At 32.5% G+C, this 133,519-nt stretch overlaps 17 protein-coding genes across 28 annotated transcripts in view; 11 read left to right on the top strand and 6 right to left on the bottom strand.

Moving 5' to 3' along the window:
* The window catches only part of LOC107420710 (probable glycosyltransferase At3g07620), a 4,091-nt gene extending 28 nt beyond the window's left edge, over positions 1–4,063 (top strand). The window contains exons 1-6 of one of the 2 annotated variants that reach the window (XM_048476007.2): positions 1–108; positions 344–411; positions 906–1,870; positions 1,970–2,100; positions 2,334–2,682; positions 3,056–4,063. The exon at positions 1–108 is cut by the window's left edge and continues 28 nt beyond it. In XM_048476007.2, coding sequence (XP_048331964.2) covers positions 959–1,870; positions 1,970–2,100; positions 2,334–2,682; positions 3,056–3,721 — 2,058 coding nt within the window. In that variant the 5' untranslated portion in view covers positions 1–108; positions 344–411; positions 906–958 and the 3' untranslated portion in view covers positions 3,722–4,063. The remainder of the gene's footprint in view (positions 109–343; positions 412–905; positions 1,871–1,969; positions 2,101–2,333; positions 2,683–3,055) is intronic. The other variant, XM_048476008.2, reaches the window with a different exon arrangement.
* Positions 4,064–5,070: 1,007 nt separating this feature from the next.
* LOC107420717 (probable glycosyltransferase At3g07620) lies at positions 5,071–9,646 on the top strand. Of its 2 annotated transcripts, none has more exons than XM_060817177.1 (5): positions 5,071–5,295; positions 5,860–7,075; positions 7,163–7,293; positions 8,057–8,405; positions 8,819–9,646. In XM_060817177.1, exons 2-5 carry the CDS (start codon positions 6,128–6,130, stop codon positions 9,482–9,484), a joined length of 2,094 nt encoding a protein of 697 aa, XP_060673160.1. In that variant the 5' UTR covers positions 5,071–5,295; positions 5,860–6,127; the 3' UTR covers positions 9,485–9,646. The 2 variants fall into 2 exon arrangements, with proteins under 2 accessions (XP_060673160.1, XP_024930805.2); XM_025075037.3 differs by having other exon boundaries at positions 5,071–5,315.
* Positions 9,647–10,546: 900 nt separating this feature from the next.
* On the top strand, positions 10,547–14,675 carry LOC107420707 (uncharacterized). The gene is made up of 4 exons (XM_025074863.3): positions 10,547–11,075; positions 11,523–11,645; positions 11,781–11,851; positions 14,168–14,675. The coding sequence occupies exons 1-4, from the start codon at positions 10,911–10,913 to the stop codon at positions 14,406–14,408; spliced, it is 600 nt and encodes a 199-aa protein (XP_024930631.2). The 5' UTR covers positions 10,547–10,910; the 3' UTR covers positions 14,409–14,675.
* Positions 14,676–21,847: 7,172 nt separating this feature from the next.
* LOC107420677 (dehydration-responsive element-binding protein 3) lies at positions 21,848–23,287 on the top strand. Its single transcript, XM_025074500.3, has 2 exons — positions 21,848–22,939; positions 23,120–23,287. The coding sequence occupies exon 1, from the start codon at positions 22,134–22,136 to the stop codon at positions 22,908–22,910; it is 777 nt and encodes a 258-aa protein (XP_024930268.1). The 5' UTR covers positions 21,848–22,133; the 3' UTR covers positions 22,911–22,939; positions 23,120–23,287.
* A 37,002-nt stretch (positions 23,288–60,289) lies between these two features.
* Positions 60,290–64,083, top strand: LOC107420451 (carotenoid cleavage dioxygenase 8 homolog B, chloroplastic). Its single transcript, XM_016029413.4, has 6 exons — positions 60,290–60,624; positions 61,447–62,190; positions 62,328–62,521; positions 62,914–63,103; positions 63,291–63,393; positions 63,621–64,083. Exons 1-6 carry the CDS (start codon positions 60,322–60,324, stop codon positions 63,764–63,766), a joined length of 1,680 nt encoding a protein of 559 aa, XP_015884899.2. The 5' UTR covers positions 60,290–60,321; the 3' UTR covers positions 63,767–64,083.
* A 191-nt stretch (positions 64,084–64,274) lies between these two features.
* Positions 64,275–66,943, bottom strand: LOC107420450 (probable transcriptional regulatory protein At2g25830). Its single transcript, XM_048475059.2, has 7 exons — positions 66,445–66,943; positions 66,186–66,352; positions 65,875–65,936; positions 65,437–65,593; positions 65,019–65,296; positions 64,682–64,802; positions 64,275–64,533 (listed from the first exon to the last, which is right to left on the bottom strand). The coding sequence occupies exons 1-7, from the start codon at positions 66,545–66,547 to the stop codon at positions 64,441–64,443; spliced, it is 981 nt and encodes a 326-aa protein (XP_048331016.1). The 5' UTR covers positions 66,548–66,943; the 3' UTR covers positions 64,275–64,440.
* A 907-nt stretch (positions 66,944–67,850) lies between these two features.
* Positions 67,851–69,226, bottom strand: LOC112492009 (F-box/LRR-repeat protein 4). Its single transcript, XM_025074725.3, has one exon. The coding sequence runs from the start codon at positions 69,138–69,140 to the stop codon at positions 68,046–68,048; it is 1,095 nt and encodes a 364-aa protein (XP_024930493.3). The 5' UTR covers positions 69,141–69,226; the 3' UTR covers positions 67,851–68,045.
* A 2,544-nt stretch (positions 69,227–71,770) lies between these two features.
* Positions 71,771–76,994, top strand: LOC107420474 (protein unc-13 homolog). Its single transcript, XM_016029442.4, has 5 exons — positions 71,771–72,422; positions 73,115–73,984; positions 74,604–75,059; positions 75,384–75,573; positions 75,660–76,994. Exons 1-5 carry the CDS (start codon positions 71,865–71,867, stop codon positions 76,592–76,594), a joined length of 3,009 nt encoding a protein of 1,002 aa, XP_015884928.3. The 5' UTR covers positions 71,771–71,864; the 3' UTR covers positions 76,595–76,994.
* A 707-nt stretch (positions 76,995–77,701) lies between these two features.
* LOC107420479 (nuclear pore complex protein NUP85) lies at positions 77,702–84,669 on the bottom strand. 2 transcript variants are annotated; one of them, XM_016029447.4, is made up of 18 exons: positions 84,160–84,666; positions 83,854–83,956; positions 83,573–83,683; positions 83,382–83,465; positions 82,789–82,860; positions 82,582–82,638; positions 81,327–81,443; positions 81,049–81,249; positions 80,847–80,957; positions 80,710–80,747; positions 80,378–80,534; positions 80,050–80,151; positions 79,861–79,917; positions 79,307–79,453; positions 79,097–79,167; positions 78,923–79,010; positions 78,512–78,568; positions 77,702–78,203 (listed from the first exon to the last, which is right to left on the bottom strand). In XM_016029447.4, the coding sequence occupies exons 1-18, from the start codon at positions 84,561–84,563 to the stop codon at positions 78,009–78,011; spliced, it is 2,172 nt and encodes a 723-aa protein (XP_015884933.3). In that variant the 5' UTR covers positions 84,564–84,666; the 3' UTR covers positions 77,702–78,008. The 2 variants fall into 2 exon arrangements, with proteins under 2 accessions (XP_015884933.3, XP_048331096.2); XM_048475139.2 differs by having other exon boundaries at positions 78,068–78,203; positions 78,483–78,568; positions 84,160–84,669.
* Positions 84,670–84,912: 243 nt separating this feature from the next.
* LOC107420452 (ultraviolet-B receptor UVR8) lies at positions 84,913–88,370 on the bottom strand. The gene is made up of 5 exons (XM_016029414.4): positions 87,970–88,370; positions 87,244–87,420; positions 86,922–86,957; positions 86,683–86,807; positions 84,913–86,534 (listed from the first exon to the last, which is right to left on the bottom strand). Exons 1-5 carry the CDS (start codon positions 88,061–88,063, stop codon positions 85,236–85,238), a joined length of 1,731 nt encoding a protein of 576 aa, XP_015884900.3. The 5' UTR covers positions 88,064–88,370; the 3' UTR covers positions 84,913–85,235.
* A 537-nt stretch (positions 88,371–88,907) lies between these two features.
* Positions 88,908–90,199, bottom strand: LOC107420477 (uncharacterized). Its single transcript, XM_016029445.4, has one exon. The coding sequence runs from the start codon at positions 89,780–89,782 to the stop codon at positions 89,051–89,053; it is 732 nt and encodes a 243-aa protein (XP_015884931.3). The 5' UTR covers positions 89,783–90,199; the 3' UTR covers positions 88,908–89,050.
* Positions 90,200–90,434: 235 nt separating this feature from the next.
* LOC107420478 (uncharacterized) lies at positions 90,435–94,038 on the top strand. Its single transcript, XM_016029446.4, has 8 exons — positions 90,435–90,620; positions 91,037–91,243; positions 91,983–92,043; positions 92,186–92,222; positions 92,346–92,423; positions 92,562–92,634; positions 93,052–93,091; positions 93,428–94,038. Exons 1-8 carry the CDS (start codon positions 90,579–90,581, stop codon positions 93,475–93,477), a joined length of 588 nt encoding a protein of 195 aa, XP_015884932.1. The 5' UTR covers positions 90,435–90,578; the 3' UTR covers positions 93,478–94,038.
* A 140-nt stretch (positions 94,039–94,178) lies between these two features.
* LOC107420461 (protein NONRESPONDING TO OXYLIPINS 2, mitochondrial) lies at positions 94,179–96,917 on the top strand. Of its 3 annotated transcripts, none has more exons than XM_016029425.4 (3): positions 94,179–94,759; positions 94,895–95,013; positions 96,636–96,917. In XM_016029425.4, exons 1-3 carry the CDS (start codon positions 94,629–94,631, stop codon positions 96,659–96,661), a joined length of 276 nt encoding a protein of 91 aa, XP_015884911.1. In that variant the 5' UTR covers positions 94,179–94,628; the 3' UTR covers positions 96,662–96,917. The 3 variants fall into 3 exon arrangements, with proteins under 3 accessions (XP_015884911.1, XP_015884912.1, XP_048331099.1); XM_016029426.4 differs by having other exon boundaries at positions 94,895–95,073; XM_048475142.2 differs by lacking the exon at positions 96,636–96,917 and adding an exon at positions 95,758–95,780.
* Positions 96,918–97,917: 1,000 nt separating this feature from the next.
* Positions 97,918–101,118, top strand: LOC107420466 (protein NONRESPONDING TO OXYLIPINS 2, mitochondrial). Of its 6 annotated transcripts, none has more exons than XM_060817751.1 (3): positions 97,918–98,204; positions 98,374–98,518; positions 100,874–101,118. In XM_060817751.1, the coding sequence occupies exons 1-3, from the start codon at positions 98,074–98,076 to the stop codon at positions 100,916–100,918; spliced, it is 321 nt and encodes a 106-aa protein (XP_060673734.1). In that variant the 5' UTR covers positions 97,918–98,073; the 3' UTR covers positions 100,919–101,118. The 6 variants fall into 6 exon arrangements, with proteins under 6 accessions (XP_060673734.1, XP_060673735.1, XP_060673736.1 ...); XM_060817752.1 differs by lacking the exon at positions 100,874–101,118 and adding an exon at positions 100,266–100,568 and having other exon boundaries at positions 97,919–98,204; XM_060817753.1 differs by having other exon boundaries at positions 97,921–98,204; positions 98,374–98,492.
* A 4,457-nt stretch (positions 101,119–105,575) lies between these two features.
* Positions 105,576–107,623, bottom strand: LOC107420464 (GATA transcription factor 12). The gene is made up of 2 exons (XM_016029430.4): positions 107,103–107,623; positions 105,576–106,614 (listed from the first exon to the last, which is right to left on the bottom strand). Exons 1-2 carry the CDS (start codon positions 107,418–107,420, stop codon positions 105,838–105,840), a joined length of 1,095 nt encoding a protein of 364 aa, XP_015884916.1. The 5' UTR covers positions 107,421–107,623; the 3' UTR covers positions 105,576–105,837.
* A 5,477-nt stretch (positions 107,624–113,100) lies between these two features.
* LOC107420456 (uncharacterized) lies at positions 113,101–117,628 on the top strand. Its single transcript, XM_016029420.4, has 10 exons — positions 113,101–113,712; positions 113,813–113,857; positions 114,353–114,409; positions 114,777–114,846; positions 115,231–115,272; positions 115,399–115,472; positions 115,949–116,019; positions 116,185–116,270; positions 116,367–116,476; positions 117,342–117,628. The coding sequence occupies exons 1-10, from the start codon at positions 113,554–113,556 to the stop codon at positions 117,402–117,404; spliced, it is 777 nt and encodes a 258-aa protein (XP_015884906.1). The 5' UTR covers positions 113,101–113,553; the 3' UTR covers positions 117,405–117,628.
* An 8,377-nt stretch (positions 117,629–126,005) lies between these two features.
* Positions 126,006–132,863, top strand: LOC107420449 (homeobox-leucine zipper protein ATHB-15). 2 transcript variants are annotated; one of them, XM_048476272.2, is made up of 19 exons: positions 126,006–126,728; positions 126,932–127,156; positions 127,260–127,419; positions 127,707–127,807; positions 127,917–128,007; positions 128,599–128,694; positions 128,777–128,890; positions 128,984–129,067; positions 129,188–129,343; positions 129,429–129,503; positions 129,738–129,844; positions 129,924–130,116; positions 130,326–130,511; positions 130,596–130,676; positions 130,902–131,036; positions 131,145–131,470; positions 131,924–132,023; positions 132,251–132,400; positions 132,533–132,863. In XM_048476272.2, exons 2-19 carry the CDS (start codon positions 126,939–126,941, stop codon positions 132,677–132,679), a joined length of 2,520 nt encoding a protein of 839 aa, XP_048332229.2. In that variant the 5' UTR covers positions 126,006–126,728; positions 126,932–126,938; the 3' UTR covers positions 132,680–132,863. The 2 variants fall into 2 exon arrangements, with proteins under 2 accessions (XP_048332229.2, XP_048332228.2); XM_048476271.2 differs by having other exon boundaries at positions 126,007–126,704.
* Positions 132,864–133,519: the final 656 nt, after the last annotated feature.

Here is a 133,519-nt window from a genome sequence, read left to right as displayed (position 1 = left end):
TTTCCCACTTCTCGGTAAAACCAAAACAGGGCAAGGCAGCTGAAGACCTTCCAAGTTCTGTTGCTTCTCACAAACCAAAGCAACTTCCTTAAACCCACACCACCTAAGGTATTTTATTATCTAAATCTTACTTCTTCCTTTTTTTTTTTTTCCTTTTTTTTTTTCTCTCTCTTGACGAGAAAATAACTGTTTGGTGGCTGCGAAAAACTATTGAAAAAAAAAAAAAAAAAGGAATCAACGGTAACTTCGAGCTTTAATCGCACTTTTAAGCCAAAGCTGATTCTTATTATTCACTTTTAAGCTTTGAATCTTCTTATTTTTTCTTTCTTTCTTTTTTTCGTAGAATTAAAATAAAGAAGAAGAAGAAGAAGAAGCTGTGCTACTTCTTTGATCTTACATTCTACACACGAGGCATGTATATTGCTGCTGCGGCGTTTTCTTATTATATGGTTGAAGATCCTGTTTTGGTTGTTATCATCTGAATTTAATTGATAATTATATGATTCGAATACTGCCTGTTTATCTCATTGGTAGTTTTACGCGTTTGTTTCTGCATGATGAGCGGTTTTTGTCGAATTTGATCATTTTTCTGTTCAATGCTATTTGCTTAATAGGAAATTTAAGCCCTTTTTTTTTTTTTTAGATACATAATCTGTATTTTTTAGGAATTTTTGAGAGCATTGCTTTATTATTTTTTCTATTACGTCCAATTTTTTTTTCTTTTCTTATCAGAATTTGATTTTTTTTAAGAGACAATGAGTTGTCACTTCCTGTAATTGTCTTATTTTTGCTGCATGTGAGCTGTTAGATTGTGCATATCCCTATTAGTTGCAATTTGGGTCTGATTTGGGTAAATATGAAAATATTGCTTACTTGAGAAAAAAAAAAAAATGGTTTACTTGCAGGTGGATTATGGTTGTTGAAGGTCGGCCAACAGTCAGTAAGTGGTTTCTTTAAAATGAATCAAAAAATTGGAGCTCTATGCCAGGTGGAAACAAGGAGATTGATATGGATTCCAGGATTTTTGTTTGCTGCTTTTATAGTTTTCCAGTACTTCGAACATCCATATGGTACTGCTCTAACCTCCTTGTTTTCAACTGAAAAGCTTCCGGTATTGGGAAAAAATAGTAGTAGTCTGCAAAATGGAGATTCACCATCTAATTCTGAGTTTGATGGTAATATGTCAATTCCCAATTATTCAAATCACACTGGTACAGATGCAATTATGGAGATAGCTAATGGTACTAGGACGTCTAATTTTGTTTCGCAAGGAATAGGCGTTTCGAACAGTTCTTTAGGATTAGATGTGGGTGATAATAACGATTCTGAGGAGTCCTCAACTGTGAATTTGGAAAATCAGAACAAAACTTCAATACCCGATTCTGTCAAAAATGTAGATAATAGATTTTCACTAGGAGAGGGCGGTGAACCCGAACAGGACACTAATAGAGATATCAATAGCACATATAATAATTCTTCAATGGGTGAAATTGGGAAGGAAGGTAATGTGGTGGTTTCTGAACATGTTGGAAACTCAGCTTCTGATTTAGCGCCTCCTCCATCTGTGATACCACCCCCTGTCAATTCATCAGAACACACTCCACCAATAGGTGCGGATACGAGTATAATATCTCCCACTGTCTCTGGCAATTCCAACACATCTTTGGTGGAAAAAGACAGAACAACCACTTTGGAAGAAGATGAAGAGTCCGAGCGGTTGCCTAATGTCCTCAACCAAACAAAAAATGCTTCATCCCTGGACATAGTCCCTGAGGTGAAAAAACAGCCTGAGGTTCCTACCTTGGCAGTGTATCCAATATCTGAGATGAATAAATTGTTGCTTCAGAGCCGGGCTTCCTACTTTTCGGTGGTATGTATGAAAATTGAGCTTTACGATATTCAGAAGATGTAGACGTTTTCAGTCAATAAGATGCTTCAAGCTCTTCTGACATTTCTGATTTATTTGTAGATACCAAAGTGGTCTTCACCAGTAGACCACGAACTCAAATATGCAGCATCACAGATTGAGAATGCACCTGTTGTAAAAGATGATCCGAATCTTTATGCTCCTCTTTATCGAAATGTTTCCGAGTTCAAAAGGTTAGCTAATCAAATTGATTGTATGTTTTTCTTTACTCTTAAAATTATTCTGAAATATCTTGTAAATGTGATAATGCTCTTTTGCAGAAAAAAGGTCTTATGAGAACAGGTTTTTCTTTGTGAGATACAAGATCTTATATGTCTGGAACATGTATGGTGGAATATAGTAATTAGCTCTGGCTTCTCATGTGAAGTGCATTTTGTTCTAAAAGGTCCATTTCGTTTTTTTGCAGGAGCTATGAGTTGATGGAAAATATGCTTAAAGTTTACATTTACAGGGAAGGAGAGAGACCTATATTACACACACCAGTACTCAAGGGAATATATGCTTCTGAGGGATGGTTTATGAAGCAGCTTGAAGCTAACAAAAAATTTGTTACTAAAAGACCTAAGAAAGCCCACTTGTTTTACTTGCCCTTTAGCTCTCGAATGTTAGAAGAAACCTTATATGTCCCGAATTCACACAGTCATAAGAATCTCATAGAATATTTGAAGAACTACTTGGACTTGGTTGCTGCAAAATATCCTTTCTGGAACAGGACTGGAGGAGCAGATCATTTTCTTGTTGCTTGCCATGACTGGGTATGTGCTAGTAGTTCCTTCTTGTTTATGTTTTATGCCTTCCTTGGAGGGGTTTTTTGGATCTTTATGGAAAATTCAAATAATTCTCGTTTGCTTGACTTATTGTTTGAAAATGAGTTAATTCTATTTTCATTCTATATGACGTGACTTGAATTAGCCTGTATGTTGCTTACATCTTTTTTGTCTCTGATGAACACTGTAATCATCACTTTCCCTTTTTATTAGAGATATCATCCCCTTAAATGATAAGGAATGTCCTCTTCTAGTGGGTACACATGTACCATGATCTCCATATGTTATCCAAATTTGGGTTTTTGATCATTGTAAATCATATTAGATCAGCATATATTCTAACACAAAGCCACTTCTTCAGGCCCCTGCAGAGACAAGAAATTATATGGCCAAGTGCATTCGAGCTCTTTGCAATTCTGACATCAAAGAAGGTTTTGTTTTTGGCAAGGATATTTCTCTTCCTGAAACTTATATTCGCTTGGCTCAGAATCCTGTCAGAGATGTTGGAGGCAAACCTCCTTCTAAGAGATCAACACTCGCATTCTTTGCGGGGAGCATGCATGGTTATCTTAGGCCTATTCTATTACAGCACTGGGAAAACAAAGATCCTGACATTAAAGTCTTTGGTAGATTACCTAAGAGCAAGAACAATAGGAACTATGTTCAATACATGAAGAGAAGCAAATACTGTATATGTGCAAAAGGCTACGAAGTGAACAGCCCTCGAGTAGTGGAGGCCATTTTCTATGAATGTGTTCCGGTCATCATATCTGACAATTTCGTGCCTCCGTTTTTTGATATTCTGAATTGGGAATCTTTTGCAGTATTTGTAATGGAAAAAGATATTCCAAATCTGAAGAATATACTTCTTTCAATCCCGGAGAAGAGATATAGGTCGATGCAGTTGAGGGTGAAAAGAGTACAACAGCATTTTCTGTGGCATTCTAGGCCTGTGAAGTATGATATTTTTCACATGATACTCCACTCTGCTTGGTACCATAGAATTCATCGAATAAGTCCCATATAGCCGACTTCAAATCTTGAATTGTCTTCTTGGTGTCGGATTTGAAAAAGTCTTTGTGGATATGAAATGGTACGGTTGGTCAGTACAGAGTTTTGGAACGTGAATAGATATCAAATTTTTTCTTGTACATATAAGTGGCAGAACAGAGTGTAAGTGATTTTGTCTAATTTTTTGCTGTGTCTTTTTCAATAAACTTTTTAGCTTAATAGATTAAGTAGTACAACATGAGAATCATAAAACAGATGAAAGAAAGCTGTTAGTTACCATGATGTACATGACAGTAGCTTCACCATTGAAAAATTGGAAACTTATTCAATGATTGTGGTATTTTTTTTAAATTGATTATATTCGTTTTCTCTGATTTCAAGTCCTGCATTGGAGATTCATAATCCACTTGTCAAACTGATAAGAGACTGAGGACCATCCTTGCATATATAACTACTTGTTGGTTCAGATTTGGGCGTGGTGATAAAACTTATCTCTTTTAACTTTCTTCTTATTGTATCTGAAAACTATTATTTTTTTAGCCAAAAAAAAAAAAAAAAGGTACCTGAAAGCTGTACATTTTATTAAACGACGGTGTCGGTGAGCATACACAACAAATTATTCGCACTAATTAAAAAAAATGAAAAAGAAAAAAAGCAGTTGATTTTTTTACACATGTAAAGTAAGATCGTGCTTATTTTATCTCTTTATGAGATAGCTTTTCTGGATGGAAATGATAGAAATATTTTTCTTACCATGAAAAAGAAAAAAATAGAGTATAGATATCTATATACATATTATACAAAAAGAAAAAAATAATAGAATATATTTATATACATATATATATATATATATATATATATTTAATGAACATGATAAACAGTCCTCTGTACCACATATAATATAATAGAATAGGTAAATATTTACCCAAAAAAAAAAAAATAGAAAGGGTAAATAACACTCTACTCCTTAAAACCAAAAAATGAAAAATAAAAAATAAAAAACTTTACTCCTTAAGTCATGATTATTTTTGTATTTTGTTGCATAAATTATAAAAATCTTTACATTATCTTCTGAATTATTATTTGATGATCATATTAGTTCAATAATGCATTTTGACATATAAAGTTTATAAATTTAACAAAGTACGCTTTCGTAATTTGCTTATGAATGTTTTTATATGCGTTTGTTTATTATTAATTTTGTTAAATTATTGAATATTTGAAGTTGACAAATAAAAAAATAATAATAATAAGATGAGAAACTGACAGTTTAAAGTAAACCTTAATTAATTTCAGCCAAAAAAAATGTTAAACCTTAATTAAAATTAAACCGCATCTCGAGAGAAGACCGTGTTGAAAAAAAATTTCAAAAATAAAAATAAAATAAAATAAAATAAAAAGTTCAGAAGTAAGGAAATTAATAAAATATTTGTTTTTAAAAGTTTTCTAAGTTTAACAGTTTTTCCTCTGAGGGCGGGTGTGGAATCTGCAGATCAAAGGTGATTGATAGGAAGATTTAATAGCAATTACCAAAAGCTTGCAGAATCACCCATCACCGGTGTTTCAGTTAATGCTCTCACAGCTTTTACCGTAAGTCGGCTTCTTCAAGAGTACCCTTTTGTTTTCCTTATTATTATTATTATTATTTCTTGAATTGCATTTGAATTTGTTAATTAGTTTTTAAGGCTCTAGATTTATGGCTGAAAATTATATAAATTTTTTTTTTCTTTCTTTCTTTCTGACATTACCGACACAAAGAGAAGACAAGAAGATGGCTTTTTTTGAGGTCGTTAAAAACTGTTTCAACAGCCTCGATTTGTTTTCTTTTTCATCTTGAAATGGCTTTTTTTTCCAAAATAAATAAATAAAAATAGAATATGAGAATCTAGTTTGTTATTTTCACTGTCAATTTGATGGCATTTACTTGGAGGTTTGTGTGTGCGTGTTAGCGAATATCTGGATGCATCAAGAGGTTTACCCCAGTCATGTTGTAATGTTACATAACATTTGTTCTGTTAATCTGTTTATGATGCATATGACTATTTCTTTTCTTTGGATTTTTTATCTGCATTTTCCTTCCATATATGCCATTGAAAATTGAAATACACACACTACTGTATCTTTTCTGCACTGATATGATCATTCTTGTCACAGAGAATTACTTAATATTGTGCTTCTGAGTCTGAATTTGGACACATTTCATCACAAAAAAAAAAAAAAAAAAGGTTTGAATTTGGATATTGGTAGAGCTGTCTGAAGTTCCAGCTCCACTGAATTAAGTGATTGCTAAGTTTGGTCTCTATGGGGACATCTAAGTGATTAAGTGTACCACCTCCAAGGATCTGGCTTCGTCGTGTACCTTAATTTCCTAGCAAAAGAAAATTGATGTCGAAGTTTGGAAATTAGATGCTGATATTAGGATATGGATCAAGGAACCCATCAGTTTCTATGTCAGGCGCAAACCAGGAGACTAGTATTGTTGTTAGGGATAACAGTTGCTATAGTTTTACTGGTTCAGTATGTTGAACTTCCATATCCTACAGTTCTATCATCTCTATTTTTAACTAGAGGATCATCATCTACATCAGAAACTAATGGTAACAAGGAAATATCAAAAGGTTTGAATTCAACGTATGTAGATATTGGACAAGCAAGTAGTGACACAGAAACTGATGAAGGAAATAATTTGAGTGGAAGTCCCAGAGACCCTAAGGTTAATAGCGACTCTGCAAGTAGCAAAGGCAAGAATGATTTTCCATTGGTAATTAAAGATTCTTCACATGTAGACTTAGATAAAAGTTCCATGTCAAAAAATGAGAATATTTCAGCAAATGGTCCAGCAATAGTGAAGGCTAGAGAATCTGAATATGACATTTCCTTAAAGAATGATACTGAGGACACAAATTCTTCATCGAGCAGCATACAGCCTGAAGATTTGGCACCGACAGATTCAGATTCTTCAGCAAGGTATTTAAAGCCAGAAGATATGGCATCCAACGAGACAATTTCTTCGTCAAGCAGCATACAGCCAGAAGAGGTAGTTTTGCCGGAAGAATCAAATGGAAACTTACAAGCGTTGTCACCAAGCTCATTGCCCAACAAAACAATTCCAACATACAAAGTTACAGAATCTAGAAGTCCTGTAATATCAGCAGACACTGCTAACAGAACTTCAGAGAACAAGTATACAGCAGGCAAGAGAAAAAGGGGTGAAAGAGCTGCTTCGTTGAAATCTAGTCGTTCAAAATCCAAGAAGAAATCTTCTACTAATGTTTCAAAGGATAAAAACTCAAAGAAGCCAAAATCTGTAGTACCAATATCTGAGATGAACAAATTGTTGTTGCAGAGTCTCGCTGGATCCAATAAAATGGTGAACAGACTTTTCTCAGTAATTATTAGTGATCCTGTCCAATTATGAATTTAGTTTAACTTGTTTCTTTTGTTACTTTGTTTGCAGGTAGCAAATTGGTTAGCACCAGTTGACCAGGAAGTATTATTTGCAAAATCACAGATTGAGAATGCACCTATCACAAAGAATGATGAAATTCTACATTCGCCTATATTTAGGAATCTTTCCATGTTTAAAAGGTAGATCACTTATAACCTTCTATATAATGCTAACCATTTATTTAGATATATCCACTGTTTTATTCATACTCGAATTTTAAATATCATGTGATATTTGCCATAGGGTAAATGTTCATTCTACCATATGTTATTAGAAGACTTGCATGTGATTTTGTGTGTGATTGTTTAAAGAAAATACTTTTAAGTAAGAAAAGTTTTTATTTCATATACAATGGAAGAGGATCAGTTTGGAGCTACAACAATTGAACTATGCCTTAACGTTGTTTCAGTTCATGGACCTTCATATTCTAAGCATAAATATGAGTTTAGTGTTTTGAATCTTGCATTTTGTAAGTTGCTTTTACTTAACGCATTTGTAAATGAACCAAATGTCTTTATGCAAATGGAGTGAAAGGATATTTTATTTTTGGTACCATAAGGCATTCTGCGGATACTTGATAGTTTTGCATCTCTAGGGATATTGCTGGAATGCACAGCAGATAAAAATTATATTTTCAACTGCAATTTGACAAGAGATGGTAGAAACCTTTAATCTATGAGGGAGGGAGGAAAAAGATGAAAATACCAACTTGAATTGGAAATTCGGTTGCTTTGTTGATTAAATACTGATAAAATTAAAAGTCTAATATGCATTATTAAATTCATTTCTTTTGAAGATGTGTATAAGATGCATTTTGCTTTATGATATTATGTTGCAACACCTGTAATTGGCCTTTACTCAATGAATTTCTTCTTTAAATATGAAGAAAGCCAATATCTGCAGGAGTTATGAATTAATGGAAAACATGCTCAAAGTCTACATATACCAGGAAGGAGAAAAACCTATATTCCATGAGCCGATACTGGAAGGAATATATGCATCTGAAGGATGGTTCATGAAACTGTTGGAAGCAAACAAAAATTTCATCACGAAAGACCCCACAAAGGCTCACTTATTTTACTTTCCTTACAGTTCGCAAATGCTAAAAATTCAAATTTATGTGCCAAATTCGCACAAGCGTGCTAACGTGATTAAGTACATGAAAGACTATGTAGATATGATAGCTGCCAAATATTCTTTCTGGAACAGAACTAATGGGGCAGATCATTTTCTTGCTGCCTGCCATGATTGGGTAACACTTTCTATATTTACTCATGTTATCACCATTTATAATCACTGGATGCATCTTAGGGCCGCATGGATCTTACAAAGTTCTTTTAGTTTATTCAAAAGTAGGATTTCTCTATTTTCTGGCATGATAATTTGCACCTGTCAGTATTTTCAATCATATCTTACTTTGTTGTTTTTCTGTACATTTATTCTGGTCATGCAGCTTTATCTAGTGATGGAAAACAATTAGAATCAACACTAAATTCTATCAGTGGAAAAAAAATAATAATAATAATAAAATAAAATAATGTGTCCTCTCTTCAAGTAATAAAAAACAAGCCTCGTAGCATTAGATCATTGATTCTTCACAAACTACTGAGATTGATTGTTTTGGCCCTAGTGGGTAAAAGATATCTAACGAGCTCCATTCCTCAGGCACCGGCTGAGACAAGAGGACGCATGCTCAGTTGCATCAGAGCCCTCTGCAATGCTGACCTTGAAGCAGGCTTCAAGATAGGCAAGGATGTGTCTCTTCCAGAAACCTACGTACACTCAAAAAAGAATCCTATCAAATATCTTGGTGGCAACCCTCCCTCTCAAAGGCATATCCTGGCTTTCTTTGCGGGAAGAATGCATGGTTATGTCCGGCCGATTCTGTTGGAGTACTGGGAGAACAAAGACTCGGACATGAAAATCTTTGGCCAGCTGACTGGTGTCAACAACAGGACAGACTATTTCCACTATATGAAGAGCAGCAAGTACTGCATCTGCGCGAGAGGTTACGAAGTCAATAGCCTCAGAGTGGTGGAAGCTATATTCTATGATTGTGTTCCAGTTATTATATCTGACAACTATGTACCGGCCTTTTTTGAGATTTTAAACTGGGAATCCTTTGCTGTTTTTGTTTTGGAGGAAGATATTCCAAATTTGAAGAACATACTCCTTTCTATCTCAGAGGAGAGATACATGGAAATGTATATGGGGGTGAAAAAGGTACAGCAGCATTTTCTTTGGCATGATCAGCCTGTGAAGTATGATTTGTTTCATATGATTCTCCATAACGTCTGGTACAATAGAGTTTTCCGAACAAGACCAACATAAGTCTATTGTAAAAATGATTTTGATTTAGAAAGTGATTAATAGTTGCGTTAACAGAATTGTATTTGCGCTCATTTTACTTGTTCACAGAAATGTAGTTTGAGAATGAGAAAATCAATGCTTACAGCTTTGGTTCGCAGTGAAAGTAAAAAATCTTGAACTCTACTCAGAATTGGTGAGAGAAACTACTACTCTCGACCGTATTCAATTCGAATTTCTTCCAACCAAACAAATATGCCCGGAATATTTTGTTTTTGTTTGTTGCTTGCTCACACACGCACACACCACGCAAATAACACGCACACACACACACACACACATACATATATGTGTTCACAGGCATAGGGCCACGCAAATAACCAAGGTGCCACCGTTACATATATAAGACACACACACACACACACACACATACATACATAAATATTCATAGGCGTAGAGCCACGCAAATAACCAAACTGCCACCGTTACATACAAGAGAGAGAGAGAGAGAGACTTTTAAATTTTTTTGGTAAATAATATATAATTTTTTTCCCAAGCTTTTAAATAATAGTAAAGCTCTACTTTTTCTTTGCTTTTTTTCTTTCTTGGCTAAACAAACTTTTTCTTTGCTTGGTACACTAGCTTTAGCATTTCCGAAATAAATAATAATATTTATAACAATAAAAATATTAAAATATTTTTAAAAAATTGATTATAAACTGTATTTTCTCTTTATTGGGTGGAGGAAAACTACCGTTAAAGCACAAAAGATCTACCACAGATGTTGCTCCAACACGTGTTCCGGCCAACGTTAACATTAAAGCCAGTGAAATATTGGTCAAAATGAGTAAGCTTCTTCAGGCTGTGGACGCCCTCAACCTACTCACTTTTGAGTGTTCCATTTTTGACCGTCGATCAAAAAGTTTAATGATAGAACACAGCAAAGGCACCGCTATCATAGGCTCGTACAAACTACTTAGCAAATGACGTTGCCCATACTATAACATACTCACCCAGATCAGAATTCCACATTACCATTATACCCCTCCTCTCTTCTTCAAATTAAACATTTCTCTACCAAATCACAAGGGCAAAAAATTCTTTTCGATATTCCCATTTTCTCAGCCACCGGTTTCGGTACAGTGTGAGAAAAGCGTTTCCTAACGAGTTGTAAAACCTAGGAAGCAGTTAAAACAATATCAGAAACCGAAGTGATACTTCCTTTTTTTTTTTTTTTTTTTTCTTAGCTTATTTTTTGCCTTAATTTTATTTTTAATTAATGAAAAAATAAAATTAGGTTTTAATAAAGATTGAAAAAAATATATATTTGCCAAGATATAGAGAAATGAGCTGACGAATCTTCAATGAAAGGAGGAGGCAAGGGGAAGAAGAAGATAAAAGCTGCATCTTTTTTACAATAGCTAAGATTATATTGAAAATTTTATTAATTATGGCCACAGAGACAAAAACCACAGTTGTGAAGGTCAGGCCAAGTAATCAGGATGGTCCTTCAAAGGGAAAGGTTGTTCCTTCTTTGAATAAGAAGAAGATTGAGAGCTCAACTAGCAAGCATATTGTCGATTCCAAGCAGAAATCAGTTGTCATAAAATCCGAGGTTCCCATCTGAGTCTTTCATTTTATGCTTCAGATTTCAGATTTGTTTTCTTCTTAATCTTTTTTTTTTATTTTTTTTATTTTTAGACGTAGAATGGGTGGATTTCTGATTGGTTTTTCCAATTGGGGGAATTGGGTTTGTCTGCTTTGAACTTATTTTTGCTTGTTTCCATTTAGACTGAGTAATTTGGGTATTGTGGGGTATATTATATATGCCATGGTGCTTTTATTATAGTGGATTTTGATTGTTGGATTTTAGGGTTGATGGATTGGTTCCTGTGATTTGTGGTGCATTGTCTTCCATTCTTTATGTAGTTTTTACTGAATTGTTCAAACAAATTTGCAATTAATTGATTGGTTTGGGGGTGATATTTTTGCTTATCTTACTCACTTATGTTGATTTCATATTTGATGTGATGTAATTCAATATATATTCTTGAATGTGAAGGTGAAATCAAAAACAACTCCGGGCAGTTCTTCGAGAGCAAAATCAACCGCTACTACCTCTACTAAAGTGAGGGAGAAGAAAGTTTACACTTTGCCTGGTCAGAAATATGATCCTCCTGAAGAGGTTGCACCCATAACAGCTAGTTTGCTGTTTTTATTTGGGAAGACTTTTTTGTAGAGCTGAAGTGCCACTCGTTCTTTTATTTATTTATTTATTTATTATTATTATTATTTGTCCTCATCTGTTTTCTGTGTACAGAGAGAACCCCTGAGGATCTTCTACGAATCATTATCAAAACAGATACCTACCAGTGAAATGGCAGAGTTCTGGTGAGTCTTGTTGATAATTGTTAGTCTTCCCCTTTCTAATAATTAATTTGGGAAGTTATGAGCTTTCTACAACTCATCATCAGTAATAGTTAATATTAATTTGTTTCTTTGCTTAGTTCATAAGTTGTTGGAAGTAAATTAAATTCCTTTCAAGTTACTTTGCTTGGGATTTTTATTGATGATAGTGTAGTTTCCTCCGTTATAGAGGGAAAAAATGGTCAGAACTGAAGAATCACAAGGAGATTGTAGGGCCATTGAATAACTTACGTTTTTCCTAATTGATGCTTAAGGAGCTTATGCTATTAACTAAGGAGTTTAGCCATCTTTTCAAGTTGGAAGATGGGTGGTTAGGCTGTCTTCCCTTTAAGCTCTAGTTGTGAGGTTACACAGAAATTGTCTTGCTTATGTGGGAGATTTGTTTATGACAGTTTATCAAGGACGTCAACATTACTTGTTTCCCTTGTATAATATATATTGGTCAGTAGCAGATGAGTGGGGTGTATGGTTGGAGGAGTTTTCTGTAACAAACTATGTTACTGCAGCTTACTGGTCTTCTATTTTCATCAGCTTCCGGTATGCTTTTAATCCTGAACACAGGGGTTTATTACTTTTCTTTCTTTTTCTTGACCAAGTAATTGATGGGTGTTAGTGGGTGGAAATAGTGTAAAAGCTTAAAGGTAGATTTGAACCCAAGCTAGTATGACATGCGGGAGACTTCATCACCTTTGTTTAGGCATATTACACTCCCCTTCATGTGGTTAAATATACCATTGGCATATCGACTCATTTTGCAGGAATACTATGTATCCTAATGGAAACTACAAAGATCGTCCATTGAGGTTCGCCTTGACTCTCATACAGTAGTCCTTGGCCACATCATGGCAACACTTTGGCGAATTGAATTGGTTTAATTATTTTCTGTAATGCCCTGGTGTCGGTGAAGGGGGCTCATTTAGAATATAGAAGTCATTTAGAGGTTGAAGTGGGATTGATGGAGGCAGACACATCACATCTGGTGCTTTACTTTTTCCTGCCCAGGGTGGTTTTAGTTAATTCCATGTCCTATCCTTCTGAGTTGACTCAATGGTTTGCTGGTGCTAGCCCTGCAGTGCCATCTACTTGTTTTGTTTCCCTAGGACAGTGATATTCACCAGTCTTTTGATTGGCTTTGGATTTGCAAATTCCTGCAGCAGCTTGCTTGTTACAGACCTGCAAGCAACAAAATCACCGGTAGAACAGCAACACCTCTTTACTAAAATGGACCTTCTATTATTCTTCAGTTTCCTGGAAACTGTGATTATTATAAACCTTCTCTGCCTTGTTCAAGGTAGGTTTTTCTTTCTTCCTAAAGTTTGTCTGGAATGCATTTGCTGTCTCTTGACTTTTCCACAATGACTTCTAACATACATTACATGAGATTAGTTTCTACACGAGCTAATCAAGATTCTTCATCTTCATCTACATGTAGCTTTTTAAAGAATACATTGACTTACAATAGATGATCTATGAGGAAACCTGGTTATAGGATTTTTCCTAACTCAGAAGGGTCTGTTGGAAGTCTTATTCAGAGATATATTTCATTTTGTTGTCAATATCGTTGAGCCTATTGTTCCTAACCTCATTTAGTATGAGTTCACCAATATTCTCCTGACCTTATTTAGTATGAGCTCACCAGTACTCCAAAAATTTATTTCATAGTACAGAGTTACGGTGGAGGGGGAACTACTTAATGTCCTGCAACTCTGTTATCAACGGAAGGAATTTGCAATTCTGATACATTTTTCCCACTTTCCTTTGTTATGTTTTTCTCAAAACTTTACAAAATGAATCTTCAATATGTGGTTGACTACCATGACCAATCAAAGAAGATTCTAGAATGTAACATTTTCTCAAATGTGTTTCTGCTTTAGTAAAGAACTTTGTCATCTGAATGTACCGAGACACATCGGCACATGGCATTGTTGTCAAACCTATCGCTGATTAACATGCGATTGCCATTGCCCTGTGTGCAATTCTACTTGAGTCAGAGGTTTGGTTGCTTAAAATGGGGCTCGGTCATTTCCAAATTGGATTTTGATGATCCCCTCCTTGTAGTTTTTGCTCCCTCCTTATATTCTAAACAGCGCTTGAGATATGTTTGATGAATGGAAAATTAGAAACAATATTCATTTTGAACACGCTAAACATTGTCCTATTCTACATGGCTACAATTCTACTAGCTAGATGGTGCAATACTTCATTTTTTTATCTTAATTCTTGTGAAGTAGAAACTGCTAAGTGATTAGCTAAGGCCAATACTTTTTAAAAAATTTGCAGGATGATGGAACACGGTTTGTTATCCCCTGAAAGAGCGAAAAAGGCATATGAGAAAAAGCAGAGAAGGCAGAAAGAACTTAGGATGGGAACTCCTACTAAATCTTCAAAACCCTCTTCTAAACCTGAGAGTTCCAAGCTGCAGCAGGCATCAAGAAATGGTGATATAAAAGCAAAGAGGAGAATTATGGATGATAGCGACGATGATGACTTCGTTTTAAGTTCAAAGAGAAGGAAAGATTAAATGGATAATAAAAAAAAATTAAAAATAAAAAAATAAAAAAATAAAAAGAAGAGAGAGATAAGGACCAGATATTGAATCTTTAGTTACTAGATTCCTTTGCTTTTAACTGAAGATAAAAAGAGAGAGTGCTGTTAAACAACCTAACAAGTACTCTCGGAGACATTCTTTGTATTGTCTAACATATGAACACAATAAGCGTGGAATTTCAATTTACTTGTATCCCCATTAATTCATGTTCTAAACTTATGAATATTGTTGCTCCAGTAACTTTTTCTGCACCCGTATTTTACAGTTCTATGGAAAGCTACCAAGTCTTAATAGTTGTAGCCACTAAAAACTCTTCTCCTTTCTTTCTTCGCTGTTCTCATGGACATCCGGCAGGTTGTTATCCATTTCTTCCATAGCAGCCAAAGCTAGGCAGCAGAAAAAGGAAACCGCCTCCAGAATCCATATACAGAAATTAAGACTGAGGTACATGTTGGTCCCTAGAAGGTAACAACATCAATGTGCTGCAAAGAAAAGTGACCCTTGATCATTTAAAACCAGTGTCCTAGTGGCAACATGTTGACAATAGAAGAGTACGGAGTCATTAGTTTCACCCATATTTACGGCATCTTTGTCAGCATATTAATTTTAATTGGGACTAGAAACATTAATTTCATAGAAAATTTTGTAAACAACGAATAAGAAGAAGAAAGAAATCAATTCGAAGATCATCGGGTCCCCGTCCCACTTAATAATTACCATTCATCATGTACAAATTATATTAATTTGTACAAGTTTAATTAGTTGGAATTTACTTCCATGGAATTAATTTGTACGTTATACATATATATATATATATATATATATGGAAGATCAATGATGAGCGATGCTGCATGAATCATGATTCACATGGATTGCATGTGAACGGAATTTAACACCATAATATCATATTCATATGAATGTGAGGATGGATCAAATATCAAATACCAAAGACAATAAATCTTTGATGTTACTAGAAAATTCTGATGTGAAATTGTTTCAGGTCCCACTGAACATATGCGATGGGAAATGTATCGATAAATACGCAGAGAAAAACGAAAGTCCTATGAACGGGCAATGCATGTGAGTGAAAAAGGCAGAGCGATGGAGTAGAATGGATGAATCATCATCAAAACCTGGCCCAAGCTCATTTTAATGGGGAGTAACTTCTGGTACTCCCGGGAGTACTAGACCACCAGTGTAGTGTGTATTAAAAGCGGGAGTTGTACTTTTTAGGAGTAAGGTAAATTTTTTTAAACCATACAACCTTGTTCTGTTGTTCATGGTCTTTGTGGTCGCCCTCATTAATCAACATCGTAAGTCCCATCCCACACCCATATTGAAAATCCCAACTCAAATTCAACTGGAAAATGTGGTTGTAACCACTTTCATCCACTGTCTTAAATGAGATTGGTTTTTGGGATTTATTTGAACTGATATGATGCCACCACAATTTTCAGGTGGAAATAAACACCCAAACCTAAATCAATTTATTCTTTCGATTTTAATTTTAGAGAAAGTTCCCTGACCTTTCTCAATAATCATTCTATGTATTCTCTCTCTCTCTCTCTTTAACGTTACAGACCAAGAATTTGATGAATTAATGTGACATGAAAGCTAAATTGCCGAGCCTGCAAGCACTTAATCGGTGCTTGGGCCTTGAAGTAATAGACCTGATAATATTTATTAATTTGTTTAAACAATACAAATTAATGACCAAGATTCTAGATTACGTAATAATATTAATAACATTGATAAACCATTTGGATTAGGCAGCATGCTAAAATTTTCCTCCCCAGTTTATCCCAAAAAAAAAAAAAAGAAAAGTAAACTATATATGTATACTTGCGTGTTCAAAAAGTTTAACCATTTTTTTTTTTTTTTTTTAAGGATTTGAATGTCCTGCTGTGTAAGCTAGATTAGCACATGTACTATACAACTATTAGCTAGCATTCGTACTAATATGTTGATTCTGCATCAAAATTGATGGACCCACACTCTTAACTTGTGTTTTGTTCTTTTTTTCTTTTTTTTTTTTTCCTCACTTCTTTGGGGAAACAGTATTACTTCATATCCCATTCGAATTTATATCAAAAAGGCTCGCTCAACTTTTTTCTTTATTTTATTCTAAATAGATGCTGATTGTTCTGGAAAATAAAAATCTATTTAGTTATATATTAAAAAAATATTATCCTATTTAATATAGCTGATAAAAATAGAATTAAGATGATTTTAATATTAATTTTTTAAATTCAAATATAAATTAAAAAAATAATGTATTTATTAATGAAACATCCTCGCCACCATCATTTGCAAAGGGAAACGGGTAAAAGGGTAAAAGTGAAAAGAGGAAGATTAATCTGCTTCGAGTATATATATATATATATATATAGGTAGAACTAAACTAAATACTATATTCAACCCCATGATACATCACTTAATTTCCATTGCAAAAACTATGAATAGTTAATTAATTTATGCTAATTTACCTACTGCTTGAATAGAGTATAATAATTAAAGACATTTTATATTTAATGCACACGTGAAAGATTTTTATACCTCAAATATTTTATTTTATTATTTATAATAAATTTTTGATGTTTTAAATTTGTAACTTTTTATTTATAAATAACTTACCAACTAAATCATATTTATTTGAACTCGTCTCTGTTATTTGCTCTTGCTAAACTACAAACGCACAGAATGCAGAATTACTATGTAGTCTTCAAATACAAACGACAAGCTGCATATTGTCATTCTGGAAGTGTTCCAAGTAGTTTTTTGTTTTTTGTTTTTTTCTTCGCTTAAATCGCCAAAAGATCGAAACGTTAGAAACAGGCTATGTGGACAGTGATTGTACTTGATCTTAACGGGTGACAATCAATATCAGGGGAACAATGCAGAATAATCACCATATCAGGGCAACTCAAATGTAGAATCGACTTCACCCCTGTATTTTCACAGTCTAGGGGAAGCCTAGCCAACAAAATCATTCATATTATTAATCATTAATTGACGACGTCTACAGGGGCTTTATTTTTAGGGATTCTCGACGAAATTAAAGAAAATGAGAGGGTACGGTGAGGGTTTTATATAATTTCTTCTTTTAATGCCAATAGTGCACGTACGACCTATCTGGTTTGAATGACTATCCAAATCAACTTAATTAATGATATACTAGATGTTTCAAAATGAAATGGACAAGAAAAGAATGACAATGCCAGCTCCGGAACAAATATATCTTATATGTTCTATGGAAATCAGGAGTTATATGTATGTATTTGAATTTTATTTATTGCTAATTATTATTATTATTATTATTATTTTATGATGAGTAAAGTTTGCCTCGACCACCAACCATATACTGTTAATAGGTAATAGGCATTCAGTGCAGTAAAACTATAAATACATACTCTCTATGTATATATATATAAACAGTTACTTTTTTATTAGAATATTTTGATAATAAAACTATCAATTTAATAAAATATTAATATTTTAGAAGAACAAGATAAACTTTGTATAAATTATTATAAATTTTAAATACATCTTAAATTTTTAATTTTTAAAATGATACAAAAAGTTAGTAGTAAAAATCTAATGATTTTACATGAGGAAGTCAGTAATTAATGGTTTCTAATCTAATGATTTTGAGTACCAATTGAATATTCATAATTATGTTGTGGTGTAGTACATATCGTAATAAAACATATGGAGCAATTTGTGCATTTCAAACCCGGATAAATTAGAAATAACTTAGGAAAATCAATTAATTAAGTCTTAACTTCACAAATAAGGGGATTAAATATTTTATTCACATCTTTGTTTAGGATTCCTTTTAATTATGGGATTTTAGAGATTTGTTGTTTTTGGTTTTTATTAATTTATATACTAAAATTTTATTTTGGAGCCTATAAATACACAGTATTTAGTGATTTTAATATTCAGTTGATTATTATTTTGATTTTTTCTCAACTTTTCGCTATTCTCCAAAATCAACAAAATTTTAAATATCTAATTCTGGATTATCCATGAGTGTATTAGCAGATTTTTGCGCTGCATCACATTGTTGAGATATTAAAAAAGAGTTCTAAATAAATAAGTTTGAAATTATAGCTGGTAAACATTTTACAAGTGATGTGGCAGACAGTGATTAGTCCCTTTTTTCAATCCTGACCGATCATAAAATATTATTTCACATGTTTATTGATTAATTGGATGTGTTCTCTTTTCCAATAAAAATGTAACTAAAATCCCATTGAAGTGGAAATCCATCAACCGACTAGAAGTTGATAAAAAAACATGGCATGTCTTATCAGAGGCCGGCTTGATTTTTTTGGAGATTGCAAATCCCAGAAGAGGACCCAGATTCAAAGGTCTATCCTTCATGTCTGCTTTGTTCATATTTTATATGTATGTACCTCGTATGCATATATATATATATATTTATATATATATATATAGATAGAAAAGTTACAGTACGGTTCATTTATTTGATCCATATCAAAATTGATATTTAATGTTGATTTTACTATATACATATATATAGTAAAGTTGATATTTTTTTCAAAAAATATCGATTTTGATGCAGATCCATATGCAAAGGGACTGTACCATAATCTCCTTATATATATATATATATATATATATATATATATTTAACTGTATGAATTTTAATATTAACGGTAATTTTTTAAAAACTTATCATTAATATTTATTTTTGTATAATAGTATTAACAACAATTTACTCAAAAATCATCGTTAATATTGAAGTTCGCATGACAAAAACATACAAACGTCAACAATATAGACGAATTCTATATATATATATATATATATATATCTGCATGATTTTCTATACTCTGTTTTTTTTCCCCATATATAACTTAAATTATTTGGTTAAAATTAAACGACAAATGTAAATTCGATCTTTAATAACGTTATGATAATGACGTGTTGTTTCTATTAATTTGCTGTGTAAATATATGACCCAAGTGGTCGTGGCAATAAAACCACATAATCCTCTGGTTAATGGGAAATTGTGGTCATGGATTTAAACATGCTCTCCTGCATACGGAAGTCACAAATTCTCACACGCAGGGGGGATATATGGTGCCTGAAAAAAATGGGTCCAATTTTATTTCCATCGATAACTCACTTGTTTTTAAGTACGTACATTTCCAACTTGTTCTCAGACTCAAAAAGTACACCATCTGAAAAATGAGAATGTAATACTAGTTCAAAGATGGGGATCATGATTTACCAAAAAAAAAAAAAAAAAGATGGCGATCATGATTTTTTTTAGCTTGTTCATTGAATATTGAATATAATACTCAGATGTATAAAAATAATTGCTACGAAGCTGCCGATCTCCAATAATTTATATTAACTCATAATTACGGCCATAGAAAATCAACTCTAAAAGAACAAAAAATAAAAATAAAAATTAAGATACTGTGAAAGTGTGAATGAATAACAGTGTACGTACTGCAGTATCTTATTTCTCTTGTTTTTTGTTTTGTTTGACGTTTTTTCAGAAATGAAAAAAACAACATAAATATGGAATAAAATATATGCATGCACCCGTACAGAGTTTGAAACCCTGTCCAGAGTTACCTCTTCTCAATATTCACATTTGCATAAGTGTATATCTGTACTAGCTGTCAAATTTCCCAAAACAATTGGCATTTTCAATAAAAATTTAAGAAAATTAATGATAATTGCAGATCAATAGAATGTACCCAATGGAAATGCCAAGACAAAAAATCATTTATTATTTATACCATTACTTTTCAAAAGCCACGCTAAAATACGAAAATTAATATGTAAGAGGTAGATAGAAACTTGGAGAGGAAAAATGTATAAATAGTGAATAATAATAATGCATCAAGCTATGGTACAACCCTTTAAATTGGAAAAGTATTAAAAATGTTACTTTTAATTTATGGACAATATTATCCAATTTATAAATAATCTGTATTATTTTATTTATGGAACATATTAGCTTGTTTATCGACAATGTTATTACTTTCAAATATTAGTTATTTTATAAATAACATTATTGACTTTATGAATCATTTATATAATTATGAACCACACTATCCAATTTTAAAAGGGTTTTACCACAATTTTCCTTTCTAGCGGCTGTACGTAGAAATTCCCAATAATAGTGAAGCAGAACCAGCGTGTATTTGTATCCATAGGAAACATGTACAGCTCAGGTGGTCAAAATAACCAAAATGGTAATTAAATAAAGCATGTGATTTTGTCATTTTACATTTATATGTCTTTCTTTAAAGATTAATCGTACACTACAGCTGATGATGTGTATAATAAAAATTTTGTAATGATTCAGATTCTGGTGACACCTGGTTGGAGGGGCCCATTTGATTATATAAATAGCCACGGAATTGTCATTTTTAACAAGTGGGGTAGAGTTCATTTATTAGGGTTAAGGTGCTGTATAATCGTGGCAATGCTATACATATTTTGAACCATGGCTTTCCAGCCCGATATCATATTAGGGTTTTGGGACCCAGATCCAGAATGAGGTGTTGATTTCTGTTTGGTGGCTTAAAGTTGGTGTTCAATGCAACTACTACCGGACCATGAATTGGACAATCGATCACTCACCGAAACAAATTCATATACGTGCGGGACTTTAAACACCTCAAGAAAAAAATTATAACACATCTACAAATTAACCCTAAACGCACAATTCGTTTGGTTTTTTTTAACCAAATTACTATTTAAAAGAGGTCCTAATTACTAAAGATGGTGTTTTTATCAATTTTTACCATTTTTATACACATATATACGGTGAACTTTGCTTGGGGACTGATCTACATATTGGCTTATAATATTTAATATTATCCAAAACAATCATCCAAAAAATCAACTTAATATATGATGATACTATAAAAATCCTCGTTTGCCGACCTCAGAGTATTAAAAATATAAAAACTCCCTAACCCACCAAGCTAGGGACACTTGTGAAGTAGATGTTTTTCTTCTCTTCTTCTTTTTGGGTTGAAAAGATGTCTATAGAAGAAAGAATAGTGAAGCTGCTTAAATAATTAAATCTTCTATAAGATTGGAAAGAAGTAGAGAAGGGCAAAGAGATGACAACACATAGGTCGGTCAAGGGACAGAAGTGGGAGAGAACACACAAAACAAGAGGATAATTGAACAGTGAAACATAGGTGAAACAGGTAAAAAATCAGGGAAAAAAAAAAAAAAAGTAAAGGAAATATTAATTGGGGGGGTGGTTTTGCGTGTATATAAAAAGAAGTGGACCCATTGTACCATTGGCCCCAGCAGGGCGACCCGTTTCTCTTGTGGGTCCAATATCTCTCTCTCTCACTCTCGCTCTCTCTCTTTCTCTTATAGTCTTTATATAAATGTTGTATGACTTATTGCGAAATGATGGACCGAATTGATCAACGATTGCTCAACACCTCATATAACATAATCTCTAAACTTGCATGAGAGCCTTCCTTTTCCATTTCCATTTTCTTTGCTTCTTCACCAACAGCACAGCTCTTTCTCTCTCTTTCCTTCTCTCAAACCCCCCACCAACACTCTCCTCACTCCTCTCATAATTCACACACTCTCAACTTGTTTGGTGAAAATAGCAAAAATACAATCCCATATCTATATTCTATATTCTATATATATATATATATATAGAAAGTCAAAAGAATGAGCACTGAAGCCCAAAGTTCAGAAACAGAGAGCAGCAGCTCCAACTCATCTTCATCTTCATCACCACCTTCACCATCCTCAGCAGGCTCAGGCTCGACTCACTCACTCTCCAACATCAAATCCCAGCAGTCATCTCATGATGAAGAACCCAATAAGAAGATCAAGCGCATTCGAGACTCCAGCAAACACCCTGTTTACAGAGGAGTTCGAATGCGGAATTGGGGCAAATGGGTCTCTGAAATCCGCGAGCCTCGCAAGAAATCCCGCATTTGGCTCGGAACTTTCCCTACCCCTGAAATGGCTGCCAGAGCCCACGACGTCGCGGCTCTGAGCATCAAGGGAAACTCGGCGATTCTCAACTTTCCCCACTTGGTTGACTTGCTGCCTCGTCCGGTTTCACTCTCTCCCCGCGATATCCAAGCCGCAGCCACCAAAGCCGCCCAAATGCACAAATTCGACTCGCCGCCCTCGCTCTCGTCCTCCACATTATCGTCATCGTCGTCGTCGCTGTCGTCGCTTGTTTCGGCTATCGACTTGGGGACGGAGTCGGATGAACTGAGCGAGATCGTTAAGTTGCCGAGTCTGGGGACGAGTTATGAATCGTCCGAGTTGAGCAATGAGTTTGTGTTTGTGGACTCGGAGGATGGGTGGGTTTATCCGCCGCCATGGATGCAGAATGTGGAGAATTGTTGTAGTTACGTGGGTAATGAGTTGGGAGTGACAGAGAGCAGTGTGATTTCAAGCAGCTTTGGGAGTTTGTTTTGGGATAATTAGTCACTTGCACCTTTAAAAAGTTTGTAAATGTAAGTGTGTTATTTTTCCTCTTAATTGTCTTTTTTTTTTTTTTTTTTGTCCTTTTGGGTAGTTTTAAGCCCTTTCGATTTTTGTTTGAAGGGCTAAAAACCCTGTATTTTTTTTTTTCTCTGTTTCCTTCTCTGCTTCTTCTTTTGTGTAACATCTGTTTTTTTTTTTTAACTGTACAGTTGTAGGATTGAAAAGAGAAAAATCTCTGTCACAAAATAAATCTTCCCCGTTTGCTGTAAAAATGAGAAAAAAAAAAAATTGACTGCCTTACATATGGCCTAAAAAATGCCCATATGAGTTTCCTTTCCATTTTCAAAACATGTAATTTTCTTGTACTTGATTTTGTACACTAGGACCGGAATTCAAGAAAATTTCTCATCTTTTGAAGCTAACCAACAGTGCATATTCTTAATCTATATAATGTCCGGAATATATATGAGATGGGTTTTTGTTTTTTTTTTTTTTTTTTGGGGGGGGGGGGGTGGAGAACTAAAACGAACAGATAAAGAAAGTAAGAAACAGTTCCAATGAGAAATATGACGTTTGGTGAAAAGCCCAAAACAGAGTAAAATGATAGAAGAAGGGTAATGGTGATGGGGATGAAAGCTTTTATCAGCGAGTTCCCCAGTGACGAAAAAAAAGAAAGAGAGAGACTCAGTTTTTGGAAGAGGGTGTGATTTTTGGCAGCACCCAGAACAAGGAGACGAATGTGACAGTGACAATTTTCCACGTTAGGCCAGATAATAGTATCCGCAAATAGATTTTCTCTGTTTTTACTATATATGTAATAATGGAGGAGGCTTGCACAGTCAGTTTTATTTTTTTACAATCATTTTCTTCCTTGTTTTGTTCGAAATAAAAAATGGTGGCTATTAATTGGCTCGTGTCATTGATATTTTCTCGATTTTTGATGTTGGTGGACGTGGGACAAATCACAGAAACCCCATCTTTTTAAATTCTAAACCAAACCCAGATCCAAATGGCAATCCACCCTTAAAAGAATTAATTAACTAGCTAGAAAGCATATACTCTGTCATTCTCTATCTCTGTGTCTCGTAATTATGTCGTTGAAAGCTATGCGTTTTTCCAAATAGTGGTCATTTTAGATAAAGTCGAATTAAATAACAAAATAAACGTTTCTTCTTTCAGTATGTCCACGTAAAATGTTAGTGTCATCTCTTTCTTCCTTTTTTTTTTTTTTTTTTGTTTTTTTTGGTTGCAATTTAGTTTTGCTTCGTCACACGTGGGAGAATATTATTAATTTATTATATAAATTTTTTTTTTTTAAAAGAAAACTATTAATTTAATAATCATCGTATATATACCATTATCAAGTGGGGGAAACAGGGTAGTGGGGGAGGAAAATAAGATATTTATCTAACAAGAATAGTATTTGACTAAGCATACAATAATTGCAGACCAGGATATAATCCTAAGAATTTCACTGCACAAAGCTAGCATGAATGCTTTTTTTTCTTTTTTTTTTTTTTTTTTGGGGGGGGGGGGGGGGGTCCAACTTTGATTTAATGGGCAACTTCTGATAAAGTCGAAAACTATTGCTTAATAATTTAATATAGTTGGATGGCATTGTCACAACCCTATAAAGTGCACCACAGCTAAAGAAAGAGACCAAGGAGCTTTCAGATTCTCTTATCAAGAAATCCTAAATGAAGAAATTTTAAATTACATGTAAACCAATAATTGATTAAATATTAAAAATGTCTAATTATATTTAAATGTAATTTAAAGTCTCTCAAATAAATTGTCTAGAACATTTGAGATGAGAGAAAATTTATGTATATAGATATATATATATATAAATTATACTCATGGTTTTTGAGAAATAGTACTCTTGATCAATTATTGCCAAGATTGATATCTTTCTGACAGCATTTGTTTCAGTCATGCATGAGTTTGTTTTGAATTAGTGCTGAAACACTGTTATTGTAATTATATTTGCTAATGACAGATTTTTTATTTCTTTATTTTTTTGCTTAAATTGCTAATGACAATTATTGACATGCGCTGAAATTTCTACAGCATAAATTGAAAAAGCAATACAAAAAATATATTACATTTTTAATGGAATATATGGAACTTCCCTATTTCTGTTTCTAAATAAATCTGGCCATTTATTCAGATAATTAAACAACATTACGTAGCATAAAATTATATACATATATGTTGCTCTGATTAGCATAAAAAATGTTTTTATATAAGTACCTTAATTAAAATTTGCAACTCTTTTTCTCCTTAAATTTCTATGTTGCAATTCTTTTATATATTGGCAAAAAGGGTCTTATCTCTAAATCAAATTTGCAGCTTTTTTCTTCTTAAATTTCTAAGTCACATTTGTTTTTTTCAAAATATATATAGTCAAAGAGGGCTTTATCTTCAAATCCATTCAGTACTGGCTTATTATTATTATTATTATGTATACGGTACCGTATTTTTTAAAGGGTTGTTAATATTCGTTTTACTTTTTACTGCAAATTGGACACATTCATGTATATAAATAATAAATATATGTATAATTAGTGGATTGGGTATATATATGGTCATCTTTTGTATTTTATGAGAACCAAACAACTCTTGAACAACAAATTTTGTAGGACTAATTTTTCTTTTTTTGGTTCGACTAATGTGTTTGTTAATTCTGATCATCCAAAATTTAGCATAGAGTGGCCCTCTAGCAAGTATAATTTGATGCGCAATATTTATGGTTCTGAGATGGATTCTAATTTCGACTTCTGTAAACTTATGGTTGCTAAAATTCTTAATTTCTAACTATGGCACCAATTTATAACACATTATTTCTTAATCATGTTTTTCTTTAACATATTTATAAGCTCCAAAGTCTGCCAAATTATTCCAAATTTACAGATTAATTTAATTACCAGAGGAGGAAATATTGCAGCCACCGAGGTGACGTTGCACATAATTTTCAACGTGAGGTGAATCAAGACGCATGAGGGAATTTATAAAGTTGCATATAATTTTCACCATGAGGTGAGTCAAGACGGATGAGGGAAATTTACAGATTAATTTACCAGAGGAAAGGAAGAAAAAGTTGGAGCAACGGAAATTGAAGAGATAAGACGCGTGAATGTGTTGTAAAAAAATTTTTATTACTAGTATATGTTGAAAATTATATGCAAAAGTGATAAAGTACGAGGGTTAACACTGAACTTATTAAATTTTAAAATTTAATCAATAATTGGCTTGTTATTCTTTTCACTTGTTATATCCACATATTTTTCAACATAAAAATAAAAACATGTGTTAAAAATAAAGTTTTAGGTTCACATCTAATAAATTTGATGACTTTGTGATCAGATTTTTCTTTACCAACTATTAAATATTATTCTAATAAATAAAACTTAAAAATGTATTAATGATTCATCGATTTCTATAAAGTATATTAGATTATTAATTAATTTTTAAATTTTAAACTTTGAAATAATATAATAATTAATAAAGAAAATATGATATTAAAATAATCAAATTTAATGTGAGTCTAATTTTAGGTCTCTTTCTATATATATTATCTCTATCCAAATTTAAAAGTAACATATTATCCAAATTGGATAAATTTTTATTTTCTTACCAAAAAATAATAATTTTTATTCTTAAGGAAAAGATAACATGTCTCAAAACAACAATTTCATAATACAGTGTGAAAGGTTTACTACTAAACCAACTTTACTTATTGCAAATTGGCCAATTTGGAGAACCAAAAAATAATTTAAATACGCCTTAGCTTCCATATATATATATATATATATATATATATACACACACATATATATACATACATACAGTGAAGTTTCTACGAAGGTATTCTCAATTTTATAAGTTAAAGATAAATAAGTTCAATTATTTAAAGTCTTAAGATTTGATAAATAAAATATGTTACATTAAATCTAAAGATTTTAAATGATTGAACTCATTTTTTTAAGTTAAAAATATCCTTATTGGAACATGATTATAAAGATTTTTAACTTTACAACCAAAGGTGATAAATGAACAAATAATTCTTTCTATATACATCATACAGTAAGATTCTTATTCATAAATCCTAAACTAAAATTAAAATTCAGTATTTTAATATTAACCGTTAGATTTAGTCCACGATTAAAATTAAATTTGGCAAAAGCAGCGAGGTGCTTTTACCCTCTCTACCATTGTAGACATTCTTCCCATTGGAATAATTCCTCCCTTATGGATCTTCCCATCACCAATTCCATATACAGTAAATTCTCCTCCACAGTAATCTTTATCTTAAAACTTCAAAATCATCTCATCTAATTTGGAGAAATTTAAAATAAAATAATAATAATAATACTAATAATAAGAAGAAGAAGAAGAAAAGGAGAAGGAAAAATAAATAAATAAAGAAAAGAAAAGCATGCATTAGAAAAATGGCTCAAAAACAACTAGGAAAGGTTTCAAAAGAACCCAAAATGTGAGGAAATAGAAGGGAAAAATAAAAATCAATCTTAGATATTTTACAACGTATTTAATGGAGAAACCCTCTCAAATTGATGAAATCATCTCTGCCTATCCATCCTGTTCATCATCTTTAATAGCTGGTTGTCATAGTTGATCAGTTGCGATGGACTATTAGATCTTTACGTTCAACTAGTTGTCACTGGTTGGATGTTGCCATGATTGAATGATCGAATATTTTTGTTCATGTTGAACCGTGAATTATTTTATTTATCAATTTCCGAAATTGGGGGTGGAACGAAGAGAAAGTCACATAAATATTTAATAAGTCACATAATATTTAATTCTTTCAAATCTAATCTTGATTATTTATTAAATTCAATAGTTAATATTAAAATCCTTCATTCGGTTGCCATGGACGATCGGATTTTTCTGTTCAACTAGTTGTCTGTAGTTGGTTTTTGCCATGATTGAATGACCAAATATTTTTGCTCATGTTGAATCGTGAATTATTTTATTTTTTAATTTCAAAAATTGGGGATGGATGGGAGAAAAGGTTATGTAAATATTTAATTTTTTAAAATCTAATTTTAATTATTGATTAACTTCAATGGTTAATATTAAAATCCTGAAATTTAATTTATCTAGAATTCTTAACAAGAACCTCTTCGTACTTATGCTTAGATATACGTGTATGTGTATTTATGATTTTATATGGCGGAGCAAATGACAACACACCACTTATTACTTCATAAATACTATTCTATATATATATATATATATACACACACATACACACACTTCAAAAGAGGCATAAATAATGACTCTCTCTAGCTAATATCGTAGCGGGGTGGTTCTCATTCTCTCCATTCTTGCTGATTCTCAAAAACATGCATGTAGAGATATTTTAATTAATTTGTGGTAAGGTACATAATTAAATATAAGCTAATTATTAAAATCAAATTAATCCAAACAATGATCAATGGTGTGGGATCCACCGAGCAGCGATTTCTTCTATATATGAACAAATCATCATCATGATGTCAAGTTGGGTTGGAAAAAAAAAAAAAAAAAAAGAATGTCAAGTTGAGATAGTAAATGCATGGATTCCTTTGGTAGTTGATAAAAAAATTAATTAATGAGAAAGGAATACAATAATGAACACTAATGTGCATGTGTGAATTATACATACCTAACACTCACTAAATTACTTTTCTCATAGCCTTGATCTAGCAGTTGTAGTTTAATTTTTTTTCTGGATAAAAATCACTCATTCCCTCGTAATAATAATAATAATAATCATAATCCAATATACCATGTATTTTTTTTCCCCATTTTTCAGTGATTACCGTATATGTGTTTAAAAAAAAAATGATTACCTTTTGTAATGTACTTTCCCTACGGTCATCATTATATATTTTGTTAATTTATCCAATATATTAAGATGGCTTTACCCAAAAACGAATATAAATTAAACACTTATATATATATAAATATAGATAAAGTTGACCAAAACTAAAACGGGGAAGAGACAAACTTGCAACTCGGAATTTTTTGGGCGCGGTGGGGATTGGACAAGTTGGAGGATTTTCATAATGATGATGATATATATAGAATCGGGTGAAAATCTTATGCCTTCATTTTCTTATCCCTATTCATGTGATTAGTCATAAAAGTGGTATTTAATTTTTTTTTTCACTTTAGTTTATTTTAATTATTTGTTATTGTTGTTAAATATCAAGAATGAATAAGATATTATGAAAATAAAAAATAAAAATTTGAATAGTAATGGATTCGTTTCCATCATTACATCTTCCAATATCATGAGACTTACCTACAATTTTTTTTTTTTCAAAATATCCGAACACAAAATAATTTTATTTTCTCATAATTTTAAATTCCTATTAATTTTAATATTAGCTAAATAGCCCTAAATATTTTTTCTTGTGAATAAAAAAAGATATCTTCTGTGAAAAGACGTCTATGTGTATATATATATATATATATATTCAATATCTTTTCCTGGTTATTTGTCTTTAACAGTCTGTTATGGAATGAGGAATGACATTTTACAATTTTATTTTTCTCCTTGGCAGATACCAAAAAGACAAAATCATGGTTCTCTAAATAGAAGGCTTTAGTTTTAAAAGTACTGAATCCATCGTTCCATAAAATAATAATAACATTAAAATTTTTTTTTATCGAATTCCTATATTTTTGTAATAATAATAATAAAGGATCAGAATTTCAAATAACGCTGGCTCCAACATTTTTTCACTAGGCTTGCTATCGTCTTTAAATCCGCTTCACCTTTTGAGGAGAATAAAACAGATTTAATAATAATAATTTATCAAAATTTTCCTCAAATTTGAGACCAAACAACTTAGTAAATTATTTGATAATATTTGATTAATTTTTTTAAATATTTTTTTAATAATTTATTTATTTATATTTAAATTATATAAATATATTATTTAAAAGCATGCATAAGTCTGGACAACAGAAATATTTAAATGCATGAATGCAGATTCTGAACAAAAGAAAGTGACTATACATACATATATATATATGTATATATATAAATTATATATTACATACACTATTACCCAAAAAGAGACCAACAAAACACCATATCTGCTATCATTTTCTCAATCTGTTTTCCAAAGCCCTACTTATAAAAAAAAAAAAAAAAAATTGATTGGATTTTGCAAGGCTAGACAAATTTCTCATTTTTTATATCCAAAAAACTTATCAAATTATGCCAGAATTTTCCCAGGTTGTGACGTACACGTTTTTCTTCTTTTTTTTTTTTTTTTTTTTTTTTTTGGGTAATAGCATGCACGTTTTTCTTGGTACACACATTGTTCCTACTTTCACATCATGAGAAGCCCAACATTTTCAATAACTTTGTCCATTTCCTCATGGCCAGTTCAAGCTCAACAGCCTCAACTTTCACTGCCCAAAAAAAAAAATATATATATATATATATACAATATTTAGATGTATGTATATGTATGTAATACCACTAAATTATAGAGAAATGTGAAGAGAAAACTTTTAAAGAGTACTGAATCTTGTTTGGTTTCTTAATGTGGGACTGGGATCCAAACGCAAAGAGTGTGATATGAGACAACGTAATCTTTTATTTATATATATATATATTTATATATGTTGGCCTTAGGAGCCCACTTCCCATCCCTCTTTGTTGGACGCGGTTTCTACACCTCTTTAGATTTTCATGTACGAAACATCAATTCGACGCTACCCCATTTCCATCGCTATAACTTTTTGGTCCCTTCTCTCTCTCTTTTTAACATTTTTTTTTTGTCCTTTTTCTGATGATTTTTTTTTATTTATTTATTTTTCTTTGTCCTTTCCCTTTTTGTGTTTTTTTTTTTTTTTACCTTTTGTTTTTTTCTTTCCCCTTATATCATTGTATTTTTGGATGATAAAGAATTCAATCTTTTTTGGTCGTATTATTAAAAACTACATTTCTCATACTACAACAAAAATAAATTAAAATTTAATTTTAAAAACGCAAAATTTCTCGTTTATTTTAAAACATGATATGGGGGTTGGGTTTCATATAGCCTTCTATTGCTGGCTCCGTATTGTTCCTTATTTCTCATTTATCGATTATAATACTTTTGTACGTATATTTGGTTGTTGCTGCCATATAATACTTCTTTTTTTATGTTTTTAGTTTTTATGCCAAAAGATTAATTAATTGAGTTGTCTTATATTGGTTGTTACTTATATTATATGTTATCATGCTAATGTAATTGCAAAATGAAACCCACATAGTTTTTTTTTTGTGGATAAAATCCAACTGATTAACTACCCATAAAATCAGTGCAATTACATTTTTGTTTTGTTTATAATAGTACATAAGTTAACACTTAACAAATATATATATATATATATATGGAATAATTTTATGATATAATCTGTTCGGATGTGGATATGTATTAAATTTAATTTTTTTTCAAAAAAAAAAAATCAATTTTGATGTACTGTACAGATAAACATTCAGTATAATAATTTTATTTTATATATATATATATATATATATGTATGTGTACATATCTATGTATGTGTGCATATAAAGTTCATGGTAAAATGGACATTGACTGCTGACAGCAGCCATCGTTTTTATTTATTATTAATTTTTTTATTTTAACTCTAAAGCAGCCAACGTTAGTCACGTGCCTTTTGGCCACAGCTTGTTGTCCCTTACTTTAAGGGCGGAACGGACAAAATAGACTGTTCTCCAAAATATCATATATAAAAAGCTGTAATTTTCATATATCTGGATATATTTAATTTAAATTTTAACAATGATGGATTTTTTAAGTCAAAAGTTTTTGTAAATTTTAATAGATTTTTATAAAGTTTATAAAAATATGAATTTAAGTGATGTTTTTAAATTTTCTTTTGAATGACTTTTGAGTCCATTTTCTATAAAAGTAAAGTTTAGATTGAATATTTTTAGAATTTGTGGGCAATTAAAAAGTTATAATTGAATATTTTAAAATTTTAAAATTTTTTAAAAATATTTATAGAAGTGACTTTTAAGTACCACATGACTTTGAAAAAAAATTAAAAGTGTTAATTAAATACTTCAATAATTTTTAAGTCTAAACTTTTAAAATCTTCATTAAATACATCCTTTTAAATTAACAAATCAAATGCTCCAGCGAAGATAACCGAATAAAAGTAGTTACTGCTTCTTCCGGTAACGATCTAAGTTTGAGCGCTCCTCCCACTTTTAATATAAAATAATAATAATAATAATAATAAATCAAATTACCAACTAAAGGAATCGTTCAGTCCGACAATTATTATCATTTATTTATTTTGGCTCTGAAGTCCGACAATTATCTTGATGGAAGCAATTACATCATCCAATATTAGTGGGCAAGATAGATTCATTAAATTAATTTAAAAAATACTACTTAATATTTTCCTATGCAAATTGGTTGCCCCTAAGCAATAATTTTATAATGAAGAAAGTTAGCCAGATACGATCGGAAATCCTAGCTGGGAAGCATATATATCATTGCCCATTATTATTTTATGCTTTTGTTTAACTTTTTTCATTCTTAATCTTAATAAAAAGAGCGATTAGAATGATTAATCTACTGTTTAACTGTTTGCATAAGCCTTTTTTGTACATCATCAAATTAAGCATGCCCACCATTGTTGAGACTGCCGGTTTCTTGCACGGCAACTTGCCAATTTTATATTATTATTTTTTTTAAAGATAAGAATCCAATTAAAGAATTTGTTCAATTCTCTACTAATTATTCATTAATTGACCAACTTTACCATTTTAAATTAAAGAACTGATTTATTCCACTTATCCCCCAACCCCCAATCAAAAAACAAGAAAAAAAAACTGAATTGAAACCACCAGTGCATATCCTCTATATATAGGGCATAACCACATCGATTTCTCTAGCGATCGAGTTGTATTTCTTCTTGATCATGAAGAAGGCCAAACATACTTATTAAGCCATTTCTATGTTTTGTTGCGGATGATTAGTAGATGACGTGGTCAAACCCATCAATTTTTTTTTTTTTTTTTTTTATCCCATGAAAAGAACAAGAAAATTTCATGAACCTAAGATATTTTAATTATATAACAACTATGTTATGTTTGTCAACATTTTGGGTACCAATTAACCAAACTACTTTATCTGTTTTTAAGTCATGGCTCGAGGATGGACCAGAATGGCTATCCAATTTACTTCGAGCTGATCTGCGTAACACTACCTCATGATTTATAAAACTTGACGGCTTTAATTAAAAAAAAAAAAAAAAAATAACCAAAAGGGCAAAAAAGAAAAAAAGGATACTAACCAATTTGGCAGTACGGCATTATAGATTTAATAATTATTTTGTAATTTAAAAAATAAAATAAAATATTATTGCTGTTGAGGCTGGCATGGTGGAAAGGGTGGTTGAAATGATTTGATGTTACATTCAAGGCCTAAAGGCTGGAGAACCATTTATTTTGAAGGAAAACTCCATCCATCACCATTCGTTTCTCTAGCCCCTCAATTCTTTCGTTGTAAGCTCCACAGCATGAGTTTCTCTCTGCCTTGATATTTGGGCTGTGTGGACCAATTTCCCATACATGTTGCACCACGCAGCAAGGTGAGTTTGATGTGTCACCCTAGCGCTCTTAATGGTTTCTATCTTCAATATTTTATTATTATTATTATTTTCTGGAGAGTTGGAAAGGTGGTATGGTATATATTTGGTCGGTAGAATTAGATATACAAGTACTTAATTAACAATTTCAGCCCAAAAAAAAAAAAAAAACTTAATTGAAAAAATAAAAAAAGAGTGGGGGCGTTTGTACACAAAATTAAGTAGAAAACGAGACCATTGGCAGGGTAGCTGTCTGATCCTTCAATTTTATGCAATTTAATGTCAATGCTAGGGTCTAGGGTAGGGCTTAGGAATGTGTCATGTGTACATATTTATAGTTGGCGAATGCGATGGGAGGGCATGATGCATTGAAGAGTTTCTTATTGCATTGCTGTGTATCGTATCATGGGGGGCCAGGGCCAAACGTAACCCACCACATCAAACTATGAGACACCAACTCATCCAATTATGTAAAAATTTTCGTTACATTTTTATTTTATTTTATTCCAGTTACATTTCAACTCTATATTTTAAAAAATTATTATTTAATCCTCATCTTTTAATTTTTAAATGTTAATTTTAATAATTAAAAATTATAATTGTATAGTATTATTCAATCATATAATATTAATTTTTAATCTTCTTTTTGGTTTTTAATTTTCAAAATTAATAAAAAAATGATCAATAAATTTATTTTAACAATTATAAAAATTTAAATGCAAATTAATGTTAAAAATATGAATCTAAATAAATTTATGATAAAACTAAAAAAGTTTAAATAAAATTTACTTTTGTATTATATATATATAATTTTTAAATATTCAGCAAAATTATATATATATATATATAAAGCCATACAACGACGGACGGGCGTCTAGCCACCTACAACCCGCTGTAAACACATGGAAATGTTAGATGTGAGTGCTGACGTCTGACATCCATCATCATGAGCAAAATTACTAGCAACACTTATCTCATCTTGCACACCCGCTAACTCCCTTGCTAACTTCTACAGCTGACATGTGTCTTCCACTTTTCCCAAAATCAATGCACAGCTTAAACTAGATTTTGACCATCTTTTACCATCTATTACATACATATATATATATATATGTATATATATTTTCCTTAATATATCTATTACATTTTTTTTTGCTATTTGAGGTGGTGTGGTAGTTGGATGGTTAGGGGCATTAATATTCCAATTTACAAATTGGATTCGAACTTTATCAGTTAAAAAAAATATATTTGGTATTTTATTATTTAAATACAAAATTTTTGCCATTTGAGGTAATGTGGCAGCCTGATGGTTAGAGACATTAATATTCCCATCTACAAGCTGAGTTCGTACTTCACTAGAAAAAAAAAAATATTACTTATTATTCTATTATTTAAATACAGTATTTTTATTTTATATATTTTAAATAAAATAAAAATTTTATATTAAAATTAAAAAAACGATAATATTGTAATAAATAAATAAAAAATAAGGTGATATTTTTGTTTCAAAAAGTGCGTTGATTTTGCAAAAAGTTTCGAGACACATGCTAATTGTAGATATGAGCAAGTGTATCATCGTGGCAAGTGAGTGCTGCTAGCAGTCCTCCTTACTATAAATATATGCATTTTATAATATTTTTTCTCTTAAAATTCAGATAGTATTATATTAAGAGGATGAAAAGTGTAATGAACAATAATTTTGAAGATTAAAAGTATCTTGATTCCTTATAGGACTCTGTCAATCAATTCAGTATTAGTCTCTATCAAATTTTTTTGACGTGTAGCAGAGAAAAGCCTAGATTAGTCTTTTCAAATTGCAACTGTTTTCACCCATCATTTTATTTTTATGGAATAATTCACATTCTCATCGTCTTAATTCTCTCAAACAGTCACCATATAGCTAATTCACTGCGCGCTTTTTTTGTTTTATTGATTAGCAAAATGTGTAAAGGTGATTGGAGAGCTTTTTGTACAGCTTTTCAAGTTTCAACTGAATTAAATAAGATTAATAAAGCTAATGTTGAAAAATCACGGACTCATCAAAGTAGCTAAGCATGATAATTGACATGAGAGGCGTATTTTGTAGTTATGTATGCAAAAGCGTGCAAAAACGACATGGCAGATTATCATTCAGAAGAATAAATGGGTCCTCTGAATTATTAAGTTAGTGATTGAAGGAGAAATTAGCTGTTATTTAATTGCATGCTCATGACCTTGTGTGTATCATATATATGACTTTTCTTTTGTAAGCAAATCTGACTATATATTTCCTTGCAATGAGGATTTTATCCTTTCTAGTATTTTAGAAATTTATAATTTCTAAATACATCAAACCAATATGAAATAAGCGCACTTGGATTCATTCGGGAAGGGACTAATTGCCGTGTGCATAAATTGGCCTACAAACAACAGCTTGACCGTAGCAGCATTAACAGCTGGATTTAAATTCAAATAATAATTTTCAATGCATCTAATAATTTAGCATTTATCATACAAATCAGGGATATTGCATTATAGATAAGCTATACATGGACACTTCAATACTGATAACAAACAGTTAAATACAACTAAGAGGAGCGTTTAAAGGTAGTTTAAAAACAATCTCATTTTTTAAAATTAAAATACAATTTTTTTAAAGAAATTTGAAATATGTAACGCTACTATTCATTAAGTGTTAAAAAAATATAATTAAAGATAGTCTTAGATCAAGGTTCAAAAAATCAATATCGATGAAAATATAGAAAGTTTAAAATATAGAAATTTTTATGAAAATATCGTAAAATATCGAATATTGATTAAAACAAATCATAAAAAATAATGAAAATTTATTTTAAAAAATAAATTTTTTTATTAAAACTTTAGAATTAGCTTATTTAATCCATCAATTATCAAATTGATTATAAAATTTGCTAAAATATTGAATGGATGTTATATTATTCTTAGTAAATTGATTTATAATAAACATTAATGACCATAAATGAATTATTATTAATAAAAATATATCAAAAAATACATATATGATAAATTTATTTATTAATTAAAATATATAATATAATTATTATAATTACATTATAGTTCATAAATGTCATCTTAATACCACATAGAACTTCTGAGGGTTGAAAATAATCGATTTCTTTCTCATTTTGATTTTGACATGTGAAATGTGAGAAGTAGTTATGAAAAGATATATTTCCTTGATAATTTTGCGTATAATTATTAATATGCCAACCATATTGATCTTACATTATTGGTTGACTATGTGGATAACTACTACTCTCTGATGGTTGATTTTTATATGTACCCATGAGTTGCTACTTGATGATATTCCATAAATATCCATTGAATAAAGGTTATGAAAATAACTTCCAACCTTCATAAATCCAAAATTCATTGAAATCGAATCTTTTTCTTGTTGTGATATTTCTATTATAGATTTCTCTTTATGTATATAGTATTTTTCAATAGTACCGAATTATTGACCTTCATCTCTACTCTCATAATCTTCATCTTGTGTTGCATGTGTGTAATATTGTTTACCAGTAAATGAATTTAATCCAATTTCTCGACTTGGTGATTCCCTTTGACCACTATCTCTTCTAACTTCTTAAAAAATAAATAAATAAAAAAATAAAAAAACCTGTGAATTGTCAGGAATTTTTTTTTATTTTCCAAACAAACATTATTATTTCACATGTATATATTTCATCATTTATTTACCCACATTTGCAAAATAGATATTCCTGACAATAAAATTTGCCAAGTTAAAAAAATATAATCTATAATCTTTGTATTTTTGCTTTATCGGTATTTAATAAGTAGAACTTATTAATATTATTCAAATCAATTTATTTTATTTTGCTTATATTACTAAATATCTAAAAAGCAATTAAAGGGTTAAAAATTTATCAATGAAGTTAATTTGATAAAAAAAAATTACTAAATGTTAATAATATTTATGAATTTTTTAAAAAAATTAAAAAATTTCTTGGATATTTTGGAAATTTCAGTAGAAATTTTCATGTAAATTATAGATTTTTTTAACAAAATCGTTAAGGATTTGATGTGAATATTTTACAGAAATTTTTATAGAAATTTTGACTAAATTTCAAAAATTTTAACGGATATTATAAAAATTTTATCTATTTCTATTTCGAATCTAAATTTTATTTCAACCCTTTCAAAAAATAAAAATATCGAAAAAATTTCAAAGAAACATAAGATATTTTAAATCTTGATCTAGACATAAAATCTAAGTCTCGGGCAAAAGTTTTGATGAAAATAAATGAAAATTTCAAGACATGTATTCACGCATTGGCTCAAAATTTATATGTGATACTTTTTTTTTTTTTTTTTGGGTAATAATTTAAAAGTGAATATTATATATGCGATTCTCAAGAAAATTATATGTCGTAATTTAATGTAAAGAATCAAATTGAGTTTACAAGTACTTGGTGAAGTTTTTTTAGCATATACTTTTATGATGTAAAATCTGTTGGTAATTGTATATTAATTAATTTCGTCAACATGTTTCTCTCTGAACATTGTTATCTTGATTAGGAATTGGTTCCCTATAATGTAAATGAAACAAAACATACTATTCCATCATAAAAGAAACAAAACATACTATAATAAAAAAACACAAAGCAATCAATCATGTGCTTTTTGTCCACAGCGTTGTCGAATGGAGATTGGAGATATATGAATCGTGCTTGAATATTAAGTCGTAGTTTACATTTTAAGTTTTTTAAAATCATAGAAAGATTCTTGTAAGACTATGATTTGACTGTCAGCTGCATAGACGCCTTTTTTGTTTTGTTCTTTTATGGTAGTTGTTTGCCACTGATAAGCTGCACATTCACTCGTTCACGAATGTTTGGATTCCAAATTCAGCATGAATTTTGGCTCTCAATTTTATTTATGAAACCAGCTAGCAAAGTAACCATAGCCACAAAGCCAAGTTAAATTATCTCTCATTTGGCTGACGTGGAAAGTTAAAATGATTCAGGCTTTGATTCGAAACCACTCTCAAATTCACTTTTTTGGATGCTACTTTCAAATCGCTTTATTTATATATATATATATATATATATATTTTTTTTGTCTACGTATAAAACCTAGATAATTATTCTAAAAACCTGTCGAATAGATTTATGTAAATATACTATCAAATTAATATGATAACAAAAAAAAAAAATAAATATTGTCAGGATTCTTTATTTGTGAAAACTATATCAAATTAATTCTTAGAAAAAGTAAAAAAGTAAATATATATATATATATTGCCTCCAACCTAATAAACTATGTAGCTAAACTTAATTATTTAAGTGGTATCATTTACATTAATTTGTCACCTTCTTCTCTACTCTTGTCAATTTTATCAAAACTAAATAAATAAATATATAAAGGGCAATAGTATGGGTATCAATTTTTTAATTAAAATTTTAATAACTAATTATGTGTTATCTCATGAAAAGCAAAACTATAAAAGATATTAAATTAATCATTGGACACTAAAATTTTGATAAAAAAAATAATTGATCACCCTAAATTTAATAATAAATAAAACACTTTTGTTTGTTTGTTAGAGCAATGTTACCTTGACAATGCAGAAAATATCCTAACAAGATGGTGACCGGCGATGAGTCAATGAAAAACTTGTGCACTGGTAGACATGCAACCATTAACCCCTCGTTGTATTTATAAACTGATAGAGAGGGAAAAAAAAAAAGAAAAAAGATTAGAATATAAAATATAAATATTACGGTTCCACAAATATTTATTTTTAGGATAACGCACAATATTTATTTTTGGGGTTTAATACATTTCAATAATATGACATCTCTTTGTATTTTCATTTTCAAAATTAATGTTTGGAATTAGATATATATATATATATATATAATACACATATATTTTTTCAATAATGTTACAAGTAACAAAATATTTATCAAATTTATTTGTCACAATGTTAAAATAATATATTCATATAACTTAAGAACTTTTAAATGAAAAAATAAATTAAAAAATAAATCAATTAATATTATTACATTATTTATTATGTTATTTGGTTATCAAATTTAATAAATATTTTATAAATTTAACATTATTGATTTTTTTTTTTTATCGGTAAGGGAGGCAGACTAGCAGAGGCTCAAGAAACTACATTAACAAGCCCGGAAGAAACACTTCCAATACATATATTTGGTATATATATAATTTAGGTATATATTTGGTATAGCATATTCCATATAATTATTTTCAGCCAAAAAAAAATTTCCATATATATATTCGATGACACCTGCCATTAGATAGTATTAATTTGCTAAATATATAAAATTTTCCATAACGAAAAGAAAATAATCTTAGAAATAATGTAAAAAATATAAAATTGTATTTAGAACTTTAGGATTTTTTTATTTTTTTTTCTTTCTGAAAGGAGAACTTTTGGAAATTGAAACAACCGGTAAAAGACTAAATTCAAATAACATAATTAATGAAAAGATATATGATTAATGTTAGGTCATGGATTCCATCCATCAAATGTGCCTTGAACAGATGCATACAAAGCAGCCAAAAAAAAAAAAAAAAAAAGGGGAAAACAAAATTGTAATAGAATTTTTTTTTTTTTTTTTTGGGGGTAACAAAAATTGTGATGGTTAAATTTGGTCTTTTAAGTTGTGGTACAATATCAATGTGTCATAATAACAAAATTCGACCGACCATGACTAGGACCCAATTATTGACTAATTTTCTGATGCTAGCTTAGCTAGACTGAAAATGGCTGGAACCATTGGAGAGGGTGGTCCATTCCCTATGGGCATGTTTTCACTTTCAATTTTGGTGCTTAGAAAGTCAAAACCCAGTAGAAAAGATTTTTTTTTTTTTTTTTAAAAATTTACAAAAAAACAACTTTTCGAAATTAGTTTAAAAAAAAAAAGGAAAACAAAAAAAAAAGAAAGAAAGAAGAAGTGGAAGGAGGGGTAAAAATGAAAAGCCACCAGAACGGGCAAGCCAAAGAGTAGGTAGGGTCAAAATCTGTGTCTCATAAAAGGCCAGAAAAAGCTAGTGCAAAACTGACAGTGATAACGACTGTCGGCACAGCCACAGAGCGCCACGTTTTCCACTGCATATCCAACTTTTTTTTGTTTTTTGAGCTTGTTACTCACCCACTCGTAGTTTTTACATTACTCAACGGAATTATTAGATGGGTCCCGCTTCCGACTTCGCCCTTCGCCTCTTTCATCACAAAATTTGGCTGCCCCGGTCATACAGTCTCTTAAGTCTCGCTATACGACAACGTACAGTTACTCTCATTCCCATTGGGTTGGGCTTTGTTGCCAGTTGCCGCGTGTCATTTACTTAATTTCCTGTTCTGTCATTTTTCAAACAAAAAAAGATTGTTGTGGCTTTGTATTCCCCATTTTATTCTGTAACTTTTTTTTAGGAGTAATTTTCGAATCATTCATTTTATTAACTAAATTTTTTTATATTCAATGGTTTGGCTTCATTTTATTAGATTTATCTTCCATGATTTCAAAACCATTATTAAAATATCAATAGTTAACATTCTACCATATTGTTGGATATTAAAAAATTTGTAATCCCAAACTACTTAATCCATTTTTACAAATCCTATCATATTATATATGTTTCATATATGGGTTTCACACATATTTGAAGAAAAGACTGTGATACAGGACCAACTCAAAATTTTTTTTGGCTCAAAAGATAAGATTTAGTAAAAATAATAAACCATTCTCTCTCTCTCTCTTTTTGGGGTAACTAAGATAAGCCTTTTCTTTGTATGAGAAATTATAAAAGATAAGGACCACTCCAATAATAAGGCACTATCATAGAGAATCAGTTGCTCATAGTCTACTTCGGAGTAGCATTGTATACCCTTGCCATAGGTTATAGAATTAATGATGTAGAAAATTTCCATTCATTTCAATACTAGAAGGATATAATTTTAGATCGAAAAATTTGGTCATCGAATGGTCCGTGGTGAATGCATTTACATGATTATTCCAAGCTTTTGCATCCGAATGATTTTATTTAGTACTGTTCAATTTGATTACAACCTTTTTTTATTTAAAAAATAATAAATCAATCTTTAGTTTAACATATATCTTAACAAAATTGTAAATACATAATTAGATCGGCCAGCAAGTTACATTTTATCATATCCATTAGCTCAAATATATATTTGCATAGATATATAAAATCATTATATTGTAATAGATCATTATTACTGTGCTAGTTTTTCTGTTCAGAAAAAATAATATAATGATTCAAAGGGTAAAATGATATACATTTGCCATTTTTCTGTTAGAAAAAAAAGCAAGGTTTTGCTATTTACCCAAAAAAAAAAAAAAAAGTGCTGAAAAGAAGAGGAAGAAAGGTTTTGCATTATCCATTGTATTGTTTATATAATTTATATTATATTTTTAACCCTTCTGCATTAGAAATTAATATTGTTATTGTCTTTGAAATTGGCATCTTTATCCACTTTTTTATAAAAATAAAAAAACAAAGTCAAAAAAGAAATTTTTTTTTTTTATTTAAAAAGATGAAATGAGGATTCTATGAAATAAAAATTAACTGAAGATATCCATAGACTTCATACGAAAAGGGTTACGTAAGCTTTACATGTTCCTTTCCAAATGGTAACGCCACTTGGCGAATTTTGCAATTTATGACCTTCTAGATGTTATTTGAAAATTTGACTATACATTAATTTCTGTATTTGTAGTCAAAATAATTCTTCATATACATAATAGTAATAATAATGATAAAAGGACGACCCAATTTAAAAAAGAAAAAAGAAAAAAAAGGAATAAATTATATGATCATTAATGGAAGAATTATAGGCATAGCATGTTGTGAGCAAGGATAAGCAGAGACCTTATAGCTTCAGTTTCAATTTATTGAAACTTGAAAAGAATCTCGTATCCACTTGTTAAATATATAAAGTAAAAATTAATGCTTCCGTATATTAAACGCGAATGCTTCAATATCAACTAGCATATTTTTTTTTAGCATGAACTTGTAGCACACTGCACACAAGTTTCAACAACCATATATATTTATATATGCACTCTGCTATATACTTGTTTATAAATAAATAAAAGAAACAAGAAAATCCATGCTATTCGTCGTGTCACTAAAATGCTGTTAGAAAAACAAAAAAAATAGTTTATTACAAACATATCTAGGTAGGTAGCTAGCTTATATGGTTCCTTTTTTTGAAAGCTAGATGTGCATGAATTTCGCATAAGATCCAAACAATACCAAACATATACATACTTCACAAATGTATAGATGTGTGCGTGTGAGTTAATATATATAATATATCTATATATATATATATATATTATTTGTGATCCTGTGTAAACATTATTTCCGAGAGAAAGTCAAGTATGATATAAAACTAATATGTGTATGGCCAAATATATATCTGCATGGATCGTAGAAGAAGATCAACTGTTCAAGCATATGCGCCCATTATGAATTATATGGCATTACTTGAAAGAGCTGGTCGTTATATTTAAAATAATAAAATGAGAGTGGGTACACAGTACCGTTGATGGGATGTCTGATCTTCTTCTTCTTCCTTTTTTTTTTTTTTTCTTTGGGAAGGTAATGGGGATGCATGGCTGGTTTGCATTCTTACAATTAATTGCTCTGTGAGGAGCTACTATTGTATTTGAGGGCATCTCATTAATTACTGAATCATTGGGATTAATTTGCTTTCGGATATAGTCCCCTTCAAAGTATGGGCTGCAATTTACGAACTCCCAGCACAGTATATATATATATATAATGCATATATACATAACACAAGGACCTAACAATTTCAACTATTGATGCTGAATGTCTGTTATTTTGTTGACTTGGATGAAATGAAAGATTATGCTTCACAAATGAAAATATCTCTAAGTGAGCCAGATTATGATATAATTAATGTTATATATCAATATTTAGCAAAAAATGAATGTTATACATCAACATGATTTTTAATTTTTGAACTTTGGAACTTGTTTTTTTTTTAGATTAAGTAAGATATGTATATTTTACTTTGGGATGCCCATCAAAAGAAAAAGAAATACTAGAAATACTAACTAAATATACTAAAAAGTGTAATAAATGTTGTGTATCGATATTTGATTAAATTATATTTAGTTACATTTATTTTTTAATGATATACTTAACTAGATTATAATTACATGTTAACCAATAAAAATTGATATATTATGTTCAACATACATTTTAATACATTTATTAAGTATCTCTACCATTATTTTTCATAGGCAATACAAAGTATATAAAACATACACAACTTAATTGGTTAATCTAATTAAAAAAATATGTACGAGTTACTAATAAGTTCAAAAAACTTATAGAAGCTAACGTCAACGAGAGGCTAGGCGGCTAGGACCCACGTGAAACGACTTTGACGAATGAGTTTGCAGACCAAAGGAATCAATTATTTATGATGAAACAATTGGAGGTTTGGAAGACTAAATTTTGGACTCTAAAAATTGAAAGCGAATGATGGTGATATGGTTCCTTCAATATTCGTAACCCTATCTAGTGTGCTCAATTTTCTCTCCATCACTATCGAAATGTTTTAAGATATATATGTTTGCCAAAATAAGGATGTGTAATTATATATAATTTGGGAAGCAAATTTATCCTACTAAAATAATACAAAAAAGTAGCATGTTTTGTCTAATCAAAACACAATTTGGTTAGCCGTTACTATCATTTCCATGTCCAAATGATGTCTAAACATTTCAAAAAGCAAACAATTTAACACTTCCCTTCCTTTTTGTTGATCAGCACACTGATGATCATAATATGGGGGGCTATTTTTGATATCGAAATTTCTCTATCGCTTTTGGTTCCCTTGTTTTGTACACCGCAAAGCAATAATTTAATTTCTTATCAACCTCCATATGAAAAATAATAGTAATTTATTTATATTGGCCAAAAAATAAAAAATAAAAAGAGTTGTAGAAAGTATAGTGAGAGATCATGACTTGTCTGATCTCTATGTCTATGATAACTCCTTACTCCGTGCAAACCCTTTGGCATAAACTCAGAACAGTTAGAAGTCTGATAGCCTCTGATCTTTAGTGTATTTTCAAAACTTGATAACAATGGAATGGTTGTGATTGGTTGAATTATTGGTTTCTTTTTATTGAAGACCCACCTGGTAGAATTGGATCCCTTTGATCACGACATTTATTTATTTATTTATTTTTTATTTTCTCTCTTCTTGTTTTCTTCGTTCTAATATAGTTGGTCGAATTTTGAATCATTTCCAAATTCCAACGCTTTCGAAAAACAGAAATTTGGCTGGAGACTGGAGACCATACCTATATAATTGGGCCTTCTGGCCCATGAACATCCCAGAGAGAGTGAGAGAGAGAGAGAGAAGAAATAGAAGGCAATATTTTAAATTTGGTTTGTCGGCATGGAAAAGATCCAAAATTGGATTTCAGAGTCCTGTCGAAAAGTGCAAAAAGTAAGTTCTACTTCTGACTTACACATACACTTAAAGTTCAAGAAAAACACAGTAAAGAGAAACAAATGAGCTTTTTCTTGATTTGAAATTTGGAAGCCTCCTCTCTCTCTCTCTCTCTCTCTCTCAAAGTCTCCCAAACCAAGCAGCAGCTGACACGTTGTGGGCCCATTTTAAGCCCAACAGAATCGTAATACTGGATATCTTTGATGGTCCATGTCGGCCAACGATTCACCACAACGTGTGAAAAAAAAGGAAAATGAAAAGGAGAAAATAGTGAATTATTGGCCGTCAGATCAAATCAAGTGACATCTTTGTAGTACCATCATCAGCCTTTGGATGACGTGTGTCGACATACCCCTCACGACCGTACAATCTGGAAAAAGAGATGGTAGAGAGGGTGGGGAGCGGAGGTGCCTGAGACATTGCGGCGTTTACACAGCGGCCATTGGTTGCCGGACTTATTTTGTCAATGACAGGTGCCCCTGATGTCTGTCGGGACCTACGTTTGGTCGTTTTATATAACATAAATTACACAAACCTTCCCTTTAATTTTAAGTTCTTTTACATACGTAAAATTTTACGTGTGTATATATATATATATATATATATTTTTTTTTTTCTTTTAGTTTCAATTTAATGTGATGCTTTTTTATCTGTTCAAATTTTAAAATTTGGTGAGCAACAAGTTTTAATTTTTTATAATAACAAAAATACTTTCGATATAAATTATTAAAGTAACAAATTCGATAGCGCTTGTATAATTTGCCTTTCAATTAACATATACAAATAAACAAGTTTAAAATTTATTATTATTATTTTTTTTTTGTCAAAAGGTGTTATTTTATAGTTCATTTTAATTTTGTTGATATTTAAATTTATTTATAAAATAATTTTTAAAAGATGGATTAATTCTTTTTTACTTGATAACATCGCACATGTCCTCAAGAAGACAAATTAAATTAGAAGCATCAAAATAAAAATAACAATTAGAAACCAGACTCTTCTTAGCAACTATGTCTATCAAACCTTTAGAAGAATTTAGGACAAGTAATTTCATTTAAAAAAAAAAAAAAAAAAGAGAAAAGGAAAGTCAGTCTTCTGTTGGAATCATACCTAATTGAATAAATATGCAAGATCAAAAATAGATGGTTTAATATAGTGGATTTTAAAACAAAATTGCACAATTTTAAACCTAAATGTTACAAAACTATAATTAATATTATTTTTTTAATTGGTGAGGATAATTAATATTATTTTTTTAATTGGTAACGTAGAGTGTTAAAAAAAATATAAATTAAATGCCGATCTAGTTTTCAATAATTTTGAATTTTGAAAAAAATGATAATTTTACTTGGTAACAAAACCAAATATTCTTAAGATGTGGATTTAAAAATTAATATTTCCATTCAAAAAATAAAAACAAATGTAAAAATTTAAAAATAGTCCCAAAATGGTCAAATCTAAATGTGGCGGAAATGTTAGAGAAAAACATGAGATGGTCCTTATCCATTAACTTAAGTGTTGGGATGAAATAGTAATTCTATATTTTCAATTTGGTAATGTTCATAAATAAGGTAAATTTCATTTAGATACTCTTAATTTTACCATAATTATATTTACATTTTATATGTTTGAAAAATTGTCATTGCCTCTCTTTATATTTATCAAAATAAATTTATTTTGTTAATTTTTTTAAAATTCACTTTTACAGTTGAAAGCCACAAAAATGTTAAAAATCAATATTTATAATTGAATAATACTATAAAAATATAATTATGGTGTTTGATTATTAAAATTAACTGCTAGATCTAAATAATGGTTTTTAAAAAATATGATACTTGAAGCAAAACTGAAGGAATAAATCTTCCCTTCATAAATATATCATTGGATCTTGGGGTATGTTAGTTAATTGATCTCAATGATGGCATGTGCATTGGCTCGTTTGTTAAGCATAAAGACATAATACAATAAATGATATCTATATAAACGTGAGTATAATTGGGGTTTCAAATCAAATTAATAGTATCTATTCTCTTTTCTCCTAACATTTTTTTTGTTTTTAAGTTTTAATTTCTTTTTCTTGTGGAATAATAAAAATTTAATCGCTCATAAAGTCATCATAAGTGAGCAAAAAGAAACTAAGGGCATTAGAATCTAGCTGCCGGAACATGTTTATATATGATTCAAATCTTTAGTAAAAAAGGAAGAGAAAGAAAAAGAAGAAAAGAAAAGTAGTGAATCGGTAACAACAATACATTACCTTTATAATAACAATTAAAATATAAAATATAAAATATAAAATATAAAAGAAAATCTTGAGAGAGAGTTTAATAAAGTAGGTAGAAAAACTAAACTCATGACATGGCCTGTACGATTCTGTCTTCAATTTTTTTTTTCAAATTGATTTCTCTTTTCTGATCGAACTTATATATATGTTGAAAATTTTTGCAATAATGAAAGAACGTTAATAATGTGTTTTAGTCCGTTAGCAGCAGCCAGTGCTTTACACAGACTCATACATGCACTTCCAAAGTGACATCAGTGAAAGTCGTAATTCACGTTTTGTGTCGACTGAGAATTTTGCTTCCCATGGAATAAAAAAAGAAAAAGAGAAAACCTGTGAATTTTGCCAATCACAATATATACGAAAATTTTAAAATAAGAAAAGGCAGACATGGGGCGGACACGTGAATCAACTAGTACACTCGAAAAGTGCATGTTTTCTTTTTGAACTTGATTCCGATAAGTGGTACTATTCTTAGCATTAATAGCACACTGAATGGTGCTATATTTCCTTCCTATAATTTTCCTTTCAGGTTACACATAAACAGAGACAACACACTCACGATGATCTTGTGGTGTACAAGTACAGCTAAATATAAGTACCACTTCTTTTCAGAAACAAAATTTTGGCGTACTCCTTTGTCGGACAGAGATCATTTGTCTGATGAGTACGAAGAAAGACCCAAGTTAATAATAATTATAATAATAATAATAGTAATCATAAATAGTTACGGAAATTAAACATTAAAACCCAAGAAAGACAAAACGAGAGCAAAAACACCTTCTGGTAAAAACATTAAATAACAACTCCCAATGCATATATATCCAAGTTGCAGCAGGAGCCAGCTATAGATACTTGTCTCTTTTCTCTCTTATCGATACATATAGTAACTTCATGTCTCTCCATCTCTCTCTCAAACAAACCAAAAAGATAAAAATGTATGAATGCCGCGTGGAATTGATGGAATAGCTATGGAATTGGACAAGTTCTCACCACCACACCCCCCCCCCCTCTCTTCTCTTTTATATGATAGAGACATAATAGAGAAAGGACAATGAAATATATATTTAAAAAAGCAAAGGTTGAAGTGAGATAAGCAGTAGATGGCATGCACAGATCACAAATAAAATTGGAGTCCATGTGCGTGCCACTAACGACCCTATAGGGCTATCTAAGCCTACAAATCTAGTTCCGTACAAATCCACCCATGGCTTCAGCCTCCAATTTGACAGTAGCCATGAGTTTCATTAGGGCCCTGTTTGATGTTGGAGTTGCTGTGGAAACCCTAAAGCTGAAGCTTAGCTTTCACCCACTAAACTCCAAACCTACCTAAAACATCATCTGTATCTATCTATAGCACATAAATAATAATATGGTTCATTAAATATTTTTGGGCATGTCTTATCATTCCAAAAGTTCTTTCAGGGACATGGTGGTTAATTATCTATCTTGGCTCACAAGCCTCGAAACAATTTGATGAGTGTAAAAATGGGTGTCAGGGATGACTTTTTTTTGAACGAGTGTCAAGAAGACTTCTACATATCTTTCAAGGCCAACAATAATTCCCTCTGGTGAGAAGTACAGGCTCAGCCAAGTGGATGTGCCTCTAACCACACCTCTTCGTCTCCAAGTACACAAGGTTTTCTTTGAGGACAATTTTCATGCTTATCACTCGTTGAAAATCTGTTGAATATATAGTGAAGAAAACGAAATCAGGACATGTCCCTTGCTTCGATTTATAGGCCATATATATATCTATATATATATATATATATATTATACTTAAAAATTATCTTTTCACAATTAATTTAATAGATAATCATTACAATCTTTTTTATTAGATGTTGAATTAATTGAATGATTAAGATTTAGATATACATTAAATGTTTAATGAAATTTATTTTGTCTTTCTAAAGTTTTAGTATGCTACTATGATCATATAGTTCAAGATTAATATTTAAATCTTAGATTTAATCTTAGTTTTTAAATTAATTTTATATGTTTTTTGAGGTTCTAATAAAATAATAACTGTGTACATAGTATTACCTAGCTTATGTTTGAAATCACATAAGTTATATTAAGATATAATGTGATTTATAGTTGGATATAAATACTAAACATCCAATATAAGCTGCTCAACATTTATCAAGTATATATACATATATATATATATATATATATATAAGCTGCTCAACGAGGTATAGCAGACGATTGCTATACATATATATATATATATATATATACATATACCCTTTGTTATGTTTCTATAAATTTATTAGGATGTGATCTCTAAAAATTTATCTAATATATGGTGGAAATATATAAATCCATATATATATATATATATATCTCAATTTTTGATTTCATAAATAATATGGTATTTAAACCTCAAATGTGTCAGCATTCTAGAATATTGTACCATTGTAAATTGCCAAGTCAATATATATAACACGACAAAAAAATGTAATATATATACATATATCAAATCTATGGAATGATGTCAGGATGACCTTTAATTAGGATGTAAACTTTATAAACAATTCTTCTAATATTTCTTTAATCATCAGGAAGTTATCTAAATTATGTTATAAAAAGAAAAAATGTGTAGATTAAACATTAATTTTAAACTAATGAGTCATTTGGTTAGTGTTTTTCCATATTTTTGGATTGCAAAACCAACAATATGCTGCATTCAGCTTTTAAATTTTAACCTAATGGAAAAAGAAAAAAAGCTTTCTTATTTTAAATTTAAAGTATAATTTGAAGTAACAACTTAGGTGACCATTGTCATCTAACAAACAAATGGATGAATCAGGATATATTCCTGTCGCACACCCAAGAAAAAAAAAAAAAAAAAAAAGGTTATACTTTGTGATACGTGATATGATATCCAACCATTCAGGCCGGTTATTGTAGGCTTACAGATATGGGCCCCCTAAATTCTACAAAAGCAGTTAGTAGTTAAGGCCCGATCTATTAAGATTGATAGATCTTGCCAAATTATAGCCCAAATCCTTGGATGTGGCCCAATTGATAATTTGGGCTTTTTTCTAAAGACTTAGGTGTCGAATGTTGAGTAACAAAGCCCAAATTCTTATAAGGGAAAGTTTATTCTACCTAGGCTGTTAAGCTGACATTTTGTCAGAAATAAGTAGGCGTAAATGCGTAGAGACAGAGATAGAACACTATCGAATTTAGCTAGCTATCACATCGAAAATTAAAAAAAATAGCATCTATAAATTGAAAACGAAACAGAAACAGCTGAAGAAAACTAAGATGAAAATAAAAATTAATAAAAAAGAGCTATTATTGTATTATATAGTCTTTAGGAGGTTTTGTTTTTGATATATTAAATTATCACAAATTTCGTCACTTAAAATGTTACTTTATTTGGTCTCTTAGGCAACAACTCCAAAAACACAGCAATTTGTCTTTTTATCATTCTTCGGCTAAAAAAAACAAAAAATAACATTTTGTCTTCAGGAACAGGTGAACTCAAATTTGCACTTAATTTCAAAAAATAATAATAATAATAATAATAAATAAATAAAAGGGTTCCTTGTTATTTATGGTTTCAGTTTGAAATCTATGTGGAAAGAGGAGGGAAAACTTTAATTTACATTATTTGTTTGAAAGAAAATTAAGAAAAGAAAAATGAACTGATCTATATATATATATATATATATATTCATATAGTTTACGGAAATATAATAATAAGGAGTTTTATACTTTCTTTTATTTTTTATTTACTTAGTAGAATCTTAATTCCATATTTACATAAGATAAGAAAAAACAAGATGTTATCCATCAATCGTTAGTATCAAAAAACCTGTTGCATTCCAAATTAGATCCACATTTTAGTAAAAGTCCATAGTTCTACTGACAACTAATATATCGTAGTGGACAATTAATAATTGTTTTTTAAACAAATGGAAGTATCTGGGTACAAAAAGTAAGATAAGGAACATCTGGCATCACGAAATGTTTATCAAAACATTAATTTTGTTCTTTTTTGCTTTGCACAAAAGCATTATAAATTTGGGTAGTACAAATTAAAAGATAACGGTTTATAAATCTTATCTGAAAGGTATCCATTTTTTAAGACAAGAAGTAGGTTACATACAGTAGAATCCAAATCTTAAAATTGATCATATGTAAAGCATTTATGCCTAATAGTATGTATTTTGTACCTTTTTTTTTGCCATTATCAGTAAGCCAAGGAATTGGATAGTTGCTAAGCTGAAAGTTTTGCTGAAAGATATTTAAATGTCATCCAGAAAGTTACTTGTAACTATAAAATGCTTTGACTTAAATAAATCGGACAAAGTGTCTCACCCAGTACACAGATTTTTTCATACCAAAATTAATTAAGATAAATTAATTAAATTTGTTTAAGATAACATATTAGCGACGGTGGCTCGAGCTTGACCCAAATATTATTTTTATAAGCTCGTAAATGTTTCGCTTGAAAGTGAATTAAATTTTAATTAATTAATTCTCATCTCAAAGTATCTTATTTGCACTAAATATCTTAATTTCCCACAAATTCGTTTTCGTCGGCCCACAAAAACAAGTCCCACAAATCATATTATCGATGCGTTGTTAGTATTTTTTAGATTTGATTTTAGTCTTGCTGGACGGCTTGAATCTTTTACAACAACGATAATTAATGACACTGGTTACGAAATCATTTGGGTATTTTTGCTTGAGAATTACAAATATTCTACTTTAATTGGGAAATGGAAAATATTTCAGACAAACCTTATCAAACCCTGAATTTGAAAGTGTTTTCTCGGTGGTACTTTTACCATTGGCCAAACTTTAAGAATACAAAATAATTAGGGTTTGTTTTTTCTTTATATTCATCCTAGCTGGTCAACATATAAATTTAATTTCATGAAAAATATTATTGCAAAAAAGAAATCCTGAATATATATATATATATATATATATATCAATATAACACACTTGCTGTGACATGCCACGAAACACCTTTCCGTGATTCAAGCAATGGATAAAAAGTTACATTCTTCCTTATCAATAACAATTGTAGGAGATAACTATAAATTTACATACATATATATATATATATATATATATATATAAACCAACTACATTTTGTTACCGTTTACTTTGATGGTGTTACATTTCAGGCCACCAAATATAAAATAACGTGGTTGAGTTTTTCAATCTTAAAATTATTGCAAAATAATCCATTTGAATGTTGACTAATGTTGTGGTTAAAATATTGGTACCTTTTTTCAATTTCAATATGCACGTGAACGATACTAAAATACATTTATCAAAATTAAAAGGCACTAATTTATATTTGCCTCAAATTAGAGGGTAATAAGACGCATTTGAAATACATATTCTACTGCAGTTCAAGATATTTTTGCGAATGATTTTCTTTAATTTGTTTAAGTATATTTTTCTATTGACTGTGTAGGACGATCCATTAATTAAGATAAGAAAAAAAAAAAAATTAGACCACATTGCAATTTTTTTTTTTTAAAACAGAGGGGAAAAAGAAAAGAAAAGAAAAGAAAAGAACCTGTATATATATCCCACAAAACTCTAGCCAGGTACATTTAATTACATAGTGTTGACAAGCTAGCCTACAAGATATTAAGCTCCACCTGTACTATATATATTAATCGACATCAAAAAAGTACATCGTATTACACAATTGTAACCACATGCATTCAAAAAAACTTTAACAATATCTACACCTTAATTCTCGTCAAGGTGAAGCCAATCAAGGCTACTGTTAATGTTGCTTAAGGTTCAACCCAGTCATTATCAAATCCATATATATGTATAATGTCAACTAGAAAATTGCTCAAAGAGCATCAAAATACATTTTGAAATTACTCAAAGCAAACTCATATAATTACACTACTATAGCTTTCCCTGTTTCTAAGAGCATTTACACGTTGGAAAATAATTGTTTTTGAAAACTATGAGCGCTTTTGCAGCTTCAGAAGAGTTGATTCTGTTCCCACTTAAGTTTGAATATCAATTAACTAAGGAATGGAAATCAGTTGCTTTATTGACCGAAATTAGATTAAAATAATGCTACAAATCAAACCCTGTCTTAATCAACTTGAAAATAAAGAAAAACTTAATGCAAATTAACACGTAAGCAGTTGAATAATCACTTAACGACAAATATTCGAGAAAAATTGGATAGATGTGTGTATATATTATACATACAGGTGATACGTCAGGGCGCATCATATTAGGCACCAGCCAAATCGGAATAATAATCATGGCTTTGTACCATCAACACCACTAATTAGGTTTTTAATAGAGAAACAATTAAATTAAGGAAGGTGTTGCTTGTTGTGGGGAAACCCTAATTGTGTCTGCCACATATGAGCAATTATGTCATTTTTCGATTGATAATTGTAGGAATCAACAAGGGCATGAAGGGACAGAAGCAATTACAAGGGTTTTGATTATTTCTCTCTATGTGCAACAGAAGTACTCCAATTGCAAACTAGACATGACACTCCATGGAACCACTTCGGGTCAAGTGGGGCTTTTTTTTCAATTAATTTTATATGAATATATAAATATAGATATATATTTTTTGTAAATTACCAAGATGGGTTTTCATCATGTCATAGGTAGTAGTACTTTTCCGAATTCATTTTTCCAGATTGATAATATTGAATTTTTCCTATATGAATTGTGCCGTATAAAATTAACCTGTAAAACCATTGTTTTCTAAGACAATAATCTTCAGTTTAAATCTCCACACTTCCAATATATATAGAATAAAAAGCTAGTAACATAATTTGTTTCCAATTTAATTATTTGATTTTAAGTTAATTAAGATTTTGTTGACTTAAGAGATTAATATAATCATATTCATCAAATTAGTCATCGAATGCAAATCTTTACTAAATATATATAGTATTTCATGAAGAACAACACAAACGTACGGACGACCCTTTGATCACATGAACTTTCTATCTGTTCGTTTCACTCTTTGAGAAATTGCTTACTAGGGTCATACTCGAGAAAAAAAAATCTAGTTAAATAGGTAAACGGAATTATAGATACATCATTTAGGTGGGTAAAAATCTTCTTAATTGGTAGTCATTCAATGTTATATATATATATATGTGTGTGTGTGTGTGTGTGTGTGTGTGTGTGTGTGTGTCTATGTATGTATACATATATAATATAGATTATATATATGGTGTGTAATGTGTGTGCATGTATTTCTGATATCCATAATGATGGTTATATGCAAGTGGTGGTTGAATTCGTTATGTCCATATATAGACCGAGATTGACATATAATCATCACCACATTCACAATTGGGATTCAATGCTTCAATTCCACGTTACGTGAGGACCCCAAGGGAAATTGTTTTTTGTAGGGAATGAGAGGGAATTATAATGATTAGAATTTATAAAATTTAAGAGAAGGCTTGAACTTTTGTTTGCCATGTGGAAGCGAAACTCCATATTGAAATTAGAAAATTTTGTGGCATGAAATATTGAAAAGGAACTAGCTAATAAGCAAAGGGTGGCAAACATGCTGGCCCAGATGGCACATGTCATCGACTTCACAGGTCCTCATGTTATATACTATAAAATTTTGTAAGAGCATCAACTTGGGGCTCCCACTTTCCTAAATGGGTATGGACTAAGAAACTCAGTGGGAGGAATATTTTAAACCCAAGCTTCTGAATCATGAATTTGTGTGTTGTTCATGGAAAACATCATTATTTGTTTTGGAATTCAAAATGGCCCCAACAGTACCTGCTGCTTTGTTTCTTCTCCACTTTGAACGGCCAAATATTCCATTCGCATAATGTTTTTTACTTTTTTATATTCTCTCTCTCTCTCTCTCTCTCTCTCTCTCAATTCCTTGAAATTTTTCTCTTTTTGGACTTACTCATGTCCATTTTTATTTGTTCTTTTTGATAATTATTTCTATTTTTGTGAGTTTTGACGCAACGTTGGAGCAAAATTATTCTGGTTTAATAATTTTCTTACTTAGTAAACAAAGTTGGTGCATTAATACAATTCTTCCATTGATTTTGGTGGGTTCTCAATGTGTGAGGCTGTATTTAATTGAACGTTTATTCTCTCATTGAAATCTTTTGCATTTCGTAAAGATATATATTGCAATAAAAAAAGGATTATTTCTTTGAATATTTACTGTACAAGTGCTGATTAATTGGCTTCTATCCCAAGAAGTATAGAAATAAACAAAATCCCCCTTTCTTTTTTTTTTAACTTATAAATCGAAATAAAGGTTTCAATTCTGTACAAATTTTGTTTAATAAATTAACTAGATGCATTTGATACATAACAATAGCTAGGCGCATATATATTCTATTGTTTGGTTAATTAAAAATTATACAGAAAATATATATAATTTAAAAATTAAAATACAAAATTTTTGGATTTTTAATAGAATCAAAGTTTAAAAAATAATGTTAAGGATATTAAAATATTCACTAAATTTGTTTACTAAATATAATAGATTATGTGATAGCATTTAATTGGTTTATTTTTTTAATTCATTCTAGTTAAATTTTACTTTTTCATATTTAAATCATACGGATATGTTAACCAATAACATTTTAATACATATTATTTGGTAAATAAATTTAATAAACATTTTGTTACCTATACTTGCAGCATTATTGAAGTTTAAATTTAGAGTTTTGTTTCAACAAAACTTTCAGTAATATATGACAATTAATGAGAATTGATAACATTTAATTATGTATTGATCTTTTATTCTAAAATCATAATTTGGAGTGAACAGTTTTGGACAGTCACTCTTATTACCAAATGGTATAGGTTCCATTAATAATGCTCATCAATGATAACAAACAATATATATATATATATAAATTTATTTTGTTTGAACAAGATATAAAATGAGATTAAGAAAAAAAATATATATATATTTTTTGATAAATAAATAAATAAATATATATATATATATAAATACAATTTTAATTCAGTTAAAATATCATTATTTTATAAGATCTGAATATAATTCAAATCAATAGAACAATCGATTATTTTTATTTCAAATTAATTTTTTTTTACTATATTTTAACTTTAAATATGAGTAATTACTATACGCATATATATATATATATATAATGATAACTGAATTAATCACAGATCACTGACTAGACTTCCATTTGCAACATACAGGTGAAAGAATTGAGATGAGCAAAAATAAATAAAGAATTTTCTATAAAACTTGATTACTCACTACAAGTAGGATAAACAATTATTCGGGAATACTCAAAAACATTTTTCGAGTTTTAGGCTTAGAGTCCCGGCCGTCACTCCACAACGAGCCAGTGACGTAAGAAAGTCCTAATCGTAATCGATCGAAGAAGACTATTAATTAAGGGCACCATTCTCGTCATCATTTCCTCTATTATTTTATTCTTATTATGTGTTCGAATTTTTCACACGTAGTTTCTTTGACATTCCATTTTGTATTTCTAAAAAAAAAAATCTTTTTTTTTTTTAATATTTGGAATTTAAAATCTATATGAAAAATAACTAACAAATTAAATTGCCACCTGAATATATAGGACTCACTCCTGCAATTATACCATATGTAATTTTCAGATATTATATATGCACAAATTCCATTCAGCATATTCATTTTTCCCATCAAATTGTAAATTTAATCAAATTCTAACAATCCACTTACAAAACAAAAATGTTCACAAGAAAACTGAATTTTGATCTAAAACTTGTGAAGATAAATTTTACTTCTTGATACAAAAGAAAATTCATAAGTTTAATATTATTGTTTCTTCAAAAAATTGTTTTCTTTTCATTTTTCCGATGTTTACTTTTTTTTTTTTTCCCCACTCATGAATTTCCGAACTATAAATAAAGGTTTAAGGTTGACAAAGGATGATGTGATCGGTATATACAATATTCCTTTATGAGTGAAATTAATCAAAGATTCTATTCACTATTTGTCATTTTCTCTTTGGCTCAAGCAGCTGTGAGGAAAGCGCTAGCTGCCACACAACTTTCGCTTGCATTCATGTGAGAAAACTTAAAGATGCTCCACCCTTTTCCTTGGCATTTTTACGGTCCAACAACTAAAAAGGAAAATTTTAGTAAAACTAATAAATAACTTGTCCATAAATTAGGTAACATCCATTAAATATGTATAAAAAGTAATATTGTCGCTATAAATTGTGTAATTTTGTCATAAATTGTGTAACATGAGAGTCGCACTGTAGCCTAACCTCTCTTCTCCCTCTTTCATTCCCACATTAATTATTTGGCTCTCTCTTTCTTATTGTTAGAAAAAAGTTTAAAAAGTATAAGAAAATAACTTTTACGATTAAAAGTCAACCATTTTTCAACCAAACATTGATTGACAAATCTTACATCCCATGAGGGGAAAACATGAAATAATATAGGATAAAAATATAATAAAATGCACATATTTTATTTTCCAATGAATATTTTTGGTGAATCATTTTCTTATAGCTATATATATATATATATATATATATATATCTATAGGTGTTTGAGTAAAATGAATAATGATGTTTATTTTCAAAGAAAAAAAAATGATGTTTATTTTACATAAGCAGGTTATACTTATCACACTATTGGGTATAGTAATAAAAATCACATCTGTTTGTGTTACAGAATTGAATAAAATTATTAAAAATTATGTTCAATCATATTGAGTTTAATTTAAAATACTTCAATTTAATTGGTTTAAATTTAAAATAATCAAATTCAATTCTACAATACAAAAAAGAAAAAAAAAATCAGTACTGAAATCCCAAAGAATAATAATACTTATCGCCAACTATATATATACCAACTATATATATATATATATAGGAGTACCTTCACCAAAAAAAAAAAAAAAAAAAAAAAAAAAAAAAAAAAAAAAAAAAAAGGAGTACCAATGGCTATGAGAAAAATAAATAATGATATTTATTTTATTTATTATTATTATTATTATTATTATTTTACTCTAATGTAAATAAAAGTGCGTACACGTTTTTAGTTTTCCTTTTCTCTCTCTATTCTCTCTTACTTCAACAACCTTTAATAGTTCGCCCATAATTCCATTCAAATCACTATTCCGAAATAGCGTATGAAAGCCGATGAGCTTCATGAGGAGTCATTTTGTGTTTGTCGTTATCAACGATATTGAGTTCTACACCTTTATTTCCTGGAATATTTCCATTTTCTTTGTTTTTCTCTTTGTTTGATATGCCCAGCTAAAACATGAAACTTCATGGCTCAAAAGAAAGGAATATACTGTTAATCTACTGGACCGGTCAGTGGGCACTTCATTTACGGATTTACCCAAAAAAAAAAAAAAAAATTCATTTACATAATCTTTTATAGTTAATCGAAACATCAAGTGAACTAAAAACATATAATGAACATGAACTGCTTTCTATGTGATATATAAATTAATATTATTAAATGTAAATAATAATGTACAATTAATTTTAAATTTTCAATGGTAATATACATAGAAATTATTTATGATTATTAAAGATTATTTTTAATTTTTTTCAAAAAATTATTTTTTTGAGGAATAAATTTTTAGAAAACTTTATAGTGTCGAAAAAAATTTAAAAATTAATATATACTTTAATAATATCTAGACTGCATTAGTTTAGTATTCATTGTAAACATATTTTGGAGAGCGAGTTTTAAAATATTATCTTATGTAATATGTTTATTTTTACACAATTTACATTTTCATTGCAGATGCTATAAGTTTTTTTATTGAACAAGTTCCCAAATAGATGGAAATATAGAATTTTTTTCATCCTTATGATCGGACAATAAACCTATGTATATCATATTTTGGGATTTAAAAAGAAACAAAATGAGATGGATTTTACTTTTTCACTACTTGTTACAAAAATACGTGAGGACAAAGAAATATAGAATGAAAATAAACACAAGCTATTTCACCAAAAAAGAAAATAAACACAAGCTAGAAAATTTTCATTTTTTTCCCTAACAAAAAAAAAACTTCAAGGAAAGTGAGGAAAAAGATTTATGAAAATTGGAAAATCCATCTCATCATGTGCCTGCAAATGCCAGGGGGAGTCATCATTGCATTATTAATGTCAACAATTTTATCGAACACCAATGATCAACCAAAAGTACATATTCATTTCAAAAGTAAAAACTTAAGGTATGCTTATATAAAGAGGAAATCTCTCGTGATGATGCTTTGATGAAGTTTTTATCAAGACAATTTTTATCAGCTATGAATCTTTTTAAGAGTGAATCTAGTATATTAAAATTTTAAGGATAAAATAAAATTTATATAGATCTAAATGTATTTTTAAATTTTAATTTTTAATAGGATTTAAAAGTTAATGAAAAGTCTCCTTTATCCTGCCATCGCCAACCACGGTAATTTTAATTTTTTCAATTTTTAATAATATGTATTAAAAAAAAAGAGCTAATAATTGAATACAAACAAGTGAAACACCTCAGCTAGAAAAAAGAAATCAAAAAAATGAAATTTAAGGCCACGAGGGAAATATTTCGAACTGATTAATTATTAAAATATTCATATAACTAGTTAATTAACTGCGTGGAATATTACGCTCATATGTACTGTATGTCAATCCCCATACCCATCATGTAGCTAATTATATGATCATTGAGATGAGAGGTTTGTAATAAATGTATAAGTTTGCAGGTTGCAACACTGGATCATAGTTTCCATATGATATAAAATGTCTTGTAGTGAAAAAGAATCCCACCAATCAAGATACCAACCATGTACATGTAAACCTTTGTTATTCTCACACTATTTATTTTAACAATAAATAATAATAATAATACTTTATTCATCCCCTATAAATACCATGCACCACCTCTCCGTTCTTTAACCCTTATATATCTCTTCCACCTCCCTCTTCTTTACTTAATTCACAGCTCTCATGGCTTCCATGACTTCTTCTTCTTCTTCCTTTGGAAACTCCATTTTTTTGCCAACACCAACAGCTTCTGATAACCTGGTCAGAAACATTCCATTCTGTTTTGAAACCATTCCCTTTTCCAAACACAAAGTCCGCAGGTTGACAATAACCAACGTTGCAACCCCATTGCGACCAACCTCTCCTCCTCCAGCAGATAAAGAAATTGAACAACGTAAGTTGAGCAGCCATGCTGCCTGGACCAGTGTGCGCCAAGAGAGATGGGAAGGAGAGCTTGATGTACAAGGAACAATACCTCTCTGGCTGGTACGTCATATATTATTCATTTATACAACCAGCTAATTTCTTTTTTATTTTATTTTTATTTATTGTAAAAGCTTTTCAAAATAAAAATAACCATTTCATGAGATGAGAGGTGGTGGTGGTGGACTTACCTTTGGAGACGAGTAGTGCAGAAAACCGGCATTGTTTGGGAAATTTCTTTATTTTTTATTTATTATTTTATTTTATTTTATTATTATTATTATTATTATTTTTTTTTATTTTGTTACCGCGCGATGTAGGATTGTCATCTAATTGAAGGAGAATATTTGTCGTATTGAATACTAATAATGTTGTTTTATTTATGTGGACATTGTTGAAGCATTCAATTAATTAATTCATTAACTCACAATCAAATATCCCGTCATGTTGTCGTATGATGTGTCACCAAATTAAAGAGAAAATAATATATAGTTATTGTATATTCCTCATCTTGGTTATTGTTTTTTTCAATAATGCTAAAAAATGTTCACTGGCTACAACATATAATTCTATGACTTGTTCATAGTCATATATACTTCTTTATGTTATTTTATTTTTTATTTTATATGCCAGGCGGAGATTACGTGTCAAAGTCTCATTCCAAATCCATTTTCTATTAATTTCGATATATTATAAAAAAAGATAATAATAAATCTTGAGTGATATAATACATCAAAATAATAATATATATATATATATATATTTAGTACAGAGCATAATAATAATAATAATAATAATCAATACAATCTTAACCACCATTTTTTTTTTCTCCGATTAGTACAGAATTTAATTTAATTTAATAAATGGACACTAATTTACATGCAGAACGGGACGTACCTTAGAAACGGTCCGGGCATGTGGCATATCGACGACTACACCTTCCGGCACCTCTTCGACGGCTACGCAACACTTGTCAAACTCCATTTCGAGAACGGCCGGGTAATCGCCGGCCACCGCCAGATCGAATCGGAGGCCTATAAGGCGGCCAAGAAAAACAAAAAGCTGTGCTACCGAGAATTCTCCGAGGTACCTAAGCAAGACAACTTCCTATCCTATGTAGGGGAGCTGGCGAGCTTGTTCTCCGGCTCCTCCTTAACCGACAATGCAAACACCGGCGTCGTTAAGCTCGGCGACGGCCGCGTAGTTTGCTTGACTGAGACTCAAAAAGGATCGATAATAATAGACCCCAACACGCTCGACACCCTGGGGAAGTTCGAGTACAGCGATTGTTTAGGGGGTTTGATCCACTCGGCGCACCCGATCGTGACCGAGACGGAGTTTTTGACGCTGTTGCCGGATCTGGTTAAACCGGGATACTTGGTGGTGAGGATGGAACCGGGAACCAACGAGAGGAAAGTGATCGGCCGTGTTGACTGCCGTGGTGGACCGGCGCCGGGGTGGGTTCACTCTTTTCCGGTGACGGAGCACTATGTGATCGTGCCGGAGATGTCGCTGAGGTATTGTGCTCAGAACTTGCTCAAGGCTGAGCCCACACCTTTGTACAAGTTTAGGTGGCACCCTAATTCCAAGGCATTTGTGCATGTTATGTGCAAGACTAGTGGCAAAGTTGTAAGTTCACACCTCCCCACTTTTTCTCTTAATTTTCTGTATATATTTTTATTTGTTTAATAATAAATTAGATGATATGATTTTTCCGTTTAATAATAATATAATGGGGGTACGGGTATGAATTATGTATATATAAGGTGGTGAGCGTGCAAGTGCCGTTGTACGTTACTTTCCATTTTATCAATGCTTACGAAGAGAGAGATGAAGATGGGAGGTTGACGGCCATTGTTGCAGACTGTTGTGAACATAATGCGGACACCACCATTCTGGATAAACTCAGGCTACACAATCTTCGTACTTTAATGGGTCAAGATGTACTACCAGATGCCAGGTATACATATATATATATATACACACATACATAGTTGTAATGCTATGAGAATTTTCATTTTCTAAATGATCACTCAAATCTATATATCCATTATTATTATTGTTATTATTATTATTTTCTTACTTGAGGGTGGTCTTTATAAAGTTTTTATGTGCCATTTATAGACTATAATCAAATAAAAAGAAGAAAAAACAAAAAAAGATTTCATGAGTGCATGAAAGTGAACCCAAATACAAGAACATCTCATGGTCCCCTTTCCGAATATAATTCCATTCTTGAACTAAAGTTGGTATGTGAAGTTATATATATATATATATGTATGTATGTATATCCTTTTTCTTGTTAATTGAATTAATTGGTTATATATATATATATATATATAAATTAAACAGGGTTGGAAGGTTTACCATACCACTGGACGGTAGTCCATATGGGAAATTGGATGCAGCATTAGACCCAAATGAACATGGAAGAGGCATGGACATGTGCAGCATCAACCCTGCATATTTAGGCAAAAAATATAGATACGCTTATGCTTGTGGGGCCCAGCGTCCATGCAATTTTCCCAACACACTCACTAAGGTAAATATTCCATTTCCATCCTCCATTTATGTCTAGAATTATCAATCAATAATGGTTTCCCTTTATTGTTGTTGTTGTTGTTGTTGTTATTATTATTAAAACTTTCTAATTAGAATTTGATTTAATTATTATAGCTTGGGATGTGGATAATAATTAACTCATAAGTTAAAATTTGGAATAATTACAGATTGACTTGGTGAATAAAAAGGCTAAGAATTGGTACGACGAAGGCACGGTGCCGTCGGAACCTTTCTTCGTGGCTCGACCTGGGGCAACAGAGGAAGATGACGGTGAGTTTAATTAAACACGTAGTTCTATACTCTACAAAAAGACGTCCTAAATAATTCTAGTTACCCTCTACAAAAACCATTTCATTCCTTGAACCGATTGGGCATATGCTAATTGCTCTCAAGTCTTGAGAGGTGTCATGTCCAGCCATCAACTCCGGTTAAAATTATACTTTTACAGTTATATAATGTAAATTGTGGATTAATTTTACTTAAATGGATGGCTACAGGCGTGGTGATCTCGATGGTTAGTGAGAAAAGTGGAGATGGATATGCACTGTTATTAGATGGAGCAACCTTCGAAGAGATTGCCAGAGCAAAGTTTCCCTATGGACTTCCATATGGGCTGCATGGATGCTGGGTGCCAAACAAGTGAATTGACAGTATTAAATACTAGCTTCGCTATATTTCTAAAACTGAAAGTTTATTCAGTGATCGACAGCTGCAAATATATGAATTCACCAAAAAGACAGCTACGAATATACGAACCTCACGTGCATTAGATATGACTTTTTGGATACGTACATTGGGATGGTATACAATATGAGGAAGAGCAATGCAATGGAAAAGAAAGTATGTTCATTATAGTTATTTTATTTGGGGATGAGTAATATTGTTGGTGATCTATTAATTATGTAAATCTTCCAGAAGTTTGAGAAATGAAAGTTGATGAGTGCGTATTTTAACTGTAAATTACATTTCGGTTAGTAAATTGATAAGAGTTTACTAGTGGATGTACTAGAGAAAAGAGTGATCTGTTTGCCTCCAATTTGTAAAATATAAGCTTTATTATCCCTACAATGAGTAATTCTCTTATTCATTGTTCTTCCAGATTCAATAAATCTGAGAAAAGAATATATTCCTCCACAAGAAAGCAACGAGGGTAAGAAAACTCTCTTTTTTCTCTTCTCATTTAAAGAAATGAGAGATATATATTTGCAATTTAAAGGCCAAATCAAGAACAAACCAGATATATGGATACAATTCCTCCATGGAAAAAACTTGGTTCAGTTGCTGATATGATAACTATCATTAGCTTTAGAAACTTGATCACTTCTGATCGGTATAAACAGCATCGACATCATCGAGTTCAAGTAATTTGCCCATAAGTTCCTTGTTCAAATCCAAAGCCTCGTCATCTACCTGAAATTAATCAATCTTACTTGTCCCATTTTCACTCACAGTAAGTAGAAATGAAAATGTAATATATATTGAATCTCAAACAGGAGTGATAAATTTAAACCTCGCGTTTTACAGTCATGCAAATTAAAAGCCTAGCTGTAAGACATACCCCTATAGTGTTTATTGGAATTAGCTCAGACCCATTATCAGTCTCAAAATTTATTCCTTCCAGGCGTAGTTTTTCTAGTATCGTTGAGTAGTTCTCTGACGAACTCACAATTTTATAGTAGCTATCAGAAGAAAGCAAGAAAGTGATCAGAATTCTGTAGGATCTGGTACCTTAATTTTCATAACTGAAACACAAAGAAGATGGCATACAAACAATGCAGGTCATAAAAAAACTGTCAGTATATTCAGAATAATTACAGACCTATTACAAATTAGAAGAAGTGAAACTACAGCAAGGAGAATAGACATAGAAGAATAATCCTTATAATGGAAGGTACCTTTCTGATCTATCTTCTTCAGTATCATCTTCATACACTGGAGGCTCTATAACATCGTCGGCACCAGCATCTAATGCAATGCCAAGGAGCTGATCCTTGTCAGCATCTGAGACCTTTATATTAACAACTCGAACACGTCTGAACTTGAACATAACAGATCCAGGATCTGCCATTTTCCCCCCACAATCCTTCACTACCTCTCTAATAGCTGCCACAGATCGGTTTATCTTATCTGTCAAGACTTCAACTACCATACTAGCTCCTCCAAAACCATATACCTGAACAGTCAAAGATACTAATTATTTAGCAAACTATATCTACTTAAATGTATTAGATGTCTGAAACAGAAAAAAACCAGACCCAATTCATCAAACATGAGCATACGCATGATAACAGCACCAGCACCAAATATTTCAACCTCATAGATTTTCTCAATGTAAGCTTCTTGTCCTTTCTCAGAAGCCTTCTTAATGTTCCGTTCTACAATTTCTTTTGGTACATCAAGCTCCTTGGCTTTATCAAGAACGGCTGCCAGGACTGTGTTTGATATAGGGCTCGGACCACCTTTCTTTACACTGCATCGTTAAGAACACTAAACTTTGTCAACATCTGACCCCTTACATCAAAAGAAGGAAACCTATGAAGCCTACCAAAGAACTGCCATTCGTATTGGGGAAACATGGAAAGAAATCAGTTTTGCTCAGTGAATGTTAAAAATGTAGACACATGGACTCACAGCAAAATAGTAAAAAGGGGTTAAAAAATCCAAAGTGCATTTTGCCAACAATAACGGTAACAAATATGTTCTGTACATAGTGATTACAAATCAATCCGTGAAAAGTATAAACCAACTTACGCAGATACAACTTCTTTTCCAATCCTTGAATACAGCTTTGTCTTCTTGGCATCTTGAGCAACCTGCACTAAATTGTATCACCTTCCACACATAATATAAATACTCCAAATAAAATAAAGATAACTGATTAAATAGAAATTTTTACGACTTGATCATTTAGCAAAAGGATCCACAGACATAAACAACAAATAGCACCTAAATGAAAAGGAAACGTTTTGAAAATAAATAAATGTCCAATGGTAAATAATCACTAATTGGGATTTTCGTCGAACAGGTGGTATTCCAAAGAGAGAGAGAAAAAAAGTGCAAACCTTTCTACCAGCGATTTTGCTAGAACGCCTACCCATTGAGAGAGGAGTGAAGGTCCATATGGTTCTGGCTCCACCACTGCTATATCTCACTCTATAAATCGAAACCCACGAAGACATTGATGATATCGCTGACGAAGACGATAAGTTGCCGTTTAGCAAGCCGGTCCCTGAATCACGAATAATCAATTTAACAGCCATTTTTCTATTTTTGAAATAAAAATAATAATAAAAATTGAATTTGGCATTCGAGAAAAGGTACTTTGCAGAGTCAATGAGTTGAGGCATTTGGAGGAAACTCCATTAGAGAATCTGTGAAGAAAACGAATTGCTCCAAATGCTCTGATTGACGAAGCCGAACTCATTTTTTGTTGCTTTGCTTTTCTCAGCTCCTGCTAAAAGTATGACTTTTTTGTTTTCTTCTTCTTCTTCTTCTTCTTCTATCAAATACTACGAGACTTACACTTTCCAGATTGCAAGAAAACAATGAGGATGCATAAAGCCTTCCCTCTCACTGGCCCAGACGTTGAAAACCGTTATTTCCCCGTTTCTAATATAGAACGATATTTGGAATTTTTTTTGCCCAGACCAAAAAATTCATCAATAAATAGAAAAAATAAATTTATTTTAATAGTATTCCAAATCAAAATAAATAGTCGTAATTAATTATATCAATAATTTTTGAAAATTTCCTATTTCGCGTAACATTATTTTGTCTAAAAGAAAATTTACAGATTAAAGTGAGTCTGACGAAATGGATATTTTAATGATTGAGTATAAAATACCCATGTTCATGCGAATACGATTCAATCACATGAAATGTGGGAAGATTTTGAATATTTGTAAATTAGATAATTTGTTTAAAAAAAATAAAAAAATCAAAGTGAGCCTTGAGTCAAAATACAAAAAATGATTAGTGTAATTTTCTTTTTTCATACTCTTTTTCATCTTTTTTATTACCTTGATTGGACCTGCCAATAACGATGGGCTGCTTCCGAAAACCTTTTTCTTTGGGGTGTGATATGGTTTGGTATTCTAAATACACCACATGAAAACATTAAAAATTCTTTCATTTTCTAGGATTTTCTGCTTGTTTTTCTTTAACACATATATTTTATTTGAATTTAATTATGTTTTTAAAAAAATTATATTGATAAAATCGATATACATTACCTATGACATTGATAATTGTTAAAATTAAAAAACAAACATAGATAAATATGATAAAAAATCTAATAAAGGATCCTAATTCTCCCCCTTTTCTTTCTCGGACAAATGGCTATTGGCTGCCAATAAATGGACTATAGCTTTGTAGTTTTCACACACTAACGTTTAGATTGAGAAAAACAAGCAAGATTTGTCCAATAGGGAGTGAGAAAGAGTCTCACATACTTCATTTCAAAAGCGAAGAAGGATTTTCTGGCTAATGATTTGACGACAACTCCAATTTATGCAAGTACAACGATTGTCCAGCATAAGAATCGGTTTCTCAGAGTGCTTTATAGAAGTTCGTTGGTCTAGTTAGAGTTGGCACCGTGTAGAAGAAGATATATATATATATATATATATATGGAAATTGAATGCAAACATGAGCAGGCAGAATTTACCTACATCTTAACCAAGATGTAATTCAGCAAATTCATCCTGGAAGTAGAAACACATTCTAAATATCAGAATAAAATAAATAAATAAATAAATAAATATAAAATAAAAAAACATACACACACACACATTTCCAGAAATTTTCTGAAAACTTGAAATTGTTTCTATATTATAATTTGTGTAGATTCATGATATATGATTCACAATAATCCTAATTCATTCAAGATAGCAATTCAAGCTGCCGTCGTAAACAGTCCCTTTTCACCTCCAGACCAAGTTGCAAAATCTACCAATACGGTCGTGTATCTGAGTTGTTACCCAGATTCTTAAACCCTTATCGAGCACAATAATCTGCAGGGAACGACATCCAACGGCCAAATGTTCCACATCAAGCACATTGACATTGTAACAAGAAGGCAACACAAAAACTTCTAAGCACCCATGCCCTGCAAATGCTCGAACACCGGCTCCTGTTACCAGCTCACAACCGGTCACATCAAGATTTGCCAACACAGGGCAATTCTCTGCCAACGCAACGAGTGTTGGGTCTGATACATTCACCAGCCACGACAAATTCAATCTTTTCAGACTTTGAATCGCAGCAATTGCTACACCCCCAATATCAGTGATTTTCGGTCCGCACTCTGCCAAATTCAGCTCCTCCAGACCACTCATTCGCTGCAAAAGCGTAACACCGCAATCAGTGATTCGATCGCACTCCGCGAGAACTAGCTTTTTTATGGTTTTTGAAGATGACCCATTTGAAAGCCAAGCCAATCCACGGTCCGTAATCAAAGAACAGCCCAGCAAATTCAATACGGTGATTGAATTTGCCGACCCGATTGCTTCGAGGGCTTCGTCCGAGACCAAACTACACCACCCGAAATCCAAATTCGTCAAACACTTTGCCGATTCTAAGAGCGACAAAACCCCAGCATTTCCAATATTCTTCCTCCTCCTCATTGAGACCTTGGACAATTTCGGACACCCATTTGCTAAAGCGATTAGACCTTCGTCCCCAACATCATGGTAACTCGATTGCCCATCAAAATTGTCGGAATCCACTAGTCGCGGTCGTTTGATGGCGAAGTTGACGACCTCGATTCTGGGACATTTTCGAGCTAAGATTGCGAGGTCAGTGTCAGTGATGAACTCTGACGTTTCGAAAGTGACTAGATTTGGGAATCTTGATAATAAATGAGGGAGACGATCGAGCTCGAAAACCCGTATCGATGAGCGAGCTAGACCCTCAACCCTGAGCCAATGCTTGCAGACCTCAGAGAATGATTTTCTGTCATTCCTGTCATTGACCCAGTTGAGAATTAAGCTTAGTTCGTCGTCACCGAGCTTAGACATGGCCCAGTGACAAGAATTTACCAAATCCCTTCAATCCAAACAGTGGAATTTTCAGATACCACAAACATAGACTGGCCTATCCAAAATCTTTGACCAAAATTATTATAATCGCACGCGACAAGGACGACATGTAGTTTTTGAAAACTGCGAACGACATCCTTCCGTGTATAACGATAAGAAATTGCTTAAATACCCTTCCCTTAGTTTTGTATTTACAGAAAAATTGGTCATTAATGAAAATTGAAGAAAATGTTTGGTTGTAAATGTTTACACGACATTGTGATTGGGATGTCGCAAAGTCATTGGCTCATAGCATTTGGAATGCTGTCGTTTAGTTACCATCTTTATGTGTTTTGTATAAAAGAGCTGGTACGTATTTTTATTATTTTGGATTTTTTTTCTCTTTAATAATTACAATGAATTTCATTATAACTATAATGGTTGGAATGGCATACCAACAAACAAGTTAAGATGATTGCATTTCATGTTATTCTTTGAAAAAAAATAAAAATAAATAATGTTATGCATGGCGTTGTTTGTAATTTAAGTGATAATAATGGTGTTCTATGTTTCAATTTTTAATGGAAAAGTAAATATAATTTTAAATCCTTTCGTATCTATCTTTCTTTATCCTAGAGAAACATCAACAAATAAATAAATAAATATTTTTTATTGGAGTCTTATATTGAGTGAGAAATTATTTTTCTGATAATATATGTTAGTCAAAGTTAATAAATATTACTAGACGTATATACAAACCATTAGTTGACGAAAAATAAAAAGGCATAGTGTCAACCTCATGACGATCCAAATAAAAGTTGTTAAAAAAAATAAATAAATAAAAAAGGGGTTAAGAAATAGTAGCAGTCGTTTAACACTTCCAAAATGATACAGTCGAAATAAAAACAATATACTACCAAATCAACAGACTTTGCAACTCGATTTGTTGAAAACAAACACTCTGTGCGACCTTCGACGAAATCATGTATTTTTTGTCTTTCTCGTCCTCTTTCATTACCACATTTCAATCCCAATCAAATTGGTTGCAAAATAAGGATATATATATATATATATATATATCTTCAAGGATAACGATAGAAATATTAACTAATCTATTAATGCATTTAAAAATAATAATATACTACAGTAGCATATTTTTATTTGATTAGGTTGAAATGTTAATATACCTTAAATATATATATATATATATATAGATAATTTTTTTATAAAATAAGTATAATTAAATATAAATTAATAATATAATAATACTTATCACTTAATAAACTTCTTGATAAATTAATAAATACTTTTCACATCATTTTATGTGCCTTCTTAAAAAAAAAAATAAAAAAATTGCATTATTTTATGCGCTATTGACTTTGGTTTGTTTCATCCATTACTGCAGTTAAGGTGGTGGTTGCTGACCACTTCTAACCAGCTCTCCAAATTAAAGAAATGGGAATTCCAAATTGGAGTGTGTAAATATAACAAATAAACAAATAAATGGATGGGCTGTCACTTTATTCTCAATCAAATACAAAAATTACTACATACCCAACATGATATTACTTACGCCACTATTTTATAAATTAAAATAATAATGATAATAATTGAAAGAATGGTTTAAAGGGTTGTCATATGGTCCATCGTTTTGCATGTTCCAGCTTTGAGTTTGGTGGCATTTCCCATTCTCATGTGAGTTTTGATACAAAGAGATCAATCTCCCTCTCTCTCTCTCTCTCTCTCTCTCTCTCTCTCTCTCTGGTTTTGACTTTTGCTGCTTCTGCCTCTTTTACGCCTTCCATTGAGCTGTACAGCATGTCTCCTGAGAACCATTATTTTTTTTTTATTTTTATTAATAGTATTTTCAATGTGATTGTTCTTTATCAAAAACAAACACCGTAATTTCTAATTTATGTAGAGGAATAAAATTAGAGTTGGTTTACAGTTTGAATCATGTATGGGAATGTATCTTATCAGTTTCCCATTCACATAGTATTATGGTCAAAACGTATGGATGAATCAAATAAATCACTATTTAGGACGTTTTCATAGAAATACATTCTTGATGACTAGTTTTCTTTCTTTCTTCCAAAAAAGAAAGAAACTTTACAAAATTACAATAATAATAAAAAGTAGACATTAAGTGTGGAAAGAAATAGTGGTTGAATTGAATATTATGAGCAAAGGGAAAGACTTGAATTACAAGTGTTTTCGTAATAACCCCCCCCCCCCCACCTATTCTTTTAAATTCCCAAACTACTCTTTTTGAGTATTTTTTACCACATTTGATTTTTTTATTTTTTACCAACAAACCCATTCAAAAAAGCAAAAGCAATTAGATTCTGTTTTTGGGTTACCCAAAAAAAAAAAAAAAAGAAAAAGAAAAATTAGATTCTGTTTTTGGCTTTCTCTTTTAGGAGGGAATAAAAAGAAACAAACAAAGAGATAAAAAAAAAATTCACCAAAAAAAAAAAAACAAAGAGATAAAAAGAAAATAAATGAATATATTTAAAAAAAAATCCAAATTACAGAAAAAATACAAAGCTCTTTTTTTCTCTCTCACAGTCTTTCTCTAACGTTTTTACTTATTTACACAAGCGTAGGGAGTAGAGAGAGAAAGAGAGAGAGAGAGAGAGTAATAGAGTGTATAGATAGAGATAGTCCATCCTCCGACGGTCTTTTCTCTTTCTCTCTCTATTTCTCTTCAAAGAGTCTTAAACAATGGCTCACCTATTCAGAGACCTATCGCTGGGCCATTCAAAGAGAGAGAGCAAACCCGCCATGCCCACCAAACCCACCATCACCATTAACCCACCTGCTGCTTCTATAGCCACCGATCTCCCTTCCCCACTCGGCCAACTCGCTGCCCAACTCACCGATGTCGACCTCCGACTCACCGCTTACGAGATCTTCGTCGCCGCTTGCCGTACGTCCACCGGGTGGCCCCTCACTTACATACCCTCCTCTGCCAATAACTCATCCCATTCTGACTCCCCCACCCACCAGAACCAGTCTCCCAGCTCGCCTGCTCTGCAGCGCTCGCTTACATCCACTGCTGCCAGCAAGGTCAAGAAGGCATTCGGTCTGAAATCTCCGGGTTCGGGTTCCAAGAAGAGTCCGGGTTCCGCCGGCTCCGGCTCCGGCTCCGGCTCCGGTTCTGGTCAGGGCAAGTCTAAGAAGGCATTGACGGTGGGTGAGCTGATGAGGATCCAAATGAGGGTTTCTGAGGCTATGGACTCCAGAGTAAGAAGAGCTCTGCTGAGGATTTCTGCTGGCCAGGTCTGCTCATTTTCTTGAGGTTTTCTATTTGATCTTGCATTTCCTATGCGTACGTAAATATATACATACATTCATACATATATATATATATATAGGTTTGCGTGCGTACGTATGTGTACGCGTAAGAATGGATGTAGTTATGGTTGTGTTTTGATCTAAAGATTCTAACTCGAATTGTTTTGATTCTCATTGTACATTTGGTTGATTTGGATTGACGCTTGTTTGCATAATTTAATTCCAGTTTTTCATTTGTTGGTTAGTCTTTTATTATTTAAATGCGATAATTCTGATACGGTGATTGATGGGGTGGAGCTGAATTTTTGAGCTTATTTGTACAGTTAAGGACTTTTGGTGGATCTAGTTTCTAGGCTTTCAATTTTGCAACTTTTAGTATTTTTTTTTTTTTTAATAATTCTTTCCTGTACCACAGAAGTTTGATCTGATGCTTGGAACGGTATACATTTTTGGTATGGATTTAGTAATTCAGAGTAAAAACTTTAATCAAATTAATCCCAGAATTTGGGATTCTTTCCGATTTCCCAATTTATTTTTTCTTTCTTTACGATCTGTCTGCTTGTCAATCTTTGTTTTGCTTATGGCGGGGTTGGTATTGATATGGATTGTAATTAGGACAGCATCAATGTTTATTAGAAAGTCATTCTTAAATTTTGTACTGTATGTACTTGTTACAGGTTGGAAGGAGGATTGAGTCCGTTGTAATCCCACTAGAGCTGTTACAGCAGCTCAAGCTCTCAGATTTTACTGATCAACAAGAATATGATGCATGGCAGAAAAGGACCCTGAAAGTTCTTGAGGCTGGCCTACTTTTGCATCCTCGAATGCCTCTAGACAAGTCACAGAATGCTGCTCAGCGGCTCCGGCAACTTATTCATGGGGCTTTAGATAGGCCTATTGAAACCGGAAGAAATAATGAATCCATGCAAGTTCTTCGTAGTGCTGTTATGGCTCTTGCTTCCAGATCAGTTGATGGGTCTTTCAATGAGGCATGTCACTGGGCAGATGGGATTCCTCTGAATCTTCGGCTCTATGAAATGCTTTTAGAAGCCTGCTTTGACATTAATGATGAGACATCTATACTTGACGAAATTGACGAACTAATGGAACACATTAAGAAGACATGGGTAATCCTTGGAATAAACCAGATGCTGCATAATCTTTGCTTTACATGGGTTTTATTTCATCATTTTGTTGCAACTGGCCAAGTTGAAATGGACCTACTGTATGCAGCTGATAGTCAGCTGGCAGAGGTTGCTAAAGATGCAAAGACAACAAAGGATCCAGAGTACGCTAAAGTCTTGAGCTCAACCTTGACTTCGATATTGGGTTGGGCAGAAAAGAGACTTCTTGCATATCATGACACTTTTGACAGTGGCAATATTGAAACCATGCAAGGTATTGTTTCTCTTGGGGTTGCTGCTGCTAGGATTTTAGTTGAAGATATATCCAATGAATATCGCAGGAGGAGGAAGAACGAAGTTGACGTGGCTCGTAGTAGGATTGATACTTACATCAGATCATCATTACGCACCGCATTTGCTCAGGCAAGTTGTCACTGTCACTGATCCATCACTATCGGTGGCTAACAGACTACAGTATATATAATAAAAAATGACTACATATGTACATTGCATGGATAAAATAATGGGATTTTGACAAACTTGGGGAATGATTATTATAGGGGAAAAATAAATTTCTGGAAATTTCTTTTTCTATCCCAGTAGAGTTTTTTTTTTTTTCCTCTGCTTATGGATACAGGGGGCAAGTGAAATCTTATTCCTTTAGTATTGTTTGTTACCTTATACCCTGTAGTCGTACATGCTCCTATGTGTTTGACATATCTGTGTAATATATAGTGTACTAGGAATGATCTCATGCTTTTCTCAAATAGGATTCGAACATAAATTGAATTTTGTGATTTGGCCCATATGACTTTTTGAGGCTTTATACGGGCATCGTAAGCATGAAGTTATTTTCTGAAATCTTACAATTTCTGTTACACTTTATCTTGTAGTAGGTATTTACCAAAATAAATAAATAAATAAAAGAAAAAAATTTCTTGTAGTAGGTCTCTAAATTTACATACTCTATATAAAAATAAATAAATAAATAAATAAATTCTTGTAGTAGGTCACTATATTTACATACTCTGTTATAATATAGATAATGGAGAAAGCAGACTCAAGCAGGAGAGCATCGAAAAACCAGCCAAATCCTCTTCCTGTCCTTGCTATCCTTGCAAAGGACGTTGGTGAATTAGCAGTGAAGGAGAAGCAGGTGTTTAGTCCAATACTGAAGGGTTGGCATCCTTTGGCAGCAGGTTTGGCGGTGGCCACTCTTCATTCTTGCTATGGGAATGAGATAAAACAGTTCATTTCAGGTATAACGGAGCTGACCCCAGATGCTGTGCAAGTCTTGAGGGCTGCTGATAAGCTGGAGAAAGATCTTGTACAGATAGCAGTTGAAGATTCAGTAGACAGTGATGATGGTGGGAAGGCAATAATTCGTGAGATGCCTCCTTTTGAGGCTGAGGCTGCAATTGCCAATCTGGTGAAAGCGTGGGTGAAGACGAGAGTGGACAGGCTTAAAGAATGGGTTGATAGGAATCTACAACAAGAGGTGAGCACTAGGGATTTTAATTCGTATTTTCATTTTGATATAATTCTTTGGTGTTATAACGGGGTAAGGAGTCAAACTAGATAGGAAATGAGAATTTGGACAAAGAGAAGCATAATTCAATATGATGTAACACTGGTAGTTTTAGTTTTTCAAGTTTTTTCTTGTAATATAAAATTGTTGAAACTTACAATAATGGGTTGGGTTGGGTTTATTGCAGTGCCAAAAATGTTTTGTAGATCAGGTTGCTATCTAGTGTTTATATGGGCTTGTATGGTGCAAGTTGTAGAGTGCAATTTTACAATCTTTTGTGAGCTAATCTTGTAGGTATGGAATCCACAAGGGAATGAAGAAGGATATGCTCCATCCGCTGTTGAAGTTATGCGAATCTTTTATGAAACTTTGGATGCATACTTTCAGTTGCCAATACCAATGCATCCTGCAGTGCTTCCTGATTTGATGGTTGGCCTTGACAGATGCCTTCAATATTACGTAGCCAAGGCAAAATCTGGCTGTGGTAGATACCCTTAAGACCACATTTTTTATACACTTGGATTAGGTGAATTATTTGTGATAATGAATATCCTTTCATGTGATATGCAGGATCACGAAATACTTTTGTTCCAACTCTTCCAGCCTTGACCAGATGTACCACTGGATCAAAGTTCCAAGGCTTTGGCAAGAAAAAAGAAAAATCACCAAATCCTCAGAAGAGGAACTCTCAGGTTGCAACAGTGAATGGGGATAGCTCCTTTGGGATACCACAGCTCTGTGTTCGTATCAACACTTTGCATAGAATCCGGAGTGAGTTAGATGCTTTGGAGAAAAGGATAGTTACCCACCTGAGAAACTCTGAATCTGCTAATGTGGAAGACTTTTCAAATGGCTTAGAGAAGAAATTTGAACTTGCACCAGCAGCTTGTGTGGAAGGGATCCAACAACTTTGTGAGGCCGTGGCTTATAAAATAATCTTCCACGATCTAAGTCCTGTTCTGTGGGACGGTCTGTATGTTGGAGATCCATCATACTCCAGGATTGAACCCTTCCTTCAGGAGCTGGAAAAGAACCTGCTAATCATCTCAAACACTGTGCATGAAAGAGTTCGTACAAGGATTATTACTGACATAATGAGAGCTTCCTTTGATGGATTCTTGTTGGTCTTGCTTGCTGGAGGCCCCTCTCGTGCATTTACCCGACAGGACTCTCCGATAATAGAGGATGATTTCAAATCGATTAAAGATCTTTTCTGGGCCAATGGGGATGGCTTGCCGTCAGAGTTGATAGATAAGTTCTCAACCACGGTGAGAGGTGTGCTTCCCCTTTTCAGAACTGACACAGAGAGCCTCATTGAGCGGTTCAGACGTGTGACATTAGAGACATATGGCTCTTCTGCCAGGTCCAGGCTTCCATTACCTCCAACTTCGGGACAGTGGAACCCAACTGAGCCAAACACACTCCTACGTGTTTTGTGCTACAGAAATGATGAAGCAGCTACCAAGTTTCTGAAAAAGACTTATAATCTGCCGAAGAAACTGTAACCAACTTGAGACAGGGTGTACAGAAGGCAAGGCATGCCGTTCATGCTTGGTTTAGTAGCAGAACATTCTTTGGTTCTGCTTGTATCTATTTAAAGAGTTTTCAGGCAAGATGCTACTATACGATGGTTGGTAGAGAATATATGCGTTTGCACTAGGAAGTATCGGTGGTCTTGTACGGTTTATTGGAAATATCGATGGTTTTAACTCAAGCTGTTTATGAAGATTTGAAGCTTGGTGGGGAGGGAATAAAATGAGAATCAGACGTCTTGTGGCTTGCTTGTGAGAGACAGATGGGTAGGTGGATATTCTTTGTCATTTATTTTTATTGTTTAAATATTTTGAGATCTTGTTGATGTTATTTCTATTTACATATATCTATATATATATATATGTTTTTTTTTTTGTTTTTTTTTTTTTTGGTATTTTTTTGTTTTTTTTTTTTTTTTTCCCTTAGAAGGTATTTGATGTCTATTTGTTTATTCTGAGAGGGGAGAGGGGTTGTATTAATGTAGTTGGTCGTTTCTTGGTGGTATAAAAAGTACAGCAGCATAGCATCATTCTGTTTATTCTACTACTGGTGTTTGTTATCAGCATGTAATATATAATGCCAGGCTGTTATTGATTGCAATTTTACATATTGTGTTCGCCTGTTATTCTGCAGTTGACATTTATTTGGATTTATATTTTGATGGGACCAGGCGACAATTATTACTTTTATTGCACCTCATTGAACTAGTAAGAAGCCACTTTTCATTGAATATGACGAAGGAAGAAATATGTATAATAAGCTAGGCATAACTTCCGTTAGCATACAACAAAGAAAAATGGGAAATAAGCTAGATATAAATTCCGTAAGCATACAACATTTGAAAAACCTTCATTCTTGAAAAAACTACCATTATCTTTTTGACTTATTTTATTTGTTTATTCCCTTTTGCCTAGTGCAAACAAAGTAACTGGACGTTACACGTGTCTATAGAGATTATTGGAACGGAATGATGACAGATGAACCTTTAGGAAATTTTCTTGACATGGAAAGACAAAAAATAGATCAATCAAACAATAGCTTAGCATCTCCTAACAATTGAGTCTGTTTAATATCCATCGTTAGCACCACAACACAACAAAAAAATAATAATTATAATATAATGAAGATCACACAGCTTTGGCTATCTGGGCAATTTAAGTTAATATCATGCAAATTTACAACAGCTACACCTATTCAAAAACCTCATAAAGAAAGAAAAACCAATTCAGCTTCTCCATTCTCTGTTAGCTAAAAATGCTGAGGGAAAATCTTCACACTGCTGGGCATATATTTCAAAGACCCTCGTAGAAGCTGTTCAACAACCCTCCACATGTTAATGCCACTGGTACATGAAAACTAAGCTAATAAGTTACAAACTAGGCATCCTTATTCCTCCAAGATGGCACGTCCAAGATTTGTAGCAAGAGCTAGCCTAACAGAGCATAAGGCCTGCGTTGGCAAGTCCACTTCGACAGAGTCCGGACAAAGCCTTGCCATGGACAATTCTTGCAGTTTATTCAATAAGAGGTTTGTCTGAGAAACATTTAGCAAAGGACGCTCCTGCCAATTAAGCAGTTTCAACTGCACAAGGCAAAAGGATAGTAAGTACACAAACATGAACAGAAAGATAACACCACAAACTCATTTAAACATAAAAAGCATTTCCGAATGTTGAGTATTTTTGTAATAAATGAATTGAAAGATTCAAACAAAGTCAAACTATTAAAGAAAATGTTAGCCTGTGTCCCCTAGCTTGCCTGCCATTAGTGGTTATAGGTAGCTAGTAATTACGCATAAATGTGATCGCAGCTAATACTAACAATTAAGTTTTCACTTTCAATCATCTTTTAAGAGATCTACCTACAAAATGATTTTGTAAATGAGCTCACCGAGTCATACAATAGAGGCAGCCAGAACCGCTGAGGTGTTGAAGGATTTTTCATAAGCTGCAGATCATAACAAATTAAGTTACTAAAAATCAACCCTTTATAAGAAACTATGGATGCTGAATTAAGAAAGAACTCCCAAGAACATAGAAAGAGGAAACATTATTATTTCCCTGAAACAGGTTAAACAATTATTTTCAATAAAATTCCACCACAATTGGCAGGGGAGAGCCCTGAATGTTAATGACTACAAACTAATTTAACAAAGACTTGTTGCACCCTGAGATTCTAAGAATGTGAACTTCCAAACATCTTAGGCTGAAGAGCCTCTTAGTACTGAAATCCTCATAAACTAGCATGTCACATGGAAAATGCAACCACACATCAAAGAATTAAGTGTAAACCAGGATATACCAATATGAGAGATTCTACAGCTTGCCGAGCAGCATCACTACTTTTTCCACTGTGTACCTGCTTGAGGGACTTCTTAAAATCCCTATACCTATAGCAAAGAACGAATAAGATAACTGAACAAATTGATGAGCTAAAATGATTTGCACAAAAGAACATGGAGTTGAATACTCATACTTGTGCAAAAACTCAAGGCCTCCAGCAATCTTAGACTCAGAACCCAACAATTCAATCAAGCCTTCCCATTGCTGTACACAACAAAGGATTAGACAGGATGAGTTTGAGTTCCAATATAAAAGCTAGTTAAATTTTGCAAAATGGAATGACCAAACGAAAATAAAGGTTAACCAAGGTTACTTGTTTCTAAAGAAAATATAAGATAATTACCTTGAAGCTTTCATCCGAAATTGATTTTCCAACAGAATCAAACAAATGCTGGGCAATCTTGTTAAGACGGAATTCATCCCGGGCTTGCTGAAGCCAGAAAACTCCAGAACCTTTCCTACCATGCTTCCAGTGATGCATTCCAGCAATCTAAAACATTAAACAACATTAACAGGAACGACAACTTTTATAGTAACTAATTCTTTTTACAAGGCACTAAAACATTAAACAACATTAACAGGAACAACAACTTTTATGGTAACTAATTCTTTCTACAAGGCACGTGCATACTGGCCATACTAAGTTCCATTCCAGGAATTCTCTTCCCTTACTTTACTATAAAAAAGTAATTTATCCGAAAATCAATAATTCAAGGCCATGCCACTCTTAAAAGAATTGCATTTTGACAGGGCTTGTGCATAAAATTACCATATACCAGTTTAATTTATGCAAGTGTTAGTTCACAAACTTCATTTTTAGTATTAAGCATGTTACAGACACAGTTAGATACTGTACATAAATAGGACAAATGAGGATAGAAAATGCTTTCCACATACCTTCATAATGTTTGAACTAATGTGGTCAAGTTCATATAGGCGGCATATCTCTATAGTCTGCATGAAATGAATATTATATGTATTAGCCATAAATATAAATATCAAAGAAAGACAAAAGCCAGGAAAATGAATTACAACCATTGCAATAAAGAATGCATCATGACACTAATAAAAATTAGGATCAATCACCTTAAGAAGCATTTCATTATGTTGAATAGGTTGCTTATACAACAGAATCTCTAACAGACCCATTCCCTGCTTCATGCACGATGTCAAATAAATTGGAGCAATCTGCAGACATGAGAGATCCAACTGAATGAGGATTGTCCTAGTTTTGCTTAGCATCTTAATAATCTCTCTCTCTCTCTCTCTCTCTATATATATATATATATATATATAAAAGAACATGAATCTAATCAATGCATAATCACAACAACCACACTATTAAAACCAACCAACAAGAAGCAAATTGATACATTAATGCATCATTTTTAACAAAATACTTATTTGCACTCACTTGCCAGGTCAATACATGCGAAGATAGAACTTGAGCATAGACAAGCCGATGTAGTTCAGCCATGCTAATTCCTCCCAAGCTGTATTGCTCTTCATGTAGAAGATTTTCTGCTTGATCACTCCCAGCAGTCAATAATTCAATAGCATGAGCAAGCATCCTATTGAAAATAAATATAAAAAGTATCTTCAATTAATCTTAGAAACAAAGGAGAATGTTTAATAATTCATATACATTGCTTCTTCAGATTAACAATAATATAAAATTCTATTTACCAAAAAGAAAAACACATACATATCAATTTAAAAAAGAAGAATATAAGATAGTAGGCTCACCAAGAGCCAAAAGATCTTGAGCATTCTGCTAAGACAACCTGAAGCATTTCAAAGCTAATGGAGTTTAAAGAAGGAACAACAGAAAAGCAGAAAGAATGGAGCATATACACTAGAAGTATCTTATCTGCATATCTTACCTCATTATTTTCGCCAAGAATTCCTATCAGAAGGTGTGTCAACCTAAGGGCACTGGCTGTTGGTTTCAACTGCATGCATTTCTGGGCTAGGTTATGCATGTTTTCTAAACCCTGGTTTATGGATGAAAAGATTTAGTTACCCACATCAAATCCAGCTGAAAACTAATTAATTTGGCAATATCAAGAGAAGAAAAGGCATTACTAGTGTGAACGGCCTGATATATAGAAGGTGAGATATAAAAAGCTCTGTCCAGTTACATGTTGTAGCACAGAGACTATCACTGTTCCCAAGCATGATTTGTAACATATTTTTCAAGCCTTCCCGAGTCTGATGATGATCACACTGGACCCAGAATGAACTACAGTCTAGCTTAGTAATTTGTGCCCGCCATTTTTCCCACGCCTAGGCAAAGGTAAGAAGTCACAAGACCATGAAAAGTAATATCATAGAAAAGAAGATCACATTCAAGAAATAAATACCTTGATAAAATCAGGCTTCACTCTATAGCATTCTCCTTTTCCTTCTTCTATTTCAGGACGCATGCGTGGCATTTTTGAAATAAGAACAGCAACTGCCTCTACCAGACCATTCTCTGTCTATTTTATTCCATACAGGAAAGGCAGCATGAGACATAATAGAAGTGATGGATACTATAATTTGTACATCATTGTCAATAACTTCCATAACGTAAGTAATTGTGATAGAGCATCAGTGCATTTCATTTGGATTCAGTCCATGGAGTCTAACTAGAATTACTGAAAAAAATGAGCAAATGACAGGAAATATGCTTCACTTCATTTGAAAAGAAGAGCAACATCGCAACATCTACAGCAATGAAATACCCAAATTTTAATCCATAAGCCTGTCCAACAACAGAACTGTAATTATATTCTTTCTCAAAAGCTAATCTATTAACCTCTGATAGAATAATGGGAAATTTAAAGATTTATTTAAAAAAAAAAAAAAGTTTAATGAATATGGTTCTTGATATGCCAAATCTTATACTCGTCCTTATATTTTCACACACTGGTCACTCCACTAATAACATCAGGAAACGGTTTCTTTTTTACTTTGTTTCCTTACTCTCAAGATTAGTCTTATCTTTCTGGAAACTTTTCTCAACTTCTGCATGATAGAGGGATCTACCATGAATGGAGTTCCTCGTGAATAATTCTTAAACTCAATGGCATCTATCTCCTTAAGAACCAATAAAATTTGCTTTTATGCAAAGGGAACAAATTTCTAATTACTCGTCCTTCCTACCTCAATCAAATGCCATATGATACATTTCCATTTTATGTCAAACACTATTTCCAAAGCAATGCATGTCAACCCTGTCTTTAAGAAATCAAGACCTTCTTATCTTTAAAGCTTTATTGGTAATAATGCAGGCAGAAAAGAGTTGACAACAATAAGCCAGCTGATGGTTCAAAAACAGCCCCAAATTCACAATTCTTGATTGAAAGCAAGAAATTTTAGCTGGGAGAAAAAAACTAAGAGCAGGCACTGTAGATCGTAGATCAGCCCATAACTAATGATGCAATCATGGGCCAAGCATAAATTAAGCTTGAACAGGAATCATACGAAGTGGCAGAATCCATGAAGATAACTAATAGAAAGAATCAAGGATTAGAAGTATTAAACAAACAAGTTGTGACAGGAAAAGGCAAAAATGATGAAAGCTAGTGGTAGAATCATTTTATTATATTCAAAACAAAATGAATTTTAACAAACCTCACGATTTCCAAGCTGATCTATCTGATAAGACCCATGCAAACGCAGCATCTTCACCTGCAGTCGTACAACCAGATTTTATCTAGTCCTTTTTCTTACCATACTAAATGTGGGAGGACAGACTCCTCGAAACACCAAAGAAGAAAATAATAAATAAATAAATAAATAAAGGTAGAATAAAAGGACAGAACCATATATCCTACTCACAACAACTTCCAACCAGCCAACTGCTAGTGCTGATGAAATTGCCTCCCAGTATTTAGGATCATCCTCAATGACCTGCAAAAACTATCTCATAAAGTTCTCCCAACATCTAATAAAACCAACAAATCAAAGGCATAAAGAACAAAAAGATTTTCTACCCAAGAACCATTGTACTTTAACAAACTGAAAAATAACCTGTTGAGGAACCCCTAAGGTTGCTTATATCGACCAGATTTTCCCTTCAAACTCTTTTTTTATGTTTCTTGTAGCCATTTGACAACAACAGCTAGTCTTTTTTGTTATTGTCCAGTTGACAATAACAACCAGCCTTCCAGATAATACAGGAATTGACTAGTTATGGCTTACATGTTAAGCAGCAAAGGAGAGAAACGCTTTAAATTTATAAAAAAGTTACAGACGTAAAGTAGTATGAAAAACATGTAGACTTTCAAGTACAAGTTTTGCTAACAATTTGGACACCAACAACAATGCAATGCTTTGAAACACATTGACAACCACAAACAAATAAATAAACCATGGAGATAACTATCTTCCAAGAGAAAAGGAAAATTAGAGGAAACTAGATACGGACAAACCTGCAAATTGACAAGTTCTTTTTGAAAACCCACAAGTTTGGAATGGATAGTAGTCTGTGTAGTGGAAAGGAGGCAATCATAATCCTGTCAAGAAATATGAAACTCGTTCAGCCAAAATAACACAATAAATAAGAAAAAATTTCAAAATACTGTATATTAATATGGAAAATTTAACAGCATAAAATCATTACAGTTAACCAATCAACAAGCCGTTCAGGTAGCCATGGTTGGGAATGCTTGTCAGCATAAAATATTTCCATCAGCTCCCATGCAGCTTTCAACAATGTAGGCTCCTCAACTGTCTACATAAATGTTACAAGATTAGAAACAATAATTTCGTTTAATTAAACTTCAGAAAAAAATAACAAAAATCATGTTAGTAGGTTGTATTTCCCTGATATTTGTTCCCAAACTCATATAGCCAAAATATTATTTGGGAACTGAAAACCAACATGAAACTTCGTAGATTCACCTTTAAGATTGTCTTCGGATCTTCAATCACAGAACTAGGAACCGATTGTGGCTTACTAAGAAGTGAACTAATGTCCTTGCTATACTCCATCACATACTCCCACCTGAATTTTTATTTTTTATTTTTTTCATAAAAATAGCAAAAAATTATGTAGTACACATTACCTTATAAAAGCATTAGATATATTATGGTGTATAACCATGGAAGAAAAATCTCTCAATATATAAAGGAATTCATTTTTCTGCAACACTGTTTTTCGAAACTCCGTGGCAACAAAACAAATTGCTTAAAACCAAATTTAATTACCACTCAATGTGATACGGGGAAGGACTCATCGACATCTTCGACAAGCTCGACAACGAGCTCCTCCGGCTCTGAAGTAGCGCAAACGGTGACAACGAACCGTACGCGATCCTCCGCCACAGCGAATCGCTAATCTCGGCTTCTCCATTACTAAGCCTTAACTCCACCACTTTCCCGCCAGCTTCGCCGTCATCGGAATCTTGCTCGGACGGCGGCCGGAGAACTGAAACGCGGAGTGCGTTGCCTCGCGCCCAGGAAAGAGCGAGACGAACTATTGGAGGTTTGAGGCCGTGACGGAGAGGGAAAACAGCAGGCTGACGGAGCTCCGGTGAGATCGGGACAAGAGAGAGGTCGGCGGAATCTGAAGCGCCGCGCGTGTCCCCGGAGAGTGGAGCAACGACGGGCATTTCAGCGGCAAATACAGAGCAAGCAAGTGTTTAGGGCTTTGGGAGGGTTTGCGGAATAGAAATTATAGAGGGAAATATCAAAGTTTTTTAATTGAAGTCCACGCGTCCACTTGAAGACGTTGTTTTTTTTTTTTTTTTTTTATGGGGGAAGCATTCAAATTTACACGCTGCAGATGTAATTATTGTATATAAAAAAAAAAAAAAACATATATGTTATATGCACATTTATATTTTTGACGTATCAAAAAAACAGAAATAAAATTCTCAGTTATACCAATTAATTCAAATTGTTTTATAAAATACATCTAATAATTGCATAAACCAACAAATATGAAAGACTCCCACCTCATCAGAAAGACCTGACAAATGTTTAATAGAAAAAAATATATGTTTCATAAACCTCACATATAATGGGGAAAAATAAAAAAATAAAAAAATCACATATGTTTCATAATCTTTATTTACAAACAAACAAAAAAAAAAAATTCCACACGAAAAAATATAATATATGTGTATAAGAAGAGGGCTTTGGGTTGCTCCTGTATAGGGAGGCAGACAAGTCTGAACCCGAGCCCGTGTGGAGGTACCGTTTTTCACATGTTTTCAATATTTAGTATCCAGAAATTATTATATTATACAACTCTCTTTACTGTAGGTTTGAGCTTTGTAGTCCTATTTTCCACTAGTTGAAGATTGGAGATATTCTCTTATAATCTCTTGCACCCTTATTTTCATGAGCTTATCTTTAACACCTGCAAGCATGCTTCGGTAGAACATTTCCAGCCTAACGAGCCTCGCACGGTCTGCCGACTCTAGCATGTTTTCCCATTCTTTTGCAATGTCAAAAGTATCAGAGTTGTGTAATGAGTTTGGAATATCTTGCTGTTCTAAGGGTTTTCCAAAGATTGAACCATGTAGTGTGCTAGCATATCGTTCCATTATTGAAAGTTTTGACTTAAGAAGCTTCACCTCCTCCATTGCCAAAGACAACCTTTTATCTGTTTCATTCTCGGTAACTCCTTTAGAATCCTTTTCTGCGGTTTTATCTTCATCATCAGTGTTTAGTTCCTCTTGCTTGAAATCCTCTTTAAGTGGAGGCCATAACACAAGAGTGGAAGAAAAACAATCAATTGCCTTACCATTTCCTAGAACCCCACTCCTTCCCCTACCCCAAGACCAAAGCTTATATCCATCATTTGCAACAAGAACAGTGTGGGCAGCTCCACAAGCAATTTGAACTGGATCCTGAAATTTGGGTCCATTTAATCCACTACATGAAATCGGCAGAGGAGACAAAGCATCACCAGCATCTGTTCCAGTAAAACTAGCATCTGGGCATAGGCCAAGACCCTTCTCCATTCCCCATGACCACACGTCTCCAGCCGTTGAAACAACACTTGTATGAAATAAACCACAGTCGACAGAGATTAGATATACATGACTCGGCAATTCTGTGACAGGTTCAGGAGACCATGCATTTTGGGTGGTTCCATGCCCAAGTTGCCCATTTTCTCCAAGGCCAAATGTCCAGCATTTACTTTCCAGTATGTCATTTGGTCTCTTTTTATGAGTGAGCAAAGCTGTGTGAAAAGCCCCGCATGCTACCTCATAAACTGCCCATGGAGAGTCCTGGTTAAAGGTTTCAACAATTGCAGGGTGATGCCTGCTCTCTCTGTCCCCGAGGCCTAATTGACCATGGTTGTTACTACCCCAAGAGTAGCATACAAGATCTTCTCCCTTATATGTCTCACCAGCACTAACCAGGGCTACAACATGCTCATTTCCACATGCTACTTTCACAACAATGTGGCCATGGAAATCCCATACAGGAGTTGGAGTGAAATTGCTCACAAGAGAGAATCCATCTTCAGTGCTACTACTGCTTTGCTGTGGGCAATTGCCCCATATCCATAGGGCCCCTAGATTATCAATTGCTAGAGACATCATTCCTCCAGCTTTGACAGAACAAACCTGAAGTAGATAAAATAATGACAATAATAGCAATTAAGGATCGTTTCCTTGCAACTATCATTAAAAAATAAAAATTAAAAAAAAAAAATGCTGGTCATTTCTTTGCCAATTATTTTTTCAATGACATAATTATAAAAGTTTTCAAAACCTTAAGAGATGCTCTACTCTTCACTTCTGACTCATCTGCCAGAGAATCAGGATTTCCCAACTCAAGAAACTGCTCCAGCAAGCAGGGTACTACAGAATTCTCCCCATTGACACCAAGTTGACCATCCATTTAACAGTCAAGGATGTAAAATGGGAACAGAATAAAAAAGACATAAATAGAAAGTAACAGGGGAGACAACTAAACTCAAAGCATAACCATACTTCCATTAGGAAGGATACAGATGTTGTAACCCCAGCACCAAACTGATCCATCATCTGACATGAAAAAAGCAGGCAAAGATTATTAGAACGGTGAAAAGTTACTTCTGTCTTCAATTATTTCATTTCTTTGTAGAGTAAAAAGTAGAGTTTTGACAAAACCTGCAGATAGTTGTAACCTACACTTGATTCGTATTTAGATAGTTATTTACCATCAAAGCATAGGTAACTAAATCCTATAACCATCGGTGCAAAACTGTTTTCCTTTGCACAAACATAAGTTTAACAGAAAAGAAAAGCGAAAGAGAAAGAAGGTTGAAATCAATCGGAAAACAAATTAAACCTGCAAGAGCAAGACTATGATAAGCACCAGCAGCAACCCCAACAAACTTGAGCTTCCTTTCTTCAGAGCCATGAGGGATATCAAACTTAACCCGAACAGGAAATAGCTCATCAGCTTCAGAGCCTGTCCCAAGTCGCCCAAACTTACCTCTTCCCCAAGAATATATAGAACCATCCCCTGAATCAACACCCGAAAACATCCCCAACAATTTTAAACCCAATATTTCTGCATAAGTAGCATAAATAAAACGAAATTCTATAGCAAGCATTGTAAAGTCGGTGTTTTGTTTCCGTGAAAAAAGAACAAATACCCAAGTGGGTTCAATTCAAGCCTTCCAACTACTACTTGGGTTAAGCTTATATTAGACTTCGGTTTCTCAAGAACCAAGAAAATTCTGAAATGTAATTGAGTTTATAGTATTGCGTGCTCCTACTGTTTTCAGAGTAATCACTTGCAAGGGTGAGGTCGTTCATTGCCAACAAAGTGGAAGGCAAAAATAATTAATTAAAAGAAATAAATACAAATTTCACAATATACATTTATGCGGGATCTAACCAACCTTTCCTAATTCACCTATTTCTTTCTAATTGGTTCTTCATATTCCCAACATCAACCCAGCAATGCGAAAAATAAAAAAATAAAAAAAAAAATCCATTTTTTGTATTCCATTTCTTTTGTAAATCGAAAACGCAACCTTTTTTTTATCTGGGTGTCTATGTAACTTACCGGTGAGAGCTAGAGTGTGGGCTTCTCCGGCGGCGATTGCTACGACCTTACGAGATAAGTAGTCGGCAGGGGGAAGATTGGTGGAGTCATCCATGGTTTTGGGGGAGTAGATAATGCCGACCAAACACTTTCCGTCGCAGTTAAAAGCGGGCGGTTCTACGCAGAACTAAGCAGAAACTAGCAGTTGGTGTTGGTCTGAGAGACTGAGATATCAAAATTTGCGAATGAAAGGCACACACGACTCTACTCTTTGTATTCCATATTTATAAACTCGGAGCTGAAATGGTTCTTGTTGCCAGCTATCCTAGCAATGGTTCATTGGTAATTATCTCGCAAGTGTAACCGGCCATTTTTTTTTTTTTTTTATAATATATATGTATATAGATTTTTGTCGTTATAGCTTATAGGGAATCATGAAATAATTTGGAGATGTTAATGACGAGTGGATTTGTGGTTACATCATTTTGTATTCAACAAAAAACCATTAACCATGAAAATGAGGGGGTCAAATCTTGATAGAAATTGACAATGACAATCTGTGGGTTTTTTTTATTTTTTCTATGAGAATCTGTGGCTTTTGTTTAAGAAGAATCGTCTTCCATGTGGCAGTGACGGGGTACATGCATAGCATTCCTAATCAAAATTATATTCGTTCATCTTTTCTTACATTGACTTAGGATGCTACATCAACCGGATAATGCTTATCCTTTTTGTTCAAAGTTTTTCTTAGATTAATTGACAAGCTTTATTAATTAGATTTAACGATTGGGTTAGGAAAAAAGGCAGCAATCACTTTTAAAACACCTGCACGGCTTCCCCTTTTAATATATATTTTCAACAAATGCAATGAAGAGCCCCATCCGTTTGGTCACATTTACTTGTCAAATGCTAATTCCACCATGCATATATGCACATAATTGATCGTGACTAAACCTCTCTAGCATCAATCTCTATCAATTAATTAGTTAACTTTCAGATAATATTACAATTTGACGGTTGTCATGGTATGAATGTATTTACAAATTCATGAATAATCTGGCATCAATATATTCCACTTTTGGATTAATTAAATATTAATTAATTAACCACCGCAAAGACCATCGCCATCAACACCACCACTAATACTCTCATTGACATAAGCAGAGAGGTTCAAGTACTTGTCTTGCTCCGACGTTGTCCTCTCTCTCCACCTGGCTCGACATATAACGCAGCTAGCAGATCTCCTCCCAGTGCTTCTCTTCCACCTCAACAAGCATTCCTCATGGATGGGATTCTTGCAAGTCCTACACACCACAACTCTCTCTTCCTTCCCGTCCATCTCCTCCAGACAAACAGGGCACGCCGTTCCTTCTTCAATCTCCACCGTTGGTCTGCTCCTCCACCCTTCCCTCGCCTGACCAAAGTAAAGCTGGTGGAACCTCTTCCGGACACCAGCCCCCGCCACCGCGTCCGGCAAAGTCGGCAAACCCAGCAACCGGTTCAGCTGGCAAGCACGGAGAGTCCTCCGACGGAGACAATTGTCCTCCAGAGATACGCCCAGTACACGAATAAACACGAAGAGTATGTGCTTGCACGGGGTGGCACGGTCGGGGCACGTGCAGGAAGGGTTGGAGGATAAGGTGACGATGTAGACGTTGCCGGTGGCACCCAATACGTAGAAATCGGAGTCGGAGCGGTGGAGGAGGTGGAGGTGGTGGTGGAGGGCCCGAACCATGCGGTCCGCAAAGGATTGGGCGGAGAATCTAAACCGGTGATGAGAGGCCCGGGGTGGTTGAGTATTTGGCGGGGAGGGATTGGAGCCCACGGACTCCATTGTTGACAGATATGGCAGTTGAGTTAAGGTGGCGGTTGATGTGATGATAAGATTTTTGTGAAGAATGAATTGATGTCAGAGGGAAAACTGTTACGTATTGTGTTAAGTAGGGGAATATTGTGGTGGGTGAGAATGGGATTCGTTGAGTGGAGTTGAGGGATAGATGAAGGATAGCGGTGGATTAGGGAAATATGCATTTGCAGAGAAACAGAGAAAGCGAAGGTGTAGAATTCCAAAAAGCTTTTTGAGTGAGCGTGTTGTGGTGGTACATGTTAAATCCTCAAGGCACGTCAATGGGAATTGTGGTACCACACACTGCTTCATCTTATTTAAACTTATTATATTCTGTTAAGGTATTGCAAATTGTACACAACACATATTGCATTAAATTTGTTTAATAATATATTATTATATATATGGACCATGAGTGTTTTGTTTATTCTTATCCCTGATAACTTGATTCGATTGACATTTTCTAACAATATAAAGTCATATCATTTGCTTTCATTAGTCAAAACAAACAAAATTGTGATATTTCACTAAAAAAAAAAAAAACAAAACAAAACAAAAAGAAGAAAGAAAGAATGAGATAAGTCCAAGTTACAGTAATGTATACGTGGAGGAAGCCCAACCATGTGGGCCTTCTGGAGTTGGGCTAAACAGGGGGTTACCAGCTTACCAATTTCTACCCAATCAAGAGTACAAATACAGTAACCACCAGTGAAACAGTGCCTTCACTTGCAATTGCAAAGTCTTCAACTTTGTTCGCTCGCCCTGTGCCACCATTATCTAAGCCATGCTGAATTCACTTGGAAAGCCCTCCTCGCTTCCAAAGAAGGTACTTCCCACTTTTTCACTCTATTCTCTCTCTCCCTTTTTATCTTGTTTTCTCCAAACAAAAAAGTAATTTTTTCTTCTTACGTCTTGTTTTGTTGATGAATACTTCGGGGAAAAAAAAAAAAAAAAAAAAAAAGGAAAGGTTATCTTTCTGGAACCGTTTGCCCCTTAGCCATACGGTTAATATTTTAACTTGGGGCTCATGGGTTTTCCTAGAAACTTTAGCAAACAGAAAAGAAAGTGAAATTCTATGTATTTAAGTTGTATATTTAGTTAATTCTGGCATTCTTAGGTTCACATCTCAATTAAGCTTTATATCAGTGTTTTGAGCTGCTGGCAGTAGAGTGTTGTTGACCAAATAGACTACTCAAATACTATAGTTTTATTTCCTTGACCATATTTTACTTACATCCGCAGCAACAGAAGCAAGAAAGAGAATGGTTAGCATCCAGTTTCAGGCCTGAAAACTTCATTCCGGGTCTTGTCATCGGTTTCATTGTTGGGTTGTTGTGGGATTTATCAAAACCGGCTATAAATGACACAAGGAAGAAGAAGAATTTCGTGCCGGGAAAGCTCCAAGAGGGAAGTTGGGTCTCAAGTAATGGTGGCGAAGAGCTTAAAATGGTTGGTCTCTCTTAGTGCGTTAGTTCTTATCCTATTGGTTTCTAATTGGTTTCTAATTGGTCCTTCCCTTCGTATAACTCTCGTTTTCTTTTGTTACTTCTTCATGATATGTTGCTATGCAAGGTTTTACTTGAAGGATAAAAGCTTTTTTTTTTTTTTTTGGTCAAGTTGTTGGTCATTGAGGAGGATAGAATTGATTATCTGTGTGGTTATATTAATTCATACAGAAGGGACATAGATTTCAATTGGCCACTCAAATATAACTTGGTTTTTGTATTATGCCGTAAATTATTGATATTTACATGTCTACATGACTCTCCTGATAATGAGGTGCAGAGAAAACAAAAGGGTCTTCATCAATTATGTTGATAAGCTTCTTTAGGGAGGAAAGACCAAAACAATGATTCTGTAAATCTACCTTGTAGTTTGTACATCTCTTGGAAGATTGTTTGAATTTCCCAAAGAAGAAAACAAAAGGAAGAAACATAAAATGAGGTTCATGCCATTATCATATTTGCTGGGGTTACCTTTTAGTGGTATCTTTCAAATTTTTGAAGTTTTTCAGTTGCAATGGTTAATTAAGATTGACATCTTTGTATTGTTATTATTCCTTTATGTTAGCATTTGCAATATGTAAAGTAATAACTAATCTTATTCGGAAAACATTTCATTTAGGCAGTTATGCTGTTCTGATTGTTGATCTATTCTATATTTTGACACGATTAACTGATCATGCCAGGTACTGGTTGTTAGACAAGATTTGAAGATGAAATCAGGAAAGATTGCATCTCAATGTGCACGTAAGATATCAAAACTTTTACTGTCAATATTTGCTTTTGGATAATGGTCCTCTATCACAGGTCCACTGCTTCCCTTAATGGCATATTTTTCCTGATTTTGTTTGGTTGATTATTTGATTAATTTGGTTCAACAATCTTGCAGATGCTGCAACTGGCATGTATGCAGAATTGATGTACAGGTGATTTGATGTTTCCTCTATGATCAATAAGAAGTGCATCTGAGAAACCTAGTAACCATGAAATGCATATAAGTTTGTGTATTTTATTATTTTTAATCCCATATAATCTAATATTTATTGCAGTCACCGATCCCTTCTGAGACAGTGGGAGCAAAATGGGCAACCCAAAATAGTTGTTTTGTGCAAGAATCAACAAGAAATGTTAGTCCTCACTTAAATATGTATAAGAAACTCTTTTCTCCGTTGGTTCAACGTTGTCTCTATTATCCATAAGATTGACTAGGAGTAAAGCTCTTTGCTGATTACGGAGCTTTTTCTTTTCTTTTCTTTTCTTTTAAGGAATAAGCTTAAAGAAGCAGCTGAGGATATTGGCCTTCCAACTTTTGTAGTTGCTGATGCTGGGCGAACACAGGTTTAGCATGATTATTGAATGACATAAACGTATTAAACATATGATCACTCCAGAAAGTATGATGGAAATTTTAACCCGTAAAAAATTATATTTCATATAGAATTCTTTTGAAAAAAAAACCCTTTAACACATAGAATTACGGCTTTTCAAATAAATTCTTATTCCTAAAAATGATATGTTCATGGAGATATGCTATGTTATTTGCCATCCATTTTTTCTGGTGGGGGAACACCTGCAATCGATGACATGGGCATATTTTGATTTAAGATGGCTTTACACTTTGAAAGACACTGGATTTCAATTATTTAGTAGTATTTATAACTTCAGTTACTCAAACAAGAAATTACAAATTAGTTTCCAAAATTGATTTGGAAAAAAATCACTGCTGATATCCTGATCTCACTTTATTTTACCCAGGTTTTGGCTGGGTCAAAGACTGTTCTTGCCATTGGTCCTGGTATGTTTCACTTCACTCTCTTTCAAGGTTCATATTTCTTTTGTTATACATTTCTCAAAGAGGCAAAACATATTTTCACTTTGCTGCTGAAATTAATACGCTTCTGTACCAGATTTATATTAGTTAACGTACCATTTTTCCTGAAAGAATGAATTGAAAATCTCTAGATGATAACAACATACAGGTGTCACTTGTCTCTTATCGTTATCAATTTCATTGTCTCTTTATAACTCATGTTCTTTGATGTGCTCGTTATTAAAAGTGTGAAATATGCTGCAACTGATACAGTGTCTTCTTGTTGTTGGTGCTCATAAACTTATTGCTGCATCTGAGCAGGACCAAAAGAAACAGTAGATTCAGTGACCAGGAAACTATGCCTGCTTTGACCGAATAAAACAAAGCCAATTTTCACTTTCTACTTATTCTTCCGTTGATTTCCTGCACAAGTATAACACAATCATTTTCAGTGTGAAGACCATTCCTTGATTATGGCCGGTAAATATAATATGCTGTTAAGATCAAGGTGATTTGCACCCACATTACAAGTACTTTAGAGATCATTTTTCCGCAATTCCTATTTTCCTTGGGAAGAGGGTGCTTGGCTGCCCTGGAGACAAGAAACTAGAGTAGGGTAGCATAGATGATCCTCTGCTAGCCTTCTGCTGTCTTATATGTTTGATAGAATGTAAGATTTCAAGGTCGTTCATACTTTATCATATTCTCTTGTCAATCAAACGGAGCTTTTAGTTGTTATTATTATTATTTTCCATAGACTTGATTAAAATTAAGTCTCTCTTCAGCTGTCGCTACGATGTTATTTATGTTGTAAGAGCTTGAATTTAATCATAAACACGACGTGGTAACTATCTCAGAAGCAGAAATCTGTCTCTGACATTGGTTGCTGGGATGCACATTTTTACTTCAAACTACTTATATTTGTTCTTTAAGAGCTTGGTGGGAACTTATTTTGTGACTCATTTATTTTTATTAATTTGGTTCTGATTAACTCAAAGGAAGTTCGAGCAGCTGTTACGTTTGCGCCTGTTCCAGTTCCATTGTTTATTGCCAAATCCTTTGACATCATGATGTCAAAGTTTGTTTACCAGCCATCTTTGATTTCTTATTGCCAGCCAATTATTGTTTTTGAAATTTGGAATCCGTTACTAATAAATTAGAATTAAAATAATGAAAATTTAAAATTTTATTATTTAGTTTAAAATATGAGAAGGGGGGAAAAATGGCAAAAAAAGAGCTTGTAAAAGTTGTAAAACAAATCCGTTTTAGCAGCTTTAATTTTTTCTTGAAAATTATAAGAGATATTTATTTCTACGCTAGTCCTTTGTGTTTTTTTATTTGGGGGTGGATTTGTGGATTCATTTATAAAATACAATAAAATTGAGGACTTTTTGGTAATTTTACCGAAAAATGTAAAACCTCGCCAAAGCCCTTTGTCTCTGGTCAGCGTTTTCCCTAGCCTAGGCCATTACCTTCGTATTTCTATTCCCGACCATTTACGGCTGTGCTGGCTCTCTCTATAATGGCTTCTCGCTGTAGATCTCTCTCAAAGCCATCTCTCTCGTTGTTCAAATTTGTCACAACCAAACCTTCTGCTAATCCCAGACCCATACCTTCTCTTCCCACCACCCGCTCTCCTCTCACGCTTTCAAGGCAAGCTCTTTAAACCCTCTTCATATTGGGATTTTGTGTTTATTTATTTCTTTTTGTAATTTAGATCCTTTTCTCAAATGGGTTTCTTTCAACTCGGGAAAAGATTCAACCTTTGATTTTAATTTGAAATTTCAGGTCTGTTTCTCAGTTGGGTTGTGTACAGTCTCTGCTTCCCCTTCACTCTGCGGTATCTTCTGCTCGGCTCACCTCTTGCCTCGGTATTGATTCCAGGAGCTCAAGGTCATTGTCTCAGGGTATGCTCTGCAGTGCAAACCCAGGAGTTTGATATCTCCAATGTTTTGTATTTAGTATCTGTAAGCAACTTTTCTCTGTAATTGTTTGATATTTGAATAAAATGTTCTTATAATGATTGACTGAAATTTGGTGACCTTTTTATGTTGGTTCATATTGATAAGTAAAAGTTTTTCATTGCAGAGTATCAATCTGACTCTTGTGTGCTTGTTGGGTTGCTAATTGTCCAATATCTTTTACTTTCATGATGTCTTTCGATGTCTTTTTCTCTAAGTCCAACTTCTTGTCTGCAAAGAAAGCTAAATAGGAGCTTGGAATAAGATATTTAGTCTATATTATTCTTGTTAAATTTGAGATACTTAGCAGCTCTAGAACTGGGCGGAGGCCTCCTGAAAACGATGATTAATCCAGTGTTCAAGATAGAATATGTTAGGATTTGTAGTTCTGATTCTTACATATATGAAGTAATAGTGCAGAAAGTTTTGAAAAATAAATTCTAAACGTTAGCAATCGGCTCATCATAGTATGGAGAGGGAGGTTTTTTCATCTGACTAAGTTGCAGGACCAAAATCCACATATTTATCAAAGGAGATTTATGAAATTCTTGCCATCTGTGCTAGTTCTATGGTGCATATACTCGCAACAGCATTCTTATGATTCTGGAATGATAAAACTTCAGTTCCAAATCAAATGGAGAAAATATCACGATGAAACTTATGCGTGCCTATCTGTCCTCTGGTGTGCAGGCAGATGAACGCTTCTGGTCTTGTTCAGTTAATGGTCTAATGATCATCTTGAAGTAGTAAAGAGTTCGTGAATGGGAGAAACCTAGACCCCAAATGCGAAGCACTCTTTCTTTTGCTTAGATCTAATAGATGTTGTTTTTATAATGTATTGGTTCGCTTTGGATAGAAAGCTTTGAACTAGTTGACCTAGAACTGAATTAATATGTGAGCTACATAGACTGTAAAGAAATGGCGGTGAACCTAGTATGAATGGATGGACGTGAAAAAAGGATGTACAAAGATTGCTAGCTTGTACTACTGGTTTAGACCGTACAAAATGAATGGAGTAGACAATATTCTTTAGCCTTTAAAATATAACCTAAGAGCAAGATCTTAGAAAAGTTGCAAACCTTTCTGAGCTGAGAAAACTGCACAAATGATTAGCTATTCTTAGATGAGACATTTTTTTTCTTTTGACTTCGATTTGTAGCTATTCCATTGTTTGTGTGCTCTTGAAGGATTACAAGCCCCCCCAAGGCCATGGTTTTTGAGTGGTTGGTGAGATTATGGGCTTGGATCAAAATGGCAAAGCTGTATGTTCTGGTTGTTATTTGTTAGCATTTACCAATACTTTAGTGGAAAAGGTTTAGTTTTCTTTTGTTCAATTTACCTTTATCTAAATGTGTTGGTGAGCTGACTAATTCTCACGCATTTATTAGAAAATGTCCCCAAGTCTTACCACTTCATAGTTCATACTTGGTTTAGTTTGCTTGTATAGATTATCATGATAAATGACTTTCTCCATAATCTATTGAATTCATCAAATCTTTGTTTCAGTTATGCTGCTTATGTGCATCGATGCTAATATATGTGCTCTGTTTTCTTTTGAAAATATTCAGAATTGGGTCTCAGTGTGCCGCGATAAGAGATATTGAAGACGAGAAGAATATAGAGTTTGATATCCCCAAGAGTTCACGCTCTCTCTTAACAGACTTATTTTCCATCTTCTGCTGGAAGTTATTTTTTTGATTGCCCAGAGTATGATTCAAGAGTTCAAATCTGTGACTCATCTTGTTTGCTGTAATTGTTTAAACTCCCTTTAAATTCAATTTACCTTCTTGTGGATTCTCTTGTTAGTACACTAGAATTCTGTTCCTTAGTGAATGAAAAAATAATTTTCACGCCTTCTGTCTTCTCATTGATTCTGGTTGGATGTGGAAAATGTGATATCTTCTACTCTTCAATACCACCACCGCTACAGCCTCTTCACTACTACTACCACAGCCTCTTCACTACTACTAACACAGTCTTCGTTCTTTCATAGCTTTTTTCTCCTTTTTTTTATTATTTTTTTAATAACAATATTTTAATATTGAAAAGATGTTTCAGATTTTTTTTTTTTTTTTATATATATATTTTTTGGAATTTGGTTCCGATGAACATGGAAGTTGATTGTTCCAACAGCTTCCAGCTTTTGTTCCTGCCGTTTGCGGTAATGTTAAAATTTGTGACGACCATCCGTGTTTGATTTCTTATTTCCAGCAAACTATCATATTTGAAATTTGGATTCAATTAAAAGCATCTCTAACAATTCTTTTCTTTTCTTTTTTTCTTTTTTTTTTCTTGGAGTATATTTTCAATTATAAATATCATTTAAAAAAATTTTAAAAATAAAGAGCGGGACTTATAAAACCATTCTAACAATACTTTTTAATTTGTTTTTTATTATTATTTTACATAGAGGTAAATACTATAAGAAGACAATGGTGTAACATTCTAAATGAAAACGTTGAAAATTTTAACTACAGAGAGTGTATTTAAAATCCGTTTTCTCTATTTTAATTTTTGAATATAAAAAAGTCTATTGAAAACGTCAAAATGGGGGTTGTTATTTATTTTTCTTTCTTGTATAAAAAGCTTATTGAAGGTGTTCTAATAATTAAATTAAAATAAATTAGTGTAAAATTTTATTTTTCAGTCCAAACATCACAAGGAAAAAATCGCAAAAACGAGTTTGAAAGTTGTAAAACATGTCCGTTTAAGCAGCTTTAATTGTTTTCGTGAAAAATATATGTGATATTTATTTCCACCAGTCGGGTCTTTTTGATTTTTTTTTTTTTTTTTTTTTTTTTTTTGTGGTGGGTTTGTGGCTCCATTGATAAAATACAATGAAATTGATGACCTTTTGGTAATTTTACTGGAAAATGTAAAACCCTGCTAAAGCCCTTTCTCTCTGGTCAGAATTTTCGCGGGGCCTTTCCCCATACGATTCTGTTCCAGACCAATTACGGCCGTACTTGCTCTCTCTCTCTCTCTCTCACTCTCTCTCTCGCTCTAATGGCTTCTTGCTTTAGATCTCTCTCAAAGCCAACTCTCTCCTTTTTCAAATCCGCTACAACCAAACCTTCTCTTAATCCCAGACCCGCATCTTCTCTTCCCACCATCCGTTCTTCTCTCACGCATTCAAGGCACGCAAGCTCTTTAAACCCTCTTCATATTTGGATTTTTGTTTATTTATTTATTTATTGAAATTTTGACCGTTGGGACTTGTAATTTAGATCATTTCCCCAAATGGGCTTCTCTCAAATCCCCCAAAAAAAAAAAAAATTCAGTTTTTGATTTTAATTTGAATTTCAGGTCGGTTTCTCAGTTGGGTTGTGTTCAATCTCTGCTTCCCCTCCACTCAGCGGTATCTTCTGCTCGGCTCACCTCTTGCCTCAGCATCGATTCCAGAAGCTCAAGGTCGTTGTTTCAGGGTATGCTATGCAGTGCCAACCCAGGAGTATGATATCTCCAATGTTTTTGTATTTAGTATTTGTAAGCAACTTTTCTCTATAGTTGTTTCATATTTGAATATAAAGTTAATTGACTGAAATTAGTCGCCTTTTTATGTTGGGTCCCATTGATAAGTAAAAAATTTTCATTTCAGAGTATCAATCTGACATTGTATAAAAAATTTTCATTTCAGAGTATCAATCTGATATTGTATACTTGTTGGGTTGTCAATTGTCCTATATCTTCTGTTTTTCTTGATGTCTTTTTCTCTAAGTTCAACTTTTTGTCCGCGAGAAAGCTAAATTAAGAGCTTGAAATAAGATATTTAGGCTACATTATTCTTGTTTAATTTGAAAGACTAAACAGCTATAGAACTGTTCAGGGGCCTGCTGAAAAAGATGGACTTAATCCAATATTCGAGATACAACATGTTGGAACTCGTAGTTCTGATTCTTTTATATTACTTTAGAGAGTACAGAAATTTTAAAAAATAAAATGAAAATTCAAACTGTTAGCAATAGGCTTGTCATAGTATGGAGGGAAATATGCTTATGGTAACTTATGCACTAAAAACCACTTAATTTTACATTTTGCAAGGAGTTTTTTTCTCCTGATGTGAAGCAGCTGGCGTCTGACTATGTTACAGGACTATAACTCACATATTTATCAAAAGATTCATGAAATTCATGCCTCATGTGCTAGTTCTATGGTGGATGTACTCAAAAAATCATTCTTATGATTCTGGAGTGGTAAAACTTCAGTTCCAAATCAAAAGAAGAAAATATCACCATTACACTTATGCATGGTTATCTGTCCCCAGGCAGATGAACACTTTTTGTCTTGTTAGGTTAATGGCCTAATGGTCCTCTAGAAGTGGTAAGAGTTCATGTATGGGAGAAGCCTAGATCCCAATTATGAAGCACTCTTTCCTATTGTTTAGATCTAGCAGATATTATTTACTAATGCATTATTTAATGTTGGATGGAAAGCTTTGAACTAGTTGACCTCTAACTGAATTCATATAGTGAGCTACAGTATAGACCATAAAGAAATGCCGGTGAACCTAGTATGAATAAATGGACATGGCAAAAGGATGTACCGATGACTGCAGCTTGTTCTACTAGTTTAGACCACAGAATGAATGGTTTAGACAATTTTCTTTAGCCTTTTAAAATAACCTAAGAGGGAAATCTGAGAAAATTTGCCCACCTTTTTGAGCCGAGAAAATTTGGACATTTTTTCTTTTGAATTGATTGGTAGCTATTCCATTGTTTGCGTGCTCTTAAAGGACTACAAGCCTCCAGGTCATGGATTTTAAGTGTTTGGTGAGACTGTGAAGGACTCGGATCAAAATGGGAAAGCTCTGCATTCTACATGTTATTTGTTAGCATTTACCAATACTTTAGTGAAAAGTGTTTAAATTTCAACTGTTCAAGTTTCACTTTATCTAAAGGTATGGGTGAGGGTGACTGATTCTCAGTTGTTTATTGGAAAATGTCTTTTACCACTTCATAATTCATACTCTATTACTCTGCTTCTATAGATTATCCTGATTGATAAGTGGCTTTCTCCTTTATCTATTTAGTTCAGCAAATCTTTGTTTCAGTTATGTTGCTTGTGCGCTTTGATTCTAACCTGATTGATAAGTGGCTTTCTCCTTTATCTATTTAGTTCAGAAAATCTTGGTTTCAGTTATGTTGCTTGTGCGCTTTGATTCTAATATATGTGCTTTTTTTTCTTTTGAAAATATTCAGAATTGGGGCTCAGTGTGCCATCATAAGAGATGTTGAAGTCGGGAATAATATAGAGTTTGATATCTCTCAGAGTTTATGTTGTCTCTGACTGGATTTATTTTCCATCTTCTGCTGGAAGTTGTTTTTTGATTGCTCCCGAGTATATGATTCAAAAATTCAAATCTCTGACTCATCTAGTTGGCTGTAATCATTAAACTCCTTTAAATTCAATTTTGCTTTCTTGTGGATTCTCTTGTTGTCCAAAAGAACACTAGAATTCTGTTCCTTACCGAATGAAAAAATAATTTTCACCCTTTCTGTCTTTCTCATTGATTCTGGTTGGATGTGGAAAATGTGATATCTTCTACTCTTCACCATCCCCACCACTACTAATTCAGCCTTTCTTCTTCTGTAGACTTTTTTTTTTTTAAAAAAATAATAATAAGAATTTAAAATTTTGAATATATTTCAGTATTATTTCTTTTTTTCATAATCCTTAGGTGAATTGCTACTGATATAGCCTCATTAATATCAAAGATGCTCAATATTATTCATGTTTTATTCTTTTATAATACCTCTCTGAATATTTGCCCAAAAAATACCTCCCTGAATTCATGCATCTATAATAGGGTTTGAAGCAACGTGAAGTGCACGTGAGGAAGTGGGAAGGTTAATGCGAGATAGTGTTGAATGTCTCCCATTTGTTTGAAAAGAAGCTTGGCCAAAGCGCCCATGTCTCCACCATAACAATACATATGCATGTGAGGGACTCTTTTCTTTCTCTTTCACCTAGTCCTCTGTATCTGTTCTTTCCTTTTCACAATGAAAACCCTACATCTTTAAATTAATTCACTTTATTATATAAATACCTAAATGCAGTTAAAAAATATCCATAATAACAAAAAAAATAAAAATAAAAAAACTTGGAAAATAAATTTTCTGAATAGTCTTTGGAGAAATTCGCATGTGTTTTTTTTTTTTTTTGGGAAGAGAAAATAAGATGATTTGGACTTGTTTACTTTGTTGTTAATAGAAGATTATTATGGGATTGACCACATAATATTGTTACCATATAAGGTGCATATAAGAATGAATGATGTTGCTTGATTTGGAGTATCACTGGTTACATGTTAGAGCAATTGAGAAAAGCTCAGGGTTATAAAAAGGGGTGCCAATTGTCATTGTCAGCAATGGTGGGTATGAAAAGGAGACAGGCACTTTTCAATGAACATGGGAAATATATCCTCCATGCATGGAAGCCCATCTATTTCTTCAATTTTTCAAAGGTTTCGATATGGGGGCATTATCATATTTGACTATTCACCTCCTTATTCGTCATTGTCTTCATTATTATATTATAATCTTCTTTTAAGTAATGAACATGGTACCTTTTGCTTAAATAGGCGCATTTGAGAATTGAGTTTGCTTTTTCTTTCATGGTGGTACACTTCAAGAGATTTCCTTATTTCCATAATACCTAGATCTCCAACTTTTTCCCATATTAATTAATACAATTTTTTTTGTTTAAAAAAAAAAAAAAAAACTTTGAACCTCATTTTGAAAAGCATCTAAAAAAAAAGTGCAGAATCTTTCAGTGGGGATTTCTCAAAATTTCGTTAATTTTCTTTTATACAAATGCCCTTTTTAAACATTTTTAACATAATTCCTAAGACATGCTAATGGCAAAATTGAGAGCCCAAATATCTCACCTCCAATATTAATTTTTTTAAAAAAAAAAGGATAAACTACTAGCAGTTTGATTATTTTACCTATCATGTCAATCATTAATAGTGACACGCTATTAGATTAAATCCAATAATCGAGCATTTTTTTCACCCTATTCATGTAAATTCTATATTTCATTTTCAGAACAAAGGAAAAACCAAAAGATGGTTTGGAAAATAAAAAAATAAAAATTGTGCGGTATATTAGTCGTGCAGCAGCCTTAATGATGTTGGTTGTGTGGAAGTTGGGTGTGTTTTGTGTACGTGATGGCATCATACACAACTGACTGCTGCATGAGGGCCGTGAAAAGAGAAGCCATGTGACCACCGCGAACTTTGCTTCCACAATTTCATTAATATAACAAATTCTGTATCAGAGGTACAGTGAAAGAGACTGAGAGTGAGTGAGAGAGAGAGAGAATGAGAGAGATTTTTAATCTTATTATAAATAATTTTATCTCTGATCCCCCTGTTTTCTTTCATTTTTCTATTTTGCTTAAACTTTGTTGTCTAGCAAATAGCAAACTAGAGGGGAGCAGAAGTCCAGTGGAAGAGGTCGGTCTGGAGCTCAACTTAAAAACCCAATAATTGAGATGGCAATCATTTAACTTGATACACCTTTGGATCAGTGTTTGCCTAGGATCCTGTATTTCAATAAAAAAATCTTTAACAAAACTCAACAACCCTCTCTCTCTCTCTCTCTCTCTCTCTCTCTCTCTCAGTAAAAAATTTTCTAGGAAAAGAAAAGTAAATATATATAGAATTCAACCAAAAAAAAAAAAAAAAAACCATGTTCAGAATTCTGATTATCTACCTCATAATATTGAAAGGCTGTAAAAAGAATTGAAGAAATTTTCAAAAGAGAAATATTCTGAGTGAAATTAAAGCAAATTACATATAAAGTAGTAGCATGGATTTTGGGACGCTATTCCATTTCCAAGTGAGATTTGTGAGTGTGTGTATTTCGAAATATAATTTGATAAAATCATGATTTTTGTTAAATAATAATTAAATAAAAATTTCTCGGGGTCTTAAAAGTGAGGAAATATGTGCTAAAAAAGATACAAGAAGAGACAGCCAACCGGATTTTATGTGGCGGAAACCGATGTGAAAAATCTAATTAGCAAATCTGCCTTTCTTTTTTTTTTTTTTTTTTTTCTTTTTCTTTCTAACATTCTCTGTAATTTAGCTAATCCCCACCCGCTCGAGTCCAGTTTTTCACTGAAATTCATGTCCATGCTATATTACATTTATATATTTCTTCATGCGTCCTTCTTCTACTTACGTCAATAAAAGTTATCACTATGCTTTTCTTATATAAATTCTAAAATAGGCCAAATTAATTAAATTAAAACTTTTACCTAAAGATTTTCGGGCATAAGCATTATTAATTTCATTTTTTTACTAATTATATTATTTGGAAGTAAACAATATCTCTCATATGAGAAACGCTTCTTTTTTTTTTTTTTTTATGCCATCAATAAACGGATGATTGGGTATTATTTTCTATTCATAAAAATATCATAATAATATATAAGACTTACATGTTTTACTTTTATTATCTTGTGACATTGCACTTGATTATATACTATTAAGTTTATACTATGTCATAATTAAAAAGAATATGGAATGATATGATATATTTATTACATTTGTTATCTTATCTTCTTATCTGGTTTCAATAAATCTAGTGTAATGTAATTTGAAAATAATAAAAATATATATAGTCAGGGAGAAAATTATTGAAATATAAATATATATATATATATATATATATATATATATATTGTCAAAATGAAATTATATTAGAGAGTACCATGTGTTGGACGGTGAGGCATAAAAACTTTGTCTCGGGGGCCATCATATCCTTCAATTAAGACCCCATGAATGAAAAATATCCTAACAATGTAATAATTTTAGTCTTTTGTCTCTCGTCCTGCCAAAATCCCATAAAAATGTTAACAACGTAACACACGATTTTGTATATGTATATAGTATCATGCTTTTCTTTATTTATTTTTTATGGAAAAAAAAAACAAATGGTCATGGTAAGCCTAGTGGGCACGTGCCCACATGGTCTATATATGCAGTGTATCAATATTATAGCCACCATATTAAAGGCATGGAAACCAAAAATATTATAAATTAGATTTGAAGTTTTGTTGATTATTTTATTTACCTTTATATATATATTCCCTGGTTTCCTAGTCAATTGACGAAGTATTAGTGAAATATAAAGTTTTACACGTCTTTCCATTTTCATGTTTTGGGACTTGAAACTTTTTGCAAATTTCTCATCAAACACTATACAATTCCTAAACTGTGCTTCTCATATTAAAGAGTAAAGGGCAAGTACTGATCCTTACAGAGGTGTCCACCACCATTTCTTGACGCATCCATATTATCATGTGGTTGGAGACCCATCCCTTGGAAATGTTTGGGATGTTAACAAACATAAAATCATTTCCTATCTCTTACCTACTTAATTAGTGCCCCTACCTATTACAAAATTATGTACATATCAAATTTCTAATAATTTTCTCAAAAAAAAAAAAAAAAAGCAAATAATTTCATTTTCTTTGTAATTATATTCCAATCCCCAATACCCTTTTTTATTTATCTTCTTTTCATTTTTATTTTAAAAAAAGAAAATGATCTATTGCTATGATTATAAATTTAATTCATTTGGAAGCAGTACAATGACAAAAACTATTATTTCTTCAAATATTAATTCTGAATTTGAATATCTTCGTTCTTAAATATTTATTTATTTTATTAATCTTTTATGTTAAATGTAGAAAGATTCCAATTTAATTAATTGTTTGAACAGTGGCTATTATTGTTAGACTTTTCTCACAGAAACTATTCTCAAATATTTAATTAGATTTTTTTTTTTTTGGGGATAAATCTAATTAGAATATAGTACTTAATTATTTCATAAATATGTATGATATTATAAAAATGTTTTGCACCTCGAATAATGGGTTTGGCTGAAATGTGAATTGTCGAGGGTGGTGGTTCATTGAAGGAATGGCATTGTGAAATGTGAATTAAATAGTGAAAGAGGCAGTTGACGGGTAAAATTCAATATGGTAATGATCCCCACGCAGACCTGCCCTCCATATGAGATGACCCAATAACGATTATCATCATCATCATCATTCTCATATATTATTTTCATTATCCACCTCCCTTATTATTGTTATTTTTCTTGTAAGACAAGCACATGATGGTTGGCAATATTCAAACACCAACCCCACTCTTTTAACCATACTTTATTTGTTATTAATCTTAGTTTGTTCATTTTGTTGTTTTACTTTATAGTGATAGGTCCATATGGATACTCCTCGTCAAGAGAGACTCAGTAACTACAACACAGTGAAACATATCAACCGCTTTCTTTAAAATATAAACCGAACGTATTAAATGGGAAACGAATCAATTTACTAATTTCACTCTGCCTTAGTAATGTAGTTTAACTTCGATCATTTTGAAGTATAAAGAAGAAATTGAATAGAATAAGATGTATTATTTTGTTGAAGAGTCTGTTGATGTATGGTATCGTGCAAGTAAAAGTAAAATTTAAATACCATTCAAGTGGGAAACAAAAAAATATATATCTAAATTATGAAAAATTGGGTAAACAGATGGCCAAACTTTGGCCTAGAAGTAATTAAACAAAAAAAAAAAAAAACAACTTAAAATAGTAAAGAGTCTACGAGATTCAAAATTAAGTTAGGAAAAATTACCTCCTAGAAAAGATTAGAGAGAAAAAAGGAAAAATGAAAATTACGAAATTCTCTAACAATTAATTAATTTAGCCAAAAGCCACTAAAACCTCAGAAAATCTCCGCCGTCAATAGAACCTGCTAGATCATCTGTCTGAAATCGGGCCCCACATGTTGGTGGATCAAGTAATCATCACCGTTCGATACATCAAACACCATATTCTGATGATGATGGTGATGATGAAGGAACTGTTGCTGTTGCTGTTGCTGAGCCCTCATCATCTCCTTCTGACGCCGAAGCTCCAACACCTTACGGTGCGAGTTTGAGTGTTTCGTCAGGACGAAAGTCGGGCTGGCAGCGGGTCGGTACTCGGGTACGAGCCGACCCGACTTGTATCGGACACCGCAGGCGTTGCATAGCGTTTTGGGGCCCATGGGTCCGGTTCGCCACTGCGGCGTCTTGTCAGTGGCGCAATGCAGGCACTTACGTCCGTCGCCGGAGCCTGCCGCACTGTCGGGGCTCTCCTTCTTCTTCTGCGGGGCCTTTACGGTCTTTTTGCCAGGGTTTGGCGGCGGTGGTGGTGGAGTCGAAACGACGACGTCGGCTTCCGAGGAAGACGTCGTGGACGCGGTCGTCGTTGTTGTGGTTGGAGAGAGTAGGAGGAGACGAGACGTCCAGTTGCATGGAGCGGCCCGAGAACGCTTGCTGCGAGCCTTGGCTGGGACAGACATTTCGGAATTGAAAATCGGGGCGTTTCGGTTCGGTTCGGGTTGAAAGTGACGGGTATCGGATGCTTCTTCGTCGGTGGTCCGGGAAGCTTTCATTCCGGATATGAGCTGTAGTCTCTGCAGGTCGTCGCTGGAAAATGATTCCTCCACGAAATTCGATAGCCATTCGAGCTCAGCTAAATCGTCATACTGTAAATAAAAAAATTTTAAAAATAAAAATAAAAAATTTAAATAACTATATACGCATATCGATTTCTTCTTTTCGTTGCAAAATTTTTAATTGCGTAAAAGGAAAGTCGTCATCATGGGAAGATTAAAAAATATATATTAATTTCTACATTTTTCCGTGCACAGAAATCTTAACACCATTTTATTATTATTAATTTTTTTTTTTTAGCGAATTAAATTGATGAGAATATGAATAACAAAAGGATAATAAAGTCTGAGAATTTATATACCAATTTGTTGTTTTGTTTCTTTATTTTTTGGTTAGAATACCAAAAGAGGAGGGAAAAAGAAAATCAAATTGAGTCATTCCAAATTATTCTATGGGAAACTGTTATATTTTCTTACAATTACTCTAATATAAAACCGAAATGTAAAAGAGAATTAGTGCTCATATAATTTATTTTCAAGCAACAGTTAAAAAAAACATATGTATGTATATGTGTATATACCGGAACACAGAGGTCGCCTGAGAAATTGCCGTCTGTGAAACTCCGGCAGCCAATATCACCGACGAAATTAGGTTCGCAGCCGGAAAATGAAGAAGAATTGCAGGAGTCGACGACGGTGACGGTCGAAGAATCGGTAGAGTTGCCGGTGACGCTGTCAAAGGCGCCATCAGTAATGACAGCGTCGTTATTGGAAAAGTCGAGGAGGTCTTCGACGATGAAATGGTCGGCACCACCGGCGGTCTTGTTGTCGGTGGAGTGGCGCTTTTCCGGCACGAATTGTGGGCAAAAACTGTTCTGATAGAATTCTGGTGCTTCCATTGGGGTCTTCGTTTTCGTTTCCGTGTTAAAGGCAAAGTAAAAGAAGATTAAAGAATATGGCAAGAGAGAGAGAGAAAGAGAGAGAGAAGTAGTGAGAAAATAGTGAGGGAAGTTGTGGTTTTGTGAATTCAAGAAGAAGAGACTGTGTTTTGTATGAGAGAGAAAACAAGGTTTATTTGCGTTTGAAGGGGGACAGGCGGACAGCTAAAATGAAGCATTTTGACGAATAGAAAAAAAAATAAAATAAAGGTGCATGACAAGAACAACAAAAAAATAAAAATAAAAATAAAAATAAAGTGAAAATTAAATCAATAAAAAAATAAAATTTAAAGAGGCTTTAATTGCGATAAAAAGAAATGAAAGGGAAATAATTTGAAGTTACTTTACTGCCCTTTTTCTTTTGGAAGTCTTTTACGTTTAGTTTACCCATTTTGTCCTTTGGTTTCTTGACCAATGGGTTTTGAGGATGAGAAATTGATACAATTACAATTTTAGTTCAGTATATCAGTGGGACCCTTTTTGTGGTAACGAGTCAGAGTTCAGACTGTATTGGATGTTGGGATATATATCTAATTTTAACCGATTTGCATTGAGCCGTTTTACCTTATTAGTTCAAGCCATTTACCAACGAGTCACTGTAGATAAGCAAAAATAAACAAATAAGACATTACATGTGCATAATGTGATACGTACCAAAGCGTTGTTAGTGTTGGATATGAGAAGGTCATCAAGTTAAGTTTCAATTATTTGAATTTGTGAACTTTAGCTCGAAAATATTTATCAAAATAATATAAAAAACCACAAGGTGGGTTTTAGACAAGATGTTAGGTATCAATCCTCTTGTGAATCGATCAGAACCGTTGAAGTGTTCTAATCAGCTTTAGCAACTTGCCGTTTTGTATATGCATGGCCCCCATTGAATCTGGTCCATCCACTCGTGGGACCCCCCATATTAAAATCCTCGAAATCAGACGCACGTGCAGTTTATGATGATGTTGATGATCACCCATTTGTACAGCAATAATCACGGCATGTACCACACACAATCATTGATCTCACTCAATACACCTTAATCAAGTACATTACACACATGTTTTGCTTTCAAGTTACTATACCCAGCTACTGACGTGGGTAAATTCGTCGAAGTGCAAAAAAGTAGCGTAAAACGTTGGAGGGTAAACTCGTAAATTGGGAAATAATTTTCAAATAGAGGATAAATGGATAAGCAGGTAATTAACAGTTTAATTAAATTGCAGTTAGGAGTGATTTAAGTGTTCAAATTCAACCCCTTAGGAACCGATCTAGCAGGTTTGTCGCTGAGACTTGTGCATTAGCGTCCAAGTTTACAGCCCGATTCCTCTGCTTTAATTTTCCTTGGAAGACGTGCTTTTTATTTTATTTTATTTTATAAAAAATTCTCTGATATTTTTACATTTTTATTATAATATTTTCACCCCCTGTTTAACCCCTTTATTATATTCAAAACCTCAGTCGCAAGCACGACGATTACAGCTCAACTCGATAAAAATGGACAGTCAGGATCTTCCCAACGTGTCCCCCTCATATTGATACCCTGCCATTTCGGTTCTCACTTTTAACCCCACTTTGCCACATAGGACTCAGAGCGAGTCTAATGTTGAAAAAGAGAACCCCAGTCTCAGTTTTCCAACTGCGTCAATGGATTTTTTTTTTTTCAATTTAGAAGTTATATACACCGCTATTTTTTTTTTTTTTTTTTAAAGATTCGTTAATTTCTACGCTTTAAGATTAAGAAATCCATTTACATTTAAAGCACTTAAATTTAGTAATTACAATATATTACAAAATTAAGAATGTAAAATACGTGCAGTCCGCAGCTTAAGTAATACGAATAACCACGATAATCACAACGTTAAATTTATGGTGGCCTAATATTACATGCATGTGTAAGACTCTGCACGTAAGTTCGACCTCTCTGTTAAATGTCGGCTATGGAACCACGTGGCAGACATCAAGAAGTGCATACTAAGAGAAGTGGGACCCCGTTTTTGATGACATCAATCCCTAGGAGAGTCTTCTTGGGAGAATGGATAAGGTGATACTGTTCTTATTTAGTGCCACGAAGATACTTATCCTCTGTGTATGCATCTAAAATTTTATTTATTATTATTAATTTTTTTTTTGACCTTTTTTGCTTGCATTAAAAGGAAAGCCTGAAAAAGAGAGGGTACCTGGGCCGTTGCTTGGCTCGGAGGATTTCAATTTTCATATAATATAAATTTTTTGTTTTGTTTTGTTTTTTTTTTTTTTTTTTACAGTATCTTGTTTATAATTTTCTGAGCAATATTCAAATCATTTTACTATTTAACTCAAACTATAGCATGTGTGGGGTCCAACCTGCACGTGATGGAGTTAGGGTATGGTGTCAGCGACCCATGTGAGAGTGCTTCGCTCGTGTCAAAAGCCAAAACTGACGGTGGTCAATGCCACGTGGAGAGAATCTATAGTGCCATGATAATTTTTCCTCTCACTTTTCCGGGATGCTTCGACCGGATGATACAACATACCGTCCTTTATATAGTTTAGAGAGATAACGTGATAGCACGTGCCGGGGTTGGTCACGTGAGTTGTGGGGAATACACGTTCGTTCTAATCCAAGTCTCCAAGTGAGAGCAAGTCACGTGGAATTAATATAAGGCTCTGAATCTGAATTTGCAATTAGGGAGTGGGTTTATTTCGTTTTCTGGTGGTAACTAATGGACTCAAAAAAGTAATTAGCCAATCGAATCCAAATAAACATGGCTTGTTAGCTTAATTATTGTGTAAAACTGCTAATTTGGTAAAATCCCCATGTATTCCTTAATTGGGAATTAATCCAATTCCAATCCTAGCTAGTATAGGCAGCTAATTAAGTAAAGCTTATGGGGTTTTGTGTAAAGTGAGAAAAGGTGTAACCACAACGGCAAATAAAAGTGAGAAGCTGCTTGGCAAAGCAAGTCGGAAACTTTTGAAAATGCAGATTGGTGGAGTTATGTGAACCACCATTGGCTTTTCTCTCACTCATTGCAAATATCACACAGCCTGGACATCTTTTTTTTGGTGCAGAGTATAACAGCAGTCTTAAGGTTGCACAAAACCCTTTTTTCCTTTTTCCCTTTGTATGAGGGATTTCATCATATAGTTTGGAAGTTTTTTAATTGACACGTAACGTCAAATCGACGGTATGGTACACACTCAATGCTTATCCTCAAGGGATTGTCTTAATTTTTAAGTTATTTTTGCGGTTTAAAATCTCTTAGAATAACACAAAGGATAATTACAAAATGATTTTTGTTTTCATTGTTTTCTTTTTTTTATAAAAAAAAATTAATTAAAAAAAAAGGAGGAAAATGAGCATCCTTTAATGCAATACAAAAATATATTTAATATGTTTTTTTTGAAAAAAAAAAAAAAAACATTCTTCTTTCCACCATGGGCATGATAAGAATGAGGGTGTACCAGGAATAATTGAGTCCAATGGTATGGATAGGGCCGGTGTCTGGTAGACAGGCTTCTATGGGAAGCCCAATTAGTTTTGCTCTTTAAATTTAATTTAAATTGTTGGCAAGGCGATGGGCAATTCACTACTGCTTTGCCAACAAAGCAGATGGCAATATTCTTCTTCTTCTTCTTTGTGTTTTAAGTTTGCTCGACCTTTTTGACACTTGCAACTCATAATAATTTACATTTACAACGCCATTCTTCTTCTTTTCTATATTACAGTTGAGAATGGGAATGAGAATGAAAAACTTTAGTACTATTCTTCTTCTTCATTGTGCCTAGGTTCGTTTGACCTTTTTGATACTTGGTAACTCATCATGATTTAAATATACTATGCGATCGTTCTTCTTTCGTATAGAACAATTAAAAATAAGAATTATTCACATAAAAAAAAATAAAAATGAGAATTTTAGGGTTTGTTTGGCTATATTTTTTGTTTTCTGTTTTCAAAATATTATTTTTAAAATAGATATTAGAAAACTATTTTTTGCTGTTTAATGAGAACAAGGAGCATTTGGCCATTAACATTTGAAAATAATTTTTAAATTTTTTTAAAAAAAGTTTTCATTTTTTTCTTCTTTATTTTTTTTTTTCCACTCCTTCTTTGATTAACAATTGTTCTACATTATCAGTCAATTATTTTTTTATTAATTAATTTTTAAACCTTATTGATATTATACAATATATGTTATCAATTTTTTTAATGTGAGTTTCAAGCAAATAAATTCATGTGTATATATAAGTAAAATAACTATTAGGACTTGAGATTTTGTATTAATTAAAAAATTAAATTCTACAAGTCTAACATAATATTTCCAACTATAAACATCCATAAAATCTTATAGTAGCATAATAATAAAACTAATAACTTTTATATGTTACCAACATAATCAAGCTATATGTTTAAATCTTCTCTGTTGCAGAAAAAAAGTAAAAACAAAAATAAACAATAAAAAGGAAAAAAATAAATACAATGGGAGATAAGGGGAAAAAAAATAGAGATAAGGAAAAAAAAATTTCAAAAAAAACAGAAAAACAATGAAAGGAAAAAGTAAAAATTGAAAAAAAAATGATAGAAATTGAAAAAAAAAAGGAATAAAGGAAAAATAGGAAAAAGAACAATAAAAAAGAGAAAGCGAGAGAGAGAGAGAGAGAGAGAATATTTGATAAGGAAAAAACAGAAAATAAGAAAAAATAACAAAATAACAAAATAAATAATTGATATAAGAAATCTTTGAAAAAAAAAACTGATAAAATAAGTAAGATAAAAAAATAAAATAAAATAAATAAAAAAACTAGTAGGCATATAATGAAGAAAAGGAAAATAAAAAATAATTAATGTAACTTACCAAGGCTTAAAAAAAAAAAAGATGAAAAAAATTATAAAAAATAAAGATAAAATAAGAGAATAAAAAAATTTAATTGGATATATTTATCAAGATATAATATTCTATTTTTTTATCTTTACAACTTTTTTTATCTAAGATATTCTAAAGACTTGAAGTAATATTTTTCTATATAAGTTTCTTTCTATAAGATAGAAAAACGCAACTAAAGAAAAATGATGAAAAAAATAAATTAAAATAATATATATTTTATTATTTTCAAAACAGATGAAAATATTATTATTATTTTTTTAATTTTTAATTTTTTATTATTTATTTTTCAAAACTATTTTTGAAAATTGATGGCCAAATATATAAGTTTTTATTTTAAAAATAATTTTCTGTTTTACAAAATAAAAAATTATTTTAAAAACAAATGGTCTAATATGTAATGTTCCAAGTAATTATTTATTATCTCCTAAAAAAACAAAGTTAATAAAAGACAAAAGAAAAAAGCAAAAAAAAAAAATATGGGTTTTTATTATGCACTATCCCCACATAAATATTAAAATAAATAAAATAAAAAATAAAAAATAAAACATTATGAAGAATATGACAATAAAATTCAAAAAATAAAAATAATTTAGAAAAAATAGTAAATGGGCTCAGAGTTTGATAAGGCCTCGAAGTCATGATCTTAAATTGGATCGCTTTCTTCTTTAAGTGGTCCTGGATCCATTTTTGAGTCTGTAACGGCAACGGGGAAAACAATTATAGATTATGTCATTGTGCATCACAGAAAAAAATAAAGACTTTGGAGATAGAGGAACACCAGCGCTGTCAAAATTTATTTATTTATTTTATATTTCCTTGGTATAATCACCGGTCATAGTTAAACATAATATACTAATTTTTCAATTATACTTTTTGTGTCTGGTTTGAGGGTACTTCTATTGCAGTGACAGAACGGCAATTTCTTTTTTATTTTTTGATGAAATTGAAAGAGTAATTTCAAGACACAAACAGGGAGAAATATTTTTTATTTTATTTTTTTCTCTCTTCTCCTAAATAATAAAGGAAAGAAAATAAAGCTTGTAATTTTGCGTGAAGGAGTGAAATAATAATTAATTAAATATTTTGGTGGGAATATGGAAGAAGGATTGGTAAGGTGTGCGATGGGGCAGTGAAAAAGGCGAAGCCCATCAACGGCGAAACCCCAGGAAGCAGAAAGGTTGAAGGGAGTGAGATCTGTGAGTGTACCAAAACAAAAAAGGTAAAAGGAAGCGCAAATGGAGAAGAATCAGAGCAGAGGTGTGGAATGCTTGAACGTAATGGTGACGGAACCGTATTACATGTTCCATTTCCTCGCTTTCTTTTCCTACTTTGTCATTCGCACCTCCACAGCTCATCTACTCCTCCCTCACATCGCTCACCACCTCCTTCATCGAGTAATTCTCTTTCTCTCTGCCATTCGTCTCTGCAACTTCCCATCTCACAATGATTTGATCCTTCCTTCCTCTTTCTTTTTTTTTTTTTTTTTTTTTTAAGGAAATTCAAGCGGTTTTGACATTCAGTTTACTCATTGCCATCAAGGTACGGCCACCAACAAAAATCTTATGTTAGAATCTGTTATCTATCCGTTGTTGTTACCCGCAATTCTTTACCAAATCTGTATCTAAATTTCTCGGTTGAAAGCTCCCTGTTGTTCTAGTTTTATTAGTCTGTGTTTGATATTAGTTCGGTGGTATCTTTTGATGTTTATGTGGTAAAAAAAACAGTATTCGTTGATAGCATTGATATCTCTAGGTTATTTGTTATCGAATTGGAAGCTCTGAAGAAATTCAACATGAAATTTTCTGTTTTTTGTTTGGCTGCTTTATTGCAAACGCCCATCCAGATGAATGTGTGGTCGAACCTTAGCAGTCGGCTTTGACATACTGGGAATTCAAACACTTTTATATTACAAAGAAATACCAACAGAATTATAGAACTCTTACATGTGTGACGTGAATTTAACATTATCAAAGATTTAGGTATGACATGAATTCGGCTAAGTGGTTTGTTATGCTTTCTATTTGATTGTACCAGATGGTGAGGGAAGAAACATGGGAAACAATTATTTCTGATACTCTGTTTTTGGGAAAGGTAAAACACCTCAAACTTGTTTCCTGGTTTTGCTCTTTTTCATTCTATATACATATTTATATATATCTATATATATATTTAAAGTATAAACATATTGATTCAGTGGATACTAAGTTTACGAGCTGCTTTAAATATATATCTTTAGATTATGGACCAATTGGTCTATAATACACTTGAACTGAACCGTCGAACAATATAGACTATTATAGTAAATGATGGTTAATCTGGAGTTCGGTAAAACGTATAATTTTTTATGTATAAAATCTTACTGCTTTTCATATATGACTTGGCTTTACTTATGCTGTGTTTATGAGATTCCAAATGTCTTTTCTCTTATTTCTGACTTGAGGTATATATTATTTTTCAGGTTTTTCTTGTCATCCTTGCTTTAATTATGGATTACCACCTGGCTCTTTGGTACATAGTGGTTTTCATAGGTAGTATTTTGTACTAATTTTTCAAGTAAGGAAAATTTGGTGAAGGCTACAAAGAATCTAGGACCGCAAATTTAGTGCTACCCTCTTTTTTTGTGGTACTGTCATTTAAGTATCCAACTTTCAGGCTTTCTTATGTTTACCAAGCAACTCTTATTGTAATGTAATCCAAGAGGACTTCTTCCTTTAATTTTTACATATTAATTTCCTTTCCTTTTAAGACGGTTTAGGTGAGAATATGAGTGGCATTATTATCTGCACTGAATTTGACATTGAATATTTGATGATTCAAAATTGTCCTCACAGTAGATTTAATTGTTTTAATCTGAATTCGTATCTGTTGTGGTTTCCATTTGAATTCATATCTTTTGTGGTTTCCTTGTGCAGTGATATATATTTTAACTCAACAACCTGCTTTCCAAGGACTAGGTATGGAGTAAATTTGATGTTTTGTCACGATAAGTTTGTTTTGTATAATTATGTATTTTATATTATTATCATTCTGTTTCTAAAAGACTAAACATTACTCTGTTCCTATTCGATCAATTCACCTAGGTACTTGTAGTAAATTAACTCCATTGCAATTGGAAGCTGTACTGACAGAAGGGAATATATCAAGACTCTGGCTGGTTGGTAGTATGCACTTTCTTTCAGATTGCTTGTGATTTAAAATTTACAAAAGCTGTAAATGGATAGCTAAGCTCTGTGTTTGGCTGAGGCTGTTATGTTTATAGGTTGATACACATTCCATGGTAAGATGTATTTTCAATTTCATTCTAAGATTATGGATATTCATAATAATGTATATAAATTATACTAACAAGACCAAAAAGAATAGATTGCTGAGGCCTTATTTCTTATACGGATTCTATGTTGAGCAGGTTAAATTTGTTATATGGTTGCCTGCAATTTATTTTTAATTCATTTCACATTCATTAATATTGAATCACTAGATTGCATGTGAATTTTGCTAATTTGAAATGACAAGAAAATGTTCTGGATGAATTACTGAATTCCTATGATAGTGACCATTCGTCATTGGTGTATCTTCTTGTTATGTCTGGCTTTTTATATTTTTTATGTGTGACATAGTTAATCTTGTCAGGTAGAATTTCGTGCGTCATGTTCCTCAGCTTGCATACGCACAAGTCGATGCTTCCCTGAGCTCTCAATTACGTATGTTTCTTGCTTAAGAATCATCATGAACCAAAAACAATTCTCCTCGTTATATTGTGATTATTTTTCCCTATTGTCTCTTCATTCTTCTTATTACTTAATGCAAAGTAATGAATCTACTGACTTTGCACTTTTCTCATACTCGCTAATCTTTCTATATGGCAGATACTCAACCAAAAGTTTGTCTTTTGGGATAGTTGATCTTGGACTATTCCCAAATGCTGCTGCAAAATTTGGAATATCTCTTGGCGGTAAATGATAATAACCATCGAATGCCCTACTTTGAGATTTTTCTATTATACAAATCTTTAGTAAAAGTAACCCCTATGGGGACAATGTACCTGTAGGGAGCATGAGTCAACTTCCCACATACATCTTGTTTGAGAATGCAGCTGAAGTTGCACGCCTTCCTGAATTAGATTTTGAAGCCAAAGCTTATCATGCTCCCATAACAAAGGTACTAGAAAAATGACTTTGTCGAGACAGCATTTCAATTGCACAAGTAAATTCTTTTATATGGAAATGCACTTATTTCCTGACCTCATACATTGGGATAATAGGAAAGTCATGTTGGTGCAATTGGATGAATATCTTACTTGTAGGTTCGGTTCCCACCACACCCACACACAACAACCCCCCACCCCTCTCCTTTTTTTTTTTTTGGTACATTTATCTTCTACTTCTCATCAAAATATAGAGAAGCATTTTACTTTATAAAATCTGCAGTATGCTAATAAAAAGCAGAATGCATAGTGTGGTCCTCTGTTCACTGATTTATACAAATTTTTCATACATGAACTAATTGACTAGATTAAACTTCCTATTATAAGTTAGCTCGCTCTTTTTCTTGCTAGATCAATTTTTCACCTGGTTCCATGAGTGAGTGGAATGCTGTTTATATCTTGCATCTTATAAACAAAACCTCTGTGTATGTATTAGCAATCATCTTCAAGATTGAAGATTTCGACAAAATTCCTTTAATAGGCTATTTGGTCACAGTTCCAAATTAACTTAAAATATATTCAGATTTCCTCAAATTTGTGTTGGGTTTAACATTAATACCAGTAGACTTAGAAGAAACATGGGGAATATAAAAATTCCATTGTTGTTCTCAAATACATTAATTACATTGTAATTTGTAGTGCACAGTTATTTCATGTCTAATCCGCATTGTTATAGCTGGTGTTTGTAAAGGGAGCTTTTTTTATTTTTTTATTTTTTTTAATTGACTATAACTGACTCAACAGGAAAATTTTAATACGATTTTTGTTAAGGTTGCAGGAATTCACGAAACTAACCATTCTGTTTTGTTTGTGTTTCAGAAACTTCTTTCTAGATATTTTGAGCTAGATCGGCACCTTCTTGAGTACGTAAATGGCAAATAGGTGATTTTCATTAACATACACCGTATACTTTGGAGTTCCCCATGCTTACAATTTCAATCTTTTCTGTATTTGACGCTCTGAGTGTAAAGAATATTGAATTATGATTTGTATCCCAAGTGCAAGCTTGGGTTGGAAAATCATTTAGTTCTGCTTGGTACTGAATGTATTCTATTTGGCAACATTAGAATTCAACTCAAAATATATCCTTATGTTTCCATTTTGCATGGATGACAATGTTTCTATGAATTTGATGCGAGACTATTCTGCATAAATGTTTGCCGTGGAGCATGGGAGAGAATCATATACACTCTATGAACCCAACTGGGATAAAAGTAGCAAGATAAAGCACTCATTTGCAAAAAAATTAAAATTGCTCTGATTTATGAATAATACTAGGAATTCAATGAAGTCTACCAATTTATTAACCAAGTGATGAGGTGTTATTTTGTCATTGGTTGGTTATATGTGAATAATAATATATCATTTTGCCAAATCTTCTTGGTAAATATTTTTGGCAGGTTTTTTTGTATCGATAACATTACTCCTGATTTATTTAATTTAATAGGAGAGCGGGTGGTGAAAATCTGAATTCTGGTGGCTTTTAATATGGTCAATTAATTTTGGGCTGAGAAATTCTAAATCAAATAATGAAGATCATGATCATTACCAAATAATATTTACCAAATTCAAAATCAAATAATGATCTTTCTCTTTCAAGTTTCAACTTGCAAGACCCATGACAATGACAACAATCGTCTCTCCCTCTGTCAGAAAGTGGGCTTTTGTTTGAGTTAAGGTTCAAGCCCATAATAAAGTGCGTTCAATCCAGTGCTGTAGTCTGAGATCAGTAACACATTTATTGGCAAAATTAATAAAATTTTAAATACAAGCAAATTTAACAAGTTTAATATAAATTTACCCTTATCTAGTGAAAATTAAGGCATATTCATTTGTTGCAAATGATCGTTTTATCACATTACAGTGAAAGGTGTCATTCTGGAAATAATATATATATATATATATATATTGTTAAATTATAACTCATTATAACTAAAAAGAGAATTTCAGTCAAGTCAAAACGGGAAACTAAATTTGAAGGTGTTTAAGTGTAATTTCAGTGGTTTTTATAATGAACCAAACTAGAATACAAAATAATGTTGTAGGTTATCTAACAGTTACATATTGTTTGACTAGGATATAGAGTTAAGTTAACTGAGATATGAAGAGACAAATTGTAATTTCATTAATGAATTTATATTTAAAAAAATGCAAAATATATGAGGCTATTTTTCATATATTTTGAAAATGAAATTTTTTTTTTTTTTTCTGTTGGAATTGTAATGCATTAAGGTTGGGCTTAGGGGTCACAAAGCAAATGAGTTTGATTTTTCAATTTCTTTAATCGACATTTTAGTGTGGTGTGTTTGGTGAATTGAAATTAAAATTGAATACGTCCAAAAAAAATCATGAATCATGAAAATTTAAACACATGAGCAAATTTCTGGTACTGGAAAGGGGACAAAGTAAAATGTTACATATTAGATTGTTGTTTATTCCTACTAAACCAGCCAATTAAAATTGAAATATTGTTCATGAGTTGTGAATAGTACTCTACACAAACCTTTGCGTGCTACTTATCACATTGTTAAGTACCGAATGAGGTGTGGAACAATGATTATGTGAAGCACGATTTGGACATTTTAGTATGAATATGTTTGAAATTTGTATAGTTTTTTTTTTTTTAACTTTAAAAATAAAATTCAATAATTTTTTTAACATATTTAATGTTCATTTTGGTATGCGAAAAATATGATGTATATAAAATAATAATAATGATAATCAAAATACAAATATGAAAGTTAAACAATGATGAGGGATTATGGGAACGATGAGATTGTCTAGGCATGATTGATGCTTAAAATGAAAGCAAAGAAAACTGTCTTTAGTGAGAGTAAGGGTGGTATATATTGTGCTGGAAGACATGTTCCCCAATCACAACCCAAAAATGTATACATACAAAAACAGGCCAGACATGATGGCAGGTATGTTTTAAGCAAAAGCGGTAATTTAGGTGGTGTTGCCATAATTCCATCCAAATGTTGTTGATCATATAATTCACCAATATAAACTTTCTTTCTTTCATAAGGAAAATAACATCAATTATTATTTTAAATAAAATAATTAACTTTAAGATTAACATGATAATTACCATCACGTCCCACCACATCACGGATACTACAACAAACAACAATTAATATCAAAAACACAGTACAAGATGATCATTAATATCAGCAATTTTATATAAAATTAACCAGCCAAAACATAAATGTAACATAATGCAGTATACTTTTATATACAGATATAATATTTTAAAAAATACCCTTCAATTTGTAATGAGAAACATAACAATATGGAAGATGACCAAAATTATCACATCCCAGATTACATTTTTAGTTTGTGCCCAAAATTGTCATTCTAAACTAGATTTTTACTTTTAAATAAGATATCACCTGCTACAAACGAGAAATAGTACAAGAACAAATTTATTTTATTATTTTTTTTTCTTTTCGAATGTTTGGGTAGGGATTATGTTATATAATAATATTAGTAATATTTAAATATGTATTAAATATCAATTTAGAATTAATGAAAAAAGTGAATATTTTGTTGATGTGATTTATGAATTGTTTGTTATGACAGAAATATAGAAGCCTGGTTTTGGTTTTAGGTGGTGAGGAAGAACGAGACGTACAAAACAGATAGATGCGGTAGCCAGGCCAGAGAGGGAGGTGGGACCCAAAAGGTGTTGTCATAAAATTGTGGGAAAGCGAAATTTGCGTCAACACACAAAATGCCGCCGCCGAATATTCTCTCTCTCTTAAAAAAAATAATAATAAAATATATATTTTAAAAATCAGAGTGAAGGTGACAGTACCATACATCATCACCCAGCTGGGCCTTACATGGACCCCACACACCCTCTATTTCTACGCTGCCTATGGTGGGCCCCTCCATTTCCTTGTCGGCCCACGCTTAGGCCCTCCCACTCCCCACTTTTTTCTCAAAACCCCATTAACTTGTGCTTGGCGATGTTCCACATTTTTATTTTTTTTCCTTTATAGGAAATTTAAAAAAAAAATGTGCTTGGCATGGTTTATTTGCTAATTTATTTGTGTAGTGCATGATTATACAAATTGAAAATAAAATAAGTTAATGGGCGTATTCTTGAGCAGTGAGCTTAAATTATAAACAAAGCGAAATTGATACAAACCACTACTTGTGTGTCAAAAGTAAATTTTTTTTTTTTGGGGACCAATTTTAATTAAACAAATTTTTATTGATAAATTCTGAGTTTGCAATGAAATTTTAAACCATAAACTATTTTTTGACCACATAAATTAAGAGGTCCCTTTATAAAGTAGGGGAAGTGAGTGAGAAAGTGGGTTTAAAAAAATATATAAAATACAATGGGGAAGTAGATAAAAAGGAAGTTGGTATTTATTTATAGAATATGGTAAAAGTTAGAAAGCAAGAGTGAGTTGTGTGGAGTGTGGTTTTGTGTGTTAAGAACTTAAAAAATAAAAATAAAAAAAAAAATCGAAATTCCGTTACGTTGACGACGAAGAAGCAAAACTCACGCATTCCCAGAAGAGAATGTCTTTGTTTGTGCACCAAACTCTGTCACGCCGAAAGAAAGCGACACGCGTTCTGTTGCTAGTGGTCCCTCCCCGCATACCCCATTTCCGCTTCTGCTTGCGAGAAACACCTTACTGGTCCCCACCTGTTTTTTTTTTTTTTTTTTTCATCTTTACCATGTACCATTTACCATTTACCATATCCTCTAAACAAAAAATAATAATAAATAACTCCATACATGAGAGATTGCCTTTTTAAATTTATACTATCGCTGTTTTTTTAATGCTTTTGATTGGATTTTTTTTTTTTCTTTTTTCTTTCTTTCTTTTCTTGTGGAATAGGTTTTTGATATTTGAAGCAAGACATATATATATATATATATATGCATGCATGAGTCATAAACTTGCTAGTACAAAACCTTTTAAATAACTTGGTGTTGGATAGGTTTGAGGGTAATACATTCAGTTTGTCTTATTAAAGTAAACTCTAATATGAGTTAATATTAATTATACCCAAACTACATTAAAATTAATTTCTTTAAGAGCTTGCAAACTTAAGTGGTAGATGATTTTCATCGGTGTTTGTACTTTGCACTTGTCCATGGCTTAACTAATTAGGGATGGGCACAAATTGATTAAGATCAACCAAGCCAACTTAATAGAACTGGCTCGATTTAATTTGATTTGTTTAATTTGTGATTTATGATTGATTTGGTTGTGTTTAAACAAAATTTAATCTAAATTAAATTGATTGAAATAACTATATATACATATACTATTTTTAATTTATTTTATTGAGTGATTATATCTTAACAAATTTTAAAATTATTTAGTTCAAGATGTTAGAACTGTTAAATTTAAACTATTAAAAAATTAATAACACTTATTGAAAATTTTATCAAAATATTTTAAAATTACAAAATAATAAATAGTTTTAGCCAAAGTCCAAATCAAACTGAATAGATGATAATTAATATGATTTGGTTTGCCTTGGTTTATCCCTAATGGTTCAATTGGATTTGTAAAGAAAAAAGAAGAAAAACTATCATCGACTCCTAAAGCAGACAATTTTTACTTTTATGGTTGCAATTCTCACCAAGGACCAAGACCAAGACTTCAAAATTTAGCTATTCCCGATTTATATGAGAAATTAACCAAAGACAAACAAAAATGTTTAGAAGTGTCCATTTCATTTTACAAACAATATTCATTTTTAAAAAATAATAATATATATTATACTTTTTCTTGCCATGAATCCCAAATTTTAAGCATAATCCAAAAATATGATATATTATTAAGTCTAACAAAAAATAGGCTTAGAATAAACTAATGATATAATAGTAGTGCTTTTTGTTAAAATATTGTAAACTACTGCCATTATTTTTGTAATCATTTTTATATGTATATACCCTCAAAAAAGAAATCTGATCACATATGTTAAACGTACATTCAGAGCATAGGCATATGGTAAGGTAGAAAAGGTACAAAAAAATGAATCACATAGAAAAAATATGAATAAAAATGGAATTCCATTTATTTATTTATTTTTCTGTTGGGTTAAAAAAATTGGGATTCCAATGCAACGGAGAGTCTAAATTGGCATCCATAAAAACCATATTGCATTGCATCACCAATGCATGACGTAACTCTGTTCATCCTCAACCGGCGCGTGCAAATTCATATTTCTTCTTAAGCAACAAAAAAGCCCAATTTGCCTTTTTAAATAAATAAAAAAAGAAAAAAAAGAAGAAGAAAAGAATGGTACACATGGGGTGGGTGGTGGTGAGGAGCACCGAGCACGTTGAAAAGCTGAGAGGCGGAGAGAGAGAGGGAGGAGGAGGAGTCTTCACGCGTGCGGGGGCCACATAGTTCAGGGCCCCACACGTGTGGACCATATCCAGATATGGTCTGCTGGCTTCAATAAGAAGCTATTCACCAATCGACACTTGTCAACCGTTCACTGGTTTAACAATTTTTTTTTTTTACCAACAAATTTTTTTTTTTTTAATTATCAAATTCTTCGGTGGCACGCTTCTCTATTCTTTCTGCATAAATAAAGCCAGAGAGAGTGGCGGGGTATGTTATCACTTTTACCAGCCCACATGCTTTTGTCACAGCCGTTGACATATTGTTAAAAAATAAATTTTAAATTTTTTTATATAAAAAATAATAATCACCCAAAAAAAAAAATATATATATATATATATATATAAAATTTCATCTTTGAAGATGTGCCGTTGATGTTGCATGCTTTATCTTTATGTTTTTGTAAGGTAGATTAGGAGTTGGGGGATAACTTTTTTCAGATCAGACCACCCTCCTTTAAAAAAAAAAAAAAAAATTCCTTTTTTTTATACATATTTAATTAATGGAGGAAGAAAAATGTAAAGCATTAGGGCTGTAAATCAATTTAATAAGTAATCACCTAGTATTTAAGTCTTATCTTTAGGTGCGGAACATTGGATAATCCTACACCCACTTCACTTGGTCTGCCATTTCCAAAATTTTCACCAATTGTCTTTCTTTTTCATTTTTATTATTTATTATTAAAAAACAAATTGTTGAGGGTCAAGTTTGAAGGGGATAGATTTTAAATAAATGAGACAACCATCCATTGACTTTGTTAGATTAGGTGAATCCAATTGACCCTACGGAAAAAAATTAGAAGAGGAAGAAAAAATTAGCAAAGTCTTTAGTAAAAGTTGGCATACCCAACTTTTACTCGGAGAAAGACTATTAAGCTATGAATTTCCAACTTTTTGTGACTTGTCTGGTTTTGGTTTGCCTAAAATCCAAATCTTGTGGGTGTTCAAAAGGAATTTTGTGAAAATTAAAAATTTTGAATGAAGCTAGTTTGATTGGGTTTGTTATGTGCGGAATAATTTTGATTAAGTTGGTGATTTGATTAGATGATATTGACAGAAACACCGCGTGAATCGTCCTGATTAGTTTTCAATTAAAATTGCCATTTGTTTTGAAACTTCGAAGTTGAACACAACCGGAAATTTTTGATGAAATAAAAATTATAAAAACCACTTTTTTTTTCTTTTTTTTTTTTTTAAAGAAAACCCAGCAAAAAAATACAAAATAAAAAGTTTCTAGAATTTGTAATTACTCGAATGTTTCTATTATTTTAACATTTGGTAAAGCAATTGCTTGGACACACACTCAGAGATGAAATAATTAAAAGGGCATTGCTTGACAGCTCAATTAACCTTTTTCCCCTGCCAACTACTAAACAACAAAACACCATGTTTTCCCATTTTTTCCTTTTCAATAACTCCCAATCATATATACATATTGTAATAATTTTTCTTTTATCCATTGCATGAATTTATACATATATTTTTGATAAAAGTATAACAATTGTATATATAAAAATATCGAATAAGGTGGTTTAGTACCTGGGCATATGACCTTTATTTATGTATTTATTTTTTGTTATTCAATATATTATCCACCAGTGTTCACATAAGACTGTGTAGGGTATTTTTTTTTTCTATTATATATATATACATATAGTTTGTTTATAGTGCAGATGATTTTTATGCGGACTACAGTATTGATGATGATTTTTCATAGTATTGATGACAATTTTCTAAGAAACTGTCGTTAATACTATAAAAAACGATCACTAATACTGCGATTTTCATACGGACCGTTCTCACCATAGAATTTTCGTATATATATATATATATTGAATATGTGGAAGTCGAACTTAGAACTTTGTTGGAAAAACATAAAAAAGAACTTTACTAATAGCAATAGTAGGCTATTGTAGGACTTGAATATTTTCTATTCTGATAAACAGATCATTAATCAACCTTAAAACCTAAAGATCAACCTGGCAATGTCATAAGTGACGAGATAGGAATGAAGAGAAAAAGGTTTGAAACGAATTAATTTTGGAATAACCTGTTGAATTTGAGGAAGCTTGAATCAATCAAGTCAATTAATCCACATGGATGATTTTTGGATTACCAAAAGATGCATATGTGTTATTCTGTGTTTGATTTTTTCTAGAATAAACAAAGATGTTCTCTATGCATTGGCGTTTCTACACAATAATCAATATATCTGTTGTTTTCTGTATGACTTTTGTAATTTGTGGGAATATAAGTCTATATGCTTCAACAAAATTACTTATCTAAATCGAAAATTGAAATTTTATCCCCAAAAAAAAAAAAAAAAGAAGGAAAATTGAAATTAAAAATATTTTAAATATTACACAGACAAATATTTTTCTAGCGAGTTACTACTGAAAAAGATTTTAGTCTTGATCATATTATGCGAAGCCAATAAGATTAAAAAAAAAAAAAATTAAAGACAAAAATGAATAATTCATATAGCAGTCCGAAACCGAAAAAAAAAAAAAAAAAAAAAAAAGAAAAAGGAAAGAAAGAAAGATGGCAGGTTTCTTATATGACCATAACTATATAATAATGAAAGAAACATTTACGAGGTTGAAAATATTACATGAGAACTATTGGCGATTACCATTCTCGTGTACTTTTGAAAGAGTTGACGTCAAAAGTACTTAAGAGTACCTTACCTTAATTAATCAATCAATGAAAAAAAGCCCGTCATTTTACATGTACATGTATTTTTTCTGATGATGGAGGTTATTTTACATATGAATTTGAAAAATTAACTAGATTTACAGGTTTCCAAATTAATTAAAGAAATAAAAAGAAAAAAAAATACTGATATTTTATTTTTGCAATTTGCTTGAAACTCATTGTTCATCCATCCCCAAGTAGTATTTAAGAGTTCATGAAAAATATAAAGGTATACGTGCGAAGGAAGATGAAGATGTATGATATAAGATGATGCGGGAGGTTAAAAAAACAAGAAAAAAAAAAGAAAAAGCAAGGCATTAGAAATCACGCGCTGTAAGTGAAGTTGTGGAAGGAAGTGGGCATTGCTTCCTTATATTCCTTACAGACTAAACAGAGACAGGGTAAGAGAGAGAGAGGAGAGAGAGAAGGGTTTAAGTGTTGTTGGTAAGTGGCAAACAAACCCAGTGAAAGAAAAAGCAAAGAAGGAGCAGTGGTAGCAGCTAAAGCAACAGCAAAATAAAAAAGTAAAAAAGGAGAGAGAGAGAGAGAGAAGAAAATGATGTGAAAACAAGAAATGGTGATTTATTCTTCTGTATTGTTGTTGTGTCTGGTATTTTGGGGGTTTCTCTAATTCTAAGCCAATATTCCCCATAATTTTTTTGTATTTCTATCATTCACAATCTCCTTCACTAATCAAAAAAACCTTTCCTTTTGATGTATCATCTTTATCTGTCATCACTCATATCTGCATCTGTCATTGGTATCTACATATAAATATATAATATATATTACAAAAAACCACTAAGAATTTCACTTTCAGTTTTGGCTTTCACCTCCATGGCTCTTCAACAGACTTTTCTTTTCTCCTAACCTTATGCTTTGTCTTCCTTAATATGGGTCTCTGAAAACTCCGTTTTTAGAGTAAAGGGTTATTTGATTTTTGGAGAAAAAAGTGGTCCAAAACATCATTCTTATCTCAGAATAGTAAACAAGTTTACAGGGTGGATGTGGGTGATGAGCTGCTTCATTATTATGATCTATGAACTAGCTTCTTCTCTTTAAGACCATCTGCTTCCAAAGAAAAAGTTCTCTACAGCCAGCTGAACGTAAGGGGCATTCTTTACCAAAAGGTTTTTAATTTGTTTGTTTTTCATTTGAGATTTAGATTGTTCCATTATTAGAAAGACCTTATAGTTGCAGATACCATGCTAATGATGAACAATTTCATTCCTTTTTGATACAGAGCTATCATTATATTCTAAAAAACTTCAACAAGATTTAAACGTTATTCTTGATTTTTTTTTTTTTCCTTCCCATAATATAATTTTGATAGTGGGGGGATGATGGCGGTGACTTCGTCCTGCAAAGATGGGACCAAGATAGCAATGGACAATGGCAAGTATGTAAGGTACACGCCGGAGCAAGTTGAAGCCTTGGAGAGGCTCTACCATGAGTGTCCCAAACCCAGCTCCATTCGCCGCCAGCAGCTCATCAGGGAATGCCCCATCCTCTCCAACATCGAGCCTAAGCAGATCAAGGTTTGGTTTCAGAATCGCAGGTACAATTATTGCTTGGTTTACTCTTTCTAAAATTTTCAATCTTTGTGATGGAGAAAGAAAAGACTAAAATTTTTCTTTTGGCTGTTTTGTGTGTACGTACAGATGCAGAGAGAAGCAGCGGAAAGAGGCATCGCGCTTGCAAGCTGTGAATAGGAAACTAACAGCAATGAACAAGCTTTTGATGGAGGAGAATGATAGGTTGCAGAAGCAGGTGTCACAGTTGGTGTATGAGAATAGTTACTTCCGCCAACAGACACAAAATGTATGAAATTTTTGTCTTTTTTGGTTTCTTTTACAATATGATAAAGAGTAATAAGAAAGAAAAATTGCACATCTGATCGTGCGGTTTATGTTGGTTTGGTTTGTGGGCTGTGGAGGAGTAGACTGAACCGATCTGGGGGAAAATAAATTGTACACAAATTTGATTCGTACAAAATTTTCCTGGCTTTTTCTTGTAGCTGTATAGATTAAATTTTGTAATATATTTTGTCTCTTCGTTTTCTGAATATCACTGGTTCTTATGATTAGTTTCCTTGTCTTGCGTTGCAGACGACCCTTGCCACCACAGACACAAGTTGCGAATCGGTGGTGACTGGTGGTCAACACCATTTGACTCCTCAGCATCCTCCAAGGGATGCCAGCCCTGCAGGGTTAGTGAATTTTGCTTCTCCTTCTTGTTGGATCTTTTTCTTTCCTTGCCCTTCTTTCATTTTTTGATAAAATATGCTGGTTAATTGGATTTTCTTTGTGTTTTTCCAGACTAATGTCCATTGCAGAGGAAACTTTAGCAGAGTTTCTTTCAAAGGCAACTGGAACTGCTGTGGAGTGGGTCCAAATGCCTGGGATGAAGGTTGCTGACTCTCTTTTATGCTATTACTCAATGTCTCGAAACATCATATTATTATTCTGTCTTTATTGCCAGGACAATTTACTTTGCTAACCTTCTAAGCAACATCCAAACATATTAAGATATTTTTGGTTGCCACTAGAAACATTCAAGTATTCTTTATTCACATATTTTATTTTTTGACGGAGGCGAGAATATAATGCTCTTATTGCCTTATTTTACATCATTACCAGTAGCTAATTTGGAAAGAAGTAGGTGTTTAAAGTGCTTTGTTAAATCTTTTCTTCATTCCTGTTTACCTTGTTTTAGCTTGCGTTTCAGTGAAGTTCAAGTTACATCAAAAAATAATTAAGGAAATAATAATCCTTTCTTTCTTTCCAATATCATTCAAACAGATGGAAATCTAATTTCATGGCACACCGAACACTCCTCTATAACATATTTCATTCTTGCAGTTTCCTTTTGTTGCCTTCCCTAGGACAGCCAATACGATCAATATTTAAATTTTGTGATTCTTGGGCATGCTGAAATGTTTCTGATAGAAAATAGTTTTAAAATTCCAGCTTCTAATTCTTTAAGTGTAAATCCTTGCAGCCTGGTCCGGATTCCATTGGAATCGTTGCTATTTCTCATGGTTGCACTGGTGTGGCAGCAAGAGCATGTGGCCTTGTGGGTTTAGAACCTACAAGAGTAAGTTGCTCATCTGCTTGTTATGGATAGTATTACTGTTGATGGAGTTTTGTTAAATATTCTTCAATGGAATTCTTTACAGGTTGCTGAAATCCTCAAAGATCGGCCTTCATGGTACCGTGATTGCCGAGCGGTGGACGTTCTTAATGTGCTGTCCACTGGAAATGGTGGAACCATTGAACTGCTTTACATGCAGGTAGCTGCTAATTGTTTTCGGGCTGTTTGTTTTGAAATGTAATTGATGGTACACCTGCCAACTAAAATTTGAATTTTTATTGCATTGATTTAGCTCTATGCACCGACTACTTTAGCACCAGCTCGTGACTTCTGGTTGCTGCGCTACACTTCTGTTTTAGAAGATGGAAGTCTTGTGGTATGCAATTCCTGAATTTTTTTGTTGCAAAATGCTAGCCATATTTGACATACTGTTTCACCCTGTATAATAGTTTCTAAACTCATTATGGTGCTTATTTAGTTGTTTGATTTGTAATAGGTCTGTGAAAGGTCACTTAACAACACTCAGAATGGTCCAACTATGCCACCAGTACAGAATTTTGTGAGAGCAGAAATGCTGCCAAGTGGTTATCTTATAAGAGCCTGTGAAGGTGGTGGATCAATCATTCATGTAGTTGATCATATGGAATTAGAGGTATATAGCATTCTCTACTTTATATAGTAAGGCAATTCTCTTGCTTGTAAGTTTTTAATACTGATTTTCTGATTACTTAATCTAGCCTTGGAGTGTACCTGAAGTGTTGCGCCCACTTTATGAGTCATCTACACTGCTTGCTCAGAAGACAACAATGGCGGTAAGGCTTTTTCTTTCCTGTATAGTTATTTTAGTAATTTCATTCTTGTACTTCTTTGACCCATTAAATGCTATGATTCATATGCTGTAGATGTTCCATGCATCGACTCATGTATCGAATATGAACTCATATTGATTAACAGAACATGGCAAATCACATACTTGAAAGGAGATATGTATTAAATTTGGTACTTCACAAGTCATACTCTAACATAGATTCTTTTTTACGCAACAGGCTTTGCGCCATTTGAGGCAGATTTCTCAGGACGTTTCTCAGCCAAATGCTACTGGTTGGGGGAGAAGGCCTGCAGCTCTACGTGCACTTAGTCAGAGATTGAGCAAGTGGGTTTATATAGTCCTTATATTGTTTCTTGATCTGTCTCTTTCACTCTATTGGAAACTTATAGATTTTATGATGTAGGGGTTTTAATGAAGCAGTCAATGGATTTACTGATGAAGGATGGTCGATGTTAGAAAGTGATGGCATTGATGATGTTACCCTTCTTGTGAACTCATCTCCTAGCAAGATGATGGGTGTAAATCTTTCTTATCCAAATGGATTCCCATCTGTGAGCAATGCTGTGTTATGTGCTAAAGCATCAATGTTATTGCAGGTATGGGTTATTTATGTTAAACATATGGTCAGTGACCAGGGAAATATATGAATTCAAATCTACAGCTTATTTAAACATGGAGCAAAAAGCTTCAAAAATAAACTTTTTAAATTTGATGTTGTAGTTTTTTGCTTCATTAAATACTCACATTCATTCTGACATTCTGACTTTTGCTTATTATTTGTGCTTCCTTTTGTTATTTTTCCTAGAATGTTCCTCCTGCAATACTTCTCAGATTTCTGAGAGAACACCGATCAGAGTGGGCGGACAGCAGTATTGATGCATATTCAGCTGCTGCCATTAAAGCAGGTCCTTGCAGCTTACCAGTGTCTCGTGCTGGAAGTTTTGGGGGTCAGGTTATTCTTCCATTGGCTCACACGATTGAGCATGAAGAGGTAAAGACATTAGTATTGAGCTTTATTTGTGTGGTTATTAATTAGTTGTTTTCAGTTGTGAAAAAAATTGTTGTCTGATAACAGTTCATGGAGGTTATTAAGCTCGAGAATATGGGCCATTATCGGGATGATATGATTATGCCTGTTGACATTTTCCTTCTGCAAGTAAGTATTTTTCCTCTTATTATATGATTCATAACATAAAATGCATGCATGTAAATGCCGATCAGTCTTTATGTTCTTGAAACTAATTTGGGTGTCTCTCGCAAAACAATATAAGCCTTATGGTCAGATCTCTAATTTTTTTTTTTTTTTTTTTTATGGGTCAAACATTTTAACTTTTAGTTATGTTCAATCGGTCCCTCATTTTTCTCATTTTGTAATCCACAGCTCTGTAGTGGAGTGGATGAGAATGCCATAGGCACCTGTGCTGAGCTCGTCTTTGCTCCCATTGATGCCTCCTTTTCAGATGATGCACCTATTCTACCTTCTGGTTTCCGCATCATTCCTCTAGATTCTGGGATGGTAAGTGTTCATCTCATATTGTAAGGAAACAAAATCTTTCTTTATTAGGGTTCTCTCTCTCTTCCTCCTGTTTATATTTTTTCTAATATGAGCTCAAATAAGTTGCAGGATACACCTAGTCCAAACCGTACACTTGATCTTGCATCGGCTCTTGAAGTTGGACCCACAGGAAACAGAGCTTCTGGTGATAATGCCAGTAATAGTGGGAATAGAAAATCTGTGATGACAATAGCATTCCAATTTGCTTTCGAAATGCACCTTCAGGAAAATGTGGCAGCCATGGCTCGACAGTATGTCAGGAGTATTATTGCATCCGTACAGAGAGTGGCACTGGCACTATCCCCTTCCAATTTTGGTTCTCATGCTGGTTTTCGGCCACCACCTGGATCTCCTGAAGCACAGACACTTGCTCGTTGGATTTGTCAGAGCTATAGGTGCGTCATTTAAATCCTTTATCATGCATCCCCATGTATCCAATTTAGAGTTCTGATCATCTACTTGCTACTTTGATATGATGCCGTGGAGTATGTACCATACCCATGTATAATTTTTGGACTTATCAATCTATACTTAAAAAAGTAGGACAAAATAGCGGAAACTCATATAGCTGAACTGAACATGCCTGGAGTTGGTGTACATGGCGAAGAAACCGATAAGTTCTTATATAGATGGACCACAGGCATATCTCACTGGGAGTTATAACTTAATTTTATCCTTGTTTTCATAAAGGATCATGACATGCCAATTTAATATGGAAAGATTAAAGAGAATGTCTAAAAACTCTCTTCTTATGGTTAAATTGGTCAGGCATTGAAGATGTTTTCTGCAGTTGGTTATTTCATTATGGGACCTTATTGTAACTTACATTATTGTGATGATCTTTTCAGGTGCTATCTAGGAGCAGAACTTATAAAAAGTGAAGGAAGTGAATCTGTTCTTAAATCCCTGTGGCATCACTCAGATGCAGTACTATGCTGCTCCTTGAAGGTATCTGCATAATTTTTTTTTCTTAGTTTGTTTAGTTTCTATAAATTCTTTCATCTGCCTATGCATAAAGGGATCTAAATTTAGTTGAAGTTTCTCGCTACTCCACTATTACAGTTATTAGTTACTCTAATCGGAAGAAGTTAGGAGGTTGTTCTTTCATTTTAACTTTACGAATTGCCTTTACTCTCTTCCCCATAATATATAATCTGTTTCATGGTTTTGTCCAGGCATTGCCAGTTTTTACATTTGCAAATCAGGCAGGACTTGACATGCTAGAGACGACCTTGGTTGCGCTTCAAGACATTACTCTGGAAAAGATTTTTGATGACAATGGAAGGAAGACCCTGTGCTCGGAGTTCCCACAGATAATGCAGCAGGTATGGTACTTAAAAGATTGTTTCACTAATATTGAATGACACTTGAGAAAGATAAATACTTTGGTTTCTGTTGTAGCAAGCAGATCATAGCCTTTTCCATTATTTAACCTTTTTTTGTGGTTGTGGGAGCAGGGTTTTATGTGTCTTCAAGGTGGTATCTGCATGTCAAGCATGGGAAGGCCAGTTTCATATGAGAGAGCTGTGGCATGGAAGGTGTTGAATGAAGAAGAAAATGCTCACTGTATCTGCTTCATGTTCATTAACTGGTCGTTTGTATGAAACCCCTTAGACATAATTTAGCTTTTCAGGGTGTAAAAAAAAAAAAAAAGAAGGAAAAAAAAATTTCTTTAGGTTAGAACCATCTCCATTTTATCCCTTTGTATGGATAAATCTGTAACGTGCCCAAAAAACCAGTTTGAGTAATGCAGGATCTATTGGCATCTGGGTCCCCATTTTTTTGTTATACTTGCTAGGATTTGCATTATGGTTTTCTCGTATCATTATGCATTTGCCTCTCTCTCTCTCTCTCTCTCTCTCTCTCGTGTTTTTTTTGGCTATATTATAGGGTTTAAAACCTAGTCTGACTTTAATCCTGCAGGGTCAAAATTAAACACTTTTACGGCTTAAATTCCCTTTTGACTTTTTTTTAAATACAAATTACCTATCCCACATTCGGTGAAACAAATAAAAGTGTTCAACCACTAGATTTATCAACCGCTAGATCTACCACTTCGTCAATTCCCTTTTATGCTTTAAGCCCGGGAATAAAAACAACATTTCTCTGAAAATGGGCATTATGTATTCCTTTGTAAAATTTTCTTCATCCATCCTTTCTTTAGTCTTCTTTTACTGCATTGTCTCTGCCCGGACATAATTGTCGACCTGAGCATTTCTATTCTGAATTCTCCGTACGGCATTTAACTTTTCTCTCTTCCATTCCACCACTCCATCTTCAAAGTGCTCTACCAATTGGGTATTGGGACCCACCAAAAACTGAACAGAAAAGCTGTTTTTGTTTGACTACTCAGTTGTTTACTTTCAACTCCAAAATGTTCCTCAAAAGAAACAAAAGAAGGAAAAAAAAAAAAAAAAAAAACAAAACAAAACAAAAAATCTCAA

This window comes from Ziziphus jujuba, chromosome 5, assembly GCF_031755915.1.
Source record: "Ziziphus jujuba cultivar Dongzao chromosome 5, ASM3175591v1".
Lineage (NCBI taxonomy): Eukaryota > Viridiplantae > Streptophyta > Magnoliopsida > Rosales > Rhamnaceae > Ziziphus > Ziziphus jujuba.
The sequence above is the reverse complement of the archived record's forward strand: the minus strand, read 5'-3'. Positions and strand labels throughout refer to the sequence as shown.

What these genes read in the sequence shown, in the direction of transcription:
- LOC107420464 (XM_016029430.4), bottom strand. Translation starts at nt 107,420, where the DNA reads ATGGAAGCACCAGAATTCTATCAGAACAGTTTTTGCCCACAATTCGTG. An exon ending in CAGGCGACCTCTGTGTTCCG is followed by an intron (nt 106,615 to 107,102) that starts GTATATACACAT and finishes TTTTATTTACAG; the next exon opens with TATGACGATTTAGCTGAGCT.
- LOC107420449 (XM_048476272.2), top strand. Translation starts at nt 126,939, where the DNA reads ATGATGGCGGTGACTTCGTCCTGCAAAGATGGGACCAAGATAGCAATG. An exon ending in TCCAAATGCCTGGGATGAAG is followed by an intron (nt 128,008 to 128,598) that starts GTTGCTGACTCT and finishes AAATCCTTGCAG; the next exon opens with CCTGGTCCGGATTCCATTGG. An exon ending in TGGATTTGTCAGAGCTATAG is followed by an intron (nt 131,471 to 131,923) that starts GTGCGTCATTTA and finishes TGATCTTTTCAG; the next exon opens with GTGCTATCTAGGAGCAGAAC.
- LOC107420452 (XM_016029414.4), bottom strand. Translation starts at nt 88,063, where the DNA reads ATGGATGACTCCACCAATCTTCCCCCTGCCGACTACTTATCTCGTAAG. An exon ending in GTGCTGGGGTTACAACATCT is followed by an intron (nt 86,808 to 86,921) that starts GTATCCTTCCTA and finishes ACTGTTAAATGG; the next exon opens with ATGGTCAACTTGGTGTCAAT. An exon ending in AGAGTAGAGCATCTCTTAAG is followed by an intron (nt 86,535 to 86,682) that starts GTTTTGAAAACT and finishes TATCTACTTCAG; the next exon opens with GTTTGTTCTGTCAAAGCTGG.
- LOC107420477 (XM_016029445.4), bottom strand. Translation starts at nt 89,782, where the DNA reads ATGGAGTCCGTGGGCTCCAATCCCTCCCCGCCAAATACTCAACCACCC.
- LOC112492009 (XM_025074725.3), bottom strand. Translation starts at nt 69,140, where the DNA reads ATGTCTAAGCTCGGTGACGACGAACTAAGCTTAATTCTCAACTGGGTC.
- LOC107420478 (XM_016029446.4), top strand. Translation starts at nt 90,579, where the DNA reads ATGCTGAATTCACTTGGAAAGCCCTCCTCGCTTCCAAAGAAG. An exon ending in TGCAAGAATCAACAAGAAAT is followed by an intron (nt 92,424 to 92,561) that starts GTTAGTCCTCAC and finishes TTTTCTTTTAAG; the next exon opens with GAATAAGCTTAAAGAAGCAG. An exon ending in TGTTCTTGCCATTGGTCCTG is followed by an intron (nt 93,092 to 93,427) that starts GTATGTTTCACT and finishes GCATCTGAGCAG; the next exon opens with GACCAAAAGAAACAGTAGAT.
- LOC107420479 (XM_016029447.4), bottom strand. Translation starts at nt 84,563, where the DNA reads ATGCCCGTCGTTGCTCCACTCTCCGGGGACACGCGCGGCGCTTCAGAT. An exon ending in AAGAACTTGTCAATTTGCAG is followed by an intron (nt 82,861 to 83,381) that starts GTTTGTCCGTAT and finishes TAGTTTTTGCAG; the next exon opens with GTCATTGAGGATGATCCTAA. An exon ending in CTGTAGAATCTCTCATATTG is followed by an intron (nt 78,569 to 78,922) that starts GTATATCCTGGT and finishes TATGATCTGCAG; the next exon opens with CTTATGAAAAATCCTTCAAC.
- LOC107420466 (XM_060817751.1), top strand. Translation starts at nt 98,074, where the DNA reads ATGGCTTCTTGCTTTAGATCTCTCTCAAAGCCAACTCTCTCCTTTTTC. An exon ending in TCTTCTCTCACGCATTCAAG is followed by an intron (nt 98,205 to 98,373) that starts GCACGCAAGCTC and finishes TTTGAATTTCAG; the next exon opens with GTCGGTTTCTCAGTTGGGTT. An exon ending in TATGCAGTGCCAACCCAGGA is followed by an intron (nt 98,519 to 100,873) that starts GTATGATATCTC and finishes CATCTATAATAG; the next exon opens with GGTTTGAAGCAACGTGAAGT.
- LOC107420450 (XM_048475059.2), bottom strand. Translation starts at nt 66,547, where the DNA reads ATGAGTTCGGCTTCGTCAATCAGAGCATTTGGAGCAATTCGTTTTCTT. An exon ending in CAACTCATTGACTCTGCAAA is followed by an intron (nt 66,353 to 66,444) that starts GTACCTTTTCTC and finishes TTCGTGATTCAG; the next exon opens with GGACCGGCTTGCTAAACGGC. An exon ending in GAAGAAGATAGATCAGAAAG is followed by an intron (nt 64,803 to 65,018) that starts GTACCTTCCATT and finishes TTCTTCTGATAG; the next exon opens with CTACTATAAAATTGTGAGTT.
- LOC107420461 (XM_016029426.4), top strand. Translation starts at nt 94,629, where the DNA reads ATGGCTTCTCGCTGTAGATCTCTCTCAAAGCCATCTCTCTCGTTGTTC. An exon ending in TCTCCTCTCACGCTTTCAAG is followed by an intron (nt 94,760 to 94,894) that starts GCAAGCTCTTTA and finishes TTGAAATTTCAG; the next exon opens with GTCTGTTTCTCAGTTGGGTT.
- LOC107420677 (XM_025074500.3), top strand. Translation starts at nt 22,134, where the DNA reads ATGAGCACTGAAGCCCAAAGTTCAGAAACAGAGAGCAGCAGCTCCAAC.
- LOC107420717 (XM_060817177.1), top strand. Translation starts at nt 6,128, where the DNA reads ATGGATCAAGGAACCCATCAGTTTCTATGTCAGGCGCAAACCAGGAGA. An exon ending in TCGCTGGATCCAATAAAATG is followed by an intron (nt 7,076 to 7,162) that starts GTGAACAGACTT and finishes CTTTGTTTGCAG; the next exon opens with GTAGCAAATTGGTTAGCACC. An exon ending in TTGCTGCCTGCCATGATTGG is followed by an intron (nt 8,406 to 8,818) that starts GTAACACTTTCT and finishes TCCATTCCTCAG; the next exon opens with GCACCGGCTGAGACAAGAGG.
- LOC107420451 (XM_016029413.4), top strand. Translation starts at nt 60,322, where the DNA reads ATGGCTTCCATGACTTCTTCTTCTTCTTCCTTTGGAAACTCCATTTTT. An exon ending in GAACAATACCTCTCTGGCTG is followed by an intron (nt 60,625 to 61,446) that starts GTACGTCATATA and finishes ATTTACATGCAG; the next exon opens with AACGGGACGTACCTTAGAAA. An exon ending in GATGTACTACCAGATGCCAG is followed by an intron (nt 62,522 to 62,913) that starts GTATACATATAT and finishes TAAATTAAACAG; the next exon opens with GGTTGGAAGGTTTACCATAC.
- LOC107420474 (XM_016029442.4), top strand. Translation starts at nt 71,865, where the DNA reads ATGGCTCACCTATTCAGAGACCTATCGCTGGGCCATTCAAAGAGAGAG. An exon ending in TGAGGATTTCTGCTGGCCAG is followed by an intron (nt 72,423 to 73,114) that starts GTCTGCTCATTT and finishes TACTTGTTACAG; the next exon opens with GTTGGAAGGAGGATTGAGTC. An exon ending in TACGCACCGCATTTGCTCAG is followed by an intron (nt 73,985 to 74,603) that starts GCAAGTTGTCAC and finishes GTTATAATATAG; the next exon opens with ATAATGGAGAAAGCAGACTC.
- LOC107420707 (XM_025074863.3), top strand. Translation starts at nt 10,911, where the DNA reads ATGGCCACAGAGACAAAAACCACAGTTGTGAAGGTCAGGCCAAGTAAT. An exon ending in CAGTTGTCATAAAATCCGAG is followed by an intron (nt 11,076 to 11,522) that starts GTTCCCATCTGA and finishes TTGAATGTGAAG; the next exon opens with GTGAAATCAAAAACAACTCC. An exon ending in AGTGAAATGGCAGAGTTCTG is followed by an intron (nt 11,852 to 14,167) that starts GTGAGTCTTGTT and finishes AAAAATTTGCAG; the next exon opens with GATGATGGAACACGGTTTGT.
- LOC107420456 (XM_016029420.4), top strand. Translation starts at nt 113,554, where the DNA reads ATGGAGAAGAATCAGAGCAGAGGTGTGGAATGCTTGAACGTAATGGTG. An exon ending in CTCACCACCTCCTTCATCGA is followed by an intron (nt 113,713 to 113,812) that starts GTAATTCTCTTT and finishes TTTTTTTTTAAG; the next exon opens with GAAATTCAAGCGGTTTTGAC. An exon ending in TTCCCTGAGCTCTCAATTAC is followed by an intron (nt 116,020 to 116,184) that starts GTATGTTTCTTG and finishes TCTATATGGCAG; the next exon opens with ATACTCAACCAAAAGTTTGT.